The sequence below is a fragment of the Dermacentor andersoni genome, chromosome 8 (genome assembly GCF_023375885.2).
Source record: "Dermacentor andersoni chromosome 8, qqDerAnde1_hic_scaffold, whole genome shotgun sequence".
Taxonomy (NCBI): Eukaryota; Metazoa; Arthropoda; class Arachnida; order Ixodida; family Ixodidae; genus Dermacentor; species Dermacentor andersoni.
The window spans coordinates 100,262,835-100,407,013 of record NC_092821.1 but is presented as its reverse complement, the minus strand read 5'-3'; the positions used below and the strand labels follow the sequence as shown (position 1 = coordinate 100,407,013).

General features: G+C 45.3%; 1 protein-coding gene across 1 annotated transcript; it reads left to right on the top strand.

Annotated features, from left to right (window-relative positions):
* Window positions 1-37,414: 37,414 nt before the first annotated feature.
* On the top strand, window positions 37,415-140,951 carry LOC126528880 (cytochrome P450 3A13-like). The gene is made up of 14 exons (XM_050176472.3): window positions 37,415-38,856; window positions 63,482-63,587; window positions 70,089-70,141; window positions 88,789-88,885; window positions 89,932-90,057; window positions 95,850-96,093; window positions 106,369-106,499; window positions 113,299-113,374; window positions 117,306-117,387; window positions 119,353-119,461; window positions 126,624-126,712; window positions 128,127-128,267; window positions 137,942-138,107; window positions 140,669-140,951. Exons 1-14 carry the CDS (start codon window positions 38,810-38,812, stop codon window positions 140,744-140,746), a joined length of 1,545 nt encoding a protein of 514 aa, XP_050032429.2. The 5' UTR covers window positions 37,415-38,809; the 3' UTR covers window positions 140,747-140,951.
* The last annotated feature ends 3,228 nt before the right edge of the window (window positions 140,952-144,179 follow it).

Sequence of the window (144,179 nt, the reverse complement as noted above, 5' to 3'; positions counted from 1 at the left end):
ATGGGGAATACCTTAGTAACTTGCGATTCGCTGATGATATTGCCTTGCTTAGTAACTCAGGGGACCAACTGCAATGCATGCTCACTGACCCAGAGAGACAAAGCCGAAGGGTGGGTCTAAAAATTAATCTGCAGAAAACTAAAGTAATGTTTAACAGTGTCGGAAGTGAACAGCAGTTTATAATAGGTAGTGAGGCACTGGAAGTGGTAAGGGAATGCATCTACTTAGGACAGGTAGTGACTGCGGATCCGGATCATGAGACTGAAAAAATCAGAAGAATAAGAATGAGCTGGGGTACGTTTGGCAGGCATTCTCAGATCATGAACAGCAGGTTGCCACTATCCCTCAAGAGAAAAGTTTATAACAGCTGTGTCTTACCAGTACTCACGTACGGGGCAGAAACCTGGAGGCTTATGGAAAGGGTTCTACTTAAATTGAGGATGACGCAACGAGCTATGGAGAGAAGAATGATAGGTGTAACGTTAAGGGATAAGAAAAGAGCAGATTGGGGGAGGGAACAAACGCCAGTTAATGATATTTTAGTTGAAATCAAGAAAAAGTAATGGGCATGGGCAGGACACCTAATGAGGAGGGAAGATAACCGATGGTCATTAAGAGTTACGGAATGGATTCCAAGGGAAGGAAAGCGTAGCAGAGGGCGGCAGAATGTTAGGTGGGCGGATGAGATTAAGAAGTTTGCAGGGACAACATGGCCACAATTAGTACATGCCTGGGGTAGTTGGAGAAGTATGGGAGAGGCCTTTGCCCCGCAGTGGGCATAACCAGGCTGATGAAGATGATGAAGTGCTATTATGAAAAATGCTCGTGTAGGAGATCACGAAATTTTTCTTGATCTGACTCGGAAGCAATGTGATCAGGCAGATTGTTCCACAAGCGAATGGCCGTAGGGAGCGCGGTAAAGTTAAAAGCATGTGTCGTACCGTACATGCGTGCAAAACTGAAGTGGTTATTTAATCGGCGAGACGTGTTCAAGGCGATCTTGATATGTAGTGTGGATTGTCTGGCATTATAAACATATTTGTGAAACAAGGATAACAGAGCGAAATTACGGCGAAGAACTAACGGCTGTATGGAATGATCGAGTTTCATTTCCGTTACGCTGGAGTGATGGTTATAATTACGTGAAACGAAACGGGCAGCACGGTTTTGGACTGATTCAAGCATGTGGATTAAGTATGTAGGATGCAGGGACCAAATGGATGATGCATACTCGAGCTGTGGACGAACATATATCTGATAGGCGAATTTGCAGATGTTGGAAGGTGAATTACCCCGATTAGGACGTAGGTAACCTAATGTCCTTGAAGATTTTGCGCAAATGGCTGCATTGTGGTCTGTCTAGGAGAGGTTTTCGGTTAGGTGAACACCTAAATAGTTATACGATACTGTATGTAACAATTCTTTATTATTGACGTTGTATAAAAAATGTGACTTGTCACGCTTACGACTAAAAGAAATTACCTGACATTTTGATACATTGAAAGCCATAACCAGGAGTTACACCAACTAATAATTAGGCTAAGGTCATATTGAAGGGAGAGGTGGTCGTCAGTACTGTTCATTGATCTGTAAATAATGCAGTCATCAGCAAAAATATGTAAGCGAGCAGAAACATTATGTGGCAAATTATTTATGTAAATTAGGAAGAGTAAAGGGCACAAAACACTGCCCTTGGGCACACCAGAAGTAACGTAAGTAGGAGATTAAGCGATATTATTAACTACTGTGAACTGTTGACGATTCGAGAGAAAATTACGAAGCCATGTTAGAGTGAAGGAGTCAATTCGAAGTGCAGTTAATTTTGCAATAAGGCGACAATGAGCTACACGATCAAATGCTTTGGAAAAGTCAAGGAAAATGCAATCGGTCTGCTGGTTATTGTTCATGTTAAGGTGCAGGTCAGTCGTGAATTCAAGTAACTGTGTCTCACATGATAATCCTTTCCTGAAACCATGTGGATGGCGAAAAAAGAAATTATTGGACTCTAGGTGATTATAAAGATGAGAAGCAATTATATGTTCGATCATCTTGCAGCAAATGCAGGTCAATGAAATTGGACGGTAATATTCCGGGGAGTTTTTATTCCCAGTTATAAATATGGGTATAATTTTGGCCATTTTCCAGTCATTGGGCAGCTGTCCCGATGACAAAGACTGCTTGAATATATGGTACAGAATGTTACTGGATATAGAACTGTCATTCTTTATTATCTTGGAACTAATATTATCAATACCAGATGAAGTAGATAACTTCAAATTATTAATAATACATGCAATGCCCTCCACCAAGCTATTCATTAATTAAAAGACTGTTATTACAGGTCAGCCATATTCAAAGACACAAAAAGGTGGAGTATTTTCTTTCTTGAATCTTTGTCCTAGCTTTCATTGAGTGAGCACTCCATGATTGTTTCTAAAAACCAATCCTTTGAGCGCCTTTTCTTTCGTCGGGTAATACAGTCAAAAGCACATTGCTACTACTTCCACCTCAGAGCGTTAATGGGGGATACATTTTAAAATTTTCATTTTCGCAATTACAGTATCGTTGAAGCAACGTACGTTGCAATTTGTGCCAAAATCGTTCCTGCAATCATTCACTCACGGCAACAGACTAAATTTTTAAATTCAAATAATGGGTAAGTGTTGTGTTGCCAATTTTTCATTCAATTCCTAATGTTACAAAACTTTTTTAGAAGCCCATTACTAATTTATATTATATAGCAAAAGCAAAGCGCACGCCCCAATTATGCTTTTCTCTATTGTGGATTCTATTGTATAAAATATTACGAAAGCGTGCACTTGTGCATGTTACTGCGCATTCGGTATCTACTTCGAGAAGCTTCCAGTACAAGCTTGAAGTGCCCAACAATATTGTATGGTTTTCGTAATGATTGACTTTAATTCTAAAATTGTGTAAGGCAGCTGAGGTCCACAAGAAAAATGGTAATTGAAGCACTGATCAATTCTATTTCTGCTGATGATAATCGCGCCAGTTATAATTCCACTGCACTCTGATTCTTGATATATCAAAAGTTCTTATCTTATATTGAGTAACGCAGTTGTTTGTATTTCAGATTCTCGTAGCAGAAACGCGCAACATATATACATGTAAAATCATGACTGGCTGGTATTACGAGCACGGTCAAGTGCACAAAGAATTATTAGCTAAAACGGTACTGTGGATAACGACTCTTTCCTAAACGTAAGCACGTGCTAAGACGCATTGCTCACGAAGCCTAATAGCATATGAACATTCATCGCTCATGGGTGAAGCGCGTATGCAGCGCAGCACGCCACTCATGGATAATTGCTAATTCGTATTCTGGCCTGAGGCCAATAGACGCAGGTGATCAGTGTTCAAATTATAAGGCGTCGATGACCGGTAAGGATAGTTCTAGGCCTAAGGGGACGACGTCCAATTATAATTTCAAAATGTTCTAAGCACACATAATGTAAGCAATCGTATTTTTCTTATTCTAGAATTCATAAATTCGTTTCATCGCTAACCCTATGAGCGGTCTCTTGCGTACAGCAAAGAAATGAAGTCATTAAGGGCGACTGTGTATTAGAACAGCACAAGGCTCTTTAGATATGCTGAGGATAGTTACCGGCACGTTAGCAGTGCATGGTGATGGTTGCAAAACAGAACATTACGGAAACAACGAAAGGACGGAAAAAGAAAGTAATGAATACTTCAACTTGCCGTACCTGCTCCTTATTTCAAACATCAGCAAATGTCCATCATCATGCATGCACATAGTCGGCCATGATCTAAGGAAGAACTTTGCCTTTTTGAGCCACAGGAAAGGCAGGAACGCTTCTTATGTTTGGAATGTCAAAATAAGGCACAATCTACGCTCCTACTAATCTTACTAGGTGAATATTTTTATTAACTTTTTTTTTACTTTTGCGTAATATGAGCCACTAATATTATCGAGACGCTAAATTACTCAACATGTATTCCCAGCTGTTTGTTCCGGCGTTCCATAAATATTCAGAAAGGCACATAAAAGACACTCAGGACAGCACTTCTATGAACACAGTGAGAAGACCGAATTTAAAAATTCATAGCATATCTGCTGTGTGCAAGATATTTCTGAAGACCTCACTTCACAATAGACTTGTCTGAATAACCATAAATTGCAAATCAGCGTTGGTTTTATTGGAGAAGTGGCCTTTCTGGGAGCTTTCCAATGTAGCACAGCAGGCAGGCGAGCAGGAAGGCAGGGAAAGCGGGTAGGGAGGGCAGGGTGGTAAAGGCAGGCAGGCAGGGCCGGGCAGGCATTGAACGCAGGCAGGCATGCAGGCTGGGCAGGCAGGCAAGCAGTACAGGGCAGGGCAGAATGGAAGACCGCTCATGGTGACAGCTTTAATTGGGTGCACGGTTCTGATATTTACAAATAGATGAGCACCATTCAATCCGAATAATTTGTAGCATGGAGATATGGGAGCGTTTGACGAATACTAGTGCGCATCGATTGGCACTGCTTGTCACATCTGCCAAGCTATTCATTAATGATAAGATCGTTATAACAGGTCAGCCATATTGAAAGACATAAAAAGATGAAGTATTTTTCTCTTGAATGTTTGTCTTAGCTTTGCTTGGGCGAGCTCTCCATGATTGTTTCTCAAAACCAAGCCTTCGACCGCGTTTTCTTTCCTCGGGCAATACAGTTAAAAGCACATTCTACGATTTTCATCCCAGAGCGTTAAGAATGGGGGATACGTTTTAATATTTTCATTTTCGAAAATCACCCGCCGTGGTTGCTCAGTGGCTATGGTGTTAGGCTGCTGAGCACGAGGTCGCGGGATCGAATCCCGGCCATGGCGGCCGCATTTCGATGCGGGCGAATGCGAAAACACTCGTGTACTTAGATTTAGGTGCAGGTTAAAGATCCCCAGGTGGTCGAAATTTCCGGAGTCCTCCACTACGGCGTGCCTCATAATCAGAAAGTGGTTTTGGCACGTAAAACCCCATAATCTTTTTTTTTAATTTTAGAAATTACAGTATCGTTGAAGCCACGTACGCTCGAATTTGTGCCAAAATGTTTCCTGCAATCTTTCACTCACGGCAACAGACTAAATTTTTAAATTGAATTAAAAGGGAAGTGTAGTGCTTCCAATTTTCCATACAATCTCTGATGTTACAAAATTATTTAGAAGCTCATTACTAATATACAATATATAGAAAAGCAAAGCGCCTTCCCCAATTATGCTTTTCTCCATTGTGGATTCTACTCTAGAAAATACTACGAAAGCGTGCACTTGTGAATTTTATTGTGCATTCGGTATCTACTTCGAGAAGGTTCCAGTACAATCTTGAAGTGTCCAACAAAATTGTATAGTTTCCGTAATGATTGAGTTTAATTCTCCAATTCTATAAGGCACCTGAGAACCACAAGAAAAATGGTAATTCAAGAAGAACTGATCAATTCTATTTCTGCTAATGGAAATCGTGCGAGTTATATTTCCGTTCTGATTCTTGATATACGAAAAGTTCTTATTTTATATTGAATAACGCACTTCTGAGCATTTCAGGCAAGCAAGCAATCAAGCAAGCAAGCAAGCAAGCAGGCATGGCAGGGCAGGGCAGGGTCGGGCAGGGCACAAGAAAACACCGCTCATGGTAACAGCTTTAGGCGGGTGCACCGTTCTGATTTCTACAAGGAAATGAGCACCATGGAAGCTGAATACATTGAAGCATATAGATATCAAAGCATTGGATGAATACTTGAATGCGTCGCTTGACATTTCTTACCACATATGCCAAGCTATTCATTAAAACGTGATGTTTATTATAAGTTCGGCGTCTTCAAAGACATAAGAAGTTAGAGTATTTGCTTTCGTGATTGTCTTAGCCTTGTTTCGGCGAGCTCTTCCTGATTGTTCCTAAAGACGAAGCGTTTGAGCGCCCTTTTGTTCGTCGTGAAATACCGTAAAAAGCACATTTCTACTAATAATATCTCAGAGCAATACAAATGGGGGATACGCCGTAAAATTTCCACTTAAGCAATTACAGTATTATTCAAGCAACGTACGTTGGAATTTCTCCCAATATCACTCCTACAATTCTTCATTGCCGGCACAGGACTAAACTTTTTCATTGAATCAGCAGGGTATGTTGTACTTCACATTTTCTATTCAATCCGTAATATTACCAAATCATTTAAAGCTCATTTCTAATTTATAATATATAGCAAAGTAAGGCGCTTTAGCGAATTATGCTTTTCTTCATTGTGGATTCTACTGTCCAGAATACTACCAAAAGGAGACACTTGCGCATTTTACTGCGTATTTGGTATCTACTTCGAGAAGCTTCAAGTAGAAGCTTGAAGTGTCCAACATAATCTGTGTTTTTCCGAAGGATTACGTTCGATTCTTCAATTGTATAAGGCACCTGAGGTCCACAAGAAAAAATGGTAACTACTGAAAAAGTGATCAATCCCATTTGTGGCGATGATATTTGTGCGAGTTACATTTTCGCTGCCTTTCTGATTCTTGATATGTCAAAAGTTCTTAATTTATAATGACTAACACACTTTTTACTATTTCGGAATCTCATAGCAGAAACGCGCAGCATATAATCGTAACGTAAAATGATGACTGGCTGGTATTATGAGTACCATCAAGTGCACACATAATTATTAGCCACAACGATCCTGTGCCCAACGGCTTTTTCCTAAAAGTAAAGCATGTGCCATGACGCATTGCTCACGAAGCCTAATAGCATATGAACATTCATCGCTCATGGGTGAAACGCGTATGCAGAGTACGATGCCACTCATGCATAATTGCTAATTCGTATTCTGGCCTGATGTCAATAAACGCAAGTGATCAGTGCATAAATTATTAGATGTCGATGACTGGTAAGAAAAGTTCTAGACCTCAGGGGACGACGTCCAATTATAATTTCAAAATGATCTGAGCATACTTAATTTATGCAATCGGTTTTTCTCTTATTCTAGAATTCATAACTTCGTTTTATCGTTAAACCTATGAGCGGTCTCTTGTTACAGCCAAGAAACGAAATTATTCCGTATGACTGTGTGTCGGAACAGCACAACGCTGTTTAGGTATACTGAGGATAGTTACCGGCACGTAAGCAATGCATGGTGATGGTTCTAAAACAGAGCATTACGGAAACAACGAAAGGACGGAAAACGAAAGAAATAAATACTTCAACTTGCCGTACCTGGTCCTTATTTCAAGCACCAAAACATATCGATCATCGTTCGTGTACACAGTCGCACATGATCTAGGGAAGCTTTCTGCGTTTTTGAGCCACAGGGAATGGCAGGAACGCTTTGTATGTTTGGAATGTCTAACTGAGATACAAACTATTCTCCTGCTAATGTTGTTAAAATCTGCTGTTACCCGATCCACCCCAGCGGCCTTCCCCCTTTGCATAGCTCCCAAGGCTTTGTTTACTTCTTCCGGCGTTATTTGTGGGATTTCAAATTCCTCTAGACTACTATCTCTTCCATTATCGTCGTGGGTGCCACTGGTACTGTATGAATCTCTATAGAACTCCTCAGCCACTTGAACTATCTCATCCATATTAGTAGTGATATTGCCGGCTTTGTCTCTTAACGCATACATCTGATTTTTGCCTATTCCTAGTTTCTTCTTCACTGCTTTTAGGCGTAATCCGTTTCTGAGAATATGTTCAATTCTATCCAAATTATACATCCCATTACGGAAACAACAAAATGACGGAGAATAAAAGCATTAAATAGTTCACCTTGCCGTACCGCCTCCTTAATTCAAGAATAAAGAAATGTTGTTCATTGTGCATGTACACAGTCGTTCATGATCTACGGAAGCTTTCTGCGTTTTTGAGTCACGGGGAATAGCAGGAACGCTTCTTATCTTGGGAATGTATAAATGAGATACAACATATGCACCTGTTAATCTTTCTAGGCACATATTTTATGTGTTCTTTTTATTAGGAAAGATATCTCCCGCTTTAATGCAGAGACCCTAAAATACTCAACACATATATTCTCGGATGTTTCTTTTGGCATGCAATATATATTCAGAAAGGCATATCAAAAAGACCCTGGGCAGCACTTCGGTCAACACAGTGAGTAGATCGACTTTAAATATGGTAGCATAGCTGCTCTGGGCAAGGTATTTCTGCAGTCTACTCTTAACAACAAAATGGTATGGATAACCATAGTCTGCAAAACCACGTTGACTTTAGCAGAGATGTAAGCTCTTTTGTGGGGTTAGGAAAGGAGCACATCACGTACCCATCAATATCCTAAATATATGTGCAAATATGTTCATTTAGCATTATTTGACTTTTTTTGTAATTGTCGGCAACACTGTGCACGTAGTGCACTACCTCTGGCTCTTTCTTGTGCACTTCATTGATTCGGCCCTTCTGCGTGACTTACTTATGCACAAAGCTCCGATTTCTATTCAGAACCGAGTGACGGAACCAATGCAAGTCGTAGTCGTAGTCACTTTTTGAAAAGGCGCACTTGCTCGCAAGATTGTCACGTAGTATACTTACAGATTCGCTTAACATGACTCTGAAAAAGTTAGTGGCTACAAGAACGTGAGGAGTTTCAGTGGCGCAAGTCTTGCCTTAGGCAGACTCCTGAACAATTTGTACAGCAACTTGGATTTATGATATCGCTGTCTATTGTTCAATCATGTTTGCTTGTCGCTGAAAAAAAATGGCACTGTGCTGAATAAACGTAATTATTACGTGCAGCTAAGTCACTGCTTCGATATTTAGGTATAAGACTCATGAACGTTCTTCTCGCTAACATAGGCGCTTGTGGACCCTGCATAATGCGTTAGTGCACAACAACTGCTCGCGTAGCGGTAGGAATTATATGCAGTACAACGCGACGAAGCCTGATACACAGTAGGTAAGGCGGGCTTGCCCTGAACCTTCATCGACTGCATCATTAAAAAAAACGGAGATTCGGTCATACGCCGGAACACATTTCTTACTCTAACCTATCCTTCCTATATGTTTTCCTTTTGCAGTTCCGCTCACGTTATCCTTACAAAACAGAAATATTCTAGAGGGGGACGAATATACACTGGCTAAGGACGAACTGGTGGGTTAGTTGGTGCATACATGTCTACAGCGGCTCGCGTGGCAATAAACCAGTTGCAGTCAGTGTTTTACGGTGTTTTTACTCTGTCGGCCCCTGTACATCTATTGTACGCTGTGATTAACCAAACTATAAACTGTTTCCACTACGAATAAAATACTAATAAAGTACGGCAGAACTCATCGCATGATGATGGTCAACAGTGATGCGAAAAAAATGGAGCAATGCTGCGACAGACAATATTCCTGAAATCATGTTTATGTAATATGTCTAGTGATAGTGGCACTTCTCCGACTTCCTTCCTTTGGCTTCAGGCGCAAGAGCGGCTGTGGGGCCGCACCACGGCATTGTGATCTCCATCGGGCTAAGGCCCCTTACATCGAGCGCCTGCTTTGACGGTGCACCGAGTGACGCCATTCTTCACCCTCACTCTAATGCGGCTAAGTCACGCGCTTGATAAGGAAAGAAAAAGTGGAGGAGGAAAGGCAGGGAGGTTAACCAGTTTAACTCATCCGGTTTGCTACCCTATACATGGGAGCGGGATTGGGGGGATGAAAGATGGGGAGGAGAGAGAGAGCGCATAGCACAGCCCACACACCGTCAGTTCCAGTCCGTCACTCTTGGGTGATACGTGACATCACTGTCACAGTCACTTCTCCAAGCCAGTCTCTTTCAAAAACCGAAGTAGTCCCTTCGTCGCCTACAGGTGCGATGTCGTCTGTCGGCGATATGTGAAAATCGTGTCAACTGACGATAGTCTATTCTCAAGGTGCGCTAGAACGGACACCAGGGATTGTCTCTGAACATTATATTCAAGACAGTCGCACGGAATATGTGCAAGCGTGTCCTCGCAAAGACGGGCATTGCAGAGAGCGTTGTCGGCCATTCCGATGCGAAATTAGTAAGATTTCGTGAACGCCACCCTTAGAGATAAGCCATACAGTGGCCTCTCTTCGGCGGAGTCCAGTTGGCATACAGATATACATCAAAGAGGGCAGGTGGTATTGACGATTGCTGCGGTTGGTCTGGCTACTTTGTCTGCAGCATAGAGAGAGCGTGATCTCCTGTGCAAGCACTCGAAGTCTGCTGGTTGCGTCGGACCGTGAAAGTGCTATGGACTCTTCCTGTGTGTCTTCAAGAGCTGCTCGAGAGGCATTATCGGCGTCCTCGTTTCCTATGACGCCACAGTGACTTTGCAGCCACTGAAACTTCACGTAGTGTCCTTTCTCATGTGATGTATGCAGTAGGCATCTAATATCGAATACGAGCTGTTCGAATGGCCCGCGACGCAGAGCTGATAGCACAGATTGTAGGGCTGCCTTTGAGTCACTGAAGGTTGACCATTGTCGAGGTGGTTCCCGATTGACGAAACAAAGTGCAGCCCGAAGAGCAGCTGGTTCCGCAGATGTCGATGTCGTTGGGTGGTCTGTCCTAAAGCTGATGGTAATAGCTCTTGCTGGGACAACCACAGCACCGGACGAACACTGGATGTTTGTGGAACAATCAGTATATATATATATATATATATATATATATATATATATATATATATATATTGGATAATTCACTTTCCGGCTACGCCATATAAATGCTTCCGGGCTGTGACATATAAAAGATTGTCCAAGGAAACATGGTTCATAAATGATGCGCACAACTCTCAATTATATAATATAGATCCTGGAACATAATTAAAGATTCTGTTGAAAATGAGTTGATCTGTTCTAACAAGAGTTCATAGACTTCAACTAGGCACGGCCTATACTGAAAGCTTCGTGTATAGTATAAGAAATAGTAATATTGCTACAAGCTTATGTGAAGAGGTTGAAGAAGACATTGAACACTTTCTACACTGTAAAAATCATGATGCTCTCCGCTGGAACCTATAGAAAAATCTACATGCCTTGGATAAACGGCCACTCTCCTTAGGAAAAATTTAAGGAAAAATTGTCTGTTAAGCTTAAACAGAAAAACTTCAAGCCATTGCTCCGCACACAATACTACAATTTTTGGAGGAATCAAATTATCACAAATATACTAAGTCATACAATAGTTATTTGTTCCATTGGTATTGTTAACAGGCACCCTTAATTACATGTTCATTGTGCCTTCGCGTTCACATAGCATTTGTATTTGTTGCATTCAGAGGACGGCATTCAAGTGCCCAACATTTTCTATGTGAAGATATTTCTTTTGTGAACAATTATGCTGTGTAAACTCATGTCATGCGTGCGAACATTTCCGTTGTGTGAGGATTTATGCTATGTGAACTCTTCTGTTGCGCGAACACTTACTTATATTGCAGTACTGAGACTTAGTACGTGAATGTTCGTTCATGTGTTTATTCGCCCAGTTTGGTGATTGTTGACAACTTCCCGAAGATAACTATTATGTAAGAGAAGAGGAGTAGCCGGCGCCACACATAGGCACGAATCTCTCCTTCAATACATTTAATATATAATCTAATTCTGCTCAATGTCGCGGGCTCAACACAAGGAAACTTTAGAACTCGCAATTAAAGCTAATGAAAATCTGGGATTTTACGTGCCAGAATCACAATATGATTATGATATGATATGGGAGACTTTTTTGACCACCGGGGGCACTCTAACGTGCACCAAATGCACAGCGCACGGGCACTTTTTCATTTCGCCCCTATTAAAATGCGGTCACCGTGGTCGGTATTTGAGCCTGCATCTTCTAGGCGACTTCGCAGTGAAGTCAGTTGCATGGCTGCTGTTCTAAGAGCGGATTGTTTCGTCGAAATGCGTGTTAATAGTGTCGTGCCGACATGAGAGCACCAGTACCTAATATACGGCGTGCTGTTCTTTTTCTTAATCATTACCAGAATTTCAGACACGCTTGTGACAGGTACAATTCTGCTTCTCGAGCTCAATTACTCTAGGGCGCACTTTACTTGAGCGAGAAATCAAAATAAATATTTGACTAACTAAAATTTTCCATTACCATTTAAACGAAATAAGTTACGGCACGTGTTGCAATATACGCTTTGCAGCCGGTGCCTCTGAAGGCCACGCGCCGTGGTTCCTGAGCGCGCATGGTATTGGGCTGCTAAGCACGAGGTCGCGGGATCGAGTCCCGGCTACGACGGCCGCATTTCGATGCGGTCGTACACCCCCGTGTGCTCAGATATAGGCGCATGTTAAAGAACTCAAGGTGGTCAAAATTTCCCGAGTGCCCAACTACGGCGTGCTTCATATTCAGATCGTGGTTTTGGCACGTGAAACCCCATAATTTCTTTTTAACTTTGAATGCCATAACCACTTCAAGCGAGCTTTGAGAATGACAGCAATTTACAGATATGCGCCCCCAATGATGGCGACGAAATGAATTGATGTTCAAATAACTGTGTTTCTTCAACATATGAAATGCGTTTTAGTAAAAAAGTAAACGGAACAGGTGCATTTTACTGCAAGTGAGACAGCGGGCGTTTTATAACTAGAGCTAGCTTCAAAATCTGCTCGAAGTGTATGTGCCTTGTGAAATCACTCGCGCTATTTCGTGTATTGCCGTATGTGCCCCAAAGTAATTAGTTCTAACGGTGATTATAGACCTTTTGTTAATGAGTTATACATTTTGATTTTCAGTGTAAGTACCGTCCGTGTCTTCCGCTAATCCAGCAGAATGAGTAACTTAGTGCCATTTCTCATAGGCTATTTACTTTATCATAAGACATCCAGTATTTTTGTCTATGATTACAGGCTCCTACAGTGTTGAGCTGCTAAGCACGAGGATCCAGGAATAATCTCTGCCACGGCGGGAGCATTTCGGTGGTGGCGAAATGAGAAAACACCCATGTAAGTAGACTTAGATGCACGTTAATCAACGCCAGGAGGTCCAAATTCCCGGAGTCCCCCAAAACGCCTCATAAACCTCAAAACCTCATAAGCAGATCGTGTTTTCGGTAGGTAAAACCACGTATATTTTATTAATTGCAGGCTTGCCAAGTACCTGAGTTGAGCTTTTATACCAAAGACCTCACGTGAAGGCCACGTGTAATGCCCGCCATCGTGACATATGTAACGCCCGATCATAACATCGCCAAGCTGACAAACGGTACGTTGCATTTCTAATTAGGATCGCTTCCGTATGACAGGACTTTTTTCTTTTTTATAATGCGTGGGCATTTCAACGCTTACCCTACAAGAAAAACCGTCCGTCCGTGCAGTAGGACCATCGCTTTCATACTAGGGCCCATAGCAGAGAGCGAATTCACCTTCGTGCTTCCTCTAAGATCAACGCAAACTAAGCGACGACTCGCCACACTATCTGCCGCCATCGCAGACAGGTTTCGAGATTGGAGCCCGCAGTTCTCGCTTCAACGCTAGGCTGTCTCCATCGCAGGAAGCTTTCGAGAAAAGGCCCGTGCGTACGCAGCCGCTACCGGTTGGATGCGTATGGATAAGGCGCTAAAGAGGTATAACGGCTTATAATGCTCGTAACGTCATCAGTGCGCCTGCTGCCGCCACCTGCAGTAGTTTTTATGGGGTCATGATTCCCCTTTCGCCGCCGTTCGCCGCTGTTCGTGTAGCCGAATCACTGTCGTTTTCACTGGTCGGACCAGCACTCATAACATTCATAATGACACTGGGCTGCGTGCTATCTAGATAAGTGATGCAATGCTTACGCATAGCTAGGCAACTCGCAGAGGAGTTTCTGCGAGAGATTATTTTTTACGGGTAGGGGGCTCTGTTTAGTTTTTGAGCCATTCAACCTCTGCTGACAAAAATGTAAGCAGTTTTCAGTAAGCTCAATTAGTGCACATGAGTGAGTCACTTTGGCAAATAGTGACTTTGCTATACCCTGCCGAGCACAATGTGAGACATGTTTTCAGAATCCGCATTCCAGTCAAACTTCCACCTTGTGATTGTATGGAATAATGCCACAAACATAGCATATTTAATTGGACAGAGTGTATTTGTGGATCATCATAAGCAGGGTCACTGATCCACATAAATCATAATACGGAATTCCTCATGCGCTTCAAAGGAATACATAATCGGCGGATTTTCTATGGTCACACAACACTGAAAAAACTTGTACCATGATGCCAGAACGAAACAGGTGTTGTACGGTTTATCCGTTGCCGCACCGAAATTGCGATACATGCCCGGTCATCTTACGGAAAGGCATTTCTTTATTTTGTGGATTTGGGGAGGTGCACACATACCCAAGTACAGCACGCACTTTTCTACGATCCTTTCTTGTGTCTGTGTTGGTTTCGCTGGTTAAACAAATACCGCCAAGCCAGGTAAGTGTTTCCACGCTGTTGTTAATTGCTGCTTTGATCCTAGTTTACCGTTTATGTCACCACCGCTTCATGGGATGGCTCGTGAAATGTTACTCTCCTATGGCGATCTCATTGAAACCTCTTCGCTGGATGTGAACGAAATTGCAATTTGAAGGTTGTTACCAACGTATAACGAAGCGCTATGCATCCGTCTATACCGTTGCCCCGACGGTCTCCGGCACGAGTACGGTTGGTGCATGCTCCCAAAGTTGCGACAGTTGCACGCCTGGCGCAGTTTACGTAATGGACACAAACCAGCTGGTATAGCTGGAGGAGGCGGTAGCGCAATGGGCGAGCTCCATGTGGTGAATGCTTCTTCAATCAATGTTCAATCAAAGTCCCGGTGCGTACCTGTGCGGTATCTGAATAATTAAATAAATTGAGGTATGTGTGCCTACTCGCACGTAGCATCAAGCGTTTAGCAAAGTCAGAGACTTTTAGCGTTGCATCAGCAACCTCAAGCGCTGGTAAACGGAACGATCCGTGAGGGAGCTGTTCTCTGTGATGTTCCCATAACGAAAGGCCATTCTTATCGGAAAACTAACTGTTTGCAGCAGTAAAGGTCATTTCTTAATACTCTTGTGCTATAGACATTCGGAAAGGTAATATACAAGTGCCTACATTTCACCAGGCAACATATTTACGTTGACACAAGGTCACAGTGTTATTCCAAAGCTGTTTATGGGCTCCGATATACACGTTGTTGTATTGTTAACAGCACCAAAATGACAACAATTGCCTGTGGTAGATAGCACAATTATAAACTTTGATCTAGACTACACAAGTTTTGAGATGATTTGAGATAATTTTCAAGCTAAAAGGTGTAAAAGTAAAGTAAAAGGGGTGTGTCAGCAGCAACGTGTTGCAGATAACAGTCGCCGGCGCAGTCGAAGTGGTCATCTTGGCACAACATGAGCAACGACGATAAGAAGACGGATGGGTTTTTTTGTCTGGTGCACCGGTTATTGCGCCGGCTCCCACATTCACAGCAGCAAACTCTGGGCTCCGCTGCTCTTCGACTTCAGACACTCAGGGGAGTGAAAGCACTGGCTCGTCCAGTTCGAATACTACCTCTACGCTTGGGGCCTGTACGCTGTGGAAAAAGCAGTGCGCGTCCGGACGCTGCTCTAAACCACGGGTCCGCACGCAAGGGAAGTCCTCAACTCATTGCAGGTCTCGGAGGTGCAAATGACGGATTTCAAGCCAGTCACCGGAAAGTTTAACTCTTACTTCATTTATTCAGCAAACCATTTGCTGGGATAAACTTAAGCACGACATATTTTACAACAATGCGCACTGTGTTTTCTGTGCGTAATACCATCGGCACGTTGAAAGATTAACTTCGCTAAGATAGGTTTTATCTTCAGACCCAAGAAAGGTACCGTTAAAAAAGAGTTTCTCGGGAAGGCTGGTTGAACAGTTTTGAGCATTGCGTGCATCAGACAAAGCATTCGTCTTTTTGATCTGTTGAATGTCCGACCATGCTTGGTTTCTTATCTAAACCACAAAAAAACTGCCTATATGGGGGGGGGGGGGGGGCGAGAAATCAGTAGTAACAATCAAACACAGCTCATACGCAGCAACTACAACAAATAGGTTTGAAAAGTAGGTTCAGAAGTGGCTTTCAAGCATAAATGTCTTTCCGCGCACAAGAAAGCATTGTCTGTATATAATAAAATGATAAAAATAAAGAGAAAAGGTAAAGCAGCTTTCCACAAAATCAAGGAGTAATGATTTTGAGATCAGCTAGTGCCGATCATCCAACGACCCACCATCCGGAGCGGGCGCAATTAAGCAGTTCGTGTCAAAAAGTGACTTAAAGAAGTTAAAGAGGGAAAAATTATGTAAATGCATTGGCGGAATACGATGTCCCCCAAAACGTTGACACCTGTTCCACGTTCCCTCATGTCAGAAATATAGATTGTTTCACACACATTCTACACTAACACAAAATGTCTTTTACAACACAAAATACTATTGCAACGTATTAAAACAAAATATAAATGTATAATATGTATAACAAGCTTTGCTTCTTTTTGTCTTCCCCGAAACACACTTCGCCAACCCCTTTTAATGAAGGTGTCAGAGTCGAAAAAAGCTTTCAAGCCACTTCTTTTTTCTTAAAGTTTTACATCCCTTCACTTGTCTATACAGGTGTCATGCGTTTCCCAGATGAAGCCTGCTATTCTGCATAAATACATTCACTTGTCCCTTGCAAGTTAAGCTGCAAAGCGAGTTTTCAGCTCTCAGCTACGCTACATCAAAGGCAGTGACTAAGCTGGCTCTGCATTGGCTGTGCTTTGCGGAGTGTAGTAACCTAGGTTTTTTTGCGCGGCATACGTCTATAAACATTAATAATTTCACGGAAACCTTTACATGTCATTTTATGCGCCCACGAAACAAACACCTTGAAATCAACCGAGCACGAAAGGAATATTATAAAACAGGATGCCGTCCAATAAAGACCAAATAAAAAAACTTAAAATGCATACTGCTCAGCTAGTCGGTTCCCACCTACGAATGATGATGTTTTTGCTACGTCATTGTGGCCTTGTTCGTCTTTCTTCCCTACAAATCCTAATTCAGTTTGTCTTGTGACCAACGCAGTCTTTACATAAATTTTCGCGGGATGGAGCTTCCTTGAAAACATCAGTGAACGCTGACGAAAAACATTCCATAGCACCATTAGTTGATCTGAGAAAACCGCAATGCAGTTAAACTTTAATGTACTGTTTGTGAAAAGAAGAACATGAGGCGTGTCTTTGTTAAGTACCGGCTCGTCCTAGCATAACTCCAAGTACCACATGCAGCTTTTTCTGGGTTAGAATGTTCAATTTCACACATGCGGCTTGCTGGGGCGCTAGCCACTGTGTACGTTAAATGTCAATACTTCGGGCACATTGTCTCGCGAGATGGTCCCATCGCTCACTTCACGGTTACACTTGTACGTCACTTCAGCATGGGCCCTAACTCATTTGTCAAGTGCCACGACTTGTTGACGACTAAGACACGTGAAGAGAACAAACGCGAGAAAATATAAAAGTATACATTTCAATGATTTCTGCATTTACTATCATGGAGAAACGGAACGCGTGCGCTAACACTGAGTAATGAAGAATAAAGAGTGCGCCGGTTCCATTAACTGAAACCTGAGCTATTGGCTAGTTCAGTGAACGCAGAACAGAGCGCCGTACTGCACAAACGTTCGATCAGGCACACGTTATGTGTTTCCTACATCGAACAATAGAAGATAGATGCTGCACCGTTGGATACTTGAATTTGAATGACAGCGAAACAGCACAAGAATCCTTAGCAAAAACGCAAAAATCAAGATCTCTGTCAAGAAATGTCTAAAATCTACATACTTAGACGGCAACGAGAAACACATTCCTGCAGGTGGCACAATTATACGAGTCTCTCGAAGATCGAGCCGCATTGCTCGCCATTGCGGGCCCCCCTTCCACGAAGCAGCGTTGAGCTCACGGACTACCCGGCTACAATTCTGAAAGGCAGTGCTCATCTTTTTTTGCAAACCACCAAATCGACGCTCCGTCGCAACCGTATATTATACGGAACGATGGCGGAAAAAGACGCAGCTGGATAACAAGGCCTTCAGCCACGAGCGGTGTCATAACATGAACATGAAGTGAATCCAGCAAATGTAGTGGCCAATATGTCGTCTTGAATGAGGCCCGGCGGTGATCCATACAAAACAGACACTGTGTTGTCAAAGTTTTCTTCTTTTTCGCGAAACACACAGCTTTCTTCGGATCACGCGGGTGAGGATGCATGAAGACGGTGCATTGTCTACGTATGTAGAAGCCTATGCGTTGCTCGTTGCGCTGGAGAAACCTGCGCTCTCCGCGCATTCTTTCCAGCATGTATAAAACTTAGTTTTTGATATGCCGAGTTATTTGTTACTGCGCAAGTGCTCTTTGCACGCATTATTCGATGGCACGTTGGTTATCGGCTCAATTGAAGAGCGAGAAAACACACATAATATGCGCTAAAGTGCTTCTACATTAAGCAACTAACCATTAAGCAAAGACGGACGCATAAAATTGGCCCGCGACAAATTAGAGCCACAAAATAGTAGGTAAACATCAGTCGCTAGTTCATAGTATCAGATGTCACTGATTGCGCCAAGCATAGCGCGTTACCTTCGAGATCGCACCGAAGGTAGGGGTATGCAAGTGCCCTGCGAATTGTTCACCCGTGCTTTCCAGGAACAGTTTTAAAAACCGGCTGTAGGTCGAATTACGCAGATAGTGAGAACACACATGTTTACGTACGCATACATTATTCCGTCCAATACTTGTAAGCTCAATACGTGTTCTTTTGCCATAGTACACAGCTTCGATCATCTGTTCATAATTACTGAATATAGTTAATGATTTTCTCATCAAGCATCATGAGCTGTTCAGCACCCTGATACATAGTTAAAGGGCCCCTCACCAAGCCTCATAGTAAATTTCACTTATTCGCTAGAAGTTTTTACGTGTCCTCTAGGGAGCGTTCTGCCGCATGATTTTTTCAAGTCGGCTCATTCATAGCCGAGATAAAAATATTTCAGTGAAGCGAAGCCATGATTTCTGCAGGCGGGCTCCACTGCAAAGCGAGACTCCCTCTCCACTCGCCCCTTCTCGCCTTCCCTGCGTTCTTCCATCCCGGACCTCCAGGATCGCGAGACACCTACGTCACGGGACCCGCCTTCACTTTTTTTTTCTCCTCGCATTTTTTTTTCGGCGCTATGCATTTACGCAGACGGCGTCGTGCGCGAGCTGTTGTCTCGTTTACGCAGCGCACGATTTTCGGCGCTGTGCAGAAGGAAACATTCAGTGCTACACGAATACTGAAGCAGAAGAAGCGAATCTCAGAGCATGATCACGCGCTGGAGCACGGCAGGAAATGGCATAGTACCGGTACCTACGCACGTGACCCCACGACCATCGATACAAGCAGACGAAGTGGAAGTACATCTCTCTTGTTTCGGTGCGAAGTAAAGCAAAAAACACGCAGACATACCGTTTGTGTGTTTTATTATTTCTTTAAAGTTCAATTCGTCAATTCAAGCAACAGATAACACAAATAACATATGGGGCCTTCAATAATTATCGAAGTCACGTGTCACCACGAGCGACGTCACACTGCGGACTCGAGAGCGTAGGCGCAGGGACGCGAGTACGTCATCTTCCGGTTTGGAGCACGGTGGCCGCGTGGCGAAGGAAAAACGGCGTTCGGTTTGAAATTTCATATCTTTCCGCGGCGCGTTGCGATGTAATACTTTGCAGACACGTTCGTTAGCGCGCATTGCATGCTCTGTACTTGCAAAATGGCCATACCTGGTGGGAGAGAGTGAGAAATAGCATAAAGAGGAAAGGCAGGGAGGTCAACCAGACGAGCGTCCGGTTTTCTGCCCTACACTGGGGGTGAGAAAAGGGGGAATAGAAAGAAAACAAGCAGGAAGGAAGTGATGACTGTCTGCAGTGAGGCACCGTGACACCAAAGGGAAGTTCCATACGCGGTGATCTGCGTTGATCACATATGGGACGACCAAAGGGCCACTCACTGGTCGTTGCGCGAATAGGAGGTGGCGGGTGAGCTATGGGGGCTAACTCGAGTGTTGCAAGCACTGGATTAAGAGCATCCAGTACTTGCACTGCCCTTCGCGCTGACGGAGTATGCAACTTGCTGAAAAGTACGTGAAGGTTATTGATAAGCGACCGAAGCATCACAAGCACTTGCTGGTCTTCTTCAGAAAATTTATCGGGAGTCGCAGCTGTGGACTCTACCGCGGTGCGCTGTATGCTTTGATGTGACTGTGGCACCGGCTGTGGCACCGGCTGTGGCACCGGCTGTGGCACCGGCTGTGGCACCGGCTGTGCCACCGGCTGTGCCACCGGCTGTGGCGTCGCCTGTGGCGTCGGCTGTGGTAACGGTCGTGGCTCCGGTTGTGACTCCGGCCGGTCCCTTTAAGTGAGTGCGGAGAGCATAATGCAATGTGACAGTGCTTCGTTTTTCTTTTTGTCAAGTTCTGCATTTTCCCGACGTGCGCTCTCCCATCGACGCTGCGCGATTTCGCAAGCTGGTGGTGCATGATATTCTTTTTTAATCCCTGTTTTGTCTCTCCTCAGAATACACAACATCATTATACAGTGGCTGCACGTCTCACTCTGATTATAACTAGAAACTTCTGAGTGCACGGTACCCTGAATATTCGGTGTATACCAGTAGTAAAAAAAAACGTTCATTTACGCCTTTCAAATTAGTTGTCTTTTGTGGGTGTCGGCCAACAACGAGCTTATACAAGAAACGAGCTTATATATATGTATATATATATATATATATATATATATATATATATATATATATATATATATATATATATAGTGAATAAGAAGAAAGGACGTGCCTGATTTTTATTATTTATATTGTCGCGTATACTCTGCGGAAGTATACACACTGAATGGGGATCCAGGCATTTGTCCTTCACGAAACGAAACCGTTGATGCGCGATGCCGAGACGAACCTCGTTCTCTTCTTCTTTAGTCCCCTTGCTGTGCCACTGCATGTGGCACTACCCCCTCTTCAAAAAAATAATAATAAAAGAATGAAAACATACACAGGCTTGACGTGAGAGCGCCGAGATGGCCTAGGACGAACACATAGGCTATAGTCACAATCACTGTGGTGTGCGATATAGTCACAAGGCACTGAGGGACGAGCAACAACAAAAACTAACCTAAGCGGCTGAAGACGTCGGATTTTAGCGGCTATGATACGGTTTCAACCGCACTACATGCACAATCTCAAATTGCGGTTGTCGACGTCGGGGAGGCTGGCTTCCGTCAGGAAGGACTTCGTGATCGGTGTTGTCGCATGGCAGCATTGCTTCTAACATAGTCTGCACTTCACGGCCGTAAACGAGGTAAAACGGCGTGAAGCGTGTTTCTTGCGTAGCAGTATTATACGCAAACGTTACGTATGGGAGTATCTCGTCCCACTTCTTGTGCTGTACGTCTACGTATGTCAGTCATCGTTTTGTTCAGTCGTTCGGTCAAGCCGTTTGTCTGCGGATGATAGGCAGTTGTCCGTCGATGGGTTGTGCAGCTGAGTTTAAACACGTCTTCAATGAGCTGCGCTGTAAAGGCTTTGCCTCGGTCTGTGATGACGTGCGATGGGGCGCCATGCCGTAGGACGATGTTCTGTATGAAAAACTGGGCAACCTCGGAAGCTGTGCCTCGAGGCAACGCCTTTGTCTCCGCATATTGCGTTAAATAGTCTGTGGCGACGATTATCCACCTGTTGCCAGAAGATGATAGTGGAAACGGGCCCAGAAGATCCATGCCGACCTGGTCGAAAGGTTTGCCAGGTGGGTCAATCGGATTCAGCAATCCCGCAGGCTTCACAGCTGGCGACTTTCGGCGCTGGCATTCACGGCACGCTTGGACATATCGCTTAACACACTCGGCAAGTTTCGGCCAGTAGTAAAATTTAATTAAATTATGGGGTTTTACGTGCCAAAACCACTTTCTGATTATGAGGCACGCCGTAGTGGAGGACTCCGGAAATTTTGACCACCTGGGGTTCTTTAACGTGCACCTAAATCTAAGCACACGGGTGTTTTCGCATTTCGCCCCCATCGAAATTTCGGCCGCCGTGGCCGGGATTCGATCCCGCGACCTCGTGCTCAGCAGCCCAACGCCATAGCCACTGAGCAACCACGGCGGGTGGCCAGTAGTAGGATTTGCGCACTCTATCAAGCGTTCGCGTAAAACCGAAATGGCCAGACGGAGGCTCGTCATGACAGGCGAATAAAACTTCGGCACGGAGGTCTGCTGGAACGACCAAAAGGTATGTCTTGTTGGTGGCAGCGGAGTTCTTCTTATACAAGACGCCATGTCGTAAACAAAAAGACGACAATCCTCGAGCGATGTGCCGGGGTATTGATGGGTTTCGTCCTTCCGGATGTTCGAATATAGGTCGTAGTGAGTTGTCTGCGCGCTGCCGTGTGGACAAATCAGTAACGCTTACGGCCCCAAGGAAAACGCCGTCGTCCTCAATGTCTTGGTCGGTATTGTCGATAGGGGCGCGCGAGAGTGCGTCAGCGTCTTCGTGTATGCGACCTGACTTGCACACGATGGTCACGTCGTACTCCTGCAAACGTAGACTCCACCGTGCCAGTCGCCCAGAAGGGTCCCGCAGATTTGCAAGCCAACATAACGAGTGATGATCGGTTACAACTATGAATGGGCGGCCGTAGAGGTAAGGTTGAAATTTGGCCAGCGCCCATACGACGGCAAGACACTCTTTCTCCGTTGTGGTGTAGTTGGCCTCTGCACGCGATAGTGTGCGACTTGCGTAGGCGATCACTCTTTCAATACCTTCCTGCCGTTGTACAAGTACCGCGCCAAGACCAACGTCACTGGCGTCTTTATGAACTTCCGTGTCCGCCTCCTCGTCAAAGTGGGCCAGAACTGGTGCTGACACCAGACGCTGTCGAAGTTCAGTGAAAGCAGTCTCTTGCTCTGAGGCCCAGACGAACGAGACATCGTCCCTCGCGAGTCGAGTCAGCGGCTCCGCCATCTTCGAAAAATTTTCGATGAAACGCCGGTAGTATGCGCAAAGGCCCAGGAAGCGTCGGACACCTTTCTTGTCGGTCGGTGTTGGAAATGTGGCTACAGCAGCAGTTTTCGCGGGAAAGGGGCTAACGCCTTGCGCGCTGACCACGTGTCCCAGAAACATAAGCTCCTTGTAGCCGAAGTTACACTTCTGAGGCTTAAGGGTGAGGTTAGCCGATCGGATGGCTTCGAGAACTTGCCGCAGTCGTTTCAGGTGGTCGTCAAATGTCGCCGAAAAAACAACCCGTCGTCGAGGTAGACGAGGCAGGCTTGCCACTTCAGACCAGCGAGAACGGTGTCCATCATTCGCTGGAAAGTTGCTGGTGCCGAACAGAGCCCGAAAGGAAGTACCCTGAATTCGTACAGGCCATCTGGAATGACGAAAGCAGTTTTTTCGCGGTCTCGTTCATCTACCTCAATTTGCCAGTAACCGCTCTTTAGATCGACAGACGAAAAATACTTAGCTCGCCGCAACCTGTCTAAAGAGTCATCGATACGTGGTAGTGGGTACACGTCCTTCTTGGTGACATCGTTGAGGCGTCGATAATCAACACAGAAACGAAGCGTTCCGTCTTTTTTCTTGACCAGAACGACCGGAGACGACCACGGACTGTGCGAAGGCTGAATGACACCATCATCTAGCATCTCCTTGACTTGGGCTTGAATTGCCTCACGTTCTTTCGGCGAGACACGATAAGGCTGTTGTTTGATGGGGCGTGCGTCGGCGGATGTCGTGATTCGGTGCTTCGTGATCGGCGTTTGGCCCACCTTAGTAGACCGAGCGAAGCACGCGCGGAATTCGTTCAAGAGTTCCTGCAGTGCGCTCTTTTGGTCGTCCGTAAGCTCGGAGTCTATATCGACGTCTCTGAGCGAACCGTCGTTTGTGTCCACTTCAGAAGCAAAGCACTCGACGATGTCCGTTGATGGTTCGGCGTAGGCGACGGCAGTGCCACGAAAAATGTGCCGATGCTCAAAGCTACAGTTGGTGACGAGGACCGCTGTCTGGCTATCACGAAGTTCCACAAGGCTTCGTGCTACACAAATACCTTGGGCCAGCAACATAGAAATGTTGCCTTCTACAATGGCTTCACCGTCTCGTAGCTCGTCCGACTTGACCGCGACCATAACACTCGCACGCGGCGGTATCGTGATGCTGTCGTCCGAAACGCGAAGTGCGGATCGGGGTCCAACGGCGTCGGTCTGTGTTGTTGCCCTTTGTGTCGAGAAAGTGATGCAGCGCTCGCAGAGGTCAATAATGGCGCCATATTCCCGGAGAAAGTCCATCCCAAGAATTAAATCGCGGGAACACTCGCGTAGAACCAGACAAGTGGCGAGAAAAGCAGCACCGCGAATTTCTACTCTCGCCGTGGATAAGCCAAGCGGTGTGACGACGTGGCCACCTGCCGTACGAACTGGTACCCCATTCCAGGGCAACGTAACTTTTTTCAGAACGCTGGCCAGTTTGCCACTAAGAATGGAGTAATCGGTGCCGATATCTACAAGTGCACTCATTCTTCTGCCGTCGATCAACACAGGTATGTCCAGTGAAATTTTGTTGGCGGGAACTGGTTCTGGCGTCGTCTTGTTCTCGTTGTTCTGCGGTCGGCACGATACGAGGTCTTCAGCGCGTCGAGTATCAGCGGCCCCGCCTCGGAAGGTCGCTGACGTCAGTTTTCCCGGCGTGGACTTGGTGATCGCCCTTGCGTCGTCCTCGAGGTTGTATCACGAGCAGGGAAATATCGCCGCGGTGAGGGTGAGCGTGACTGCCGCTGCGATGCACCCGGCCTGCGCTGCTGTTCGATGAATTCTGCGATGTCGGGAGGCCTCTGGCCAATCCTAGTTCGAGGCGAATCGATGGAAAAACCCCGCAGGCCGAGTCATCGATAGGGGCACTCCCGATACACATGACCAGCTTCGCCGAAGTGGTAGCACAGCGGTCGTCGGTCGGGTGCTCGCCAATCCTCTGATTTCCTCGCGGGTGTTCGGCGGTCGTCGAAGTACGGTAGCGGAGTTGTCGGAGCGGCTTGCGCCGATTGCAACGCAACTGGCGACGCAACATAAGTAGGTGCGAAAGCTTGGGCGAGGCTCAGTAACCTTTCTGCGTAAGTCTTGCACCGGGATTCACTTGGCAGAGGTGGCGCTTCACTGCTGGAAAGAGATGCCTGCAGTGCCTGCTGTACTTCGTTGCGTACGACGCTGGCAAGGGAGCTGACTGGCGGCGGCGACGTACCGTGGTGCTTCTGCAGCTCGTCGCGAACCACTGAGCGAATCACCTCGCAAAGCAAGGCGACGTTGCACCCGAAGCCTACGGGCGTATCCGGAGTGCAGGCCGAATTTACTTGTCGGTTGTACATGTTCGACCATTGCTGAGGCGTCTTCTCCATTGCGATGGCTTCGGTGAGGAACTCCGTGACAGTCTTGGGCGTATTCCGAATAAGACCGCCAAAGAGCTGTTCCTTTACGCCTCTCATCAGATGACGCACCTTCTTCTCTTCCGACATGCTCGGATCGGCACGCTGAAAGAGACGCGTCATGTCCTCCACGTACATCGTGACGCTCTCGTTGGGCTTTTGGACGCGTGACTGAAGGGCTCGCTCCGCTTTTTCCCGGCGATCGGAGCTGGAGTAAGTCTCCAGTAGCTTGCGCTGGAATTCAGGCCAGGATGACAGGGCACTTTCGCGGTTCAGAAACCACGTGCGAGCACCATCTTGGAGGCTGAAGTAGACGTTCCTGAGTTTAGCGTTGTTGTCCCACTCGTTAAACGCAGCCACGCGCTCGAACTCCGCCAGCCAGTCTTCCACGTCTTCAAATATGTCGCCATGAAAAGCCGTCGGCACTTGGGGGTTCAGCAGCGTTAGGTAAGTCGGTGTCACCCTTTCCGTAGACGTCGCAGTGGTCGTAGTCATCACTTTTTCCGGGAGGTTTCCAAATTCTGGGGCGAGGCCTCGGATTCGCCGGCTTGTGCGGTGAACTGGAGTCAACTCCAATTGTGCGAGGTTCTTGCTGCACAGTGGGGTCTCCTGCATAAGTTGGGTGTACCCAGCAAGCTCCACCAAATTGTCGCGTATACTCTGCTGAAGTATACACACTGAATGAGGATCCACGCGTTTGTCCTTCACGAAACGAAACCGTTGATGCGCGATGCCGAGACGAACCTCGTTCTCTTCTTCTTTAGTCCCCTTGCTGTGCCACTGCATGTGGCAATATACAGTCAACAGACAAAGACACCAAGGACGCGATAGAGGTAAGTAGTTTTATCGGCTCATTTTATTCAAGAAAGGATAAATTATAAGAAATGAAATTGATGCAAGAGCAACCGGCCGCAGGTGGGGAACGACCCCACATGTTTGCATTACGCGTGCGATGCTCTTACCAGATGTACTACAATGAAGCCCTTTCCCCACACGCTTTCTGGGGTATTTAAGTGTTACTACTAGAAGTAACCATGGGAAAATTAGCCATCGCCACCACTCACGAATCTTGGCGGCGGATGTGCAGCATCGTTCTCACACTGGCGTCACTACTGCGTTATATTTGTCGGACTGAGGCCTGCATAGGGTAAATAAGTTGTACCTACTAATTTATTTCACGAAATATTCAAATGGGATTGATAATCGATGACAAAAATCACCACCCCTTCCATTCCCTAAAAATGGTCGAACAGCGAAGCTCTGTTAGTTCCACCGGGTGTTACACCATGCTAGTCAAACTGCGCAAGCAGTTTACATTGTAAATCTTTTGTTTCACAATTTTTTCACCTCATTTTCGCTTTTGCGTGGCTTGCTTAGTGAGCAGCAAGGTTTAGGAATGCTTCTTGCAGTTCTGCATGTGTCTTTCTTTTTTTTTGCGCGAGAGGCAGGCCCTAAGATGACGAGACCGTTCACCAGCCAACTCTCGCTGGCGCTCGCGGTAGACAGCTTGTTCCTCAGGAGTTCACACTACTCGTCGTCTTCCCACAGTTGTAGATGGGATGCGATTTCCGGAATCACTATTCGAGAGGTCCGTATGTTGGGCGTAAGGCCAACCTCTGGAGGTGCGAATGCTGCAATCGTTTTGGCAATTGACGTCTTTGTGTTTCTTATACAGATTACAAACACGTTCGGCTGCGCCGGAGAGAACTACGTCAGTGACCGCAAGCTCGCTGTCCACCATTGTCGCTTGCGTTCGATGTATCGAGTTTTCTAGGTGGCGTTGTCAGCAGCATCCGCGCGGCATTTGGCGCATGCGATTCTTCAAAATTAAATTGCTTCGAAATTAGATCCGTCCGTCAGGTATCAATGGCTCATATCCCCATAAGCAACAGCAGACGCGGCCTCCGACAGGGCGGAAGTGAAATTGTACGCTGGAATGACTAGCGGCATCGGAGTCAGCTGTGGAAGACGACGACGAAGACGAACGCGGGACCAGTGGTTTGAGCGCGTTCGCGCGGTACCGCCGCGGGGCGCCAACGAAACAGCTGTGGAAGAATGCAACGACCACGCTCGAGCCATTGCTGACGATGATAGTTATACGAAGTCTGACAACGACGGCTCAGGGGCCGTGTAAACAGCCCCACCGTAAAGGAACTTTCACTTGTTCAGCTCATGCCCTGCGCTTGGCGACGACTTCGGGGAAGGTCGACACGCTCTAGGCCTGTGGCCGCTTGCCACGCTGCTCCGTCCATCTCGCTCCGCGCCCGTGCTCTCAATCACGAGATGAACCTGGTGCTCCTCAGCGCACACAGAACCCGTAGCAACTGTCATAAGAGGTAAACCTAAGCTCCCCGAATGAAATTAAAAGATATCGACATAATTTTACCTTGCCGCCGCAGCTGCTGCGAGGAACATGCGAGGAAGCACGAGAGAAGGTGTGCGTCTCCTCATTGCTTGAGCGCCATCAGGTGCTTTTTCCGCGCCATTTTCTGCATTTCTTTTTCTTCTTTTCCGCGTCTCGGCACTTTCACCACCATGACAGTTTGCCACCATGTTTCTCCGGTGAACCTTTCGCAAGGAATTTTGGATGTTTTGGTTAAGTTTCGTGGCTAACCGTGTCCCTGAAGAACTGAGTTTTTATTTTGTTTTATGTTTGGGATTCATTTTAAGAGTGCTGGAGCAGTACTTTTACTGTGTGCGACCACTGAAGTAGGCGAGCAGAAAGTCTGGTGTAGCTTCCTTCACGGCGAATTCACCTGTCAACTTTCCAGCGAATATTGCATTTATGCGGCTGCGACCGCTGAAGTGAGCCAGCCCGCAGTAGGCCTCTGTCACGGCTTGTCACACGTTCGCCGTCGGCGCGAAGTCGTCGACGGCGTATACAAGCCGGCTGGTCGTTTTGTACTGAAGCAAACACAGCGAATGAGTCAGAGTTGGGAGAAAGAGAGAAAATCTATTTGTGTACTGACAACGATACGCAAATTGAAAGAAACGCAAGAACACCAGAACACTAACGCACACGTGCTTAATATAGATCAATGACGACGGCGAAAGAAATACGAGCAATTAACATTGAATATAATAACTAACACTGCACAAGAATACGCTTAACGATGATCCACTAAACAGAGTTCAAAAGAAAACAAATTATGGCATTCTCATGGGTGGACAAGAGCAGCAGCAAGTCCATAAAGTATGGAATCAACGGCAGAGCTTTCCCGAAGAACGCTAGCGAGCCGATTTCGTTGCGGTTGGTGCGATTGCTGCGCTCGGTTTACAGGGAGTCCAGATCTGACGACGTCCCTCGAGCAGGTTGAGCTCACTTGAGGGGAACTACCGTGAGTTGCGTTGCAGACGTAGGTTTGTCGTCTGTCACGACAACTAGCCACTCGGAGCTCAGACGCACAGGCTTAGGCGGCCCAGGTGATACTGGACGACACTAGCTTATCGACGCTTCTCAGCAGCTCATAGGTTCAGCTTCTAGACTTCTTTGCACGGTCTAAAATCTGCGTTTAAATAACTTCCCATTTTCCTATTGCCCTGGGTCTGGAAACGGCACATATTCGTGACGATCCAATCAAGTTCACCTAATTGTATTCCGGCTCCTCCGAAGGCCTTGGCCGCGCCCCTTTTGATTAGGGGCGAGTGAACGGGTCATTCCCCTTGCTGTTAGAGGTCGCGCACTTGTATAACACCCCACACGCACACCCTTGAGGGCGTGGCGGGCCTCTATTGTCCGTTCACAAACACAGGAGAAACCACGGCAGCCGGCCATACGGCGCCATCCGCACACATGCACTGTCAGTAATTCGTGGACACAGGATTGCACAGAGGCACCACATATTTTGGGGTATTCTCACAACTGCCATTTTAGCAAGCTTCTCAATGCACGCGCGGGACGGAGAATGCACAGGGGCTCCTACAAAAAGGCGACGGGGCGTCATGGTCCCGCAAAGAACAACACAAAATAAACTCCAAACCTGTCTTCTGGTTGTATTTTTTTTTTCGACTGCTTGCCCGAGTGACTGGCAACACCCGTCTTTTTCGCCGGCTCCTATTCCCACGATATTTAAGCGCCCGTTGGTAGGTGCTTCGCCGACTCGAATAATGGCGCACCGTCACAGCGGCCTACTACCTTTATAGCCCCAATCCTTGCAAAGGGCTTTTAAAGTTGTTTTACTGGCCGAGGAGCATCTGCAAAATATTAGCTCAACTGAAACGGTCTCGTCACTATACGGAGGTGTCAATGTTGTTATGGATGCAGAACACAATTGCTCTGTAAATGGATGATCATACTACAGTATATATATATATATATATATATATATATATATATATATATATATATATATATATATATATATATATATATATATATATATATATATATACATAAACTAATCAAGTCTCAAGTAATTTCGGTAATGCATATGCGAGATTTTATTTTGTTTTAGTTATTTAGTTATTTATTTATTTATTTATTTATTTATTTATTTACAGAATACTGCAGCCCCAATAGAGGGCCCAGACAGGAGGGGCAAAAGTACATACAAATATATACAAGCAACGTGTACAAATATTAGCAAATAGCTACATCAAGTACAGGTCAATGAAGCGTAGCAACACAATGATATATGAAGTTGTTTACGCAGTTGAAACTACCAAATTGTAAAAAGCATGTCACACGCGCGGATATACACACAAAAAACAAGAAAAAAAAACATTTTACGAGGCCGTTACTGCAGCCAACGAGACACAGGATAGCTGAACACAAGAAAAGAGATAAGTGTAAGTATAAATTAGTATAAATTCGCAGTACAATAATGCCACTATGTTAAAGACTTATATGTTCTAACAAAACAGCATTAGATAGCTGTGACAAAGGTAGGTTGTTCAAATTTGTTATTTTGCGTGGAAAGAAAGAATATTAGAAAGGGTTAGTTCGGGTATTATAAGGTGTTAAATAGTAAGCATGACGATGCCATGTTCGCCGTGCTGTTAGTGGTTTTAAATAAGGATCTGGGTTTATAGACAAGAGATTATCCTTGAGCGAAAACAGAAATTTTCTTCTTTGTATTTTTCTTCGTAATTGTAGAGTCTGAATGTTATGCTGCGTTATTAGACTAGAGAGAGAGTCTCTTGTACGATATTTAGAATAAATGAACCTGACAGCTTTACATGGTGTCCTATTAAGAGCATTGATGTTAGTTTTTGTATGGGGATACCAGACAATGCTGGCGTATTCGAGTTTGGGTCGAATTATACATGTATAAGCCGTTAACCTAGATCTAGGAGGTGTTTATTTTAGCTTATATCTGAGAAAGCAAAGTTTCCTGAGCGAAGAGTTACATATGTAAGAGATGTGAGTACTCCAGCTGAGGTTGTTGGCTATTGTGATTCCCAAGTACTTGTATTTGCTGACTTCTGCAAGCAGTTCGGAACCTTGTTTGTAGACAAACGACTGTTTAATAATTTTTGGGGTTATTTCTGTAGCATAACTCGTGTTAATGTGTGTACCTATTAAGTATGGCCTAAAGAATGACGCTGGTCACCTAAGGTGGCTAACATATCTTAAAGGTTCAGCAAATTTTGTATTGATGTGCCTGCAACCACGAATGTGAGGCTGCAGCAAGCCTCATGATAACTTCAGTAACCCAAAACGCATTTGCAAACAGATTATTTTATGTCAACTTTTACTAACCTACTTGCGTCATAAATCACTGTTATTGGCTGATCTTCTATGAAGAAATTATTCAGTTTTATTTGTTTTCATTGATGCGCTTGACTGAAAACTGCTGGGTGCATTTTTGAATTGAACTTGTGATCTTCCTGCAACTGTTTTATTTTGTTATGTTATGTTGTTATGTTGTTAATTGTATGTAAAAGGCAGCAGGCCTGCTGCACTGCTAGGGCACATTAAGAGGAACATCCGTATTGTTTTCATTTATAATCAATATGGACGTCCCCTGGATATCCTAAATCCACAATCAAGTGTCCCAGAAACGTCCTTTACACGTTTGTATCATGAGAAGCCAACAAACAGTGATACCAAGGAAAACATTGTGGAACTTACTTGTACCTAATAATTGAGGTAAACAAATAATAAATTAAGGGCGATGAAAGTGGATGAAAAAGAAAACAACTTGCCACAAGTGGGGAACGATCCCACGTCTTCGCGTAATGCGAACACGTGGTATCGTTCCCCACGTGTGGCAAGTTGTTTTTTCAGCCACTTTCATTGCCAGTAATTTATCATTTCTTTTGGTCGATTATTAAGTACAAGTAATTTCCCCTATATTTTCCTTGGTGTCTTTGTTTGTTGGCTTCTCATGATATTTTTACTAAAATCGGGCCCTTCGGTTAACCCCATCTCTTCTTGCTCTTTATACGATTGGTAACACAAAATGCCCCAGAAGCGTCCTACATCATGACAAAACTGTCCTTAGAACGCAGTTTGAATAATGCAATAAGAGCAATTCATATTTAAACATCTCTTGGACGTCCAAATATTCCCTTATGACGTTCGTGGGATGCTTCGATAAACGTCAATCCGCGTGCGTGGGACGATCCCATTAACATCCAAGAATGACCCAAAGGTTTTCTGCATATGTCCTAGGACGTACGAATGTCCCGTTTCGGATCTCTACTGGACATCTATAGGACGTTGTCGGCCCAGCTTCCACGAGGATGCCAATAAACATAATCGTCATTGAGCTACATTTGCGTGGCGCACATATTTGCTGCTGCAATAATAAATGACAGCAGCAGTGGCGGCGAGGATTCAATCGAGGATTTTCTGCTGTCATTACAGCGCGCAGTCGTTGCATCGTGTCGAAGTTATCAGCAGCCCGGAACTCCACTACGCCGCATACTGCACGTGTGCAAATTGGATATCCAGCGTACCAAGGCCCGCCCCGCCTACCGATCCTGCTGCCGGCATCTGCTTACCGCAGGTAGCCACGTCACGACAACGGAAGTGGAAGGCCGCCACCGTCATCTACAAATATGAGCGTCGCTGCAATGACCTCCTCATTTGGCAGCAGCAGTGGCGGCGAGCGGACAAGCGTCTAATCGAGGATTTTCTACTGTCGTTACAGGTTGGTGTTTGCCGTCCCTGTTTTTGTTAGCAGCCTAAGGATAGTCTGCCACTGCTGCTGCCTATTGTTCTAGTTTCTTGTCGATATTGTTCACTTGTTACCGCATAACTTGAAAGAACTACCCTCCAGTACGTCCGACAGGATGTCTAACTGTGTTTGTGGCGAATGTGGTGTGTCCATTAAGGTAAATGATGACTACCTGTTCGGGAATACCCAAGAAAAAATTTCGGTCCAATGATGTTGAATTTAGGAAGTACTGGCGCTGCCCTTCGTGCCACAGTAATAAGGCCAGCTCCTCCGTTTGTAAGCTGCAGGATGTTTCAATCGCCACCAAGGTCCTGGAAATCAGCAAAAAGGTTGATGAGCTGCTCCCACTCAAGCAAACTGTTGGTGAAATCGAGGCATCAGTAAAGCTGCTATCGGAGAAGTGTGGTGATGTCTCTGTGAACCTTGCCAAGCATGATGGCGAGATAAAGACGCTCGCTGCCAAAGTGACTAAAATTGAGGCATCGTGCGCAAGCACTGAAATACAGGCCTTCCGCGCCGCCGTTAACGACCTGGTATATCATAGTTGAAAGCTTAACCTCGAAATTCATGGCATCAAGCAAGACAAAGACGAATCGCTCATGGACAAGCTAAACGTCATAGCGTCTAAACTGGAACTTGCTCCCCTAACCGAGGAAACTGTCTCCGACATCCATACGCTAAAATCAAGAAACACGACTCCGGGCATAATCATTCATTTTACTCGCCAGTCAACAAAGAACAAATGGCTTACGAAAAAAGAAACTCCTTCCACGCATCGTGCTTGATGCATTCATGCTGGAAAATCTGACGAAGCAGAATCGAATGCTCCTGAAGACGGCAAATGAATGGGCACGTGTCAATAATTTCATATTAGCATGGTACCGTAATGGCAAAGCCTTCGCAAGAAAAGAAGCGGGTCAGAATGCTTGCCTAATAAAGTGTGTGCATGACCTTGATGAGCTGGTCTTTTATGTCCGAGTAACGACACGCTTTTTTCTTTCATATCATAATGGCATCGTTGTGTGAAACTTATGTTTTTCCTTCCGAATTAAAGGCGTTCATTGGACCTGGGCACAATGGATCAGTTCGTTGCATTCATGTAAACTGTCAGTCCGCGAGAAACAAGACAGCTGAACTTGACGCCATGTTTAGCAGCCTGAATCTGGAGTTTCATTTTATTATGCTGTCAGAAGCTTGGTACCACCAGAGCTCGTTTCCCTCGCTGGTCCCGAACTATGATTCTTTTATTCAATCCAGAACTGCTTCACGTGGCGGTGGCGTCTGCATGCTAGTGCGAAAGTGCCTAAACGTTATATGTGTTGAGGAATTTTCGTGTGTCACTAATGATTATGAAGTGCTGTCAATCCTTCATGCGCGTACGGTTTACTCTGGTTTCTTATCGTCCACCGAATGGAAATTCCGATTGCTTTTTTATCTTCCTTCAAAGGCTTCTGGAATACACTTCCGATTTCCAGTACAAATATCATCCTCGGTGGTGACTTTAATATAGATCTTTGTGTTAACAGGGTCCTGAGGCGTGACTTTGAGCTATTGTTGCACTCTTTTGCCTGCCGTAATGTCATACGTTCTCCCACTAGAGTCCACTCTGATACTTCAACGTGCCTTGATTTGTTCATCACGAATTGCGGTCAGGCTGATATCAAATCTGGTGTTCTTTCATATCGCATCAGCGACCACATGCCAACTTTTTTTTAGCTGGAAACGTAAATGAAAAAATAAAAATAAATGTCTTCCTATATTTCAAACCATCACCAGCGATAACCTTGACCGCTTTCGCGAATGACTGTGTAAAGTTAACTGGAGTTGTGTTTATGATTCTCCATGCGCTGACACCACGCACGATCTGTTCACTAACACCGTTAGCATGTGTTATCAGAAACATTTTCCGTTCCGTTCACGAAAGCCTCACGCTTCCCGAATTCGCGAACCGTGGGTCACGAATGACCTATTTAAAAAAATTAAAGAAGAAATAGACTTTCTCACCGGTTTATTAATTCCAAAGATCCTGGTGATTTGCGAACCTTTAGATCCTTTGGTAACCGGCTTACAATACAGCTACGTACGGCTCATACGCCATATCTTAAAAAGAACTTTTTGACATGCCACAATGATAGCGTGAAACTGGCACAAGTTAAACACATTAACAAACAGAGAACTGTGTTATACACTTGAGAAGCACATTGTCATTAACGGTGATAAAATTTGTAGTGAGGCGCTTCCCGGTTGTTTTATTGATAATTTCACCAGTACATGTCAACAAACTGCCAGCCTGAGTGAATGTCAATTTATAGATGCTCACTGCACGGAATCAATATTTTTGAACCCTACAAATGAACATGAAATACCAATGCTTTTCCGTGACCTAAGTAACAGTAGTGCCTGTCATGCTGATGGCGTTTTTATCAGGTCCGTCAGCTATGTGCTTGGTATTATTTCACCTGTTCTTGCTCATATCTGCAATATATGTCGCTCCCAAGGCCAATTCCCAAAAAGAATGCAGGTGGCAAAGGTGCTCCCCATATTCAAAAAAAGGTGATAAAACACATATTTCGAACTACAGACCCATTTCCATGCTCCCGATTTTTTCCAAAGCAGTTGAGAAGCTTAGAACGACAGAAAGCTGAGCTAGTTTGTAAGGATTCAATATGCAAAAAAGAGGTGAGGCGTGCAGACAGGACACAAGAGTAGAGAAGTGGATAACACGAACGTCGACTAACAGCTGAAGGGAGCACTGAGGCGCAAAAAAGAAAGAAGACACAAAACTAATCTGCGCAAGTTCTGGAATGGTATCACCACGTGTCAGTCGGCTACATGTGCCGGCATAAGTGAGAGATAACTGTTAAAGCACTTAATCTCTTCCTTATGTAAAGTAATCGAAGGCTGATTCACGCACGCACTTCAACCATTATAGATATGCCATGCCTCTAGCATAAGACGCGTATCTTCATTCTTATGCCTGTAGAATATCGCGCATTCATCTAACTCTGGCGTGCAGTTACAATCCTGGCAATGTAGGGAAAGATTAGAAGGTGATCCACCGGTTAATGACCTGTTATGTTCGATTAGCCTCTGATTGATACATGGTCCCGTTTGCCCTACGTAGAACTGGCCACAGGTAAGGGGAATATTATAAACCATACCCATTCGACAGTCAGTAAAACTGTTGTTCTTATTGTGCTTCACTGGACAAATATCTCTTCTTTTTTTGCCTTTTACCTGCTCCTTTTTCCTCTGTACGACAGCACATATCTTACCTAGCTTATTGGGAGCAGTGAAAGCAACATTGATATCATATCTACTTGCAACTTTTTTAAGCCAGTGCGACGCTGAATGAATGTACGGAATAACCACTACTCTTTTTTTGCTATTACTGCTTTCTGTAACTACGTTCGTCCCCCTCGAAACCGACTTCTTAAGGCGCTTAGCCACAGTGGCCACTGCTACGCTAGGATAACCTACGTCTAATAGGCGCCGGACCTGCGCATTAAAACCAGCGCTCATTTTGTGCATGCAGGACCTGGTGAGAGAAGACTTAAGGCACGGCATGGCAATTCCGTTTTTTACTACTTTGGAATGCTTGGATTGAAAGTTCAGCAACGGCTTCAAAGATCTTGGGGAGTACTGCCAACAAACGTGATTTTGTTCTAAGACCAAGGAAATGTCAAGAAACTGAATTACGCGTCGCTTAGCAAATTCCTTGGTAAACTTTAATCCTCCTCCATAAAGTTTCACTTGCTCACTTTCTGAGGTAGCAGCGGAAACGAATTCTTTCCTATTGCAGAAAATCAGGTAATCATCAACGTAACGAAATATCTTGATAACGCTATCACCTAAGGTTTTCTCTATCTAGCTGTCAACCTACTCAGGTAAATGGTGGAAGTGCGTGCGTGAGTCAGCCTTCGATCACTTTACATAAGGAAGAGATTAAGTGCCTTAACAGTTATCTCTCACGTAGGCCGGCACATGTACCCGACTGACATGTGGTGATACCATTCCTGAGCTTGCGCAGATTAGTTTTGTGTCTTCTTTCTTTTTTGCGCCTCAGTGCTCCCTTCAGCTCTTAGTCGACGTTCGTGTTATCCACTTCTCTGCTCTTGTGTCCTGTCAGCACGCGTCACCTCTTTTTTGCGTAATGACTTGAAAAGATAATATTTTGTAGGTTATTCTGTTTTCTTCACAAACATAACTTATTAACCCCACATCAACACGCTTTCCCCAGATTCATGTCGACTGAACTAGCACTCCTTAAGCAGAAATAAGTAATCCTTGAAAATTTTGAGGCACGCTTATTAACCTTAGGTGTTTTTGTCGACTTATCTAAAGCCTTATATTCTACTGGTCATAAATTTTTGGTTCGAAAATTAACTTATTATGGCATCCAAGGCATTGCCTTCAGCTTACTTGAATCTTACTTGAGTCACAGAAAGCAATTTGTGCATGTAAACGGGTTATCATCCAGTTTCCTTCCTGTTCATGTAGGTGTCCCACAAGGAAGCATCTTGGGCCCTCTTTTGTTCAAAAATTTCGGCAACGACTTTATTAACAATAATTCTTGCACAATCTAAATTATGTATGCCGATGACACCACACTTCTTTTTTCATCCAAATCCCTGGATGACCTGGTGTTACGTGCTAACAGTGTGCTCTCTAAAGTACACCAGTGGTCGCACGAAAACGGTCTAACGATCAAGTCCACAAAAACCAAACCCTTGCTCTTTCATCCACCAAATATGAATATCGTGCTACCTGGAGATATTGTGCTTAACTCCTGTACTATTGAAGTTGCACAATCAATCAAATGTCTCGGTGTGCACTTTGATCATGATATGACATGGCGCTCTCATGTAGATTTCCTCACTGGCAAACTGTCACAGGTGTTGAGTGTTGTCCATTCCTTTAGGTACCTGCCGCAATCCGCGAAATTGCTGATTTATAAATCACTTTCCTTCAGTCACCTAAATTACTGCTGCCTCGTATGGGGCACAACTTCAACCATAAATATTCACAAGCTGTTTGTCATCCAGAAGAAATTTCCTCGTGTCATTTGTAATAAGCCTCGTGATTTTCATTCCGCTCCTTTTGAGTGCGCCTACAACCCTTAACTTGCCTGCCCTTATAAACCCGCGCTTGTTGCCAACCTACAGAAGATATGAGAAAAATATTTGCGCCCTCAGCTCTCTCGCTAATCTCACAAAACGAGAAACCCCTTACACAACTCGAGCTCCTGAGACTTGGTGTGTTCCTCAACTTCGTACTAATTATGGCCAGCAAATGTTATGCCGCTGGCTGCCCAGTTTACTCAATGATCTCACCAGATCCAGTATGGATGTGCTCACTTATTCCGCAAAAAATCTGCGAGAAGTGTTTCTGCGAACTTGACTCTGTACGGTTGTACTTTGTAAATTTAGCCCTCGGGGCTCTTGCTTTTTTCTTTTTTTTTTCTCCTTTTTTTTTCCTTAACACGTTTCCCACCTGCCCTGCTGCTGCTATTGTGAACAAAACGTGGGGCCAGCCAAGCTGCTTTCACTGTAGCTTTTTTCCCCTTGTTTTTCCACCACAACCATGTACATCCTTCCTTCTGGAAACAAAGAAATAAAAAAATGACAACCATCTTTAAAACCATTGCTGTTATGGCAAAACAAAGCATCATTTGTTAGTCAGAGCATTGTTATGTTTATTACTTTTGTCTGTCCACGTTTCCTGCGCTATTTCATAGTCCAAAGCCAAGTTAAGCCGACAAACCAAGCGACGCAGGGTTCTGATTGTTAGAATTTCGACGGTGTGCCGGATGTTATACTGCGCATTTCGCTTAGCAAAATGTAAGTTTGTGTTTTGTCTTTCGTTTTAATTTTACTTTTTGGTCGCTACAACAACTTGTCGGTGCGCTCATGCTGAGGTGCAGGCGCGTTGAAGTCACACAGTGATACGCACGCACACACACACACGCACACACGAGCACGCGCGCACACACACACGCTACACAGTCGAATGAGCGCGCACGTTATTTGTAACCCTGTGCGTCGGTGCCCCGTTCACAGGATGAGAGCTCGAGAAGCCGCGCAGCTGTCATGCAGGCCCGGGTGAATTACGTTTTATGGCAATGTCGACCGTATCCGTTGATTATGTCCACCGGACGGGTACTGAACATCTGGGAACAGTGCTAGGAATAGAACGGCAAAGATACCTTGTTTTCTCCCTCGCGATAAACGGCGATCATTTTGTCTTCGGCGATGTTCGCAACGGTGTGTCTGGCAGTGCTCTCGACGATTCTTTACAGGTATTGTTATAACCCCCAGCTTTATAGGAAGCGAATAATTTAAGAGGGCCTTTTCCGCCTCCTAAATTTGATAGTTTCGTTGAGAAAGCACAGCGAAATTTTTGTACTTCTTTTCACAGCAATTAGCAAATTTTCACCTGCATCTCTCGGCTGGCCAGTGAATACCCTTAACATAGGTAGTCAAGGATTGCAATCGTCCTTCAGCCTGTTAAATGTTGTGCAAGATAACCGACCCAAACAGATAATTCAGTGTTATTTTACTGTAGTTAATTTGTTCTCGGTTCCCCTTTCTTTTTGGACGTGATCTGCATTTATCCTTATCTCTTTGATGCAGCTTAGCCTATGTAGGACTGGTGTTACAGCACAAACAATCCACTTTTCTTTCTTCTTTTCTTTTGTTGAAAAGCACGCGGAAGATCTGCTACCTGCCAATTAAGACGTCTAAAGAATGTAAAGGGTAACGGGTGCACTACCGTGTAAAGGGTGCACTGCCTTGGACATATACAGGATGAGGCAAAATCACCGCACGGTACATTTTTCGGAAATGGGGCGTGTGTGCTTGGACAAAGGAGGCATCGTGTAATCGAGCCAATGGTATCCGAAAGGCGGTTGCGCTTTTCCCTACAAGAAGCAAGGTTTACTCTTAATATAGGTAAAATTAGCGGTGCGGATGTAATTCGCGCCAATATAGTCCAAAATTATGCGCATTACACTGTGACAATACAATCGCCTAGATGGGCCCGCCTGGCTTCGGAGTTAAAAAGAAAGGAGAGGAGAGTCCACCTAATGTCCACACAAAAGAAGACAATCTAAAAAAAAGGTTCGCTGATTTATCCTAACTCCTAGTAGCCAGGCGATAGCGAACACCTAAAATCCTCGAAGAACTCACAAATACACTACTTAGAATTTTCTGCAGCCTTCCCAGCGATCACTCAAGTGCGTTTTAAGTTTACATGGAGACAACAGTAGGGTGCTTCACCAGTTGCAATGGCACACGCCGACTATGCCAAGCTTCATTGAAATATTGCTGTACAACTGTTCGCTTTGATATATCGCCACTCCCAGTTTAGGCCACTCTCTACTACGTATTGTGGACTTGCGGCCGCGTAATCTGCGCCAGATGGCAAGATAAGGCTCTCAGAGACCGTCACAGGCAGACAAGCATGGAACACCACCTTTACTCGGCCGTGTACAGATACCAACTGCTGCGGCTGTTTTCCAGCTGGCCGCCGGCAAAGGCGGGCGTGTCCCGGAGCGGGCATCATGATGGTTATAGACGGGGTTGATGACTGCGTCCCACACTGCCTCTCTCCCACGGGAGAAGGAGAGGGACTAGTCGTCCGTGTATATCTTGTCCAAGACGACGTCGTGGAGTATGGTAGGCGGCCGCCTGCCACAAACGGCGTAAAGAGCCCAACTGATGGGCGCGGCGGGGGACTTGGAGCATACCATAAAGTGGACGAGGCAGGCGTCCTTCGTCCAAAGTGTAGTTTGAAGTGGGGTCCAATGGAGGTGCCGCTCGTCTAGGAGAAGTACCCTGGACGGCTCGGCCTCCATGTGGTGCTAATCAGTACAGAGCGGACGGCGTTGGAGCATCCAGGGTAAGAGGGCCTAGCACAAAGGACTGTCTAGGTTGCCACCGTGCGTCGTGCAACCAATGGGAAACGAGATGGCGAGTCTCGCCAGTAGGAGGCGATGAATGGTGCGCTGAACGTGGAGATAGCGATATGGATATAGCGAGGGTCGGGAGCTGGGTTGGTAGGGGTCGAAACAGTGTTGGTACATCTCAAAAGAATCACGCCGGTTCGCGTGAACTGGCTCGCCCCGCAGTGCGCAGCAAAAAAAAAAAAAAACAATAATGTGTCTTCCAGCGGCAGCTTGTATCTTCAATGAAGGTACCAGCGGAAGGAATAGTAAAAACGCGACGACACTAATGCGAAGTGCAGTAACATTTGAACAGGGAGAGATGTGTACGACCATGTATAGGACCAGCCAAAACACTGGTTGTAGCTTGTTCGAAACGACAAAGAATGTTTTCAATAGGGGAAGAGCCAATAGTGACGGCACACAAGAAGAAATATAGGCAGGACAAGGCGCTACTTGCAACTGTTTATTGAAGTCACAGGTGGCTGATTATATAGCCATGAGGAGAGGGGAACGAAAAAAGAGGGACACTGCATATGTGAATGCGCACGTGCGAGAACACTGAAGATATATATGAAGGGAATCACGCTTAATCTAAATCTAAAGCTTATCTAAAAACATGCTTTCATTCGTGTATATATTCAAAGACAACCGGCACAGTTGTTCCCTCATTTCCTAATCTCGTTTGCCTCCAACAATTCACGCGCAACAGAATCTTTACTTTTATACGTGATTGTCGTATCATGAAGCCTTGCTTTACATACTTGACCATTCTCTTTCCCCCAGGTCTTGCAATGAAGCGGCAAGTTTGAACCATATGCATTTTTCAATGAAAGCTTATGCTCCCGCAGGCGTTCATTAATACATCGGCCAGTTTGGCCGATATACTCTTTTCCACACTTCAGTGGTATGTGGTATACTACCCCTTCTTCACACTTAACAAAAGGATTCGTATGTTTAATAGAACACCCAACTTTTTTAATGTCATCCGGACCAATCAGGCGGCACAAAGTAGCAAGTTTTCGCGGCGCGGAAAAAACCACAGGAATTTTGTTATTTCATGGCGACGTGTTTCAGATTATGCGCCACTTTATGAGAATGTGGTATCACCACCGCTTTAGCTTTCTTTTCGACTGTTTGACCTTCTTCACTTCTTTTTCTTCCTTTTTTCCGTTTTTTTCAATAACGCCTCCGAAACTGCGCTTAAAAGCAAGCAAGGAAAGCCAGCCTTCCTCAACTTCAATATCTGGTCGTCAAAGCTTGCTTGTGCCTTATGACAAGGCGCAAGTAGCGCCTTGTCCTGTCTGTATTTCTTCTTGTGTGCCGTCTCTATTGGCGCTTCACCTATTGAAAGATATGCACCAACTAGCCCCACAACGTGTTTTACGACAAACAATGTTACTGAGATTCCTGGCTACCATAAAAGGCCATCTCACAGATGTGCTAAGGGCGTCGCTAAACCTCTTGCTTAGTTACTCAGCGGGTCTGTACGGTGCAATACCATGTCACTAAGCTCGTACTGAACATCAGTGCGACTCGAATTATGCTGGGCTGCCTGCTACAGCCGAGCGTAGTTGAAACGCTCGCGATCAGCATTGACACCCGCGTCCAGTCTCTTACCTAAAACAGTTGCGAAAATGTGGCTATCAGGGGAAAGAAACGGGATGGGACAACCGTGTTTACTAATGGGAAAATAACTTTTCTACTAAAATTAGAGCAAGGTTGAAACCAAATAAGATCATAGCTTTGTACCGCTGTGACGTGCGTTAGCCTCCTTCAGCGTTTTGCAAAGATCTTTATTTTGTAAGGGAACATTTATTGCTCACGCGAGCTCCCAAACGTCTTCATTGTCGAAAAACAACTTCAGCGATAACCTACGGCGATGCCGCGAACACAGTTTAAAGAATTCATGCAGCTAGCTCCTCTTAAGTAGCAAAACGAGCTTCAAGTCTCAAGGTCTGACTGTTCAGTAGGTCACCGCAATCTCCCTGGACAGCACTAAACCAACGAAATCCCTTTGAAGAGGAAGATTAAGCTTAGGGTCAACTCCAGTACCACCTATCCATGTACATGTAAAACCAAAGAGCGCTTTTGTTGAAGAACTCTTTTACGAATTTGAATAAAGTTCGCTTAATTTGAAAGAGAATGCTAACGCCTAGGGACTTCAGTAAGCAGACTTTTCATTTAAGGCCTGCACATATTTACAGAATTTACCAAAAAACGAGTCCTTTAAAAAAATAGAGGCATAAAGTTTACAAGGGCGTACCTCTGCACCAAAAACAATGTCGCTGTTCTGCAGAGTGCATGCGTTAGAAAATCTAAAGCTGACTGCTTTGAGATTCTAATTTCGAGCTTAAGTGAATTTGTTAGAATGTTTACAAGGATTTTTCGAAAGCTTCACTCATGCAATGATGGGGTTTGTAAGAGAGTCTTAAAATACATCGATGCGACTCGTCCGCTTCAGATGTAATATTAGGTGCAGTTTACAGAAATGTGAGAAAGTTATTCTCAAAAAGTTTTTATTGCTGAACTACACAGTTGTATACTTGATTGCTTTTCTTATGTTGCGTAATTTCCAACAATATTTATAAGCGAAATAACCACTCGCTTATGTTTTTTTTTTTTAGAAACAATGAAGCTCATCGAAATCGGTGCAATGCTTTCCAAGAAATATTTAGGCGGAAGCTTACTGAATGAGACCTGGTCAATATATATGTAACATTGTATATCTTCACATGTATTTTCTGGCTTCACATGAAATTTTGATACCAACTCGCCTTATAAACCTAGCAATAGAGCGATTCATTTGTTTCCATGTATTTATACCGGAGCCCCCGAGCTAAGACTGCCGCCTAACGATATCACAATGATGCGCGCCCCCTTTGCCAGGTTGAGATGAACTTGAGTCTTTCTAGAGTCCCAGCGTTGGCAACTCTAGACCACACTATGCCGCATACCGCCAATGGATTGTGTCATTTCCGCTTGATCCATCTGGTGAATCATGGGCGTATGGCTCGCTAAGCATATCAACGCTCACTGAAACGTGTAATCGTTGCATGGTATGAATGGCTGCAAAAGCCGCGGCCTGTCAGGACGTAGCGCTATAGGAGCAGCTGCTGTCGTTCATATATGGCTGCTCGCTGCACTTGCATGGTGTCTTAAATGTTTGCTGCTCACCTTCGGGCATTCACCCCGGGAAAATGCTGCCATTCGTAGCTGAGAACCGAAACGCTGAGTTTTGTAAGCAAGTTATAGCTCTTTTCCGCTTCTTCTTTAAAGGTTTTCCGAAAATGAAGTGTTTTAAAACAGCCGAGTTCTCGGGGACGAAAACAAGCGTCGTTTTAATCACGCCCCGTCATGAAAAAGCCATGGCGCGGCTTTCACACGTGGCCGGATATACACTAGCTTCATTAAGTGAACGAGCATCGCCTGCATCATAAATTTGCAACAGCTGCCAAAAATATATCCTTTACCGACGGCAGAACTCGCACCGCCACACATGCTTGGATACTAATAATTTATACAGTTTATATGATTGTAGTCAAGGGACTGCTCCACAAGCAAAATCTCAGCATGCCGCCAATGTTTAGAAGGAGGGGCTTCTTGAGGGCTTTAATTTAGGTATTAAGCGAATGTTTGCAAGTTTATACGGCCGACACATTTAGTGCCCTCCGTTCGTATAGGTGTCTACTAATTGGCTATCGCAATCGATGCTTCTCTTTCCAGGCGAAATTTCGACTGTTTTATCGCGTTAGCAATTATATGGACATTGCAAGCGAATGTTAGCCTTCGCCGTAGCCGCGGTGAGGTTCCATATATAGTTAGGTATACGTATGCTATGAACCATGCCATGTTATATGAAATGCTCTATATGCGGCTCATATTGCCACACCTGTTTATCTCTATAGTTGCTCAAACCAGGTCAACACTCTTGAAAGCATTATTCCTCAGAATTTCCAGAACGGCAACCTACAAACAAATGCTTTAAAACAAAGCACCGACGGCACATCCCTTATTTCTTCCATCTTCTCACACTTAAATATTACAACTTCGAAAAACTAAATGCGCTAATACCTTAAACTGATTTAATTTTATTGGCACGGCTGTGTACTACCTCCGGGACCATCCCAGGAAAGAGGTTCGAAACATACCCGATACGGAAAAGGGATGGTACAGTCGCTAAGAAATACGTTCGCTTTACTTAATAAAGATAGATGACTTAGTCAGATGGCAGGATTCAAACAAATGATACCCAAGCACAACAGCTCATCCGTGATTAGTCGGCTTACGGTTACTACAATTCATAAAGCCATACAGCTACAAGTCATAAATTTCACGTAATATTCTAACATGTTGCTATCTCATTCATTGCTTCCCCCTGGTGACGAAACTGTGATAATTTTCGACCACTTTCAATTGCATTTATTTCGTAAATAGGCAAGCATTTCTATGGCTACCCAACGAGGAAACCTGCCCGTCACGTCATACGAATGGCCTTAAAGAAAACAATGTATAAAGCAACAGTTTCTATGAAGGCTTTGTTGAAAGATTTGGTTATGGTGGAATAGAATCCATCTCTGCAACCACATGTATAGCCGACTTGGCGCATTGTATACATCAGAGAAATTCTAATTTTGGGAAATTTATTGCCAAACACGCCACATCCCTGTTGCCTTTCGGTGGTCGCCGTATACGCTTTCCATTGGCGTTTTCCTTCTCGCACCGAAATGCCACCGATCCATCAGAGCTCATGCGCTTCACGTCGCGCAACACAGACTGATAAGCCGTCAGTGACTTGATAAGGATTATAAGGACTGATAAGGGGTCATATGGGTCTCATTACGGTTAATAATAGTTCGATGCGGATAGATGAGGTGCTAAAGAGCGATAAGGACTTACAATGACCGGATCATATCTGATACCGTGAATACACACTGGTAATGGTTGATAAGGGTCTTATCGAGCCAGACTAGGTTGATAAGAACCGATACGGTTCATAAGGGTCAGATTATGTCCGCTAAGGACAGGTTAGGGTGAATAACGACCGGATCCAGTCCGATAAGGTCGATAACGACTGATTAAGGTTTATAAGCTTTATTTTGGTTGGATCAACTTTGATAACGCTGATAATGACACCCTGTAACATGGATATGAGCAAGTGGAAAAATGCTTATGCATATCTGGACAACAGCAAGAGGAGTTTTTACGTGTATCGTTATTTCTTTCTGCAGCGTATGTGCAAAGTAGATGTTATGCTGCTACACCGTCATGTTGCTCTAGCCAGGCCTATGTTTCCGACTGTATTATTCCTCAGGATTTCAAAGAATTGCGGCCTGAAAGCAACAGTCGTAAATAATTTCATTCACAACACGTGTTTTTTATCTAAAGTTTTTCTGACTATTGAAAAGAATAAAAAATATTTGCGTTCGCAATCTGCAAATGATTTGATTTCATCGGTGCCTCTATTTACCGGCTGCTCAATGGAAACTATGCCATACCATTAGAGGCCATACACGCCGTGTTGAACCTTTCAAGGGTGCCAGCAAATTTGTCTCCCCCCATTATAAGTTGCAGCATCGTCGGCGCCACGCAGTAAAATGCATACATGGCGGGGCTTCGCTTTGATAGGTTTGAACCGATTGCCGGCTAATGATACGCGATGACTGGAGTTGCCCTCTAATGTAACATTGTTGTGTGAAACACGCAGAACGTTGTTTTTATATGTGAAACAAACGCAGACGAAGACTAGAACATAAGCCGCACTGTTTGTGAGCATTTCGTACTTCCTTGGTGCTTCTTGTACGTGTTAAGTTTGCGTTCTCCTTACAATGTTGCCATTTCTGTTGCACCACTTACTTAATGAAGTATTCTTTTTCCGCTTATCTTCTACTAGTTACCTAAGATACCCTAGTCCTGCAAATTGAATTTAAAGTAGCATATCGCGCACTCTTGCGCATATATATTCTTCTCTTTATTTAATTCTACGTGAAGTGCATGACACCTACTAGGTTCACTTGGGTGAGCTGCGCGACTATAACAGCGTGACCATGTCTAATTTACTGTGCCAACAATTTAACAGCATGCACAGGTTGTTTCACGCAGTCTTATTTTTATCGCAGTAAGAATAAAAATGTAGCCGTTAAGCACAGAGCCACCTTTCCATGGCTACGTGCATGACAGCAATGCGAAGAGTTCCAATTAGGTTACGTGTAGAACTACGTTTTCTTTAAGCTAATAATGGGCGATTCCTTACTTCAAGTGAACAACGCTACACTAATGTGCGAATTATAATAGCCGCCGGCAGAATCGGTGCTATGACTGCCATATATGTCGCACATGATCCTCGCAACAACCTTTATTCTCTTTCCTTCAGCATCAGAGAATCGAAGTAACAAAGTACAGATCACTGGCAAAGCGGAAAAATTTCTGCTAAATAGGATTACAACCACATAATAAAAAACACGTAGACTCAACTCCAGTTGAAGTATTTTTGGTGTGACTAGCGCATGAATCGTTCGTGTGTGTGTGAGCTTTCGAGGTAATAAATATTAGTAATAAAGAGCAGTGTGCTACAGGAAGTAATAAGTCTACTTGCAGTAAATTGTGGACAGGCTCGACATATTGCACGCATGCTTACATGCAGTACATCGTAACTGCTTTTTGTACGTAAGAGCGAGTGACCAAATGATAAATGAAGGGGAGGGAGGTTAACCAGGACTAAGCCCGGTTGGCTACCCTACACTGGGAAAAGGGAAAACGGGACAGAAAGAATAAAAGAAGAAGAGAAAGCCCACTGAGGATATCATTCGGTCATTCGGTCCGGATCACCAACGCTGACTCAGTCCGGTAGCTTTCAAATAAAGCAGCAGCGCTTTAGTGGCCTCATGTAGCTGCCATATTTATTTTCAATACTGCCACTCTCAATTAAGAGCATAGCAGGTGGACATAACAAAGACAATCACGTTTGAAAAGTACAAGTAAAAACAACAACAAAAAAAAGAATCGACAAGGAAATACCGAAGCACATCCGCCAATGTAGCATTAAAGAAATAAATGTGGGTTAAGCAATTTTTCAAGCAAAGACATCAATATAACAATAAAGTTTAACAGTGCACAATCGATTACATTGTGAAAAAAAATTACAAATTCAAATTATTATTCGAGAAAAAAGAGAAGAAAGCAAGCTTCTATACAGAGCATTTAGGGCAAAGATAACTTACAAATACAAATTAACATTTCGAAAGCGTGCATGAGGCACACACGAAATGAAGCACAACCACGAGGATTGTTTACAACCAGTTTGCCAAGCAAAGAGAATCAACGCCCTATCGATCATGCACAATTTGCAAACACCACAAAATAAGATTGCAAATAAGAAAGCAAAGAACAACCAGGCACAGGACTGCAGTCGGTTACAAAAATGGGAATGTAATAATAAAGCAAGCAAGTGCTAGTACAAGAAAATATTTATGTGCAATAGTATAAGCAATCTCTTACACCAAGACAATCGGCACACGTTTCAACCGTCATCACCAGCAAATGTTAGGAAAGGAAATACATTGTAGAAGTTCACGAATCTAAGAAATCGGAACTAGCGTTCAAATGAGAGAGAGTGAGCGGCAATGGCGATGGTACTAGAGGTTAGATGTATGTTCTAACTTTGCACTGAAAGCGGACACTGTTTCGGCGTCCGTGACATCCGGATTTAACCGATTCCATGCGCGTATCGTAAGTGGAAAAAAAAAACGATTGCCCAAACGAGTCATTGTTGAAAGAATATTCAGTTAATATGTATTTGTGCTTATGACGAGTCGGCCGCGACTGTGAAAATGCGATATACTTAGACACATCTTATAGATGTCATGCAGCAGCTGGTAGAAAAACTCGAGACGTGCCTGTTTTGCCCTTGTGGATAGAGTGCTAATGCCAGAAGAAGCTATAAGGTTAGTGGGAGAGTCCGTGCGTTTATACTTGTTACACATAAATCTTATGGCTTTGCGCTGTACTGGCTCCAATTTTGTTATACGAGTTAGGGAATGAGGGAACCAAATTGTGTTAGCATATTCTAACACTGGTCTAACGAATGTAGTGCGATATGCGAATGTGATGACGAATGTAGTGCGATATGCGAGGCCATGTTCTCAAGATCTTGTTCGAGGTGAACGGCTTTCTATCTAGCAGATTGAGAGCAGTGCAGAGGTCATGTCTTTCATTTTCAAAAGATGGGCAGTAGTACAGTCGATGTTCTATAGTTTCCTCGACACCACAGGCATTGCACTGGTCGCTATCAGCCAATCAAATAAAAAAAAGTATATGCGTTGGTGAATGCGACGCCCAAGCGTAAGCGGCACATCATTGTTTTCTCATTACTCGGGAGCCCTGGTAACAGCCACAGTTGCACATCGAAATTCAAGTGTGTGCCACTTCTCGAATGTCATCTGGTGTGCTAGCTTCCTTAAGTGTTGGGCTGCGTCAGTCCGCGATAAAGGTACAGAAACAGGGGTTCCTCCTTCGTGTGCTTTCCTAGCAGCTTCGTCAGTGAGGTCATTACCGGAGATACCGCAATGGCCAGGTAGCCACTGAACCGGCACCTCGGAGGGCAACAAGCTACGAACCAGTGGATGTTGTCAAGTGAGAAATCTTGTATCGGGAGCTTATTGATCGTGATGGTATAACCACTACGCCGGTGGAGCTGGTCTGATTGGAAGAGCCATCCGTCTATATGTGGGCTCAGTCAAAGTAGAAAGTGTGCAAACAATACAGAGCAGCTTGCTTCAAGGCCAAGGTAGGCCTGTCGGTCTCCTTTCTTATCCCTGGAACCGTAAGACGCACTTGAGGTTGTTTTAAACACCACAAAGCTGAGGTTGAACGTGCTGACAGTGCGAAGCCCGATGATAAGCAGGCACTATGGATGCTGACCTCGTTGGAGAAGGAGGCCTGTGGTCGTTGTTCTGGCAGGCAGGCAAGAGAGCTTGACTGAATCCGTGAAACATGATGAACATGGGCCCTAAGCGTGTCCGTGCAGGCGTAAGTCGTGGTCGGGTGGTCTTGAGCCATTGTAATGGTTCCTGTGGTGGAGGCGCTCCGCGTAAGGCCTAGACAAGCACTTAGTGCCTGTGCTTGCACGCTCTGAAGTTCTCGAAGGTTTGACTTGTATGTTTTAGCAAGCACGGGAGAGCTATAGCGTAGGAATCCAATAAAAACTGGTCGATGTAACTGTAGCATGAAGCCCACTGACGATCCTTATGTTTTGCCGGCGATGAACTTGAAGACGTGAACAATAGATGTGCGCTTCTTCTTCAAGTGGGCAACCTGAGGGCTTCAAGGGAGGTCCCTGTCTACGACGACGCCCAAAAACCGACGGTTTCTCTTGTAGGAGATAGGCTGGTCATTGATGTAGACTGGATAACAAGTCATCGCTTTTCGCGTAAAAGCGACTAACAAAGCTTTTTCTGTTAAGATGGTAAGGCCTTGTGTGTGAAGATAGTCAGATGCCTGTGTTGCTGCTTTCTGTAGCCTTGCGCGAAGCTACAGGTGAGTGACCGCTGATGTCCAGATGCAGACGTCATCGGCGTAGATTGAGACACTCACTGTTTCCGGTAGGGATTCGGCCAGCCCAAGAAGCGCGAGGTTGTAAAGAATAGGGCTTGGAACACCGTCTTGGGGTGGGTGGGGGGGAAAAGGAAAAGGAATACCGACCACTACACATCGGCATGTGTAGTGGTCGGTATTCGGACCAGCTTCCGTACGTAAGAATAGGGACCCTTGTGTCAAGTAGTTTCTTAGCCATCAATAGAGCCGCCCTTCTAGTTTAATCGTCAAAAGGGCGTCTAGAATGGTTTGATGGCAAACGTCGTAAGCGCGTTTCACGTCAAGAAAGAGCGCTACTGATAATTGCTTCCGAGATTTGTGATGTTCTACAGATGGTACTAGTTCGATGACACTGTCAATCGATGGACGACCTCGTCGAAATCCCGCCATAGAGTCGGGGTAAATTTTGAGGTGTTCAATGTACCATTTGAGACGCATGAGCATCATACGTTCCATGAGCTTCCCCATGCAGCTGGCAAGTGTTGTAGGCCGATACGATGCCAGTTCGAGCGGTGAGTTTCCTGGCTTTTAGCAGTGGTACCAGGCGGCTGCGTTTCCATTCCTGTGGGACGACACCATCTTGCCATGAATAATTAAAAAGGGTGAGGAGTTCCCTTCGTGCTTCTCAACCTAGGTGGCGCAAAGCAGTATATGTTATGCCATCGGGCTCTGGGGAAGACGAACACCTACAGAGCGTCATAGACGCTTCTAGCTCTTTCATAGAAAATGGAGCGTCCATACTTGTATCGCGTGGACCGGGGATGTTGCCTAAAGCCATGTCAGGGACTAAAACTGTGCCGTCGGCGACTTTCGCACAAAGTTCCTCTGCAACGTCTATCTCACGGCGGGTTTGATAGAGAGCAAGGGCGCTAAAAGGGTGTCGTTGCTGAGGTCTTGAGCGAAGACTCCGTAGAGTACGCCACACACGGGACAATGGCTTGCGGGGGTCCAGTAACTCGCAAAAGCATTTCCATCTTTGATCCGCCAGCTTATCCATTCGGCGTTTTATCTTGTTTTGCGTGCGCCGAGCTTCTCTGAGGCCAAGAATTGACTTCGTGCGCCTGTACCACCTTTCAGCTCGGCGACGTAGTGCACGAAGCCTTTCCAATTCAATGTCATTCTCTGTACGCTTTGATTAATGTCTGAAGCAGCGTGTACAATCTTGCATTGCGTCTGCAATTATGCCTTCGAATCTGCGTGCGATATGCTTCTTGCATATGTCTTCTACACAATCTTGAAAGACTGACCAGTCGATTTGGCGAGATACAACCGGTAATGCGGCGTCTAGTGCATCGATTCTCACATAGGTCGGAATGTGGTCACTTCCATGGGTTTCAATATCAGTGAACCACTGCACACTCAAAGTCAGGCAACGTGACACTAAAGTCAAGTCAAGGCAGCTGCTGCACGTTGTTCCTCGCTGAAATGTCGGGTTTCCGTCATTTGTAAGGCACAGGTTGTGGTCCGATGCAAAGTATATTAGAGACCTGCCCCTCAAATTTATCCTGCAACTTCCCTAAATATGGTGGTGAGTGTTAAGTCCCATGTTATTATCCAGAGAACGGGAGTAGCAGCCATAACCTATTCTAGTAGTTTGCTATCAAATTGACTTGTTGGAGAAAGGTAGACTCCAAAAAAAGTAAAAGACTGCCTCTTCTTTTTCACAGTAACACAGACGTATTGGTTACCGTCGTGTGGCGCTACGGGTTGGGGAAAATACGTAAGGTCCTTGCGAATGTAAACCAGAACCTTATTACTAAGGACACAAATGTTTGAAACAAAAGGTTCATATTCTAATAGTCTTATGGAGGCTGATAAGTTCAGTTCACAGATAACTAGTATAGGAAAGTGGTTTTCAAACACGAACTGTCGAAAATCAGAAATACGTGACATCAAGCCTCTCGCATTCCATTGCAATATGGAGGCACTTTCGTCATCATCCTGGAACGATCGCTGTTGTTGTCGATGAGCCATGGCTCGGCTGTAGAAGTTTTCAAACACTGGACTTATGATGGCTCGCTAAAACCGGATTGATGGCATCCCGCTCTTGCAACGCACTTCGAGCTGTTCGTGTCTGTAGCTTGTCCAGAAGAACACGAATAGCACTCACCAGAGAGCTGATCATGACAACAATTTGTTGATCTTGGTCCGTGAATTTATGAGGAACAGACTAAGTGTCTCTTTCTGTAGAAGTCGGATTTCGCTCAGTATGGGCATGTAGCTTCCAGAATGCAGGCCAAGCGCCAGCAGCCGTGCTGTTCGTTGCAGCTTTTTCCTTTGAGCTGACTGCGTTTGGCCTCGGCGGAAGAGTGGGCAGTAATGTATGTGGGTGGCGTTCTGCAGAAATTTTTGGGGCTCTTGATGAACGTTGGCGACGTGATCGTTATCGCTTAATAGATATTGCTGCTTCTCGGTGAGACGAGTGGTCTCTAACCATTTTCTTCAATAGTGCCATTTCCTTGCGAATCAAAGGGCATTCCTTCGAGGATGCATCGTGAGGGCCGCTGCAGTTTCTTCACTTCAGCACACTGGCCTCACACGTGTTAGTGGTGTGGGGCCCATTGCAGCGAGAACAGATGGTAGTGTTCTTGCACACAACACTCACATACCCAAACTTCATGTACTTCCAGCATTGCAGCGGTTTTTGTATAAAGGGGCGAACTGCATGTCGGAAGTGGCCCACTTTTACATGCGACTGGAGGGATTCGCCCTTAAATATCATCTTTACAAATCATGACGTGCCGATACGAAACGCGTTTGTAATGATGGTGTTGTCTGTAGCCGGCTTGATTAAGACCGACAGATCGGAGTGGGTGGAAACGTGCCAAGCATCTCAGCACGCTGGCTTCCCTAGATAAAGGGTACTCTGCGCCGCTTGTCGACGAATGTCTTTGTGGCGTCACAGTTTCAATATCAGGCTAGTGTGCTAGATACCCTTTTGCAATCGGACAATTTGGCTAGTGTGCTAGATTTGCTGCAATCGGACAATTTTATTAATGTTTACCCAAATGTTTATACCACGATCCGCACACTAACAATGATTATCATTCTGGCTGAATTGTATGAAACTGTATGAAACTCTATGCTTGAACTGGTAAACTACTTCACTTCACCGTTATAGATGGCGCCGCCATAGCGGTAATCTAGTTTAGTGTTAGAGGCTAGATACGTGCGAAAAAGTGCCTCCACATTGGCAGAAATGCTCTAAAATACACCTCAAGCACAAGAAAAACTCGTGCCGTGACCGCTAAGCGACAGTCTAGCAATTATATCTCTATCAAATCGTGTATCCAGTGATATCTTATGAAGAGGCTTGGGTATCCCCTGGAGTTCCAGCCTCACGAGCACCTTCCTCGCCGTTATATACCCGCACACTCACGTGGTGAGATGAGTGTGAATCGAGTATCGCCTTCGGGAGGATTGGTGAGGCTGAGGTGAGGGCGGGCGGACGTTTTGAGGGTAGAACATGAAAGGGTGCGTTGACCGTGTGAGGTCAAATGAGGAAAAGGCCATTCGGTTGTCGAAGTGCAGAAAAGTGTTTCACGACTGCATAAAAACATTTGAAGGATGCTTAAATTTCACCTTTAAGAGTGGAACGCGATAACATTCAAAGATCACTGACTGTTTCCTACACTTCCCGGCAACAGCAGCTTATGTAACCCTAATGTTTATTGCAATATGCCCGCGACAAGCGCTTCACACAAATGCAAGCTTTCTGGTGGAAACGCGGCCTCTTGCTTGGGCACATCACCGGAGGGCAAGCTCCGCCGCGCCAGAAAAAGTACACCATTTCCAGGTTTCCCTTACAGTTTCGCACATTTATTATTTCAGTCTGAGAAAATTCAGCATGAAAAGCATGCATGGTCGGTGTTTTGTTGAATGACGTTTGTTTGTGGGCTGTCATTCTGAACTTCGGAGGAATTACTTTGTCAGTAATGTAAGACAAGGTATGATCAACATTAGTCATGGCATGATGGGGCAATATAACCTGCACATATACGTAAATGTACGCCGATGGTATATGGTATAGGCATCTATACATACGCTCCAAAGGTAAAGGCGTGGAATATACATATACCCCAATATATATGGCTACTTTCGCTCACGGGGACGCCGACGCCGGACGTCGACACCGGATTTCCTGCCACGCGAGGCCCTTAGCGGTAAAAAACATCAAGCACGGCAATGCGCGGCTCTGCGCCGCAAGTGCGATTTCTCCCTGCCATTCGCGAACGCGGGTCTCCAAATTTACCGGCGTCTTTTGGGGAGGAGCGGTACCGAAATTCGGCGCCGCATCATCCCGGCCACCGGTGACACCCTTCCCCCTCCATATATTCACTCCGGTTGGCATTAGGCAGGCTTGGAAGCGAATTGCGGGAAGTGTGGGTGCAAAGTACGAAGCATCAGGGCACTTGCAAGCATCATGCATGCCATGTAAGCGTTCGCTTTCTCGCTTGCGGTGAAGGTCAGACAATACGCGTCGTGGGCTGCATTGTTGCGAGAAGCGAGCATGGTCGACGCTACCAGTGTTTTTGCAGTTTCCTTCTTGTGAAAGCAGCCACAATTCCCATTTAGCGTTCGTTGCAACTGTCTGCTCTTTGACTTAGGCGCTATAGAGTTCGGGTGCAAGCAGTGGTGGCTGGTGTTCAGCGTGACATGACATCATGGCACGGCTCATTCGATGGTCGTGCTGCTAAAGTATGCTTGTGGCATTGCCTATGATGAGTGGCACAGCTGTTGGCTCTGTGGAATGACCGGTCGTTCCAAATGTTCAGTCTTCAGCGCAAACTTCGAAAAGTTCGAGGTGAGGCGGACTTTCACCATTGTTCTCGTGAATCGTAGTTGGATTGAACGTCGGCGATGTTGCGAGGAGGGGAAAATGCAAATAGCAGAGAGCGTGGCGCCCAGCTACAAGCTTCGGCACGCGAGCCTCCACGCGACATTCTATCAGGACCACTCTGTGTAGTGAGTCTCATGGAGTAGGCTCTGTATGGTTATTGAAGTTTTTCCAACACTGTATGGTGCGCGGTAGGTTTTAGTGGCGGTTCGTCGCATGCTCTCCCTCCCACGCGCCCAGTAGATAAAAAATTACTGCTTCCGCCTCTCGTGGTAGGGGCCCATTTGCAATGAGCCTTTGTCATATTTTTATAGCAATGTTTCAAGGGGATGATGTGACGCTCCCTCTTAGACCTTTTCCGTCCCCCGTGTTTGATCTTTTCCGTTCAGAAGTATCCCTACTGGAATTGGGAATCTGCACTCATGGTATGCACACACGCACGCACGCACGCACGCACACACACACACACACACACACACACACACACACACACACACACACACACACACACACACACACACACACACACACACACACACACGCACACGCACACGCACACGCACACGCACACACACACACACACACACGCGCACGCGCACGCACGCGCACGCACACACGCGCACACAGTCTACCTATATATATATATATATATATATATATATATATATAGATAGATAGCGTCTTGTACGAAACTACGGTTTACTTCGTAGACCAAGTAGAACTGGAAAAATTCTCGTCACCTAGCATTATATCATTATGTCCGGCACATCAAGAAATGTTATAACCTGCTGGACCTCCTGCAGTTCTATAGTACATTGTGGACAAGTGATATCACGCATAGTCAAGCTTCCCTGCTTACAATTCCAGCAGGGTGAACTTTTGTTTACGGGAGAAGGATTAATTTCGTTGAATGCTAGAAAATGCTGTGATCTATCTCTTACTGGCAAAAATGCTCATGCGCCACAGAAACGAGAGTGTGTTTTCATTTCTCGAACGCATGCATGTGCAAACAAAATATGAGAATATACAAGTTTGTTAAAGATCTCTTGAGCGCACTTCATTCTTAGGCGAAATAAATGCAACACTGCCAAGGTTGATCGTCATATTTATTTGGTCATTGCAAGACATCATGATGAACCGGACACAAGGGAATTCCTTGTTTAATAATGATTCTAGTGCATACTCTTTTCTCAATTACAAGCGTTTGTAATCCCTCTGAATTCTGTGTGTATTAGTCTGGTATGAAGATATTTTTGTGTTTGATGTGTTCAGTGAAAAGAAAGCCTTTGTTCGAGAGATATGCGGATCAAGAAAACCTTTCTGAATTTGATTGAGTGCGTCCAAGTGAACCCGGCTGACGAATGAGCCCGGCTAAGAAATATTTTTGTGAGTCGGAGACCGCGGGAACCTAGCCGACAAATCTTTAGCGTAGTCACAGTCCGAGTGAGCCCAGCTGAGTGTAAATTTGTTGAGTTATAATCCAAGTGGGCATGGCTCATAATAGTTGTGATGAGTGTGAGTGATTCCGGCTTAGTATAGTTTCGGTGAATCTGCGTCCGAGTGAGCTCTAAGCAAAAAATATAATTTGTTCTGGTCTGAGTGAGCTCCGCTTATTTTGTCAACCTATGGTCAAGCGCCTAAAAGCAAAGTAGTATGACACGCTTTTTATGGCATTAAGAATGGCATCAGATAATCAATGTTGTAAACTAAACTGGCGGGTCGAGCAAATGGTTTATTTGAAATTGTCGAAAGAGGAAGATAACAAAAGGATGGCAGCCTTTTCAGCGTTACAGTCATTGAGTGAGGGCGGATAATTTTGACAGCGTATGCTTTTACAGGCTCATTTCAATAGCGGTTTCGGTTGGCGATGCTGCCCGCCGACGCCGCAGGCGGTCTTCGCAGCTATCGCCAGGACACAGAGAAAAATTACCCAGTTCCCGCAGGAATCGAACCCGGCCCCTAGCGCCAGCATCAGCAGCTCTACTAGTGCACAGCGCCAGCGCATGCAGCGGCTGAGGAAACATGCGAAACACGCCTTATACACATGCCTTATACACGTCGCCTAGCACTCGAGGAGTCACACGATGACATATGCTCACCAGGTAGCGTCGGTACCTGCACGCCTAGCCTTGCATTTGCATTCAAGCTGCACGCCATGTAGCAGTTGCATGGGCACCGGTGCAAGGTAAATAGAGAAATTTTCAGGGAAAAAAAAGAAGGTCACGGAATTGTATTCAAAAATACTACGATGGAAAACATATGCAGCATACCTGAATAAAGAGGGCTTCTTGTCACGCGATGTGACATGGGCGCCTCGTAGCGTCGGTGTGCCAACTTTGCATTGCCGTTGCGTGGTGCACCGACATGTAGCGGTCACATGTAGCTGTTGCATCCCGCACGTGGCTGGATCTGGTTAATTCAAGCTGGAAAGATGTCTATTTGCCACCGCCCCAATTAAAAGGGATTTCTGGGAAGCCGGCCATATCTGCCGCCGATACCCATACCACGAAATGAGACTACGAGGGTTCGACGCCAACGCTACGCGCCCGCAGCAAGGTGAACCCTCTCGCGATATCGCCGACTACGCCCTCGCCGACTACGACTACGCCGGCGATATTGCCCTCGCGATATCGCCGACACTCAGTGGAGCTCTCGATGACCTTCCCGTTCGCCATCACCAGGCCACTACCTGTCGCCGCCCGGGGCCGCTCTGTGATCCCACAACCGCAAAACTAAAATCAGCAACCGATTTAGATACGGTTGCTGTTCGTCGAACTGACCAACATCCTCCGCCGCTAACGAGGACGCCGAAGAGGCTATCTCGACGATATAACAACGACACACCATCATCCAGCCATCGAGAAGCCCTTGGGCATCTCCTGTAGTCTTGGTGAAGAAAAAGGACGGAACCCTACGTTTCTGCGTCGATAATCGTCGACTTAACAAGATCACGAAGAAGGACGTATACCCCCTTCCACGGATAGACGACGCAATAAATCGGCTCTGCAACGCTAAATACTTCTCATCAATGCATCTCAAGTCTGGCTACTGGCAAATATAACTCGACGAGAGAGATCGCGAAAAGACCACCTTCATCACCCCAGACAGCTTCTACGACTTCAAGGTCATGCCATTCTAACTGGGGTCGGCGCCTGCAACGTTTCAGCGCGTCATGGACACGGTGTTAGCAGGATTGAAGAGGGAGATGCGTCTTGTTTACTTGGGTGACGTCGTTGTCTTCGCCGGAAATTTCGACGATTACGTTAGGTTGCTTGTGAAACTATTAGAGGCCGCCAAGTCGTCAGGGCTCACTCTGAAGCTGGAAAAGAACTGGTTCGCTTACGCTGAGCTTCTGTTCCTAGGTCCAGTCACCAGCAAATCCGCAGTCCGCCCCGACCCGCAGACGACAGCTGCCCGTCGATAAGAACGCAGTGCGTACATTCCTTGGCATGTGTGCCTACTATAGGCGCTTCGTCAAGGATTTTTCACGTATCGCGGAGCCACTAACACATCTAACCAAATGCCATGTCAAGTTCAAGTGGGAAGCACCGCAGGCCAACGCATTTCAGGTACTCAAACCACGCATGCAGTCGCCGCCGTACTTGCACACTTTGACGAGGAAGCCTAGACCGAAATCCACACTGATGCCAGCGGCCTTGGTCTCGGTGCCATCCTAGTCCAGAGGAAAGGCGAAATTGAGCGGAAGAAAGCTTTCGCTAGCCAGCCACTGTCAAAAGCTGAAGGCAATTATTCTACGACTGAAAAGGAATGCCTCGCCATCATTTAGTCTACAGCACAATTCCGCCCATACCTATATGGCAGGCCATTCAAAGTCGTCAGCGACCATCACGCGTTGTGTTGGCTAGCTAATTTAAAGGACCCTTCAGGACGGCTGGCGCGGTGGAGCTGATCTACAAGTCCGCTACACGTCACGCTAATCTACAAGTCCGGACGAAAACACTCTGACGCCGACTGCCTAGCCCGCGCCCCCATCGATTCCCGCCACAAGACGACGAGGACGACATCTTCCTTAGAATGATAAGCGGGGAAGACTTCACTAAACAGCAACGAGCAGACTCGGAGCCAAAAGCCCTCGTCGAGTATTCGGAAGGGAACACCGACGTTGTCCCTAGGGCATATAAGCGCGGATTGTCTTCGTTCACGCTACAAAACCACCTGCTCGTGAAGAACTTCTCACCAATCCGCGCCAACTACCTTCTTGTTGTTCCGTCAGCGCTGCGTCCAGAAATGCTGCACGCCCTATATGACGATCCAACCACTGGGCACCTCGGGTTCCCCGGACGCTGTTGACGATGCAGGAAAGGTATTACAAGCCGCGTCTAAGCGCCGACGTCACCCGGTACGTCAAGACATGCCGAGACTGTCAGCGACGCAAGATACAACCGACAAGGCCAGCAGGATTACTACAGCCGATTGAACCTCCTCGCAGACCATTTCAGCAGATCGGGATGGATTTGTTGGGACCGCTTCCGACATCAACATCCGGAAACAAGTGGATCGTCGTGGCGAGGGAATATCTCACCCGGTTCGCTAAAACTAAAGTTCTGTCGAAAGGCAGCGCAGCCGAAGCGGCGAAATTTTTCGTCGAGGACATCCTGCTGCCACATGGTGCCCCAGAAGTCCTCATCACCGACAGAGGAACCGCCTTTACACCAGAGCTCATGCAAGCCATCCTTAAATACAGCCAAACAAGCTACAGGAGGACAACTGCCTACTACCTGCAGACGAATGGTCTCATGGAGCGCCTGAAGAACACCCTCGATGACATGTTGCAATGTACGTCGACGTCGAGCACAACACGTGGGACGCGGTCCCGCCGTGCGTAACCTTTGCTTACAACACGGCGGTGCAAGAAACAACAGAGATCACGCCGTTCAAGCTGGTTTACTGCAGCAACCTGACCATGACTCTCAACGCCATGCTGCCGCACGTCACCGACGAAGGGAGTCTTGATGTCGCTGCCTATCTCCAGCGAGCCGAAGAAGCCCGACAGCTTGCCCGCCTACGGAGCAAGAACCAGCAGCGTACCGACAGCCGACACTACAACCTCCAATTACACTCCGTCCAGTACCAGCCTGGCGACCGTGTTTGGGTTTGGACCCCAATACGTTGACGAGGACTCAGTGACAAACTATTGCGACGCTATTTCGGACCCTACAAGGTCATCGGACGTGTTGGCTAACTAGAATATGTGGACGTACCAGACGGCATTTTCCATTCACACCGGCGCCGCGCACGATCTGAAGTGGTCCACGTGGTGCGTGTTATGCCCTTTTACGCACGCTGACGAACTTAGTTTGTTGTTTCTTTGCTAACGGTGTTATTGTTAATTGCTTTCGTTTGTTTGCAGCATCGGGTCAATGCTTTCTAAGAGGGGGGTATTGACACGTGTTTATCTTTGTTATATTTGTTATTGACATGTTTATCTTTACCGGGTGACCACGTTTCACCGCCTAACAAATGTTATCGCACAGGGCAGGATGCGCTTGTAGATATAGGAAGTTTCTGGAATGCTATCGATGGTTTCATTCGCAGTCTGTCCCCGAACCTTGCGTAATCTGATTGCACGTATGCGTGACCCGAATAGTGTAGAACTTTGTTGAAGACACGCGGGTCCCAGCGAGAACTCTGAAACATTCGACGACTGATGTATAAAAGCCGACGAGCTTGAGCCGCTGACCGATTTTGACGATCGCCGACTGTGTTTGCCGTTGTCCCTATTCTTTAAGTGTAGCCTTCTTCGTCACTACCACGTGACAATATATATACATGGGCTTTCTTCAAAGTTCAGCACGCAGGGCCTGACGTAACATATGCAGGAAAGAGACAACGAAGGTTTTGTAAGTAAGACGTACTTATTTAGCGTTTTCGGCTGGTGGACTAGCCTTCGTCATAGTACAGTAACTCTGAGGAAGGCTGGTGCGGGGTTCGGAAAGGTGGTCGGGCCGCAGCCCTCCCCCTCCCCCCCCACTTCCTCCTAGCAGAAGTGAAAACTTTCCGCCTATGCCTATGATCGTAAACAGGTTTTTGTGTGAACGCGAAAAATTAGCCGATGCTAGCATATTTGCTTCATTGGGGCGCACAGTTGTTCGGTGTCTGCATTTCCCTCCTTTGCAATTTCGTTTGTATTAACTAAATCCATATCCGCCTCTATTACAAGCTGCTATTGAACGGCAGGTTGCTCAAAAAACTTTTAGCAATTCCTGTTTTGAATCTAGCTTGTCGTGCTAACATAGATCGACAACAGGCTTTTTCTGACCTGCTGCGCAAATTATCCGCATTATGGGATAACAGTTCCGATGCTGATTCACGCTTTATACGTCCTCCTGCACCACCGCCTGCATCGTTTAAATTACTGTTCTCTTCTTGCTTCCACAATTACTTTTCGCACAATTACGCCTAGCACATTAGAATGGTGCCCCATTCGGAAAGAACACAAAAGTTGTTTTTATTGTGAACCTCGCCACCACGCCACAGCTGTCCAGTCGCACACTCGACTTATTATGTTGTCGTTGACGTATTTGGCTGGTATCATTTGCTTCTCTTTCGAACCTGTGCTTGACTGGATAGTTCATGTTTTTTTCGAGTGGTCGCAACATACTGCAGAGAATCCTCGAAGGACATTTTTAAGCCTGACACATCACACGGCGTATAAGTGTCTAGATGGACTGCTGAGAGGGAGAAGGATAAATCGGATGCCAAAGGTAGACAACTTAATTGGAAGATAAACATCCAGTTCACTACCCAGCACTGCGGAAGAGTTAAGGGCAGACGAAAGAAAAAAAAAAGAAGAGCACCCGCATAGAGAGAGAGAAAAAAAAAGACACACATGCACACACATAAAAAAGGCGGGTGTGTCAAAGTCGTTCGACTAGGTTGCTTGACCAGATGTACTTTAGTAGTGCCTTCGCGGCGTCCTGGTGTGATGACCGTATGAGCCGGCATTCCATATTTATCGGCTCAAAAAGCAGCCAGTCGTACGTCGATTCGTGCCAGCGCTGCCTCGAGGAACGTCTTTTGAAGCTATCCTCAGGACAAAGGCAGAATACTTATGTGATGATTTGCTCGCTGCCGCAGTCATCACACAAAGCACTGTCAGCCAGTCCGATGCCGCAAACAAATCTATTTGTTCAACGAATGCAAGCTAGATCCGACAGAGAATAGCTGTCTCGCTTCGAGATAGTCAAGCTGGAATGCGGAGTCGGAGGAATGAGTCCAGGCAGTGCAAACGTGTATGCTAGAAACCTGCCGTGTTACATATGTATCGTCCGACCTCACCGGTGTTCATCTGAGCTTCTGTTTCTGCTTCTATTCTTTGTGGCGGGATGGGTTTCTGAACGCCATCTATGTGAGCACACCTAGGAGCTTCATTGTAATGTTCGTTGCCCATGATAACAGTGTCGTGGAAGCCACTAAAAAGGTACGTTCTGCCCTTTCTCTGATAGTTGATGATATAGCAGTTTTATTTTCGGTACTGGTTGTTCTTAGGCACCCCGCTGTAAAGCTGATAGCAGACTTTACAGCGAAGCCTGAGAACTGGCAAAGACGTCTAATTTTAGCAGTGGCTCTTCATGAATCATATGACCTGTGTCCGACAGTGCACCAAGCTCCACGGCTGTTAATGTCCAGTGAGAGGCTTTATAATGAGTGCTGGCACCTTTTGTGGGAAAGATGGCAGCTTCTGCAAATCCACCTTTAGTTATCGAACCGTCAGTAAATCTGAAGATGTTCCGTAACCGTCCGGTACAGTATGAGTATAGACAGCTGTTTCAGCTCAGGCGACAAGAATCCTTCTTTTGTCGGAACCAATGGTACTGAATTGTCGGTAGAGTCAAAGAGCAAGCATTTGCCAAAAGTGTATCGCCCGGCATATAATCTGTAGGAAAGTAGTCACGGTAGTCGATATCATCTGACAAAAAGACGTACATGACAGGGCTTCAAGATACGATATGTGTGCTCTGAGCTCTTGCAAAGGGATGGGACTTGCGACTGGGTGATTGCAATGGTTTCCGCTGTCGATGTACCGCACGGCAATTAGAGCGCCCGCACTTTCAACTGCGCTTTAGTTGTTGCTTCTGCATGTATTGGTCACTGCACGAAAGCTGCATCACCGATACACGAGAAATGGTGCCCTGTATAGTCATAACATTGCGTGTACTGATGTACTCGTTTTATTCTATGCGTACATCTTTTCCTGAAAACTTTTGAATAGGTGTCGAACGGCCATTAGGTTCTTCAGGTTAGTCGCGAAAATCTTGATCAACGCTGAGCCCTCAAAGAATCTGCGTGAAGAACGCAACCAGCGTCCTTTTGTAAGGTTAAATTTCGAGGTATTGGTCGTTCGCGAGTTTCCTATTTGACATTTCCTTAAAAAAAGAATGCATGTTGCTCTCATTTCAAATACACACTTTAAGGCCAGCTGATAATGAGATTGTGTTCCAAACTTCTAATAATTATTCTTCGTGTAAACAAGAAACCACATATCATGAACGTACAACCTAGTTCTAGACCTGAGCTGTGCCCATTGTTTAGTTTGTACAGATGGAGGAAGAGGACATTCTCGGTGTTCAAGGAACTCGGTATACCTGGGCCGGAGCCTAACCTTATTTTCGGCAACCTGCTTGAAATACGGAGAAAGGTAAGACACACATGCGTGCTCAAGCTCTATTACCGGAAAATGGCGCTTCGTAATGCATTTACAATTTGAAGCAGCTTAGCCTTCTATACAACTGCTCTGGGCTTTTTCGCCGTGCTGGTAGGTGCCTATATTGCCTATTTTACACTTGCTAGTTCGTGTAAACCCGTATGGCCCCATTGATCATGAGCTCTTTATTCTCGTATACGAAAATTTCCTTACCTAGGTTACGAGGTCCACGAATCAAAGTACTTCGACGTGAACTGATCGCTATGATGACATGATGAACGCAAATCACACAAACCATGCCTTCATCTTATGGCTACGAGAGATAGTATTGCTCCCTAGTGCGCCTTGGGATGCAACACGTACGCTAAGAGCACGTGTCGCGAAGACAAAGTTGACGCTGTGTACTACTTTCGAAATTGAGCGTCAGGTAAGTGCCGCCATAGCTATAGCGGCTAAGAGCTGCCAGAGTCATTAGTCATTGTTGCCAGGCAACAATGCTATGACGTTTACATACCGCGAAAAGAACATCCTGCCATGCGCTGTTAGTAAAACAACGAATAGACAAAGTGGGAACAATGACTAATTTCATACAGCATTAACCATGCACCAGCGCCCACATGCCGGTGGCAAGATATTTTGTTAGCTAAACCATGACCTTCGTGAATCAGAATGTTCCACCAGATATTCAATATAATATTTTCAATATCACCATAAACGTGCGCATCTTAAATTGCAAGGTTTGATGAACATAACAACGTTTGGGCTGATTTTGCAAACGAGAGCGCAGTAGTGCCACGGGAAAGGAGACCTGTGCAAGAAAGACGCTCACTTGCAAATAAGTTTATTTTCAAGAACAAGCCAGGAACGTTATTGTGCATGCCCTCACATCGAGTTTCACGGCCATTTGAATAGGCACGATTGATTTGGTGATAATACAAATAGTGACAACACACTTAGCGGCTTTTCGCCAATAGATGCTCGTATGAACACGCAGAAATATCATGAAAAAGGGAACAAACAGTTCCCGAAAAAATTCCTGTATGGAGGTTTAACGCACTGAACATTTGAGACCACATAGGCTCATTTCAAAGCGAATTTTGTTTTTTAAGAATGATTTGCCAGTCTCCCTTAACCCGGCCTCTTTCTAATGCACTTGTACTGGTTAATTATATTTAATATCGGTAACAGCGCGGCACGTTATAGCACATGTGTAAGGCGCTAACTTCACATTATCCATGTGACGTCAATTAGCAATATATATATGTGTATATATACATACATACATACATATAATATACATATATATATATATATATATATATATATATGTGTGTGTGTGTGTGTGTGTGTGTTGTAAAAGTGTGTGTGTGCGTGCGTGTGTGTGTGTATGTGCGCGCGTGTATGTGCGCGCGCGTGTGTGCGTGTGTGTGTGCGTGCGTGTGCGTGTGCGTGCGTGCGTGCGTGTGCGTGCGTGCGTGTGCGTGCGTGTGTGTGTGTGTGTGTGTGTGTGTGTGTGTGTGTGTGTGTGTGTGTGTGTGTGTGTGTGTGTGTGTGTGTGTGTGTGTGTGTGTGTGTGTGTGTGTGTGTGTGTGTGTGTGTGTGTGTGTGTGTGTGTGTGTGTGTGTGTGTGTGTGTGTGTGTGTGTGTGTGTGTGTGTGTGTGTGTACGCCGGCAGTGACTAAACTGACTCCATTCACGATTTCGCTGACTGAGGACATCACGACAACTGGCGACAGGGGTCTTAGTACGCGGGTAACGCGACGGCCTTCAGGCGTGATGGGTGGACAGGCACAAACGGAAGCGAGTGAGCCGAGCTTTCCTCCAGCTTCAAGGTGTTGTATGTGCTCACACCCCGTGCTGAGGCGCTCGGCCATGAGGAACGACAGCGGGACGCAACAGCAGCTACGTAGCGAGCACTCTCGGCGGAAGTACTCGGCCATAAAGAACGTCAATGGTGCTTGCAGCACGCAGCACGTCCAATGAAGGAAAGGCCAAACCGATGAGTAGTGGATACAGGTACTTCGGGCGAAATGCAGCCACTGGGAAAGATGTCAAAGTTAGATCCGCATACAAAAAAACTTCGAGTAGTACTTAGAGCGTTTTGGACATTTCTTAACGGCTAATGATATCACCGACGCAAAGCGCCTTTCCGTCTTTTTGTCACCAATAGGACCAGAGGCCTGTGAAGTACTGAGAAGTATTGTTGGGCCGGCAGCCCCAGGAGAAAAGTCGTACGAACTAGTTAAACGCTTCCTGAAGAATCACTACAGCTCAAGCAGTTCCATGTTAGCGGGACGGTGCACACTGAATCAGCGTGTAGAACAGAAAGGCGAAAGCGTGGAAGGGTTCATCGTAGAACTTAAAAATTTAGTGAGAAAGTTTAATACCCTGACCTATTGCTAGACGCCCTCTGGGATAGGCTGGTTACTGGCACACGAAACGAAGAGACCCAGCGTGCTCTGTTTTCTGAGCGAGAGTTGACATTTGATGGTGCTTACAAAACCGCCCTGGATAAAGAACTAGCGGGGCGAGACGCTGAACAAATGTGGTGACAAGAAGGCGAGACAGGTGTGCTCGTAGTTAAAAGCCAGCCACGCCAGGGCCAGAGACCAGCTAATCCCAAGCACGTGCAAGCCCGCAAAGCGAAAATGTGCAAGATGCGGTACGGGACCCTCGTAGGGAAGTGTGTTGATACAAAAACTTTATTTGCCGCGAGTGTTCGGCTGTGGGTCATTTGAAAAGCACGTGCCTAATTGCTAGAGCGAAGCCAAAAAGCACGCATGCGCTTGAGTGTTCTGATGACAGCCCGGAGCCGGAACTGTACAATTTCATTAAAACCAACAAGTCATGTCATGAAGTGAGTGTGAAAATCGGAGGGCGCGCACTGAATCTGCAAATTGACACGAGAGCGGCTGTCACAATTGTCCCGGAGCAAGTGTACCTGTCTCAATTTTCATACGCAAAATATGAAGGATACAAAATGTCGCTTCGCACGTATATTGGGGAGCCAATAAGCTAAATGGGATATGTCATTATCATTACCTTCTTCGAAATATCACAACCCCCTTCCCAGACCAGAGTACTTGTACACTGCCTTAGCAGGAGAAAAGGTGTTGATTGTGTTGGACTTCTTTTCGGCGTACCAGTAGCTGCCACTCAAAACCATTTTTGAAAGTAAACACTACTCTGGGGTTGTTCGAATTTGAGCGCCTTTCTTACGGGCTGGCAATTGCACCCGCTGTCTTTCAGGCATTAGTAGACGATCTACTTCACCGCACCCCACACGTAGGGTGTTATATTGTCTGCGTTATCGTCACAAGGACTGACATCGGTGACTGCCAGCATACGCTAGAACGTACCTTGCGACGCCTGAGGGAATACAGCATTACGCTTAACCTCGATAAATGCCTGTTCTTTTTTTCTAAAGGCAGTGACGTACTTTGGTCTCACAGTGACAGAGCAAGGCATTTGCCATATCGATACAATGAAGCGCGAAATCTTACTAGCCCCTAAGCCCACTACAGTTGCAGAGCTTAAGCGGGGGCTACATGGGGCATTTTTGTCCTGCAATTATCGCGCGCCAAAAAAAAAAAAAAAAAACGGGCTGGCGGGCCGCTGGCCAGGCTACATGAGGCGTACGAGCGGCGAACGCCGCCTCAGTGTGGCCAGACAAGGCAAAAATGTTTTGGCTACCACTAAATGAACGAACAATGCTTATATGTTGTTTGCTTGTGGTATAATGAATAAATAATGCAATAACTACCCCACTAATATGTCTATACACATTACCAGGTATGCTTTCGCCGACGTAGCCATGGTGCTGACCAGCGCACGCGCGCGGAGTGTTCAAGGGACGGCGAGGAACGGCGAGACGGCTGGCCGCTCCCGCCGAAAACAGGCGGAAGTGACTCCGACAGGTACTTCCGGTAGCGTCAGACGCGTGCGCGCCGCATCAAAATCTAGCCGGTCCTGATCGGCGGCGACGGGCGTTTTTCTCGACGCCGGGCGTCAAATCGGCGCAGTGAGGCGAAAATCGCCTCAAAAACGCTCCATGTATTCCGGGCTTTAAGGCGTATTTGGGAACGTGAAATTTTTACTCAGTTTCTCAAGACCGCTTCGACAGTAGCAGAGCCGTTTTATCGGCAACTTAACAAATCAAAAATATTAGTGAACAAGTGAGTGTAACACCACGTTTAAATATATTGTTACGGAGACGTTGCGAGTATACAAAGACTGTATTTACAATATATATACAGGCTGAGTCAGAGTAGCTAAGATGGCTGACCACCAACAACACGCAGCAGCCAGCGCCTCCGATCTTCTTCGTCCTCTCTCTGCTTTCATCCTTCCGTAACTGTATGAAGCACTTGCTGATAAGCAGCAAGGTGCTGACTTGCTATCACGTCAAGAAACCGCCTGCAATGCTTTGCGATGCATCGTCATATGGCTTAAGAGCCGTTGTCTTTCACGAAACAGCTGGGGGTGAAGAAAAGCCAATTCCTTTGCTTTGCGCACACTGTCGGAAGAAGACAGAAATACGTGCACTGCGAACGTGAGGCTTTCGCGTTAATAGTTGGCCTAAAGAAATTGCACTAGTACCTGTAAGGCCGAAAATTCACTATATATACAGATCACCAGCCGTTACTCGATATACTGGGGCACGATACTCGAATACTATGGCACGAATATACGCTAATATATGCGCCTAGACCGCACGCAGACGAATTGAAATTTTACTATGCTCGACGCGATTAGCAGTCGCTAGAGCAGGGTTCCGTGGCGTGGGGTGTAAGAGTCGTAATTCCTGCGCTACCTAGGCACCACGTTCTTAACATGCTACATGTGGAGCACCCTGGTGCCAGCTGCATAAAAATTCCCGCGAGAAGTTTTGTATGCTGGCCAGGAATAGATTTGTCCATTGAACCGTACGTTCAGAGACGCAATTTTGCCTAGCAGTTCAGCCAGCTTCTCAGCTAGTTCCGCTTCACCCTTGCAAACACCCCATACAGTGTTGGTAACGCGGCCATATGTATTTTGCACAGAGCGATGCGAACGTGTTTCTTTTACGAGTCAACTCATTCTCAAAGTTATTGAAGTATGGCTCATGTCGTCAACGTCTGCACAAAAAAAAAATTTCAAAAAGATTCGGGGTGCTTTTGCCGTTCTTGCCTTGCCCGAAATATTAGTCAGTGACAACTGGGTAAAACGCCTTCGCTTTCCTCCTGATCATGCAGCGTCCAATGGTGTTGCAGAACGAACGGTAGAAACCGTGAAAAACGCCTTGTTGAAACACGTGTCTGAGACTGAGGCCTCGGGTAAGCAGCCGTCACTACAACAAAGTATTGATAGCTTTCTCATGGCCTACCGGAACACACCAAGCGGTGTGACAAGCAAATCACCAGCTTAACGTTCTTGAGGCGCCAGCCAAGCATAAAGCTTTTAGTGCTCAAACCTCATTTTGCAAAAAACCATGCATGACAAACAAGAGAAACTGAAAGAGCAGCGCGATTTGCTTTGTGGGCTGGAGCGCAGGTTCGTGGTGGGGGACCATGTGCTGGTGAAGACTGTGCGTGGTGAACGCGTCTCGTGGGAAGCTGTTGTGATGCGAGTTTTTAGCGCCACGACATGTATGGTCAAAGTGCGAGGTCAACTCCGTATGACACACGACAATCACCTGCTTCCTGGACATGCTGGCCCGAGCGAGATGCCCGCGCCCTCAGTAGTGGGTGTGAAATAAACGCCACCAGAGATGGTGGCGGCAGTAGAACGCACTCCGACGCCAAGACAACGGCAGACGAACAAGGACGGTCCCAGTTACGCTGGGACGCCAACAGACCCCAGTCGCAGAGAAACGCCAGAGCACGAAGAATTGGCACCGCCGCCCACGTAGGAGCCTGTACGGCAAGACTTGGCGGAGCCGCCCGTGCCAGCGGCGCCGGCTGCATCCAACTCTGAGGAGCGGCCACCGCTACGTCGAGGTGCTCGTGTCCATCGGCAACCAGACTGGTTTAGACCTGAGAACTTTAAGTAATTGCCTGTTACTTAAAGCGTCATGTGTTAATGTGAACTTGTTAATTACGCGCTACATATTCGTACTAGGTGTTAGCTAACAAACGTTTTTATTTCAGTGGGAAGGACTTGTGATAGCGCAGCACGTCATGCCGCATGTGTTCAGGTCTGACTATCTGCACATAATCCATGTGATGTCACATAGTGATATATATATATAGATATATATATATATATATATATATATATATATATATATATATATATATATATATATATATATATATATATATGTGTGTGTGTGTGTGTGTGTGTGTGCTGGCACTGAATAAACTGATCCCCTTCTCGATTTTATGGATTGAGGAACTTATAGCAATACCTGTATGAGTTAACAAGACAAGTTAGTTATTTCACCGCAACACGCTTTTGTGCCTCGCATAGTATCCGCGAGTCCGTCAACATTGATTAAAGCTACTCTACTTTCAGGGCATGGGTATAGCGTCGAGCGAATGGACGAAGAAGTACGGTGACGTCGTGGGGTAAGCTACGCCTTCAGTTTGTAATATCCACAAATATACGAACAGCGTGTTTTGTGCCGCTGTGCTGATTCTTGGGTAAAGAAATAAAAAAAAACGAAAACGATGATTGACTACAGTTTAATATAATACTGCGTGCTTATGTAAGTAGGTTACAGAGAGCGCTTAGGTAAGTGCTCTCGTTCTCCTAGTACATGCTTTAAATGTCGCAGTTCTTGTGCTCTGTGCACGACGAAAGCTCACCGCAGGAGATCATTGTTGCTTCACAATTGCTGTAGCCACTATGGAGCTTTATACTAAAATTGCTAGAAGAAAATGTACCCCTACCAGTACTTAGCCATCGTTAAAATAGGTAGTACAAAGGTTTTCAACACGAAAATGTTTGGTGTCCGGTTTCACCTAAACCTTCTCCCGTCAGATTAAGCTAATCCGCGAGATAACCATTGCTGTTTTGTGCTTACGTAACGGTTACGAAAATAATCATAATAATGGTTAAAAAGTTTAGCTTTATTAAAACAATCCTGCTTTTGATTGTGCTCATTAGAAGCAATCACGATATGTGGAAGTGTTAGTTTCTCACACAGCAATTCTTTAGAAATGTGCATGGCAGGTTGAGCACCTATAAGGGTGGCGAAACTGGTACTGCTATGAAGGGTATTGCATTGCGGCTGTATTTTGGCGTTTCGTTCTTGTATAATTGTTAAAGATGCAGGAATACCCACGGTAGAAGAGTTTGATTTAATAAAGGAATCATGATGTTTCTTACAAATATTTCATTCAATGAAAATATTGACGTGCAATCTGTTTGATGACTTATGAAAACTACAAAAAATTGCCCGCATCCGGAAGATCAAGAGTGGTATTAAATGTGCTTGGAATTTTTTGTTTATTTATTTACATACCCTAAGGTCTCCTAGGAGCATTACATAGGGGGGGGGGGCGAATTTACACAATCCAAATTTGCATCACATGCAACAGAAAAGGGAAAGGCATGCACAAAAGCGGCACATCGCACAGTTCAAAGACAGGGAGAAAACCATCACGGCAATGCAACGTTCGGCTTGGCATAACCCAAATCGATAATTATGTACTCTCCTAACATGGAAATCTTAAATGAATCCAGTTATAGATCTTACATTCAGACTACTACACTGTTCTTGATTCAAGGTGGGCAAGTAGGGCTTTCTGGAATGAAGCAGTTTCCCTTATTGGAGGGGGGGTCACAACGCTTTCCAGTAACGCGTTCCATTTTTCAATTGATAAGAAAAGGGGGGAAGTTTGATACTTTACTGTTTTTGCGAAAATAGGTGATACATTGAGTATGTGATCGGTACGTGTGCAAATATGCTGCGCAGGAACAATGCGTGTAGCCGCGAATCCAGAGTCACCAAAATTGTCCCGCGCATCATCTCTATCGGCGTCCACTGGTGACGACATAGTTTTGTTTATATCGATTACGTTGTGTTGAAGTGAATGTATGTAGGAAGTGGAAATGATGAAGCCCCAATGCAGAATAAAGAATTATCACGGATATCACGCTCTCTACTGGTCCAAACATAGTGCAGCATGCAGAAGTGTTAGGTAGGGTAAAAGACAGACACTACGTTAGTGAGATCTAGGATTCATCTCAATTTGTAGAGAGAAAGAGCAAAATTAGTCAAGAAGAAATAGGCCAACCTAGGTGCACTGACGTTAAAAAGCAGACGAATTAGGCCAGGTGCACGCAAACAAATATGTAGCTTCAGAACAGAAAGGCGAAGATAACATAGAGGTAATGCAAGGGTAACTAGGCTGATTTGTGAAGCAGAAATTGATGTGGGAGGTAAGTAACCAAGCCAACCTGTAGGTAAGCTCTCCCAAGTAACAAATTATCTTATAAAGCAGCTACAAAGCTTGAACGTCTGTAACTCACGAGATCAGATAGAATTCGCTTAACAGAAAAAAACTAATGAACAATAAGTAAAGGATAATATATATTTTAACGTGCGAAAAGTTTACGAAGTAGTAAAGAAAGGTCCGCAGCGTGAATTCAATGAGGAGGAAACTTGGCATAGGAAAAGACAAGATGTATGCTGTCAAGGGTAAACAGGAAAATGCCATCAGAAATTTCGAGGATAAAGTAAAGGCAGTAAAATGATTCTATACTGACCAGTACATTAACCAAATCAGTCATGCTATGTCCATTGTAAGTAGTGAAGAACAGGATACAAAGCTACTTGCATAACTAGCGATGAACATAGAAAGGCATGCAATTCATCACGCGCGGAAAAGCGGCTGGAGAAGTTGGAATATTAGTCTATTTATAAAGATGGAGGAGATATGCTTGAAATCCTCATGACCCTTTATAAGCTATGCGTCACGACTTCAGGTGTACCAGAGAGCTGGAGCAGTGCGAACATCATAATAGCCCAGAACAATGGAAACGTTAAAGAACCGAAGATTTATTTGCCCATTACCGTGCTTTCAGTATTTTCTGAAATATTCACCAAGATTATTTTCAATAGAATCAGGGCAACACTTCACTTCAATCAACCAAGAGAAGAAAACGATATAATATGAATTAGGACACGTTTGGTCGCTCTATATTAACTAATACATATAAGAAAGGGAGGGAACCTGAATTTCTTAGACGCGCTCATGAAAAGAGCACGAGTGATCCTTTCTTTTTCAGTACTCAGAAAACAGACACATACATGAACAGATCTTAACTTTCATTCTAATCACCTCATCCGCTAGAAGTACTTTGTAGTCCGAAGCCTCTCGAAGACAGCTGAAACAATTTGCACCTCCAGAAAGAAGAAAACACAGGAATTCGTGACCCTTGGAGGAATGGTTATACAAAGGCATTTATAACCGCGCCCTCTGAATACGGAAGAGAAGGAAAGGAAAACGGTGGCTACCGTCCCACCCAGGCCACGGCGCCGTGTCTCTGAGCCACGTCGTCGAGCTATCAGCGAGAGCTTAGCCTGTGTGGCGCGAGGGGCAGGTGTCGACTTCCGTCACAAGCCTCTCTCTACGGTCGGTGGCCTCCTCCCTCGTCCAAACAAACCGCGTTCCTGTCGAAAACGCGCAGAGAATTGTGTACGAGCTCACTTGCACTTAAAGCCGAACGTCGTATATTGGAAAGACTAAAAAGTACGTCCAATCCTTCCTCTACAGGAAAATGGGGGTAAGTGAAGCTTGCCCTGCCTACACGTTGCGTTCGTCTCGGCTATGTGACCGACAGTTAACTGTGCTGGATTGCTTCGGCCTCCTGCTCCCTCAGCTCGGGCTCTTCTCGTTGCTGTCGAATTGCCTCGGCTCGGGCGGCACTAACGGCTGGATCTGCGCACCGAGGGGGAACCCTCTCACGCGCGAGTTCTCGCCGCTAGTCGCCAAACGCTGCCCATTCCTTAGGGGAACGCACTACACGTGTCCAGCCCATCTGTTTTCGCAGACTGAACTGAACGGACACGAAGCCGCCGCCGCGCATGCGAAACCATTTCCTGCCCTTTCCCTCCCCGGTAGAAGCGAAGCGCCTCTGTTTGGTTGCGCGAGTGGTCTGAGCGGGTGCCTAGGCTGCTGGAATCCTTGCTAATCACTCACGTTTCGGTGCCCGCAAAGCTGTCAACACGTCAAACCGCCATTTCCCGCACCTGCTCTGCTCTGGGAGAAACTGGCTTTTTGCATGACCACTACGACGTCACTTAAGAGACAATACAAGCTTCGCTTGAAAACTTCCTGGAAAGAATTCGTTAAGACAAGAATGACCTCCGCCACCTCAACAGAGAATGCAGTGCTGTGGCAAAACACTGCGACATCTTTGATCACCGCATTAGCCATCTTGGAAAGAAAAAGTAACCACCGGTGGCGGCTCCTTTTGGAATCCTGGCAAATGCAGTAGACGCCAGGTAACATCAGTTGTTCGTGACCAACACTTTTCCCTGTTTACTCTTAAGGTATAGGAAAAATGTCTGCATGCCTGTCAAAGCACCAGAAACGTATATCAGTCCTGCTGTGCCTCCCGCCACTTTTTTTATTTATTTCATACTGCAGACCAAGATCAGGTCCAAGCAGGGTGGTAATACACAACAATAATACAATGCATTATTCAATCAAGTGTGGGGGTAAGGCACAATAGTAGTACAGTGAATCAATCAATTGAAACGGGCAACAACGAGTTATTCCAGTCTGTTATAGTTCGGGGAAGAAAAGAATACATGAATACATCCGTCCGTACAAAATAAGGTGTTAGTGAATTCGGATGATGGTGTGGAGTAAGCCTAGACGTTGTACTGGACAGATACAATGCAGGATTAATTGATAAGCCTCCATTAAAAAGCATGCAAAGAAATCGAATTCGTAATCGTTGCCTTCGCTGCTCAAGGACTTCGATGCCATTATCACGCATTATTTGTGAGGGGGATCATCTCGAGAGAATTTTGAGTATATGAATCGCACGGCTTTTTCCTGTACCCTTTCGAGGCATTTCATATTTTGTTTAGTAAACGGGTCCCAAAGAACACATGCATATTCAAGTTTCGGTCTAATTAATGAATAATAAGGAAGCAGTTTAACGTTAGGTGGGGAATTTCTAAGTTTATGTCACAAAAAAAATAATTTAAGCAAGGCTGAAGAAGAGATGTTATCAATGTGTAAATTCCATGATACATTGTTAGTAATTGTGACGCCCAAATACTTATATTTTGTTTCTTTCTGCAATGGGAACGAACCTAACATGTAACTAAAGGTTAGTGGAGCTTTCTGACGAGTGAAGCGAAGACCGTCTTTTCAGCGTTAAGCCGCATTCCCCACGTTTTGCACCAATCAATAATGCCAGCTACAGAAGCATTTAAATCAGTTTGATCATTAGTTGAAGTGATTTCTCTAAAAAGCACACAGTCATCCGCAAACAACCTAATTTGCAAAGTGGGATTGATTGAAGTAGTAACATCATTTATATAGAGTAAAAAGAGCAGTGGCCCTAGGACACTTCCTTGAGGAACTCCCCAGGTGACCAGAAGACAGCCAGACTGTTGCTTATTGATTTCCACGAACTGGCAACGATTTGTTAGATAGTTTGTTACCAATGCAATTAATATTTCAGGGAGCTCAAGATGTCTAAGTTTTCGTATTAATTTGTGATGTCTAACTGTATCAAAGACTTTGCTAAAATCAAGAAATACAGCATCAATTTGACCATATTTATCGAGGCATGAGGCGAGTGAACGAATTACGGTGACAAGGTGTGTAACTATTGAATAGCTTTTGTAAATCCGTGTTGAAATTTAGACAGTATTGAATGTTTATCTAGAAATTCGTTAATCTAGTTGGCAACAATATGTTCAATTAGTTTACAGCATGAGGATGTCAATGATATTGGACGGCAATTTTCTAACAATGAACAGTCGCCCTTCTTGAATACGTGTACAACTCTGCCTACCCTCCAGTCATCCGGTAATTTTCCAGCAAGCAACGAAGCAAGAAATATATATAATAAGAAGGAACCTTGCAATAGTTTCAGCATAATGTTTCAAAAGAATGTTCGGAAGGTTGTCAGGACCGCAAGAATATTTAGTTTTTAAGTTAACTAGCATCGAAACTAAGCCAGGGTATGAAATAAAATTAGCTTCACATTGGTGAAACGTTTTGTCCTTAGATGAACTAATGCCAGAATTAGAAAATACACTATGAAAGTAATAATTGAAGTGACTCGCAATTTCCCTGTCATCGGTAATGATTGATCCATCGATGCAGATTTGTGCTACTGGCTTCTTTTTCTCATTCAAGTAATTCCAGAACTTTTCGTGCTGTTCAACAATGAAGTTTGGTAGTACTGTATCGAAATAGTGTTCCTTCGAGGTGCGTACTGCACGCGCAAGGTTTTCTTTCATTTCTTTAACTCGATCAGGTTGTAATAGTGTTTTCTTTAACCTTTTTTATCTTGCGCGTCATGTGGATAACATCACGTGTCATCCACGGTGTTTGTTTGCGGACTAGTTTGTATTTATCAGGCACAAATGTATCAATACAGAACTTACACATGTTTTTAAAACAGTGCCAGAGCGCTATCAGATCACTGTTGTTAAAGTCGGTGAGACATGTTTCCATATGTTCTATTATGGCTGCATCATTTGCACGTGAGCAGTCCTTGAAGGAACGCTTCACAGGTTTTTCAGATGGCGTGGAAGAAACTAATCCTTAAGCACTGAAGGAGCCGGTCCGGTGTCGGAACGTCGGGGTTTTAAAACAAATGTTCGTTAGTTTTTATTCCCTATAATTGACTTCTCCGGAACCAGGCAGATGTCTGGCCAACGCTCACCTTTGAGCTTAAGCTTTGATCGGCTGGTTCTCGGTGCGGCCACTGGGTGGCGCGCGATTAACTGGAGTCGATACTAGAGCAGCAGAAAATGGAGGCTTTCCAGGAAGAACTTCTCCAATAGGTGCAAGCGCTCAAAATGAACTAAACAGGGAGCGTGATGCACGGAAGGTAGTTGAAAAGAGACGAAGCAGCCGAGGAAAAGGTGAACAGGGCCGCCATTGTGAACGAGAATGTGCGTGACAATGAAACGCAGACCCCCGACGCGACAGGCGAAGGAGTTTCAGCGAAGTACGTGGAATGCATGCAACGTGATGAAGGGTTAGCTGGAAATAGCGGCACCTACCTTGAGGCCGCCACGCGGGAAAAGCAGGAGCCCAGGGGACAATACCCCTTGTCGAGTCCGAATCACGCGAATACGGACAAAGGGAAGCAGGGCGAGGTAGGAGGGAGTGAAGGGGTGATAATCACTGGCGACTCAAACCTGGCTGGGTGCTCAAAAGCAATTATGGAGAGGATGAAAGGCGACAAAAGAGTGGCGGTGGGGACATTTCTAGGGCGGACACTGAGTTCTGTCATGGAGCGAGCAAAAGAAAAGCTCATAGTAGCAGGTGGGCTAAATGACGTCCTAAACAGGAAATGGACTGGACTAGCCCAGCGCTTGGCGAAGGGGGTGGACGACTTGCACGAGCTATCCGCTCAGGTGCAGATCGTGGTGTGCACGGTGCCGGAGGTGCCTGTACGTGACAGTCACGTACAAAGAGCCGTAATGGCTGCTAATGAGGCAATATGGAAAATGAGCCGAGAGAAAGGCTTCGAGGTTGACGAAGTAAACTGGGAAGTGAGAAGTTGTGGTGGTTTTAAACGAGACGGGATCCACTTCAATTACAGGCTGGAACGAGAAGTGGGCTGGCGACTTGGTGGTCGCGCTGTTGCCTTTTAGCGGGCCTACGGGCGCTCAGGAGGCAAGAGTAGGTATTAATGAAGAAGGTTCCCTAGGCGAACCTCAGAAGAGCATCGCCTTCGATAACAGAAAAAGGAGGAAAGCAAAAAAAAGAGCTCGCCATGCAATAGGCTACATAAACATGCAGGGCGGCAGAAGAAACGAAAAGTGGGCAGGGATTGAGGAGCAGTTACACAGAGAACAAGTAGGGGTGTATGCGGTTACAGAAACGCACCTTAGAGACTCAGCAGAGCCGCGAGGTATTGAGAACTGTGTTTAGGAAGGGTTCAATAGAACTCAGTCGGAAAGAAAGGGAGGGGGAGTCGGAATGCTCATCCATCAGGGAGCCAAATGGAAAAGAGTAAATTCAAAATGTCAAGGGCATATTTGGTTATCAGGCACAATGAGTGGAAAAAAACTTGGCTCGACGTTACGTATTTGTGGACCGGAAATAATTGCACAGAGAAGAATAAAGAGTTAGTGGAATGCATTAGCGCTGATATTAAAGGTTTCGGGAATGGTGCTGAAATTCTCCTATTAGGTGACATGAATGCCCACATACAGGATTTAGATGGCTATACCGACAACAGCGGCAAGCCAATTCTAGACCTTTGGGAGCAAGATAACCTCGTTATAGTGAACACAGGTCCTAAGCGTGAAGGGCAGATCACGTGGGAAGCGGGAATCCGGCAATCGACCATTTATTGCTCGCTGATGACAGAAGGAATTGATAAGTTGAGAGAAATGGTCATTGATGAGGAAGGGCATAGCAGTATAGGGAGCGACCATAAATATCATTTTGAAACTGGGATATGTAGTTGGTAAAAAGAGCAATGAGCACAAAATGGTCAGTCGAAATTTGAACGCTGAACAAATAGCAAATATAATCACTAGAGTCTAGGAAGAACTTGGCAAATGCCCAAGAGTGGAAATATTGTAAGCTTCTAAGTGTAATAACGACGGAATCACGGAAAGAAAAACAACATGTTCGTTCGAAAGGAAGAAAGAAACCGAAAAGCTGGTGGAACAGGGAGATACGAGAAGCGATCGCCGAATGAGAGAAAGCATCTCGAGAGCACAGGCAGGCAAAGAAGGCGCAGTTGCGGCAGGTTGAAGTAACCAGTAAATGGGAAATATACCGGGAGAAAAAGTCTATGGTTCAAATACTGCTGCAAGCAAAATTAAAAGGTGAAAGTGAACGTTCGTTGTCAGAAATACGTGAGAAAAAGAAGCCCGCACCTCGGATATTTGGGACCACATAAAACTATTAGACAGGAAGTCAACAGCAATACAACAACATATCCTAGGCGAAGATGAAAACAGATTGGAAGGAAAAGCGGCAATAAATTACATCCCAAAAATAACAGCCCAATCTTTCCAAGCCAATGATGACGTTGTATTTGAAGAAAAAATGAGTATGAAAGATACCCAAGGGGAAAAGGAGCTGGTGCTGACAAATTTCAACTGGAAGAAAGCAGAAGAGAAAATTCCTAAGCGCACAGCCACGGGGATAGACGAGGTTCCCGTTAGGCTGAAAAATGAACTAGGACCAATAAGTAAGGAAGCTCTGGTGAAATCAGTGGGAAAAACTTTAAAAGATAGACGAGTATCAGACAGTTGGCGACAAAGTAGAATGAATTCAATTTATAAATGTAAGGGGGACAAAGCTAGAATTTACTCGTATAGACCGTTGACTATTACATCGGTAATATACAGGGTAGCAATGCAAGCGATCAAATTAAAGCTTCAAGCATGGACACAGAATAATGGCATCTTGGGAGAACTTAAGAATGGATTCAGAATGGGTAGGCGTTTAGATGATAACTTATTTCCTCTCTTTAGTCATTAGAGGAGCCTATGACAGCGTAGACCGCAACATATTGTGGAATATTCAGGAAGTGGAACAGGTCTTCACTATGAATGGATCATAGTACGCCTTGAGGCGTTCGTCGTTGACAATGTCTCGTCCATGATGGCGCATGTTCGAACATGGTTCAAAGGATTTGATCATGTAGTTAACGGGGGATGCGCGTTCGGCGATATCGTATGGCCTCCATATTTGGGAGTTGTTCTGAAGAGATCCCAGGTGCAGCGGGAGGAACGGAAAGCCACACAAGTGCTCCAGTAAGGAAGGTGGGTGCAGAGGTGGTGCCACCGCGATTGCTGCTTTGGCGCTCTTCGTCAGGGGAGGTAAAAGCCCGTGTGAGATCGCGGCACTCTTCAGCATGTCTTGCCGTGGCATAATTGGATGCACATTCAGGCGCATTCGGTGGGTATGGTAGAATTTTCTCAAAGGTGTGCGACCGGTGCCTACCGTGCAGTAAGAAAAAGGGTGAAAAACCGGTGGTGCTTTGAATATCGGTGTTGCACGCATTTGTTACGAAGGGCAGTATGACGTCCCAATTTGTGTGGTCGGAGGCGACGTACATTGTAAGCATGTTGCCGAGCGTAAAGTTGAAGCGTTTGATCTGTAAGGCCACTGGTTGGAGTATGGCACGTCGTAGTTCTGCGGCAAACAAGGTGACACTCCTTAAGAATGGCTTCAACTACTTCGGACAGGAAAACACATTAGCAAACATTGAGCGGTTTCTGGGGTGCTTCATGAGGGAGGAAGAATCTATGATGCAAGAAGGAGCCAACAACTGTAGCTGCCAGGCGGGCGGCAGTTCCGGCGTTCCGCGTGAGGTGGTCGACCACCACAATGGTCCAGCAGTTTCCAGCCGATGTCAGAGAAAGGGGTCTATAGAGATCGACAACGACGTGCCCGAATGGCGGGGTAGGGCAAGGTAAAGGTTGCAGACGTGCTGGCGAGAAGAGGGGTGAAGTTTTTCCGGCGCTGACAATCGGGGGCAAGAGCGAATTAACTTCTGAACGTAGCTGTATATCGTTTGCCAGTAGTACCACTGTCGAAAGCATTGATATGTTTTGAAAACTCCCAAGTGTGCACACTGTGGATCGGCGTGGAAAGCTGCGCATATGTAGGAACGGAGACTACAATGTACTACTAACCACTGGTGCCCGTCGGGTTTATAATTGCGTCGGTGAAGTACATTGCGACGTTTGGCGAAATGTTGAGCTTAGTGACGCAGAGTGCAAGTGGTTAGTGGTGCTAGAGGTAAAGTTGGATAGTGAGCAGCAGGCATTGTAGTCAGCCAAGGGAGAGCACGAGAGGGGGTCAGCATCAGAATGCTCGCGTCCGCAGGGACCGTCCAGAAAGGGGCGTCGGGATTTTCGGAAGTAAGCGGCAAGGCATAGCGTTCATAACACATGCGGCGACTCCAGTGTCCACGAGTGCAGATCCTAAATGACACCACGAGTAGTGCATGCTGCCAAAGGGTGAATATGCACTGGCTGTGTGGAGGGACAGTCAAGAAAGGGGCGGTCGGGACTTTCCGAAGTAAGCGGCAAAGCTTAGCGTTCATAACACATCGTGGCTCCAGTGTCCACGAGTGCAGATGCGCGAACACCGTCAACAAACACTTCGATTACGTTCGAGGGACTGTGTTGAAGACTTTCAAGCTTCGACGTTGTTGCGTCCCTTGTCTCTTGGAATGCGACGATTAGTTTTTCTCACAGCGAAGTACGGGCGAGGTCGCATCAGCGACAATGAGCGACGCAGTGGGGAAGGTGAATGGCGGGTAGTTGCGGTCGGTCGCAATGTCGGCGACATAGCCGACGGGGGCACGTAATATAGACGGTTGGACTCGCTTTTCATGGGTATTGCGGCCCTAGGCGGCTGCACACGATTACAAAAACGTGCGACGTGACTGGCATAGCCACAGACAAAGCATATTTGCCGGTTGTCGGGAGTACGCCACCGGATAGCCGGGGCAGCTCCCATCCATATCACAGGACGCGTTGTACAAGATGGCTGCTGACATGATTGCACGGCGGGCAGCAGTCGGCGTCAAGGCATGAAGTCGGCAGTATGGAAATACTTACTTGAAGACTTACTGGGTCCTCGCGACGACTTCAGCGTGAGTGATGCAGCCGCCGGGACCTGTAGCGGCGGCGCAACGACGGCAGCGTACGTTAGTGGTACAGCCGCAAGAAGATGTTGGCTCAGGTCTGGCAAGACCTCGACGATTTCGTGTTCAATAGCGCGCCGTAGCGGAGGCGTAAAATTCGATGCAGGCTGTTGCAGATGCTGCGGCTGAGCGAAGGATATCACGGACACCTGGCGTGCATCTTCCCCCCGAGCGAACGCTCTCATTTGATCAAGCAGCGCTGACTGACCGGAGGTGGTAGCCAAACCAGCAAAGAGGTCGTCCCGCGAAGAAAGGCGACGTGTCAACGAGCGCTGCCTGCGTAGCTTCTCGTAGCTTTGCCACAGAGTGATTACGTCTTCTACAGACTGAGGATTATTTGCAAGTATCATGTTGAATTCATCGTCCTCTATCCCTTTTAAGACATGAATGAATTTGTAGGACTAAGACATCGTTGCATTACCTTCTGACTAAAGTCCAGTACACATTCAATGTAGCTGGTAAAGGTTTCACGCAGGTGCGTTGCACGTTCTCGAAGACGCGATTCCGCTCGCAGCTTGCGCACAGCAAGGCGACCAAGCAGATTCTCTCAAGAGGTCTTGAAAGAAGACCACGTCGGAAATTCGGTCTCATGGTTGTTCTACCAGAGACTGGCGGCACCCGCGTGATAGAAGAGCACGTTGCTCTGTTTGACGGGATCGTCCTATTTGTTATGGGCGCTTACCATTTCATATGTCGTCAGCCAGTCCTCAACGTTGGTGTCATCCACGCAGCTGAAAATGGCAAGGTCCCGATGGCGAGGCACACTAGATCACAGGACCGACTCAGGAGGCGCTTGTTGGGATGCGTTTTCAGTCATGGTTATGCGTAGGATACGGGTCGAAGTTCCAGAGCTGACTTCGTAGGGCGAAGCAACCTCCGCCACTTGTAGAGGTGTTTATTAACCACCGTCGTTTAGGACCTACCATTAGAGCCGGGCAGGGGCGTAGCCAGGGGGAGGGGGGGCTTATGGGGCTTCAGCCCCCCCCCCCCGAAATTTTTTCGTGCTGTCCATGCACCGCCTACCAAAGCAACCCCCGGCGCCGGAAATAATTCTGGATTTTGTGTAGAGCGTCTTTTTCGCGCTCGAAAAGCCCTTTCACCGCGAAAATTGCGAACTCGGGCTGAATTTTGCGGCAACGCCCATGCACCGGGAGTCACATAACGCAAGTAGCCCCATCCGAGCACAAAGTTTCAAGGACGTTTTGATGGAGAACGGGCTCGCCGCGGCATCTCGCGGAGGTCGCGGAATCTACACTCTATCATGGAATTTACGGAGCGCGTGGATATCAATTGCGAAACTTTATGGGTATAAAGTTCTCATAAACTTTTTATGTGAAAGGTGCATTGACATTTCTGAAACGTGTGCTTTAGATTTTCAATTGCGGAACATTGTAAGTTTAATGCTCCCATAAATATTTGACGCCAAAGGTGCATTGACTTTTCCAAAGTCGTACATCGGGCCATACAACGAGACAAGCCAAATTAACACACTATCCGACAAGTTGACAAAGCCCGCAGCGAGGCCTGATGAGACGAAGCGTTGTGGTGGTTCATTCGTGCCGTCATGTCACATAAAAAAATATCAACATTTTTTTTTCACCTGCGCCAAAGCATCCAGTGAAGACACTAAAGTCAGCAAAGGTAACTAGGTTCTTATTTATTGTTTCTACTTTTACTTTTTATCGCGAGGACACGTTGAGCCTTTTAAATTTTTTTGTTCTCGCTCCCCTACCCGCGCGCTGCCAGAGCCAGCCAGAGCGCATGCGTTTTTCTCGTGTTGCCGCGTCCATCAAGCAGCGCACTTCGGTGCGCGTTCGGTTTTCTCTGGCCGAGTGCATTTTCGCCTGGCAGAGTTTTGGATGCTTTCTGGTTAGCAGACGAGAAAAAGAAACAATGGTCGCTAGCCGCCATCACTGTGGGGGCTCGACGGATTGCAGCGCGTTCGCTTGAGCGCAACCTCTCCAGAAAGTCTTGTCTCGCCGGTGTAGGATACCGAGCAGTATGCGCATGGTTCTTTGTGGACCAAGCGTCTCGTGTTTTTGTTGACATTCCTTTAATAGCCATATTAGTTGCCCAAAGTAAGCATTCGATTGTGACCAACATACTTTGCGTTTTTTTTTACGGTGCCCCCGCTTCACAAAAGGAAAAAAGAAGCATTGTTGCGGTGCAGCGAATTGTCGCGTGGTGAAAGTTCTATTTTGTTACTTATTTTGCGGAAAGTAATGGGCCATGGGACGCTTCAGCTGCGGATACTCTTATTATATTATTGCAATAGCAATTATATGGAGACTCTAGGCGCATTCCTACCGTCGCCGTCGCCCTCATGTTCCGTATAAATTGTAAGGGCGATAACATCGTGACCGTGCACCGCATGCTGTATGTGCGAGTGAAAGCATGTGGGGGGTGAGGGGGAATGGGTGAGCCGACGATGGTGGCTGTCTTGTGTGCGCAAGGGAGAAAAGTTAGGAGCAAGCGCGCCGCCTTCCGTCGCGCGCGATACATCGGATGGAGTGGATGGAATGGGGCCAGGATCTAGGATTCTGTGAATCTGTCATTGCGCAACATGTTTATTTGCCTTGTTTGACGCATTATATACCGTGACTTTTTCTTAGATACGTAGATTTATTAGAGACTTATTTATACGTATGCTTAAATATCTTGTTGCGAGGTTTTGTGTATACGTGCAGTGAACTTTGTTTCCAGTGGCACTTTTTTGCCCTTTATCAAGCTGTTTCTTCCCATTTGTATATTCCATTGTATCTTCGCATTTCTAATGTACGAGGGCGAGTCAAATGAAAGTGAGCCTACCCACCGCGCGCAATTATGGTTCTGTTGATTATCTGCAAGGCCTGCGCGTAGCACACAGGGATCTCTCATTTACAAAAGTGACACGCTGGTGTGAGGATAAATGTTCTTTAATGCTCTCATACACTGGGTTGTACATGGTTGCGTGCCGTAATGGACGTTCCAGAAGTTGAGCAGCGTGGTGCCGTGAGGTTTATGACAGCTGAAGGTGTTTCTCAAAAAGAAATTAGTCGCCGTATGTCTGCCGTGTACATGGAACATTGCATTTCATTGGCCACTGTGAAGCGTTGGAACAAACGGTTTAAAAAAGAACCTGAAAGTTGCAAGGACGATCCCAGACCGGGCCAAAGCCATCGTGCAATCACCCCTAACAAAATTGCAAAGGTTGATGAGCTGATAAGACAAGAACGGAGGATAAGCATCGATGAACTGCTAAGCGTGTGAACATCAGTCACGGTTTGGTTCACGCCATAATTCATGAACATCTCGGTTATCGGCTCTTGGGCGCGCAGTGGATGCGCAAGATATTGAACTACCGCCAGAATACGGAGAAAATCGGCGTTGCCTTTACTCATCTGTTCCGCTATCACAATAAGGGTGACGATTTCTTGTCTGCAATTGTGATTGGAGACGAACCATCATGCCACTACTAGGAGTCTGAAACACGACGGCAAAGCTTACAATGGAAACATTCGAACTCGCCACCCCCAAAGAAAGCAAAGGCCATCATTTCTGCCAGAAAGCTGTTGTTGACTTTTATTTTTCGATCGTCAGGGGCCATTACTAATAGAATTTGCTAAATCTTGAGAGACTATCAATTGTTTCCGATATTGCGAAACGCGGATCGGCAGTGTGCCCCAATCAAGAACAAGCTACGTGGAAAATTGACGAATGAGGTCATCTTGTTCCATGACAATGCCCGTCCCCACGTCGCTGATGGGGTTAATACAAAACTGGCAAAGTTCAAGCGGGAAACGCTGCAACATCTGCCACACAGCTAAGACCTGTTGCCTTGCAACTTCCACATTTTGGGGCAAACGAAAAAACAGCTCAAGGGAACCAGATTCGTCTCGGACGATGAAGTGAAAGTCAGTTGCAGAGGTTTTGAAGGAGGAAGCCAAGGAGCTATATGAGACGGGAATCGCGCGACTCGTTAGTCAATGGGACAAATGTCTAAATGCTCACGGGGGCTACTTTTAATTATAGTACCCCGTTTGTCATATATTCGCATTGGCTCACTTTCATTTGACTCGCCCTCGTGTATTCTGCAGAACTCCTGCTTTTTATACGTGCTCTGTTGCGACTATAATTTCGGTGCAATTGCGATACACGTCCGGTGACAGCTGCTGCTGCGTAATACGCTGGAACAAATGACAGCGTCATTGACATTTTTCACTGGCCATTGCATATGTACAAGAATGTAAACAAGGATCTTGAATGACAAAGTGTAATTAATATATTTGGTCTCAACTTGTTCATTTCATGGCCTTTACATTTTTCATATCAGCGGAATGCACTGCTTTGCTGGCTTCGAACTGATGTAGTTCTAAAGTTTGTGTGATATTTTCTTTCCTTAATAAATAGACAAAACACATGAAAGCATTGACATCAGTTATGTGGGGCACAATTTTTGGCACATACGAGTATATTCTTTTATGGAAAAAATACATATTTTACTTGTATTGACAGTGCTTAGCGTTCAATAATTCGTTTGCAGCATCTTTGGCAATGGCAATGTAGTTATTATTCATGTATTTGATCCCTAGGCAAATTGTTTGAGAGGAAGCTTTAGCTCGGGCCCTACTCCGGCGCGGCCTATTCAGATACATGTAAAACGCAGAAACGCTTTTCTGTGATAACTCCTGAATCGCTTTTAACGAAATTTGTTGCATTTGAGAGAGTAAGTTAAATTCTAGTGTCTGTTGGAAGCGGAATTTCAATTTAGGGCCTGAACTTTGTTTAAAATATATAGAAAAATTTGAAAGTTCGAAAAAAATAGCAGCACGAAGTTTACAAATTAATAGCTCTGCATCAAGAACAGATATCGCGGTTCTGTAAACGCCATCCATTACACCATTCAAAGCGGACAAATTCGATATGTCAATTTGTATCTTACGTGGATTAGTAATGTTATGTACAAGGGTTCTGCAAAAGCCGTACTTCCATAATACTTAATTTTTTTAGACTCATGTGTAACATATCAATATTGTCCGCTGTAGATGTACTATTATGTGCGATTCACAGAATTGTGATATCAATTTTCATTGCTGATTTACAGAGTTCTAAACTTAATTGTCTCGTTTTCTGAAAATTTTCGAATTTTGCCACTTTCAATAAAATATTGACGACCTAAATCGAAAATTCGAAACAAACGTTCACTAGAATTTCAGTTTTTCTTTTAAATCCAACAAACCTCGTCAAATTTGGTGCAGTGGTTGCCGAGAAAAACGAGTTCTCCTTCTGCGTTTATTTAGACAGGAGCATCCGACCTAATGTTTCCTCTTAAGGAGGAGGCCGACCTGCAACGTGAGCCCCCCCCGAACAAAATTTCTGGCTACGCCACTGGAGCCGGGCACGCACTCTCAGCACAAGGGCCGTCTCCCGAGAACTGAGCAGGAGAGCTTGGCCCACTAGAAAGCGCTGCAGACGATGGCCCATTATAGTGTTCCTTTCCTTGCCTACAAACTATTTATTTTTGGCATGCTCTCAATTCCCGAAGGCATTACAGAGAGAAGTGGAGGTAATTGGTGACAACTTTGAATTTAATGGCATCAGATGTGACTACAATGGCGGCAATAAGATTGTTCAAGTCGTTCGCCGTTCTTGGTATCAAAGCGCCAGTACCGGTTGGCGCGGCTCAATGGAACAGCACCTTTGTACCAATGATCAGTGAGGGATTACACGTAGGATGGATGATCGAACAGGAAATCTCTAACTATGGGGTTTGTGTAATGTGCCCAGCGGAAAATAGACGGTCGCAGTTGTTTGCCGTGGCAAGCTAATTTTAATAAGCCAAAGTCTTCTTTCATTCTTGATCAACTAGAGTGACGAGAGTAAATAGCGAAAATGAAGAGGGCGACTCGTTTCTGAATATAGTCAACAATATCGGTTAATGTTGACTTGTTTTGGTCCCAAATGAGCACATGTGCTCGTGTTTATGCATCACTAGGGTTTTGTAAAGTTGAAGTTTGACGCTAACGGTAGCAGAGAAGTAGCGACATAGGAAAGCAAGCATGCTGTTAGCACTATTGTTATTATAGTTTGCATGCAAAGTCCTGGAAATAAAGATGGACGTATTGGTTAAATCCTTAGCCTTTAGTTCATGAGCAAAAGTCTGAGGAATGATTCCATTTAGCGAGCGCACACTTGGTCTACGACAAAAGCATGCTGGCGGCAAGTGGCTAGGTTGGAAACGGTTGCACGCTGCCTGAGCCCACCGTGATTTAGAAGGCGCGTCATGCTTTTTTATACACTGTCGATTAACCGGAAGGCGTGATAACAGCCGGTCGGCGCCGTGGGCTGGGAAATGGTGCATATGCAACAAAATAGAGGCGATAGACTTCGGCGATTTCTTCTGCTCTGAACCACTTAATGGGACAACAGCGTTCTCCTGCAGGATAATTGTATTGCCTGCTTTTCCTCAAATCATTGCGCCCTCCCACTGCGACGGACAATGTGTAAGATTATTTCGCAGTATTCTTTAATCAAATGGTTAGTAATAAGAGAAACTACACACCATAATGCCTTGGAGAGAGAGATGAGAGGCCATAAAGCGTGTTGTCTCTTATGTGAAAATATAGTATGCTGCATTATTTTTACGTTCTTAATGCTTCAAAGTGTGTTTTGTTTGCCACCATGCGTAAGCGCAAGTAGCAAATAATTACGGAGAAAACTATCAGCCACTCAAGGAATGGGAATGATCAAACTCCCGCCATGGTGAGGACTTAAGAAGAGTAGGATAATGGCTATGCCACTCTCCGCAATGAAGTGGAAATGGAATCGAGGGATTCATGAGGCAAACCTAGCTGATACACTCGTTCAGAAATTGTGGTACACGTACTTGTAGATGCCGTAGTCACTGACGACGCCGAGCAATGTATGCGTCCTTTCCCAAAGCAAGCAAAACCGTGCTATGACTCGACAAGCTTGGTTTAACCCTCGTTCAAACGCGGCCACTCTTTAAGTCTGCTTGCACAAATAGCTGGCGTGTGCACGGAAATCTAATCCACGACTTTCTGTTCAGCCACACAACTACATAGGCACTGAGTCATTGAGGCGCCTCTAGCAGTCATACTAGAAAACCTTAGTGAAATCTGTTTATCTTGCCTTGAAAGAAAATTGGTTCCCTCGAACGCTTTTCTTTCATGCGCTAAGGCAACGCTCTTCTACGAAAAGCGCTGAAGCTAAAGCTACGAGTAGCTACTCGAAGCTTCAGCTTTACTGTATTACTTGTAGTCCTATTGGCTGCCTTTATATTTCTGCCTGTATGATAAATTACTCCAGATCGCATTTAATGTGGGCAACAGTGGTAACATAAGTGCTACACCCTTTTTCTTCTCTCTTGGTCTCTGTATAGCTACTATAACGGCGTCATGCCTGGAATCATACTGCGTGACCATGAATTGATAAAGCGTATCTTCATCCAAGACTTCCAGTGTTTCACCGGACGACAGGTGAGATATGGTTTAAACAAAAAATCGGAATATGACTTTCGCGATGTAAATTCTCCCTAAAGAAACGCATCTGTAAATATGACCTTGTTTAGCTAAGTCAGCAACACGCAGTACTACAGAGCTGTACATTAGAGAGCACCAGCTCGTCCCTAAACATCTCACGGTTTACAGATTGCGGCTTACCGGAGCCACAAACAGTAGTAGAAAGGCTGAGGGTGGCACTTTGTGACACTATGTCCCAAAATCTTTGGGCCGCCAGTATGAACTTACAGCCCAAAGGAAAAATACGTTTTATGACAGCGTACACGTCATTATACCATTCTCAAGGCCAGATTAGAATTGTTTAGCCGTCGAGCCTATGCGAAAAACGTCAGCAAGACATTGGCCACAAGAAAAGTGTTGCCAATATTTTTACAGGCTCAATCCCTATATAACAACTCAAATGCCGGGGGGCATCGAGAACAGCTATGCAAGCCTTATCCACCGCCTTACACTATATGTACCGTTTACGAGAGAATATTTGGCAGATTGTGACACATGTGATGGTACTTGACACAGTTGAGCACGTGCTTGTTTGCCTATCCCAAGTAAGTCCGAACCGCAAATATTTTCACCTTCTGTGGCACCATTTAATACGCGGCCGTTGAGTGAGAGCGTATTACTCGGCCCATGGCCGGACATGATATCGACGATGACAGCCATCGAGGCGCTCTTGCAACGCTTATTTTCACAAGCCTGCATTCAAAACAAAGAACGCACCCTTTGGATACAAACGTATATGGTTCTGTAATGGCACGCTACTATGCCTGTTCTCAATATCACTCCTGACACCCCTTTCTTTTTCTCCTTTTCTCCTACGTTCTCAGAATATTAGCAGGCTTAAAGATATTATCCCAAGCCAACCTCCCGGCGATCCCTCAAAAATTTTCCTCTCTCTCTCATTTTATAGCTGCCGACTATTATTGCACTTGTTTTTGCACGTACTATGGATATTTCTGAGCAATACATTTTGAAACTGATTGCTTCTCGCATTACTTTTTTTGCAGGTCATGGCTTCCGTGTCAAAAAACCTCGCCGTCAACGAAGTGCGAATCAGCAGAGTGAGTGGCGACGATTGGCGCTACTTGAAGAAAATCATGGTTCCCGCCTTCAAGACGGGCAATATCAAGAAGGTGGGTCAAATCATATATACAAGTGAAACCTCTTGGGGAGTTCGAGGCACCTTTCCGCCTGTATCTGGCCTCTAATGCCGAACGCGTTTAACTACGTTTATCGGCAAAGTGGCGCCATCCAGGAAAGGCGCAGTGAAATAGTTTAGTACTTTACAATTTCAATGGTAGTACTTCGTACAATAATTACTAGGTGGTGGTAACAACCTTATTGAGACTCTGCTCAGTTATGATCTGGCAGGCCCGAGTCCTAGAATGGCCCCTCACGAGGAGCGACCCTTTCGGCCCAGACAACGAGGGCTTTTTGTACTTTTTCATCCGGCGTTCTGAGCAGCTCTTCCCACGTCTGTTGTGAGGGAAGAGAAGGAACTGTGGCGCTACTATGAATGGAAGTTGCAAGAGGCGTGGTTGAGCCATCATGGGAACGATGATTAGCACATGGATGTGCCTAAGCTTGGTTCCTTCAAGCGGTTTTATGACCTCGTAAACTGGTCGTTCTCAACAAAGCACTTTGTTATAAATGAGTAAGTAAACATTATGAAATCTTCTAACAGCAGGATTCGAGCACGGAATCTCTAGTACAGATGTTCGATATTGAATCCATTACGCCAGGGCAGCCTGCATTAAAAACCTGCATAGACCGCTCTTACGAATTTCTCGCGTGCAAGCCAGTGATTTCAGACTGTGGGCGCATTTTCGATTTAGCGGCTTCCATAGGCTAAACCGCTGGAATTAGTATCAATTACACGTGCTCGCAGAATCTTTCGCATTTATAAGAGTATATTTTTTTTAAATTTAGCACGTTCACAAGAGCGTTATATTCCACAAAACAAAGATGAGACAAATTCACGGGCTAAACTTCATTCCCACGGCGGATGAATGCTCCCAGTGTCAGAGTTCCCTCCAGTAACAATTGTATGAAACTCACCGGCGCCAACGCTGCAAATGCCGCCTCGTGCATGAGGCTCACTTCAACTGCCCCCGAAAAATCCACCCTACGCGCATCTTCTTGAAGTATATTCGCACCCTCGCTCGCCTTAGCAGGTGTGTGAAAGAGAGAATCGCTTTGGTTCTCTTCCATCTCCGTGTCACTTCGATGTCCAGATTGAAGGAGGTGCTCGTTTCTGCTGAGCTTACAAATTAATATAGCAAACGATCTCAAACAAAACATATTCGGTTTGTCGCCAAGACAGACGAAGCTAGTGCACCTCACTTAGAGCAGATTAGGCTAGCCGTCAGCGAACGATGGGCCACCCAAACGAAGCGACCCACGAAGGCCATCTTGGAGCAGAGCTGGACTTCCGCTACTCACCGACGGGTGGCTGCGAAGGCGGCTCGTACCGTTGCCCGCCCGCACGCGACCAGTAATCTTACTTCGAAAATAATTTCGTCAAGTTCTCCGTTGGCAGCTCTTGTATATTCTGCGGTCACCTTCGGTTTGCCTCCGACGCACTACATCGCCTCTCAGAGAGGTCCGTGGCCATTCTATGCACGTAACCATGTTTCCCAACTGACATCGTTACGAACCTTGTGGCGCGTGTGGGCTGCCGAACGACATAGCCCAAGGACAAACTGTCTCGGCTCTCGCTTGAACGGCTTCACGTGCCAGGAGCAGTAGTTCCGTGCCTGGAAGCGTTAGATCTCTCCGAAGAGGCCGAGAACGCCGAAAAACTCGGCACCCTCTGCTTGGAAGGTCCCGTTTAGGCCAATGTCATTCTCCCTATAAATCAAGAGACTCTTGTCTGGGACGAGGCGAAATGTCTCTAAAGCAACCCTGAAGAGAATAAGACACTCCTAAGACTCGTTGATGAGCACGCCGACGAGTTGTCATATCCTTATATCTAATTAGGGCATCCGCGCTGAACTTGCCCTGAAGTGCGTCCCACTGTCTTTTACCACGCCACCAGCGAGATTTGCCGCACCAGACAATGCAGAGTGGTGCCCTCGCTTGTGCTGTACATAGCAGTGAAGTACTAAGATTCAAATTTCCTTGAGTCTTAGTTACCTTGAAGAGACACTGCGGCGCTTACTGAGGGTACCAAGAAGGTCTTGGATATGTGTGTATAATATTCATCCTGTATATATCTTACTGCAAATAAAAGAATTTCTTCATATAACATGGTGTTCTTTAACGATATTATTTATAGCGTGGAAACCACACTTCATATACATGCACACATGGTTCAATACCCAGTCACACCAGGAATTTGTTCATTTATTTATTCGTTGAGTTATTTCTGTATTTGTTAATTAGACCTAATGTCTCAAAAAATTACAGGGTCGAAAAGTAGGAGAAGGCGTAATGGCGCGGTCCCGATTAATTTCCGCCATTTAAGTTTGCTTACGACTTGTGCGTCATTAACATTGCTTATGTGATTTTCTGTGACCGGCATTTAATGCACGTACATGTGTGAACTGACTTTATTTTTCATTGTGGTTTGTATTGTGTATGTGTGCCTTTGGACTTTCTTCAGTGCCGCTTTAGTCATTAGTGCTTTAGTATGTGCTAATACAACGTGAAAAGCAATATCCAGCGCCATTTACAGTTGCCAACTTCTAATTGAAATGTACAGAAAACGTTCAGTAATTACGCACTCCTTTAGGAAGATATAATGTTGGTCTACTTGGTGCTCAGCGGCCAATATTCGTGGCGCAATTGGTTAGTGGAAGAGGAAACCGGCATTGACGCTAGCTGTTATTCGTGTTCTTGTATGCTTATAGACTGTGCGCAACACGTGTACTTTGATGAAACAACGCCATTCCCCAAGTTGAAGATAATACTGCTATAAAGCTCTAGCAGCTCTACTTTCATATGCTGGAGCCAAGAACTAGTATAATTTGTCGCTCCGCTCCACAGAAAAAAATAACTGCTGAACAGCCGCTGAACGCGACATAGATGGCAACGTCAGCTGTAGCGCCAGCCTGTTCACTGATGTGGGGCCATATAACGAAAACATATTTGAATCTGTTTTTGTTCCAATCTTAGTACGTAAATTTTCGTGACTGCCGACGCAGAGATTGCTTGACGATCCACCGTATTATTCGAGCCGCCCTTTCAAACACTTTCCTAATTTATGGGCGGTAATCGCTGTTTGCTGTCAAACCGAATAGCATTGCTTACCTTCACAAGTTTTCTTATCTAACAGGCTTACAAGAGGTGGGCATCATGGTGGAGTGCAGATCTTTTCGGTGGAGCCGACCTATAGCGCAGTGAAAGCAGATAACTCAATGAGGGTGGTGTTGGCATCTCCAAATGGCCTGATCTCCCTTGCTTTGTTTGCGGGAGCTGGTCGAAAATGGCGTTGTCGTGCTACGGAAGGCGAAAGATGCCGCTAAAACAAACAATAGTTGCCAGAGCCACGTAGTTTCCACGGAAAAATTATTAACATACGCAACTAAATCCACTCTATGTGGCAGCATAGGCAGTGCCACAGCAATCAGTAGGTAGACATCCTCTGTCGCTTTCGGAACGGAGAATCCTGCGGCTATTCCGAAAGAAAAAATCACTCTTGTTCGGCATAATAATGCATCTTAAATGCGTACATTTCACTTTTACGTCATGAGTTTTCGGAGTTTCGTGGCGTCGCATGAGCGACAGTGAAGTGGGCGAAGCTTGAAAACTTATTGACCAATCGCGGTAGGATAATGGTGAGAAAGACGCAGAATATGAATTTTTTTCATCTAACCATACGCAATCAGTGTGCACTAGTGAAATAAGAAGCGGAATTTTCGGGGTTTCAGCAATTTCCCATAAAACGCACACAAAGTGGGTGTTGTTTGAACAATCTTTTACCAATCCGGATGTACTGATTTTAGAAAGAAATTCAAACACTTTGGAATTGATTTACGCTATAGCACCCTCAAGGGCCTTCTTTCCCGATGGTGCCATTGTGAATCTGTGCTCGTGGCTCCCGATACTTAGTTCCTTGTCCGGGTACACGTTTAAATGGAGTTCGCAACAAAATCTTCGTACTGCGGGTTTATTTATACATCTCAACACTAGCTTCCAGAGCAAGAGAACTCCAGCAGCTTGGTCCGTTCTATACCTCCGTCTGGAAAAAAAAACCGCGTTTTATTCAATTCAATACGCAAATAACTATATTTATCCACCAGTCAGCAACGTAAAGCCGACAATCTCCACGAATCCCAAGTAGCTGTGAGTGCGCAGCTGTAGCAGGAATCATTCATTAGAACCAATCAGCGAATGAGTTTTCCTTCTACTGTCCTGTTGGGTCCTCTTCGTTTAGTTGTCCTCCCGTTCAGCCACTCTTTACATTGTGTCTGCACTTCAAAGACAACAAAACCAAAAAGAAAAGAATAAACAGCATCAAAACAGACTACAACCAGCAAGTAAAAGGTTTTACTTTTCAATTCTGACTCCCTACGTTAATAAAGTTTCTGCACTATCAAGCAAATGGCTCGCTCAAAAAGATGCCGAGTAATTCTAAGCATATGATGGATCGCCACTCTATGTGATGAGGACACCCTTTACCGAAGCACCGTGAGCACCATCTTCCTATCAGCTTCAGAAGGATCGCTGGCGGCTCGCATCATTCTAGCTTTAATTCAACTCACAGAACGCCACGGGTCTACGACGTAAAGCATTGCGAGTACCTTCTATGGAGGAGTTAAGGGCGCGCACGCTTGTTGTGCGGTTGAAAACATCCCACAAGCACGTAAACGAAAATGGGCTCCCCGCCGTCCGATATTACATTTCAACGGCCAATATTTATGACTGATAGCATGCACTCTCCGGGCCTGCACACATATGCAAACATTTCTGCGAAGCAAAGCAATGGCTGCTGAGCTTATTTTTTTATTAACAAATTCTCCAGTTTGCTTACAAAAAGCTTAAACAACCGATACATGCAACTAGCAGCCTGTAAGCATCAATGAAGGCAGAATATCATTTCGCTGAACTATCGCCTGACGTTGTACGCCATAATTCCTACGCATGTTAGTAAACGACACCGCTACTCCGCCTAGTACCTGTAGCACGTGTTCCGGGTGGAGCTCACTGCCAATACATAAGAGTAGCTCTTATCTCTCGCTTTCCACATTCAGTTAGGTACAGACAGGTCTCCGGTGTCGTCGCTTTTGCCAGAAAGCCTGGGAAAAACTCAAATTTTTTGTTGCCATTATCTGATAAATTGCCGTGCGTTGTACAGGTCATAACGAAACACAATACATGCTGACATATTGCATAATATTAAGGAGTTCAGCAGCGAAACATTGCTAACGAAAAAAAACAAGAGAGTATATATCTAGCACAATGCCCAATTCTTGCTAAAGGATACAAAAGCATTCCCTTTCGTTTCAGGGTAACTTTGCTAACATGGCATTGGATATGACAAATTCTCGGCATGCTGTTCTAACTGCTATAGCACATGAGCTTGTTTACGTACACGGGCCCTATCGTTTTGAAAATTCGAATGTATTGACCGATGGCTGCGCTGCGTACCAAGTTCTTTTCTGTTTTGCTTTCTTCTTTATTCTCGTTTTCATATTGCCCTGGCTTTACTGGTATTGACTACCCAGTTCTACTGGTAGTCTGCACTGTGGTCGGACATTCACTTGCTTTACAAAAATCATGTTCTATCAGATTACACGGAATACGTGGCTGTGCTTGATATGGGATGTCTTCGTCGATGTATCTTCATTCTTTACTTATTTTTTGCTCTTCCTTGTTTGTGTTCTTGCTTGTGTGTTTGTTTTGTACCTATAGGTGGCCTATTATTTTAGGCTGGCATCATTATTAAGTGACTACTCTGTGTCACGTTTCGACTGTGTTCTAGGCCGTTCCGCTGGTGAAAGAATGCGTGGAGGAGTGTTTTCGGGTGATGGACTGCAAGCTCGCTGGCTCAGACGGCTGCATCGAGGTGTTCGAGCCATTCTGCATCATGGCCACCGACTTCGGCCTGCAGTTCTTCGCCGGCGCTCGCACGGACATCCAGAGAGACGACACGTCTTTGCTGGCTCTGTGCAAGGCGGCGCGCCAAAGCGTGGGCCAGTTCGGAGGCACCTCGCTCTTTTTTCTCAGTGAGTGGTTTATTAGAGGAGCCCATATAAGCCACGTTATGTCTTCCGGAGACTCATAAGATGGAAAACTTTCTAACGTAGGTGTTTGGCCTAACAGCACAAATAAGACGAAGATACTGACGAGATGACAACAAGACAAAATAAAACTGTGGGCATCAACGGCGCCTAAAGACGCATTGGTTTATGAGGGACGCTGTAGACGAGGGCTTAGGTTTAAGGTAAACAAGGTTAGATTATTCATCGTGCACATAGCAGAGGGTACATGCTGATTTGTCCAAGCTATTTTCCAACATAATTCGCTGGGTGGGAGTGAAAGGCGTGACGACGGTGGTTTGACGAAAGTCAGGTGATGAACCTGGAATGACCATAATGGAATTGCCACGACCACATCATAACGACAGTATGACAACGAATGCAGGACGACATTATAACGACGACGACATGACCCCGACACCCTGACGAGAATCGCAGGACAAAGCTGGAATGACGACGATACAACGAAGACAACGGCATCATAGCCACGAGTACTTTACCCAGTGGCTCAAGCTAGTACAAAATTTGTCCACTGGGTCGGCGAAAAGGCCTGAGGAAGACAGAATGATGAGGGTCAGCTGGCTAAGCTGGTAGACAGCTTGAGTCACTGCATCGCCGTAAGAGGATAAATAGATAAATTGATAGCGAGATGGATAGATAGATGACTGATAGTCCATGGTTGAAAGTGTAGTGGGTCAGGCTGCTGTGCGGCAGGAACTCGGTCCAATATCAATCGTCGGACTAAGTTGGTTTCCGAGCTTGCGGTACTGTGTACCTATGTTGCGCTGTTCAAACAACCTCTTTGAGGCCAAGTTGGGTCACTGGGGTTGCGGGACTGGGTATATGGCATGGGTGTAAACCGGTCTTCAATTATTCTCTTTCACGCTGACTTGGAGCATTGTGTATGTGCCACTCGGTCTGCGCTGCTCTTCATTGAACCTTTTTGTGCTAATTTGGGTCACTAGGTGCATCCCGGTCTTCAGTAGGCTTATCGGACTCCAATTTCTGTAACTACCTTATGACCACTGAGAAAATGCCGCTGTTTCATGAAAAATATATACCTTTAGTTTATGCGATGATCGGTGGAGCCGAACCCGCGCCGAGCGTGCACATTCAGGCGGCGCTGACATACGGCACCACGTGTGCATCGGCAAGTAGCGTGCAGTAGCAACAGGAAAGCGGTAGACGAGCACGCCTGCATTTTGAAAAGCCGATTTTGCAGTGGCACATTTCGCTAAGTCGAACGTACCATCACAAAGCCTTTAAACTTTATCTCGTGTACGCGTACCATCGAACCCACTTTACACTCACGGACAGTGGCCCGACACTTTAGGAAACTGAACAAGAGATGCACTTGGTACGGGTCGCTTTTCAGTGAACTGCTCTCACGCCAACGCTTTGAGGAGCTGCGCCATGGATGCACTGGGTATGGGCTGCTCTTCAACGAACCTCCCGCCAACTTCATTCACTGAGCATGTGCTATCTGGCGTGCGACCAGAGAAGGAACCAGCAGCATTTGCCCTCAGCGATGCGCCACACATCTAGGATACCACCTGCGGACTTCTCAGCAGCGCCGTTATGTGGCGCAGATGCCTCATAGGGATTCCAGGGTCCGGCTGCAGTACACGTCTCGTACATAAGGTGTCTTCACAGTTTCAATAAGTTGTGTCGCGATATTGCGTCAGTGCTAAGCTCAATACTGTCGATAGCCGTCGTGAGAGAGGTTTAGTATTTTTCACCTTGATTCGTCAGCATGGACGACTCATAATATGAAAAATATAGCTGGAAATGGAAGCGTCCGTATTAACGACACACGACTGTACCTACTGGCGCGTCCCAAGGCTTGGTCATTGGTCCTCTTATCTTTCTAATTTTTATCAATGACGTAGCCTCAGCAATTTAGAAACTTTCATTTCTTGTTTTCACTGACGAGATCAAAATATTTATGAAAATACGCATTATTGACCAGTACGGCGTTTTGCAGTCCGGCCCAACCTCATTCTCCAATGTGGCGAGCTAAACGGACACGCCCTAACACTATAATATTGCAACATTCGCGTGAAACCCACAATATTATTTTGTCTCATTCTGTGGATAGTGCAGTCTTGACTAGTATTTCCAGAATTAGGCAATCACAGTGTCCTTTTTGTAGTACCTTAAGCTTCTGTGCATACTCTACGCACATAGCACCACGAGACCTGGGACGCTCTGTTCCCTCTGCAGACTTACAGTTCTGCAGCCCGCTTCCCTTCCTCAAATTGTTCACATCCGTATGCCTCCCAATAGTGGAACTTGTTTCAGCGGTGTCGAACTGCACAAGAGGTTCAAGTAGCCCACTAAATGAGCATGTGCATCAAGTTTCATGAAATAGGTAGCATTGTTTTTTGACCTCGGGCACCAACTTGTCAGTTCCCAATATTCGTCCGACACTTCCGTCACCCAACTGCGGACGTAGTCGTAGCGATGTTTTTTTTTTTCTTTTTGTACAAAGTCATTCAATGAGTTAGCATATGTTCGGAACTACAAGCTTCCATTTCACTGCGAGTTCTGCGGGAGATCGACTACCGGCGAACATAGACCTTTCCACATTTCTACAGGTCTTTCACTAGACACTCGCCTCTTCATGGAACAAAATGTACCAGTAGTTTTCCGCATGCTGATATTGGTCAAAGTGTGTTGTGGTCTTTCTGTTTCGAGCTTCGTCCTTTCTCATCAGGTGCAAAATAGCAAAGATTAGCTTAGGATTCATCGCACGTTTTGTAATAGTACCAAAATAACATAGCCAAGTATAAAAAACAGGGCAGCACGGTGCTGACTCATAGCAGACATTTTATTCATTAGGTTCGGGCACATACACAGGAATCAATATACAACAATTAGTCGATACACCGGACAAATGATGTACTTCGATGATGATGCAATGAGAAAAGTCTATGCCTTGAGAACTTATACAAATAGTGAAACCCTTTCTCATGAAGAACGACAGATTGTTAATTTATACATCTGCGCTGCGCCCTCTATCGCTGCGCCCTCTAGTGGCACTGCAAAGATGTCCACTCGTGCCCTCTGAGATGAAAAGCGTGGCACACCGATGCGTGCGAACACTGAGAATTGTTTCCTCGTTTGTCGCACACCCATTGGCACATCGTCAGTGAACCACGTTGGCGAGTGTTGATTGCTCGTTTGGAAGACGGGATTTCAAAGAGGTTACGGTGCCTTAAACGTCGTCTTACGGGGGCCGCCAGGCCTAGTCTGCTTGTCGAGAAGCCCGGAAGCGGATCGTTGAGAAGGGATTGCGCCACGGTGCGATGGCGCCATCTAGAGGTTGCTCATGCGGTTGTGCATCCTCTCATGCATCCTCTTGCGGTTGAAATTTGGCGATATAGAATACGAAGTCATCGAACCTCTTCCGGCAGAGTGGCCTTGGACGCACAGGAGTCGACGATGGGCCTGCCTGCTGTTGCAATTTGTGCGTTCCCGTAAGCAATGTTGTCACGTTAGTAGCTTGCTCCGCGCACTCTCTGGCCTCGAGTGTTTCGGGTGTCTCGGGCTGTTGATTTCGGTTGTGTGGGCTAGCGGCTGTATACAACGAAGGCGCGGTTGAGGCACTTTCGGAATGTGCACTCTGTTGCATCTTAGAGTGCTGTCGCCTACTTAAACCTTGTATGATGGATTAGCACACTGTTTCATCACGGTGCCCTTTGACCATGTTTCGTTAGCATGGGCAGATACTGCGGCAATTTGTCATTTTCTCAATGGTTGAAGACCTTTTGGATGTTTGCCATGGTGGATCGTCATGACACGTTTGCGATCCTATAGAGGCTTTGCATTTATTACCTTTGGCTCCAACAGCGCGGATGTCGTGGAACGGTGTGTCCGCGTTCTTCTACCCATGAGGCGTTGTGCCGGACTGGCAAGGATACGTTGCAGGCGTGTGTTGCGGTGGTTGAGAAAAGCAAGTTGCACATCACCAGTACTCTCCTCAGCCTTCTTGAGAAGCATCTTGGTAGTCTTCACTCCTGATTCAGCCATGCCATTTATCTTGGGTAAACTTGTGCTTGATGTCGAGTGTTCTAAGTTCCACTCTGTGGCACCGTTTCGCACCGTTTATTTTAAGCTTCACAGGAGGACTGAGGGCCATCATCCGTGACAAGAACAGCTCGCACACCATGTCTTGCAAAACGATCCTTCAACTTGCCGATAACACAAGCAGCCGTTAAACAGTAAAGCTGGTGGGCCTCACAGAAGTCATTAGAGTCCACAGTTACCAGAAAGTTCCTGCCCTTGTGCTCTATTACGTTACAACCCACGCACTCCCACGGAGAATTTGGTCATGGATTAGGCTTTAGTGGCTCTCTTTGTTGTGGCGCTGCGTACTTTTGGCACAGTTCACATGCCTCAACGTTATCGTTCATTTCAGCACGTGCAGCAGTGTGCTCTGTATGCCTATGTGTGTTGCATCAAGAAAGGGGCTGACAGATGGAATAGCACATGCCGAGGATGACGAGACCGCCTTTAACGAAGATAGGTCCTCCTATCGAAACGTTGGCAATCCTTTCTGAGCCACCTTATCCCGGTTTATAAAGTTTATACCACAATGTGTGTTGCATGTAGCTTCTGCTGCAAATCAGGTCGGAAAGGTTTGGGGATCGCCAGACGTTGCCCTTTGTATTTGAGGTTGTCGTGCACTACAAGCTTATCGCTCAAGGGAAAGTAGGCTTTCGTTTCCGGAGGCACTTCATGCTAGGTTTGTGGCCATCCTGACAGAATTACAGTCTTATATATCTGCGAAGAGGCATCCATTACGGTTGCAGCACTTATCTCTTCAACTGTATTTTTACGAACTGGTAACCACTGCAAAGCATTCATGTCCTCTGCTTGTTCTTGGCATCGATCATGCGGTAGGAACGCTCGAGACCTGGTGTCACCCCGAAGAATATCCGTATGTCATTGCTGTAACGTTGCGTTTGCAAATACTCCTTTGTAACCTTTTTCGGCACTTGATCGAGCAGTTTCCTCATGGTTGTTTGCAGTGGCTTGTAGCCAGTAAGGACAGTAGTTTGTCTCCCGAAAGTATACTGAGGGAATTTCCATAAGGATAATACAATTGCAAGCATCACTTTTTCTATCTGTGCATATCGCACTTCAGTACAAGTGAGCGCTCCGCTTGGAAATACTACTGGCTCATCCTTTTACAGGAGCGCCGTTCCTAAACTACGTTCACTGGTATCGCTGTTCACTGCAAGTGGTTTCTAGATATCACAGTATGCTATTACTGGTGTTTCAGCAAAATGTTCTTGGCCTCTTGAAATACCTTGGCGTTTTCATCTTTCCAGTCCCACGCTTTAATTTGACTGTTAGCTTCCTGAGCGACTCGCTTACTTCTGGAATTTTTTGTAGGAAACTTGCGACGTAGTTAACCATTCCACAGAAACGTGGAATCCCGTATACATAATTCGGCGGCGGCCTTTCTCGGATGGCGTTGGCCCTTTCCGGGTCGACACTTAGTCGATCACTTGTGAGCGAGTGTCCAAGAAACATCATGCTTGTACGGTGTTGAGTTCTTTTTCCTTGTTCAAACGCACACCGATCTTCTGACACATGTCTAGCTTCAGGTCACGATCACGTCGCGCTTCCCTTTCAGTTCCACGGACACCAAAAACTAGTATGTCTTCAGCTACGCACAGCACAACTTTGAGTCCCTGGAGGGTTGTTTGACGCCTTTTCTTAAATATGTAACTACTCACTCCAAGCCGAATGGGAGGCGGAGCCATTCAGAACATGTCATTGGTGCCTGTATTGTAGTTAGGATACTATATTCTTCATCCAAGATGCACTGCGAGTATCTGTCGCGTAGGTCATACTTTGAGATGATCTTGGCCTTTGCACCCTCTGGCAAAATTTCATCCAGGACAGGTAGCGGGTGTCAGTCGCTTTCCAGACCATTGTCCAGGGCTTGTAGTTCAATGCGTATCCTCATTTCACCATTTTTCTTTGCGGCGACGGTCATTCGGCTGAGCCATGAAGTAGGTTCACTGACCATCTCAATTATTCCACGCTGCTCCCCGTGTATAAGTGTTTTTTCGATTGTAGCTTGATGCTGACAGGAATGCGGAAGTTTGTGACTGCTTTCGCACAAACTGACGGGTTGGCTCAAGATGTACTTTCCCAGGCAACGAGCCTAAGGACTGTTCGAGAACAGCTGGGTACTACTGGAAGATGCAATTCGTCGAGCCTTTTGTGTGTTCCTCAAAGACGCTGGCAACGAGATTATAGCCCACCGTAATGAGTCTCATGACCTTAGCTGTCTGCCGTCCTATAAGTCGTGTGAGGTCATCTCGCACAACGATGAACTCTGCAGCGTGCTCGTGTCCATCTCGAGTGATCGCACTCAAAAGTTTGTCTGGTCTATCGGTGTCTCCTTTTTACCGTTCCACATGCGCAGACTTGTTGATGTCGGCTTTATCTGAAGTGATGTGGTTCTCTTCTGCATTATGACGTTAACTGCAGTCCGTCTGTCAACCTGAAACCACTTTCCTTCCACTGGAATCTAACGCCATGAGCAATGGGTTTGCTCTGCTATCTCGAATCATGAGTATAGCATCAGAGTCATTATTTTGAGCTTTCAAGCTGGCGACAGTGTTACTGCTCTTGCTCACTTGCGAAGTGGTTGAGCTTTTTGAAGTTGTCATATGTTTGCTTCCACACCGGACATACGTTGATTCAGGTTTCGTGGCTTCCTCCACAACAACTGCATGTTCGCACTGTTCTACTCACTGTTCGGTGCTTCCGTTTGTTGACATCTGTGGTTGCGATGCTGCGTTTATTCTTTGTGACGGCGTGCACATCTTCGGCGGGTGTGGCTGCCTTTTTGGAAAGATTTAACTGTTTCTTTGTTGTTTTGAGCGCGAGGCAAACCTTCATAACCTTTCCTGCCGAGGGGTATTCCAGCTTCAACATGTCAGCGCAAGCTTTTCCGTCTTTTGTTCCGCAGACAATCTGGTCGCGCATCATCTCCTTTTCTAACGTGAGCGGCATTCTCTGATCTCCAGCTTCAGATCCGCCAGGAAACTGTCGAAGCTTTCTTCGGAAAGTTATACTCGGGTGCGAAAATCATAACGAGAGTAGACTTTGTTTTACCTTGGCGGAGAAATGCGCGTCAAACAGTTCTAGCACGTGCTTGAAATCAAATTCTGGGTGTGGTTGCACCAGAGTTGGTTCTCCGAAGCTGAGTGTGTTGTACACATCTAGCAGATTTGATCCTCCGACAGTGAGAAGAAGAGCAACTTGGCTTGCCGAAGGTGCGTCAGTAGCATCGGTCGCTTTCAGGTATAGGATGAAGGCGTGTCTGAACGTGCGCCATTGTTCCGCGGCGTTGCTATCGGCTTCGAATTCCGGTGGTGGCGGCAGCGTGTCCATGCTGCTTGGTTGCTTCGCTCACTCGTCGCATTAGTGGTTTCACTCTTCCACTTCTGACACCATGTTGATTTCTCGTAGGGAAGACGCAGGATTTAAAGAGACACGTTCACTGAGGTTACACCACCATAAGCGTCTTCCTTCGAAGACCGCGAGGCCTAGTCTGCTTTACGAGAAGCCTGGGAGCGCGTCGTTGAGAAGTGATTGCGCCATTGTGTGGTGGCGCGATCTGGAAGTTGCTCATACAACAGCGAGAGGTTCTTTGAAAAGTCTCACATAGCCAATACATTTATGGTGCAGCCATCTAAATCATTGGCATGGACTACGTTCATTGAAAACGGTGCATACCGAGTGCACTTGGGGCGCAGCCTGCTGAAGCCTCGGCAAAGCTGTCCTTGAATAAACCTTGTGACGCGTTCGATTCCGCTTACCATGGAAGAAATGAAGGGATCTTTTTTTCGTCATTGTTAGTGACAAATTGTCAGTGACACATGCCCACTTATACAACTTGGCGCCAAAGTGCTCATTAAACAGCGGTGCACACCTCCTGGCCCATGGCAGTAAACCAAGCTGGCATCAAAAAAGTTTATTGAAGACCAGCAAAAGCTTACTGCACATTCCCAGGGCTCCAACACGGTGTGAAAATTTTTCTTCGTACAGTGGTACCTACCCAGTCCCGCATCTACAGTGACCCATGTCGGCCTGAAGAGCGTCGCGTATGTACCGATTGCCACATACTCAGTCGCACAAGAGGATCCGATGCTTCGTTTGGAACTCTGTTCCCTCAACGCAGCAGCTGCATGTGCTACCCATTCAACCACGGACTACGGTGGCTTGCGTCGTGCTACGGTCACTGCGACGCCACTTTATGGTGTCCACGAGGGTCTTGGAAAAATTTAGGGTGCAGACTCTTTTCCCAAGCCTATCACCCCCTGAAGGAAGCCGAACGCCTGGCCGTGGTACACTTTTGCCCAATTGAATCAGTGGATGCCCAGTGGCGGTAGGAATCGACCCTAAAACCTCCCGCAGCCTAAGCGCGGGCGCTCTACAACTAGGCCACGGCTTCAAACGTAACGAACTGGTGTACGGTGCCCCAATAGGCGCGGTGGGGCATTACGTACATACTCAACATGTCGCTGGGCCTGTCGCTTAGCCGCTCCGTGAGGCCATTTGTTTGCGGGAGGTACGTGGTCAATTTTCCGTGAACGTTGTTGGAACTCGTGAAGGAGGGATTCTATTACTCCTGACAAGTAGAAAGGATAAATATCGCTGATTAGTTCGAGGAGCACAATGGCGATGTACCAAGTTCCGAAGAACGGGCACAGGAATGTCACGCGCATTCGCTTCAGGAAGGGCCGCGGCCTTGGCGTAGCCTGTCAGGTCATCCACGCCAACAATAATCCAGCGCTTTTCATTCATATCCGCTCTCGGAAGTGGGCCATAGAGGTCGATGCTGTCGATGCTGTCGACATGGGCAAAGAGAATCGCAGCTCTCTGATTGGTGGTCAGGATCCAAATCTTGTGATGGTCAGTTTGTGATGAGCTTTGTAATGTACTGTTTTCAGTGAAATCAATAAAGATGACTGATTGATTGAGCGTCCTCTCCGCGCCAAGTCTAAGCGACATCTGACAGCGCTTAGCCAAACTGACTGAAGGCGCCACGGTTAGAAGACATTCTGTGACAACAGAAGTGCGGAAGGCGATGGGCGATTCCACAGCCGAAACACATCTGACATGCACCATGTGTCGACTCAACGAAGAAGTTGTAGTGACTGCCGTGAAGAGAGAAAATGGAAACCGACAGCGTTGGCAGTGGGGCGGAATATGACGGTGGCGGGGCCGTGCCATCGCGGAAGCGTACCTGAACTACGGAAGTGTGAACTTGGATTATCGGTGCCATCAGAAGTGTGTATAGAGCTGGGTAGTCAGCATAGGAAAGTGGTGCAGCCACAAAAGCTAGCTGGTGAATGGGGAGAAGTGCTTCAAATGTCTGGGTACGGATGGCTTGTTGTATGGCTGGAGTCCGAGTTGGCGCACGCTTCTTGCAATGGGGGAACAGCGAAAGCTGCCGGTATGGGCTGGCTGCTTTTTTGGTCGTCCGGCTTATTGTGAGCGCTTACACATTCACAAGCAGACAGCCAGTCTTCGGAGTCATGTTCTCTGGTCCAGCTGAAGATGACCGGGTCGCGCGACATAGAACGCCTGCGGAAGTGACAGGGACAGACATTGGTGTAGGCGCCGAATTTGTGGTGTCAGTCATGGTGTAGCTATGTGACGTAGGAGCGTGGAGCTCCACGATGACATGAGCGATTCCTTACAAACTCCACCAAATATAATTAGAGGTAATTACAAAGGTGATAATAGTTCAAGGTCAATCTAGCAGAAGCGAACAGCACGATCTATCTTGTAATGACAGCACCGGTCGTCGTCTTCGACTCGCCACTGAAAACACGAGACGCAGCTCATTTACTACAAGTGGAAAATAACTGTAGTTTACTACCGTGCTTTTGGGAACTTATTTCTCGATAATGGTTCAAGGAACGTAGCTTCCAGAAGTAAGGTACTGCTGCAGCCACATAAACATTTTGCCCTTTGGCCATGTTTTTCCGTCATCACAGTCCACCTTAAGCTCTACAGCTGGTGGCAAGCCTCTCGCGCTGTTTTCGGCATTCGTTGGCTTTGATTCTGAAATTACAACATGGCACCAAGTGTTGCATAGTAAGAATTAAAAAGTTACATAATCACATCGGGGAAACACACAGAACTTTTTCTAGGAAGTGCGAAACTACGCCAGAACTTCAGTTGTGATTTTTTCGTGACTTACAGATATCCTCCCTGACAGTCGATTACTGCACAAGATTATCATCGCCGTGAAGTCTATTTTCGCTCAACTACCCTCGGACGAGGTGACAGACAGGATGGTTCCTATCATCAATCACCGCAGAGAAAACCCTGATGTAAGTTATCACGGCTTTTTAAGTATACTGCGTGTAAACGTTGTTATCATGGATTCGTCCGTCAATGTGAACCCATATTTTGTGCCATAGTTATAGCGCTGTCGTCAAAGTATGTAGCTATAATTTTAGGAGCAAACCAGTTCAAATTGGTGAGCGTAAAGCTGAAGAGCCATTATGAATCCTGTTCTCCGCTACATTCACATACGGTTCCATATGCTATGAACCTTTATACCAATTAATCTAGCTCAATAAACAATACATGTTATTACACAACGCATGTACTTTCATATGGTACTGAATACTTAGATGCCTAAATTGATACTAGCCGCTGATCCATAGATACTGTAGTAAATTAGAGCTTCAATGTGCCTCAAGAGTCAAATTGCAGAGAGCGAAACCTCCGCAAAAAACAAGATACCGTGAGAATAGGGCACATTGGCATGGCCGCGGTGAAAAAAAATTGCGTCAGTTTCGCTATTGTAACATTCATTTATAAGCAGTAATTGTAATCACGGCTACCAGGACAGGAAAGGATGACATCGCCCTTGATCATGTTAAAATGCTGTTTGGCAAGTACAATTGACAGGTGTAATTCAATATCGTATTTAGTAACTGAGGCGAATATGAATATAGAAGGAAGACAATTATTCAATTGAATCGAATTGATTGAACGCAGAATGCTCGATATTTTTGACCAAAGTGAATTGTCATCATTGCGTAGAGTTCATTCGGTAAAAAGTAGGGGTGGGTGAACATTCTAAGTTTCGAATACGAATCGAATATTGCACTATAGATATTCGAATTCGCATTCGGAAATGAGCTATTCGGTATTTTCTAATATTAAAACTAACTAGGTATTTCACAGCAACCGATTATCAAACTCTAACTACCCTTGTCCGCCTACTAAGCATAGTATCACAAATTATCAGAAGATAAACGAGAAACATTTTCTAGGCACACCGAAAGAAAGGGCCCTATAACATAAAACTATTGCAATATGTTTTTATTCCAATCTCCTAACGTCAAATTGACGTAACCACTGAAGAAAGTATCGGGCGGTAACCCGCAGCGTTGTTTGAAAGCTCAAAGCAAACGCGCTCCTCGTATATAGGGGGTCACTTTTTTGTCTTCCAGAGCCAATATCACTGCCTACATCGAGCATATTTTCTTAGCGAATTCGCTGAAAAGAGGCAAGGAGCACGCTCAAGTGTAGAGGGTTTCGATATGCCTGAGCCAGCAGAGTGAGAGTAGATAACCGGATAAGAAGGGTAGTGCCACCGTGTGCGATTGATCCGATTCCCTTTATATGCACTGACTGGTGGAAAATCGCGGTGGCGTCCATCGGAACGTTAAAAATGCCGCCAGAACGGACTCTAGCAAAGAGTTGGCAAACTGATGTATACGTGCTGAAAGGGCTTGATAACGTTATGCTTCTACGGGAAAATTTTTATTATACGCAGATAAATTCGTGCTCGCAGGCCGCTCCGAGAAGCTATTGCCTGAAAAATCGACGATTACCCATCCCCTGTTCCTTTCGAAACGGGGAGTCTTCGGCTATTCAAAAAAAAAATCTGTTTTGCTCGGCATATTAATGCACATCACTTTGACGCGATGAGTTCCCGCGCTTTTGTGATGTCGCGGACACACGGGGAAAGGGGGTGCAGCCTGAATACGTTTGACCAAAGGCAGAGTATCATGTAAAAAACAAGAGCGTCATATTAGAAATAATTATGTTTCGTTCGTTCGGTTTAATCATGCATAATCAGTGTGCACATATGGTATCAAATGGGGTGACTTCGCAGTTTTAGTCACGTCGCGTGAGAAGCAGGCGAAGGGGGGGTAGCCCACAGATTTTCTTATCAATCATGGAGAACTGACTACAAAATAAGACGGTAATTACTCTTTTTTTTTTGGTCGCATGGTGGAAGGCAACGTACATGACAACATGTGATTTGAGGTCGTAGTCTATCATTTAGTGTTTTTGGCAGTATAGTTAAGGGGCAGCTTTATATTTATTGCTACAACCGTTAGTCTTCATTTAAACGGACCCTTTTACACGCGATAATAGTACACAATTCCGTCAGCACTTTTTTTCTCTTTTTTTTTTGCCACAGCACGTGATTTTTTTCCCGTCAGCATTTTTTGAGTGGCAATAATTTATTCAGCAGCCATATAATCGCAGGCAGCTTAATCTTGCTTCAAATCAGGTTATATTGATCGGGGAGACCACCATTCGTGCAATGTTTTTGCAGTGACAGTTAATGATCATGGGTTTAAAACTTATCCTAATTGTTTCTGATAGAGCTGCATTTTTTCACTAGTCTATACAGATGTGGTGTCTATTTATATGGAAGGAAATGTTCCTGTTTTGTATATATGCGTTCGCGCTTCAATATTCAAAATTCAATTCGATATTCGATAATTACTATTTGCATTCGATTCGTATTCGATTCACGTTCGCAAAAGCTGGTATTCGGCCATCTGTAGTGGAAATGTCTGTGTGCATAGCTGTTTCACAATTGGGCGACCACGCACTGACAGTGAGAACAGATACACGAATAGTGTGGCGTTGGTTGAAGGAGTTTAGGGTAGTACTGTTGCGGGCTTACGTTTTTATTTACTTTATTTATTGATTTATTGTTTCTTCCCTTGAAGAAAAAGAGTTTCAAATCACGTGATGTTTTTACCACTCCTGCCTGGGATTCCAAATGGAAGCCGGCAGTATTGTAAAATAAATAAATAAATGCTGCAGCCTCATCGAGGCTATTGCAGGGGTGGCATGAACAAGAAACATACAAACCTTTATAAACAAGCTTGCGTCAATTGTTTCAGCCGAAGTGAACGGATGTTCACTGGTAATTATTTGTTAATTATTTGTTAATTAATTAATTGTTGATAGAAAAAAGTTATATTTAACGGCATAAGTGGGGGTAAAAAATTTTCAGATATTTAGAGCGTGGTGACTCCACGTAGATGAGGGTTTTGAAAAGGTCGAATAGGTATCTAGAGAGGACAAACGAGCAGAATTGATTAACATGTGAAGGAATTTTAGGCACTCAAGTTCGAAACGCTCTGCAAAGTGGGGTGAGACCAAGTAGGGGAAAGGAGTTCGATGGCGAAAAGTCTTTGTCACAACTTCTACAAACAAAACGCACTGCCTTTTTTAAGCTGATTTTATTTATTTCACGTCATGGTGTATGTATGGATTCTATACAACGTGGCCATATTCAAAGAGAGGGCGAATAAGGGATTGATAGGTTAGGAGTTTAGTTTCTTAAGGAGCAAGACGCATCGTACAATGTAATTAACCTAGTCTTTTAAGGGCCTTGTTACAGGTGACATCAATGTGTTTCGGCCATGACAAATCGTATGTCAGTAGGGTACCTAAATATTTGAATTTGAACGCTTTATTTGAAGTAATATTACTGAAGGCATAGGCAAAGAAGGAAGGGCATGGGCGTCTTGTAAAGGACATGGAAACAGCTTTGAGAAAGTTGATATTCATTTGCCATGCTTTGGACCATTTACAGAAATCAGCGGAATAATTGTTAAGGGCAACATGGTAAGCTGGAGAATTATTTGTGCGATATAAAACGCAATCGTTTGAAAACAAGGTGTATTTGAACGGAGGTGCGTAGGGGGAGATCATTACTGTAAATCAGGAATGAAAGAAGACCGAGTACTGAGCCTCTAAACAGGCATCAAAGTTGGGTTAGTAGAGTTGAAACGTACATATTGTGAGCGCTGGGAAAGAAAGTCTGATATCCAGCCAACCAAGACTGTTTTTTTTTATAGCGAACAGCTTGTGCATACGTTTAGGGCGTGAGACAGTGTAGAAGGCTTTTGCAAAGCTTATACAAATATCAGAAATCTGGTCACCTATTTCTAAGAGCTACCGACCTCGTGAACGAATTCTGTCAGTTGTGTTATAGTGCTGAGGCCACGTCTAAAACTATGCTGGAAAGTGCAGAACATTTTGTTAGCTTCAAGGAATTTTATAATATGCTTAATGATTACGTGTTCAGGTAATTTACATGAATGTGCTGATAAGAAGATGGGCCTATACTTAGACAGCACTTGAACGTTACCTGACTTAAATGAGGGAAGAATTCAAATGAGTTCCCAGGAGGGAGGAAGGGTGACGGTTGGGAGAAATTTTCGAAAGATTATTGTTAGATATCTGCTGCACCAACGAGAGTACGGAACGAGAAAAAGAGTTGTGATACCGTCAGGACCACACGATTTCTTGGTGTCTAAGTTTAGGATTAAGTTAAACACACCCTCAGGAGATACTGATACATCGTCGGTTGGAGGGTATGGTTCAGAATCAAAAACAGTGATTACCGAGTTATCAGTCCTAAAGACAAAGTGGAAGTAAGTATTCAAAGAAGCTATTGTGTGCGTATCAGAAACTGCAACATTGTTAATTATCAACTTATCCGAGACTGACCGAGGTAGTAGGACAACTTTCCAAAATTTAGGAGGATTAGTCTTTATTAATTTCGGCAAGTTTACCTTGTAATAAAATTGTTTTGCTGCAACCATTTTAGAACAAAGTTCATTTTTAGCGCTATGGAACTGCATGAGTTTTGTTGAGCCGCCAGAACGTTTTGATCGCCGTAATCTGGCCACACGACGTGATAAATGCCAAAGGTCTCTAGCCATCCAAGGAATTTCAGTGTTTCTTTTCTTTGTTTTTAAAGGAATGAAAAGGTTTGCACACTTACTGACAAGATTTTCGAAGAAACTTGTCAAGGTATTAGTTTCACTAGGCATACTTATTAGTTCAAATTCATCAAACAAATCGCATAGGGCGTCTGGTATTGTCTAATCACCAGCACGGTTATAGCCTGGAAATGTGCAAAAGATGTAGCGTGATTTATGGACGATGCGTGGAACTGAAATTAACTCAGGATTGTGGTCAGATGTGCTATCAGTATCATCGCATTCATAACCGGCACTAAAAATATAAAAGTAAGAAAATCAAGCTGAAAGTCTGAATTTTGCCGAGTGAAATCGTGAAGGATCTGGCGCAGGCCACAGGACAATGAAATGTGGACCAACTCCCACCCTATAGCTACTTTGCGTGCGCTCACTTTCATTGACGACTAATCAACAACAGGAGCATTAAAATCGCCCATGCAGATAACGGTGAATGAGGAAGCATTTTATGTATGCAAAAATTTGCTTAGATTGTGTAAATACTCAATACTAGAACCAGGCGGACGGTGAGCGACCCCTACAACCAAAGACATATATTCAAGTTAGACTTTTCAACACAAAGACTCAGTACCAGGAGGTGCAGGGTGTAAAGAAGAGTGGAGGATAGATTGAAGAAATAGAGCAGCACCGCCTCCTTTCCTGAAATTTCTTCTCCCTGAACCACTTTGAAGCCAGAAAGAGTTACTCCAGAACCATGCACAACATCTTGTGACCAGGTCTCCGTAACACGGGTAATATGTGGCGAGTCGGACGAGACCAAGAAAATATACTTAAAGAAATTGCTGACAAAGCCTCTTCCATTAACGTTTAGAATGGAAAGTTTATTGCCATTGCGTTGAAATCGAGTATACTTACTCTAGGAGGTGTTTCGTCGGGTATAGTTGAGCCAGCAGATGATCTAACAAGAATATTGCATGTGATATCTCAATAGTATCCAAAACCCTGTCAATAAATTCATGATCAAATCGAAGTTGAAGAGATGAGCCACTATCCCTAAGGCAGCAGGAGGCTTCCCAAAGCTTCTTGCGAATATTGTGAACCTGAGGTGAGAAGTATTTTAAAACACGAAAGTTAGTGTTTTCTTTAGTTTACAGCAATTCTTCAGCACCAGCAGCTTATCCTGAAAATCAAGGAGCTTCATGATAACGGGACGTGACAGGTGCACAAACGATGACTGCCGAAATAATAGCTCTCCAATGGTGACGATTTCCTGTCAAATGAATGGAAAATTAAAATCATGCGACCAATTCGTCAAGCTCCAGTTCTTCAGCAGAAAAACCACTGCTCTCCAGCGGAAGAATGATTCGCAACACTCACCGCTCGCATAGGTTTTTCTCTCTTTGCTATCTGTTACGTTTCGGTGTCATCTCTTATGTTTCAGCAGAAACGAACTGTCGACAGTTTATAATGTTGAATTCTGTAACTAAATACAAATGAAATAGCAATCGTTATTGGATTCGTATTGAAAGTATAAAATAATAGCCTATATCCAATTAGCGCCTTTTTCCGCAAACCTCACCGAGCTTTGCTAAAGGACGCCTTTTTCGACAAGGAAGCCGTCAAGCATTCCCGTCTTCACGCCATAAACTTATTTGCTAAGGTTTGCTCGCCGTCCGAAATTGAAATCCTTAGGTGCGCGACTTAGCCTGATGAAAATTGTCTCCTCCAGTGTGACCGAGGTGCAAAAACGTGTGATGAAAGAGAAATAAATAGGAGCACTTCTTTCTTTCTTTGCTTTTCTCCTGTATAAAATGTATGGCACAACAGTTCTTACCTTACTTACAGCATGTATTACTTGTTCACGGGATGCCGACACCCGGGTTACATATTACAGCAGTTGATTGTATTCGCTTTCTTGAGTCTGCAATTTTCGATGAGGACAACGCAGTGCAAGACGCCTAGTGTTCCCAGTGTTGTGTAACTATTACCCTTAGACTGTGACTTAGTGTTAAAAATGAGCCCCATACATGTTTCACACCAGCACCGCGGCGTTTCCGTTCTCTATTATAAAGTACGCTTGTTTACGAGAGAGCTTTTTCTTCACCTCAAATGTGTTCGGCATCGCCTGTGTTAACAGCCCACCAAGGAGGACGTACTTCAGTTGATGTTAAACTCGGAAAAAGAAGAAAGGAAGAGCAATGGAAAAATCGAAGGCAAGTGTTGATGACTACCAACAATGTTATGTTTCTGTTTATTTATTTATTTATTTATTTATTTATTTATTTGTTTATTTATTTATTTATTTATTTATTTATTTATTTATTTATTTATTTATTTATTTATTTTTGCCATGAAACTGGTCAGCGGAGCTGGCGTTCACTAATTGCCTAGCATTGCGCGATTCAGCAGAATAATTCCACTATATTACACTTCACCTTAACGGCCCTTCACGGGTGTCCAAGTAACGTTTCGCTCGAACGGAAGTTCCTTCAAGAGAACTCAATCAAAAATCTAAAACCGGAGCTTCTCTCAGCGTGGCCACTTTGTGATATCTCATTTTGTTTGGAGAAGGCAAGAGAGTACGCGAGAGAGAAAGCAACGAAAGGAGAGGCATAGAGGTCAACCAGACGAGCGTCCTGTTTGCTAGCCTACACTGGAGGTAAGGAAAAGGGAGAATAGATAGAAGAAAAGAGGGAAAGCATGAGCACTGAGTGCACATCGGAGGATGTACAGGGGCGATAGAGACCGTTTTTTTTTTTCATCGGCGCCGCCATATTGACATGTGTACTTGTTTATTGAATGACAGCGTTTCATCGTCTAACAACTATTATCGCTCAGCACAGGACGCGCCTGTATGTAGCGGGAAGTTTCTGAAATGTTATCGGTGGTTCTACCCGCTCTTTGTTGTCACCAAACCTTGTATAATCTGATTGCATGTATGCGCGACGCGAATAGCGTAGACCTTTCTGGAAGACGCACGGGCACTAGCACTCTGGAACGTTAAACAAGTTCACGTGTTAATATCGCATGCGCAGTGGCGCCATATATGGGCAGTCGGCAAGCTGGCTTGGGCGAGCGCTCAGTTTGTATGTCAGGTATACGCTCGGCACTAGTTTCTAGCGTTTGCTTTCACGCCGGCGCCTTCTCCTTTGTGTGACATGGCGTCTTCTGCGTTCAAAACGATTTTGTGAGAAGTACTGAAGTAGTGTAGGTCGGCATAGCCAGACTTTCTGCTGGCATTGATGCGCATGGAGCCCACAGCGCGATGTTTGCGCGCGTGTTTGAGCCTACGATCAGCCTTGGATATCGTTTAGTATTTCTGAAAACTCCATTGAATAATGTGATCTTATAACAGTATTCTCTTTTAGTTCAAAGCTGCAGTTTGGGAGCAGGGAAACATACGCGATGATCGTAACAGCGTGGGTACCGTTCTGCTACGGTAGAAGTTGTGCTGTTATACATTGACAACCGTTCAAACTCTTAGCTGTAGATTATATTTTATGACTACTTGGTTCTGTTGACGTGCTTTCCACCCATGAATAAAATAGTTTTGGTTGTGACAACAGCATACCCTTACAGTGTGAATTACACTTGTCCAGCAAAGCAACCGTTTATGAACTGCGCGAGCGTCCGAAGCAGTGGTAGAAGCTATTGCCGATATCCTTGCTCTATTTAGCACATGGTCAAAGCGTACGGCATCAACGTCTATAGATTCATAAATGTTGTGCGGAATGACCATGCGAGGTCTTATGGCGACGTTAGCCCATTTTTTCTTTTTTTTTTCGATAAAGAGGATGATAACCAATTTTTTTCGGTTTTGTTCGTCCTTTACGTACTCACCCGCATTACGAAAATTTTGTCCTCACAAATTGCTGTGGCAGTTTTCTTATGCAATCCTTCTCGTCTATTACGGATTTACAGAGCATAGCATATATATATATATATATATATATATATTTACATATAGCATAGCATAGCATATATAACATAGCATAGATATGTATCATGCTGGTTCACGAAGGGCAGTGATCTCTGTGTTAAGCAGCGCCATCGGCCTCATACAGGCAGCTAGCTTAAACATATAATAGTGATTTCAAGACTGCTACACTTCGAATGCGTGAGAACAATACCGGTGTATTACAAATATTTGATAGCGCCTGGTGCTTAGATGTTTCGGAGTAGCCTTAGGTTGGCCGTACACGAACATGCGCTATTATGTTTCACTTCCTAGGCCAAGTGATCAGACAGTGAGCAGATTTTCTATTTCCTAGCAAAACACAGACGCAGGTTTCCTTCGTTGAATTAAAACTGATACAACTCAAATAGTTCACAACACATACCCTCCACGCTGCTGATGATGCGCGTCCCATGTTGGCGCCCCCAAGAGATATGTCCGCGTACTGCAGTTACCGATGCACCAAAAGACTACGCTGGTTACCCGGCGACCTTGTATGAACGGACATAGCGTAAATTTTACAAAGTACGAGCCAAAATATCACCAAATTGTTCCGTGGCACGTGGCCACAATACTTTCAAGCAGCGCCGCGCCTGATTGCGCAAGCCAAATGAGAGGACAGGCTTGCTGCGCGTCTTTTCTCCTCGCCTGATGAAAAGGCTTATATGACCTCTCTCTGGCCAGTGCACTTCAAGTACTGCACAATTCACAAATGGCTTTTTGTGCCAGTGACGGATGTGGCCACGGTTCTATTATCTACGACTCAGCGAACCATCCCGAGTCCAGTCGCTTTAATGTTGTCCGGAGAGTAAGACGTTGTACGTCGTAACGAGGACAGATACACAATAAGCGCTCCACAATTTCTTCCCACCTACAGTAGTTGTACATCGGGCTCTCGGCCAATTCCATACGATAGGAGCGACCGCCACACCCAGCAGCAAGCGGTAAACAAATGTTATTCTCCCGAGGGAAAGGTTATATGGCAGTTGCAGCCGTAGCAAAGGGTCTAGCTTGTGCAATCGACAATTGAAAGCACTTGAAGAGCTCCAGAAACCTTCTAACTTTTGACGCGCAAGCAGATGAGGTTCCCTGCTGGTTTCCGCCCTTTCCAAAGACCTTCGGCGCGTCTGGGTGTCTTCGTGATTTGGCTGAGACGGCTGTCCTGTGCGCAAGAACTCAAGGATGTATATAAAGGCATGGAAGTTGACCGGAAGTAGTTGTGCTTCACTATCCTGCTCTGGAGTAAGGGGACAGAAACAGATAGAGGCAGCATCAAAGACGAACTAAACCTCGTACGCGACCCATCGGGATAAGCAACGGCAGCAGGCAGCTTCATGATAGTCTAGTATGTTGGTCCGTGGACCTCGGAAATGTGAGCAACGCAAATAGCGTTATGCTCGTACTTCGTCTGTAAGTAATGCTCTAGAACGTTTCTTCTTCTGCTATTGTAGGATAGTCCAGTCTTTCAAAGGCTTGGCACATATCTTGTCTCTGTGTGTTAATGCATCGTCACACGCAGCTGCATGTGTCGCGTATAGATCTGCTAGCCATCCCAATCAGGAAGGCATGATACACAGGAAATATGACGTATTTCTTCAGCTGAAGTTAGTTCAAGTTGTACCTTACTACGTGGCTGTAGAGGACTTATAACACATGGAGGTAAGTTGAGCTTATCCAGCTTGTAGATGCGTGGATATTACTTGCATCCCAATACGTGCAATGCTTTCACGCCAAGGGCTTCACCAGCACACACAAAGAAAAACAAAAGTATTCATGAATATATGGGCACTGGCAGTTTACACAGGCACCACACCACATGCCATCTCGTACTGAATTTTTTCTCTCGTCACTGGCAAGGGATCTTCAACTGTATTGTGTTCTGCAGCCGCAGAATCGTTGAAAACGTTTTAGCAGTAAGAGCCGTACGTGGCGCACATGGCTGCTTGGCATTCACGAGGCGACGCTGCTAACCCACGACAACGTTTAAATTGCATTCTGCACACTTGAGTTTGTAGATCCACGTGGCTAGGGGCATAGTCGGCATTTTATAACACTGCTCGTACCTCTCAGCGCTCGTCTTTGTGTGCCGTCTGTGTGTTGTTATTCTTGGTTATTTAGCTTGCGCTATGATTGAAAATATGATGCTGAATTGGTAGCACTTCCTTACGCGCTTTACTGCTGCTTTCCAGGCCATCGGTTATCGAGCATACTGATGTCACACCCACTCGAGCTAAGGACGGCTTCGAACACCGCTATCTGCATTGTTGCCGGGTAAGATTTCCACCAACAACGCCTTGCCGTACCCTCTAATGTAGCGTACCTAGGGCGCGATCGGAGATCTTTGTTCGATACGCGTTCTGTTCGGTTTCTGCAACGTCACAAAGTGGCAGTATGCAAAATTTCTGAGAACTGGGCAGAGAGAGCAACCATTAGGCAAGCGGTGAACTCCCCAAAAGTTTACTTCCCTCGTTTGTCGTCTGCTTGCAGAGAGTATACTACAAAACGAAATATTTCTCGTCTTCCAAGGAATGAAACCTTTATCTAAAAAAATGTATTTTTTCTTCTCAAGCTAAAACACGTTTTCAAATAGCAGTACGCGTGACTACTGCAAGCTATGACTATTAGTTTCTCTGCGTCGTTCCTAGGTGGTGTCGCGCACAGCGAGAAGTACTTTTTTCCAATCCAATCCAATCCACCAGACGCGCCATGCGAAGCCGGTCTCGTAACGAGCGATGATCGCTCCAAACTTCCCAACTCCCGTCGTGTTCGGCGCCTAGCAGACGACGTGCTCGGTGGCAAGGTGATTGACAGGAGCGTGTCGTCATTTTGACGTCACCAAAAACGTGGCCGCGCCCCGCGGCTGGCGACGTCGGTGCAGAGTAGGCCAAACGCGCGCGCCGGTAACCCAACGAACGCGCCAAACAACGACCTCCGATCGCACCCCTGCTTCACATTTCTAAGTGAAGCTTCCATTGGCTGCCAAGTTTCGGTGGTGATATGGTCACGCCAAAATTCAATTGCCTACAGAGTGGAGCAGCTGCGGGAAATTGCGGTTTGATGAGGTGACAGCTGCGACGGCACCGGAGCGTGAGTCATTAGCAAGTATTCCAGCTGCATAGGCGCGCGCTCACGCCACGCGCTCAACCAATCAGCTGTTTTGCTTCAGCCGGGGAAGGAAATGGCAGCCAAGGCTGCCGGGCGCACTGCGCTGGTTTCGTTTCCGTTCAGTTATGTCTCAGAAAGTGGATGGGACGGCCACACGTTGTGCGTTCCTCCGATGAATGGGCAGCGTTCGACAAGCGGCGGCGAGAACTGGCCCATGAAAGGGCTCACCGTCGGCGCGCCGATCCAGCCTCTAAAGCCGCCCGAGCCCAGGCAATCCCAAAGCAACGAGAAGTTCACGAGCTGAGGGAGCGGGAGGCCGAAGCATTCCGGCACCGTTATCTGTGGGTTACGTAACCGTGACGAAGGTCAGGTGCACGTAGGACATGTTTTGCTCACCCCCATTTTCCCGTATGGATAGGATTGGTCGTTTCTTGTGCCCTTACTTTTTTTATTACTATGGTGATTTGAAGCGTACTTGATATGACAGGGTGCAACCAGTGCAACAATCATAAGGTAGATTCACTCACAAATACGTGTGTTGTTATCTAAAACGCTGGTTTCGGAACCTCTAGGCTCCTGCTAACGAATATATATACATAACGCAGACTTGGTAAATATCCACTGTTCAAAGAAAGCGGTCAAGAATGGAGCACATAATCAGGGCAGTTTGGCTGCTTTTATCCCGATCTTGTGTCACATATTCCAAATTATGCAGCAGATATTCCGATTATTGCTTCAAGCCCACTGTACAGCTTAGGGATAGTGAACCCCGCAATTTGTTTTATCTGCTAAATGAAGCAGCGCGAACGTGCAAACTCTGCACTGACGACATTCCAATGAAGCCGAAGACCGCGATATCAGTAATGAATAGTACAATGCAAGCCTTCAATAAGCTCGTTCCGGAATGGGGTTTTCATGCTGTTGTGTTCTTAGCCTTTTGTGGTTTTTAAGTATCTACAGTGTTCGAGCTACCGATTCCTTCTCGCTTGAGTCTGATTTCAACAATTAAAGAGTTCCTACTCAAAGAATGTTGAGTCCGATGATTTGTTCTTTCAGACGAAAGAGATGTGCCATTTCTAAAGCAGCGTTAAATACAAAGTTATGTCTCACACCATTCTTTCTGGCCTGCAGCATCGACAACATAGCTTCACCGCTGGCCTTCGCGTCTTACCTGCTCGCTGAACACCAAGAAGTGCAGGACAAAGTTCGAGCAGAAGTTCAAGCCCTACTCCAGAAAGAGGTACGCGCTTCTTGCGAGTCGTATTTACTATATTTCCCGCCTAATAAGAAAAACACACTATGTGGCATTACGACCGCAGAAAGGTAGTGCAAATACGGAGTCAGGCAACTTGTATATATATTAGCGCTCTCTATTTTGCCTATTTAGTATCGTCCATTGAATTTTATTGCACTTATGTTCATCGTATTCTTCAAAAATGCACAAAAAAGATCACTTATCTTCATTACCTATTCGCCGTTCGCATAATTTTCGATTTCATATCAGTAGCGGAGATGCGTATAGAAACTATCTTCACGCCACGAAGAACCTAATCTTTGGTTATTGGACTAACCAATTACTCGTGCGCTAAATACCTTATTCAGGTGAGCGTAGGGCGACTGGAATGCATATACTTTGTCAGTTCCGACGAATGCGACGAAGCACAGACAAATCCTGGGTAAATGTGCTGGTATTGGTGAGAGATCGTGAGCTGAACGTCAGAAAAATTACACAAGATATTATTTTGAACGCGTTGCTTCGTAGCTAAAAAGGCCTGTTAAAACGTGTCTCGTAATAAGGGCCTGTATTCACAAATGCGTGCTCATGCTACAACTGCTCGTAAGACCAAATATGTTAGCCAATCTTGTTTTGCGCATCATGTCATTATTGAAGGTATCTGGTCACTGAGAAATATCACTTACGTATGAAAAGCTTTGTGAATTTGATCCGGGTTTTCTTACAACTTAAATCCACTAATAAAAGTCGTGTTCAAAGCAAGAGAAGCCAAGAAAGATGCACGACAATAACAAGAAGTTTAAACAATGCCTGAATGTCATGTACAAACATGAACGCTTTTACAGGGGTTGTCTCCCCGCAATTTATTTTCTGTCGCTGGAACCTTTTCTGTTTGTTTGTTAGTTGCTTGTTCATTTTTCAGACTCAAATAACGCATTTTCCTAGCTACTGCTCTTTCTTATAAAACTTGCCGTGATGCTTAGATTTTCATAACTCCGCCATTTAAAAAATTCCGAAAATTTACAAACAAATTATTGCCCCTTGTAGCGTGCGACCAGTAGCGCTGAACTCACAGCTAACTTTATTCGAAGGCATACACAAGCTTATGTACTACAACCCAAAGCCACGTGCTCTCCCATCGATGGCGTCATTATCAGTGCGCAAGCAAAAACGCAATGTCCTGTAATCTAATGCCCCGCTATGTGGCGGTTTAAAACATTCAAATTTACTGTCATGCAAATTTAACGATGGCATCTTTACACAACGCGTTTCTTTTTGCCTGATATATAGTAGGCCTCAATAATCTCCCTCGTATTATGATTTTTATGCGCGCAATGTATCTTGGTGTCTTCTTAGATTGGAGTGCACCCATGCACAGAGCAATGCCGCGTGACATGTGAGTAGGAATTACCCCTAAGCGAGTGCCTATGGTCAGACAATCTAATGTTCAGGCATCGAACTGTATGGCCGATATAGACGTGACCACAGCAAAATGGAAACTCATAAACAACTCCCATTCTACAGTGCACAGGCGGCGACATGTGCTTAACAGTGCAGCATTTCCCAGCATGAGTGGAGGCAGCCCGGGCCAACATCCTGTCAATCTTACCGCAGATTTTGATCATCTTGTTAGGCGCAGAAAAAACAACCTTTACATCAAACCTGCCTGCAACATTCCTGAGGCTGTGTGATAGTTTATGTACATACGGAATTAAAACCAGTTTTTTCTTCTTGCCGGCAGGCTCTTGAATATTTATTCTTGTGGGTGCTCTAAATTTTACCCGCTTAAGAAGCTTCTGTACGGTCATGCGGATAGCATCCTCCCGAAAACCTGCCGCTCTCAAACGCTCCAGTTGTTTTAAGAAAATCTCAGAAGTCTGGTGAAAACACGACTTCGAAAGTGCTGCAAATAGAACCGAAAAAGCAATGCCATTTTTCAACATCTTCGAATGTGCGGAGCGAAAATTTAAATTGTTTTTTCTGACTTTAGGCAATACATCCTGCACACATGCTAATCCGTTAGTTTAAGCCTGGTATCTAAAAATTGTAGCTCGTTCTTATGTGGAACTTAATGTGTGAAATCTAAACCTTAGCCACACTTGTTGAATACTTGAAGTACATCATCAACCATTTGTTGTAAATTAGTATTCTTCACAAAGATCAGAAAATCGCCAACATGCCGTAGAACTTTGATTGTTAGGTTGTCTAGGCTACATTTTATATTTCTATCAACCCTACATAGGAAAATGTTAGTTAGTACCGCAGCAACTTTCAAGCCATTGCAAATGCCAGATTTTCGTTGATATAAATTTCCGTTCCTTTCAACACGAGTTGAAGCTAAGTAAAAAGAGAGAATCTCGAGGAAACTACTAACAGATACACCAGAGCTGCCAGAAAACTTGAGCTTATCATTGTCCTCGGTGATACACTGTTTAACACTTATCATTAAATTGTCATGTGTAAATTTATGGTACAGGTCTTGAACATCGATGCTAAAAATATTACAATCACCAGAATTAGATTGAACAAGGAAGCTGATCAGTTCAACCCAGTTTTTTACCCCAAAAGGATTTCTGATCAGTAATGATTACAAATGCATTTGTAAGTAACCCTAGAAAAGCCGCTGCCACGTATCCTTTTGCGTGACTATTGCTCGAAATGGAATGTCACGTTTGCAGGTCTTTGCTGCGATGAAAATATGCAAATTAAGACCTTTTGCATTTTTGGCTGATGAAGCTAGCTGCTCAAGGTTCTGGCTGCGCTCCTTAACCTTAGCTGGCTTCAGATCTACTGCTCTGAAATTATTTCTCATCGCATCTGACACTTTTCTGCAGAAGATACTATCTGGCACAACAAAGAAACCTTCTTTATCAAAGGTCAAAATGAGAAGGTTTCTACTCGCAGCATATTCTACAGAATCGTTTTCGAGTGCAATTGTTCGAGTGCCTCTCTCCTGACCGTCCCGACACATCCACAAACTCAGCAATAAAGCGTCATCTTTCTTGTTCGGTCTCCCGGTGGGCGGCTGTCCTAGCCATAGTCACCTTCTCCGGTGGGATGAGGCTTGGCTTGTGTGGCAGATTCTACGCCAAGACCAAGGGTTCTTTTATGCTTTTCTGGTAAAGCTTTGTCGCCGCAAACCAACACTTTTGCATCGGGCATGTTCATTTGTGGTTTTGAAAGCGTAGGCCCAGCGGTGTTCCACATCCATTCGGCTATATGATGAGATGTCCTACGCCACTCGAGGAAGTCCGTTCTGCTCTTGTCTTTGTCTTTTTCCTGCCAGCAGGTTGTACAAAGAAAATCTGTGAGGTATCGGGCTTGATTCATCCATTCCGCGTGCCGACATCTGCAAATCCTTTTGGTATGATCAGTCAATGGTTGTAGGTAGCCGCTCAACGACTGCACTTCTCGGGGGCACAGAGCGTATCGAGCGTGCCATGAAAGGATCCTGCTCTTGCATACGCATACAGACATCATAGACGCGAGCTGACTTGGCTTCTGCAGGTCGTAGCTGTTAGCACTAGTAAAAGAGCCCGATGTAATAGAAATATTGTCCCGTGCTAGTGACCCGTATAAAGAACACAGTAGCAATCCTGTGAAAGACGAAATTAACTTTCATTGGGCGAACCTGTGCCCAAAAAAAGAGGCTACACTTAAAGAACGGGGACAACAGTCGGCGATCCTGAAAATCTCGTAGGCGGCTCAAGCGCGTCGGATTTTATACGTCAGTCGTGGAATGTCCCAGACTAATTGCTCTGGACGCGCGTGTCTTTCACAAAGTTCTACACCATTCGCGTCACGCGATCAAATCAGATAATACAAGGTTCGGTAAAAATAGACAGCGGATAGAACCATCGATAACTTTCGAGAAACTTCCAATACATGCAGGCGCGTTCAGCGCTGTGCAATAACATCTGTTAGGCGGTGAAACGTGGTCACCCGATAGAGATATACAAGTACACGTGTCAATATACTGTAGAAGGATCGACATTTGGGCGAGTTGGTACAGGTATACTGGTACTGTTACTGGGACGAACCATTGGTTTTGCCCGAAAATATGCCCACAAGCCAAGCCTCACCCCGCCGGAGAAGATGACTATGGCTAAGAGAGTAACCCACCGGTTCATCAAAGAAGAAAGACCGCGCTTCTTAGCTGAGTGTGTGGGGATATGTTCGGACAATCAGGAGAGGGGCGCTCGAAGAATAAGACTGTAAACGATTGCGTAGAGTATGCTGTGAGTAGAAGCCTTCACATTGGGACCTTTGATTAGGAATGTTTTTTTGTTGTGGTGCCAAGGAGTATCTCCTGCAAAAAAGCTTTAGATGCAATAGGAAAGAATTTCAGAGCAATAGATCTGAAGCCGGCTAAAGTTAAACGAGTGCGCACTGTCGCTGCACCACAGCCACAACTTGAGCAGCTAGCTTAATCAGTAAAAAAAGCAAAAAGATTTAATTTTGATATTTTCTTTGCAGCAAAGACCCACGAACCGGCCATTCCATTTCGAGCAATAGTCAGGCAAAAGGATACGTGGCAGCGGGTTGCCTCTGGTTACTTACAAAGGCATTTGTAATCAGTGGGGATCAGAGATCCTTTTGTGGTAAAATACTCGGATGAACTCATCGGGTTCCTCGTTCAATCTAATCCTGGTGATTGCAATATTTTTAACATCGATGTTCAAGAAATGTACTATACCATTCAACATGACGATTTAATGATAAGTGTTAAACTCCGTATCACCGAGAACAAGGATGAGCTCAAATTTTCTAGCAGCTGTGGTGTATATTTTAGTAGTTTTCTCGAGATTCTCTCTTCTTACTTAACTTCAATTGCTCTTCAACGGAAAGCAATTTATACCGAAAAAAAAAATCTGGCATTTGCAATGGCTTCAAAGTTGCTCCGGTACTAACTAAAATTTTCCTATGTAGGGTTCATGGAAATATAAAATCTAACCTAGACAACATATCACTCAAAGTAGTAAGGTACGTTGATGATTTTCTGATGTTTGTGAAGAATACTAATTTACAACAAATGGTTGATGATGCACTTCAAGTATCCCACAAATGAGGCTCAGAGTTTGATTTCACACATCAAGTGCCAGATAAGAACGAGCTGCACGTTTTAGATACCAGGCCTAAACTAACTCATAAGCATTTGTGTTGGATGTATTGCCCAAAGTCAGAAAAAACAATTTTAAATTTTCACTCCGCACAATCGAAGGTGTGAAAAAATGGCATTGCTTTTTCTGTTCTATTTTCCGCACTTTCAAAATCGTGTTTTCACCAGACTTCTGAGAGTTTCTTAACACAACTGGAGTGTTTGAGAGCGGCAGGTTTTCGGGAGGATGCTATCCGCATGACCGTACAGAAGCTTGTTAAGCTTGTAAAATTAGGAGCACCCACAACAATATATAATGAAGAGCCTGCCGACAAGAAGAAAAAACTGGTTGTAATTCTATATATATATATAAACTATCACACAGCCTCAGAAATGCAGCAGGCAGGTTTGATGTAAAGGTTGTTTCTTCTGCCCGTAACAAGATGATCAAAATTTGCTGCAAGATTGATATGAAGTTTGCCCAGGCTGCCTCCACTCATGCTGGGAAATTCTGCACTGTTGAGCACATGTACGCGCCTGTGCACTGTAGAATAGGAGTTGTTTGCGAGCTTCCCTTTTCCTGCGGCCACGTCTGTATCAGCCATACAGGTCGATGCCTGAACATTAAATTGTCTGAGTATAGGCGCTCCCTAACGAGTAATGTCTACTCGCATGTCGTGCGGCATTGCTCTGAGCATGGGTGCACTCCAGTCTATGAAGACACCACAGTACTTTATGCGCACAGAAATCACACTACGAGGGATATTATTCAGGTCTACTATATCAGGAATAAAGCATCGGGTGCTGTAAGCATGCCATCGTTAAATTTGTATGACAGTGAATTTGAATTTTTAAACAGCCTCATAGTGTAGCATTAGGTTACAGCATTTTGCGTTTTTGCCTGCGCATTGATAATGACGCCATTGATGGGAGAGCACGTGGCTATGGACTGCAGTACATAAGTTTGTGTATGCCTTCGAATAAAATTAGTTGTGAGTTCATCGCTGCCCAGTGTGTTCTTGCCTTCTGTATTTGTCGTCTTCCGCTGCCCCTTCAAGAAGTTAAACCAGCACTAACTCACCCAATTCTCCATCCTTCTGCGAACACGCACTATGGCTTGAGCTCTTTTACACAGATAATCATGACTGCTGCACTATAAAGCATGACTGCGCCGTTTAATGAAGCAAGCGAGAAATAAAGACGGTGTGATCAGACGAAGTTCCTTTGCCAAAAAGTCAATTAAGGACGCTACAGCCCACCGTTGTTCATAGTCGTTCGCATAGCTCGTATTTCTTCTTTTTCAAGACAGCCATTGACTGAGCAATATTCCCTCAAGCATCGTACTTCACGTCAACCCTGTTCAGTTCAAAGCCGCCGTTGAGTCCCTCTTTGTAAGCATCAACTAACTTTGTAAACATCAACTCTGCCCACCCCTCATCTGAAACCCTGTGTACAAGGTCCTTGAGATATTTTGAATAAATAAATGAATAAATAACCTGCCTATTTTGCATTCGCGAGCTCCTAGCACGCGTGTAAGCATTTCGTAATAACAAAAAAATGTGTGGAAGAATATTCTAAACCTCTATCTTGTTGATTGCATTGAGTTTCGAGTTGTTTTCTGACAATGAAGGAATTTTGCTAACTCTCTGCGCGCGACATACTCTTTTTAACTATTTTATGTCACACACAGGCCTCAATTAGGTATTGGTGGATTAACGCACAGCCTGTATTCCTTTTACTAAAGCCTGTATGCTTTTACTTTTTTGTAATCAGGGTTCTTACGCCTTATAGTTTATTTTTTCGTACTTTCTTATTTAGTTATTAGAGCTATTCATCGGGAGTAACATTTCACTTTGAGTAATCATTCCAATGAGTCTAATCATACCGAATCACGCATTTCGACTACGTTGATTGTCCAGCCCTTACTAGTGTTGTTTTCTCCTCTATTCGTTCACTTTATCTCTATTTCGTCTGCTGCCATTTAACAAGCAGTTTGCCTTCTTTATTGAGCACATATTATGGCGTCATTTTGAGCATGGTTATTCCATACTGCTACTGTCCACTGTGCAGGGGGAGCTCACATACGACGGCCTCGCTGAACTCACGTACTTGGGCCAAGTGCTGTCAGAAACCCTGAGACTCTATCCTTCGCTTCCAGGGTAAGATGCTACTTTCCAGTTTGGTAATTGTCTGTGTCAAAGTTTGCAAGGTTCCTAGCGTAATTTTTTTCTGATTGCTTCACTTGGAAAGTTTTCGGTGAGAAGTTTTCATTTCCGTCAATGAGGGCACACCTAGGTGGCCAAATACTATCTATCTTACTATCAATGACGCTAGGACGCAGCGGGTTGCAGCATAATGCATGCTGCGAGGCTTTCGCAAAAAACTGTTTGTTCAAGAAATTTAGTTCCGCTGTCTGTGCGTATTCATAAAGACTGAAGCTTCAGCGTAATTTTTCCACGAAAATTCATTCAGCCACTTCGAAGGTTTTCACATTTTATGTGCCAAAACGACGTGGGTCATTATACGAGTGCTCTATGTAAAAAGATACAGATGACAAATATCCAGAGATGAACCAGGACAACAATATCCTTCGCTACTCAACACCCCTACAGGAAAAGGTAAATACATGGCAGCACCGACATATGCATGTATAACGCTTTATTTAGGCTCGCCACCGACTCTAGCTGAAAAATTTAGTGGTTGAATGATGCTTACGCGCGTTGACAGAACGCTTAACAGGTACCGAACATTGTTTTTGTGTAACACGTCATCTATAACCAAAATGAGTTCCAGGTATAGTGTTATTTTTTCTTTGACTGCCATGCTTTCTTTTAGAGGAACCTTAACTATTTTTTCTTCGTAGTTTCGTGGATATACTCAACAGATGCCAACATTTCCTTGCATAGACGTTTCTCCACCTTTAGAGTTTGAGTAGCATTCATTTGTCTATGCACATTTCCAGCCGTCCGCTTGTTGTTTATACCGTTCTTTACTAATCCAGCGAAGAACTGGTACAACGATCATAAAATAAGACAGATGTGAATGATGAACCAGCTTAGCTCTAGCAACCCATGAAACTTGCGTCGTTGCTCAAATGTGCCACCGCGGCCACACTAACGCACATAAGTGCTCAGCTATTGCCGATTGCCATCGTTTCGAATATCTCAAGCCCAATATTTTATTTCCTAGGCCAAAAAACTCCGCGTTCTTGAGCCATGTATAACCACTGTCACTTTTGCAGTGAAAAGCAAGGTTCAAGCCTTAATTATCCACGTTTTGAACTCTTAAAGTTCGTTCGTCCGCTAGTCCCTTCCGTACCGTATTCCTTTATTACCATTGTTTGGGCTTCATCGGCGCTAAATAAATTGAGGTAAATGACAGCACCCCTATTGAAAAAAAGGCATAGGTTTCTTCTTTTCGTGCACTAGAGACCTGCGAAATTACAGTCACTGAAGCCGTAAAACCAGAGAATTGTGCTTGCTTCCCTTATGCCAGGTGGCTTTTGGCTGCATTGGAAGCGAATAGCTGGACGGATGTTTCACTCAACATCCAAAAATAACTGTGTCTTTGCAGCTCGGTGCGCAGGGTATGTGACGAGGACTACGAGTGCAATGGAATTCGCATCCTGAAAGGCATGAACGTTTCCGTTCCCACTCTCGATGTGCACTACGATCCCATGCTGTGGCCGGAACCGAAAAAGTTTGACCCTGAACGGTAATATACAGCAGCTTTCTATCCACCCTAAGTATATATGGTATAACTATAGCATTAAATTCAAACAAATGCTTTTTCTAGATGTGAAAGCTTAGACGGCTGAACAAGAAATATACAAAATAGGGCAAAATTGGTATTACCTGATTTTAATTTAAATCCGTACGCAATAGGTCTGATGACGATGTGTTCACACGAAAGCACGGGTGCTTTTAAGTTGCTTGGCTGGCACGCTGTAACGAAACGTGTGATAGCAAATGCAATGAAAACAAAAAAGTATCACAACTCCCTCTTCACGCATCAATTGTCACATCGTCTACTATCTATGACATGTTGAACGAAAGGTGTCTAGCACTAATATCCCAGGATTCGAATAAATTTCAGTATCTTCTGACACAAAAGTCGCAATGCTACAGGTAATTCATGCGTCGTGTCAGTCTTACCTCGTTTATACTTCCAATAATTATGTGTTGTGATATGCATCTGCATTTCCGTTTCTTCCCCTCGCCTGGGCAACTGAGCTTATGTTTGTGTCGCTGGACCATTTGAAGTGCTCGTACTTACTTACAATCTGGTGAATGTTTAGAGATCGCGGCTTCCCAGACTCCCGCTCAGAACGTTGTCTCCATGCCGCCTCACTGCAAGCAGTATTCTACAGTGGTTTTTGTAATTGCATTTTGTTTTCCATGTGACGAGGAGTAGCTAATACCTCGTACTGATGCCAACCTCTCCCACTATACCTTATAAAAATGCCCGAAGGCACCTAAGCCCTTCTTATCACTTATGAATGCGAAAGCTATAATGTCAAATTGAACACCTCTGCGCGCTCCTTCCAGTCTTCCGCTCCGAGTAAGCCACCATATCCGTACGGGCCCCCGAGTCAGCAAGCAGCAGCAGCAGCCTGCGGTGCTTTCGCTCAGTGGGCCACTTGATGCTTTCGCATCAAAGAAGAGGTCACCTTGGAGCTCACTTGAGGCAGAATCAGTCATACTATCAAATACATGGTTCTTAAGTAGACTTGCCGAGCAAGTATACCCGACGCCCTTAAAAGGCGAGCTCCACAGCATTGTTGTTAAGTTTGTGCTGGGCAATGTAGTCGATGAGAAAGAAGCAACTGAGAAAGTTGATCGAGAAAGACCATGGAGGCTATTGTCGGAACAAAAAGCATTTACGCATGTCTGGAGTTGACCTTGGGTACGGATGCACGATCAGCGTTCTTGGATCCTGCACTCTCCAATTAGACGCAAAATGTGCCGTTTCGTTAGGGCAGCCATCAAACAGGCCATTTCTACGACCGATGCCCTCCTCGCAGATAAGGTCTCTTCTATGTGTGCGCGGCATGAACTCATTTAGTGAAGCAGGCAAAGCTCATCAAATTCAACCGACTGATCCAAGACACGCTCACGAATGCCTACCTCTAGGCAAACTTGAATACAACCTTCGACTATGACCAAAAGGTCATCTTTACCACGGCAAGTGAGCGCTTCACCACAGGACACCGCCAGCTGGCCCTTCTAGTATCCATCAAATCCGCCGCAAATCATACAGGATCGACGCCACAAAAAGCTGCCCCTTTCTTCTCCTCCGGAGCTTCGCCAGTGACGCTGTTGCCCCGCTTTTCCCTGCCTAAGCTGCACATACAGAGCTCTTCTGAGGAATGGCGCTAGTGGCAATACTTTTGTGGCCAGCACCAGGCAAGCATTCACAGCAGTGACTCCCTGACCAAGATCGAGAAATTCAACTATTTGCTTACGTATCTGATCGGGTCAGCTAAGACGGCAATGGAGGCAATCCGCTTCAGAAGGCAAGCTACGATGCAGCCATAAAGGTGAACTCTGACAAGTTCGGTAGCCGCGACATGCTGGACGGTGATTTTTGGCGCCACCTATTAGCAATGCCACCTGTTCGTAGTTCACACACCATGAATAAACTACGGAATCAATATGATGAGCTAACCTTCCTCACAAATGCACTGGAGAGCCTTGTCTTTTCACTAGATTATTACTCTCCTTTCATGTACAAGTTGTTCTAGGAACCATGCCACCTGACCTTAGTATCCAGTACCATCAGTGGCCTGAAGAGGCTCTTTTGTTAAACCACACCAACACTGCAGCAGTTTCAATAAAGGAGGGCCAGCTAGTAAAAATTCCGCACAATCAATCTCGCGATGACTGTCGATGGTAATGCATTTAGCATTGAATCAATATAACGCCACACGGTATTGCCACTGTCGAAACGAGTCATGTATCCAGCTCAGTTACAAGTCAGCAGCCTCACGAATGTGAATCCCAGTCTCTGTAACTGTGCCTACTTTTCGCCTCTGCTCGAGAGCAGTCGAGAGCAGCCCAGCACGCGTGTACCTAGTTGTGCGAAGCATCAAACCACACGAATAAAGCAAGATCCGAGGTGCGTCCTCCGCAAGAAAAGTGATGAGGACTCCCACAGCGAAGACGCTGCTTTCGCTTCATTCTCTCTGTGAGTTAATGTCGAACCAACAATATTATGCCGCACGTCCACTGTGCTGGTCACCACTTGACAATGCTGGACTGCGTATTCGTTTAGTACAGAGCCAGTGAGAGAGTGCGGGTTACGGGTTTCCAAATAAGCACATCAAGAGCGCACGTCAGATTTTGTAGTCACGCCATCTGGAACCACGTTTGTATCGACGAGTGGCACCGGACTCATGCCCATACTTCTACAGACCGGCAAAGCTTGGCTGTCGAACAGGCGAGGACAATGCTGCTTTTGTCCCTTCTGGACACTTGAAGTCAACGTACTTTCACTCGGCAGGACATCGCTCGCGACCTGAAGTGTCCTGTACGTGGCACTGAGCGCATTAACCCATTCACCTTCGGGAGGACACAACATTCTTTCACCATTGCATGTTCTGCTGGTAGTCCCAAACTGAAGCCACGTCAAATGCGACCCGACAACAATAGAGGTCCTAGACGTTTCGCGAATACGTGCTGTGACCAGCTTAGCAATCAATGGCGAGATCACTCAAGGTTGACACACATCGGTCTTCTTACTACTGAAAAAAGCCCTGAGTCACCGACTTTCCTCGAAAACAGGACAAGCATCCTGATTAGCTCCGATATTTACAAAAATGTCGCCACAGGTTGCATACTTTTATTATCGCCACAGGTTACAGCAGTGGGAACACTTTTTGGTTGCACATTCCCAGAAACGCTGCACAACGTTGCGAAAGATTCCACTGTGCGAAGCACATCACCCTTCTATCGCAATGAAGAGCCTCCCACAGTAGTTTCACCAGTGAAAGTGGAGAGTTTGACGTAATAATTCTGCGGAAACCGGCCAGGTGGACAGAAGTAACTAATTAAGAAAGAATGATACATCCACCCAATCGTAGCAATTGCTACGATTTGGTTTCCTTTGTAGCAATTGTTATGATTGGGTGGATGTTTCAATTCCCCTAATTAAAGTGGAGAGTTATTCATTGTGCACCTGAATGCATTGCTAAGACGGGACATTACTGAGGGAGGTAGCTAGTACTAGGTTCCTCCTCTCATGGAAAGATCATAGACGGCCTCATAGCTTTATCATTGTCTGCCAAGCTCCCATATGAGGCTGCCGATTGCAGGCAACCAGCCGATCCTATACCCCAGAAGGAGAATGAGGAAGCCAACGACATTCAGAAAAGGGACAAAGACAACACCAAGGGAAAAGCAAAGAACAAAGCAGGCGAGTACAAGAAACTCAAGAGTTGCAAGGTTGTCGATGAGGGAACGCCACCTAAAATAACCACCGCAGACGAACTCCAAGCGCCAGAAGTTGCCAGTCCCTACAAGGTGTGGCAGTTCTCGTAGACTATCTTCTCCGAAAAGTAATTCAACAATTCATAAGAGCACGACTATGAGCAAATACGTCAGGACGCAGCTGCATAGCGGCGCCTTTCCGGTATGAGCACTGGTGCATAACGGTCAAACACAGAAAGTCAACACAATCAGAGGTTGTGCCGCTGAGCTACCACAAATTGCGCTCGCAGGGCAAGGACACCCACTACGGAAGGGCGCAGCTGATGCAGCAACGAGAGCAATTGCGAGCTAGGGGAGCAAGACAGCATCAGGTATATTAAGAGGTTCATGACAAGTCACACAGCAAAGAGAGCTCGTACTACAAGGTCGAGGAACAGGACCTGACACTGACACTGACAATCAGGACCTGACACTCAGGACCTGACACTGACAATGGACAGTCAAGCCAACACAATGATCTCTTCTACGGCCATCACCCGGATTGATCATCAGGTCCCCATCTGAGTCGCTGCCCAGGTGGTTACTTAGACTCCTGCTCCTGTCATCACTTGAACTGCCGCTGAATGTGCCAGCTCAATGACTTGCGACATTAGTCCGGTGTTTGTACTGAGGTCTTGAAACAGCTTACTTCCTCGAAAGTGCTTCTTGCATTTCAAATTTTCGCGCCGGAACTGTGCCGCAGATATAGAGGAAGAAGGTGCGCCGCGCACGAGCGGTGCCCACTGGCGCTGGCTCTCTCACTTGCTACAAGAGACGTTAGGGTTTAATCTCCGTCATTATTATCTACAGTTAAAGTCGTGTGTCTGCATCACAATCTTGGTAAAAGATAATACTAACAATGGCCTCGATAGCCTTGGAGCAGATATCGCTTCTGCTGTTGTCCCATGTACTACATCTGGTGCTCTGAAACCGAGAATCGACATGCTGTCCCAGTACTCTGACGACGTCAGATGCGAAGCACTTGACGAAATCGTCGCCTGACATGGAGCGAGCGCTGGTGAGCCTGATTGAGACGTATAAGTTGGCCCGCCTCGAAGCCATTCGCATCAACGTGGAGGCGCCGGAGCTGCAGCGTCTTGAAGCACGGGCACCTTAAGAATTGCTACGTGCTACGTGCTACGTGCTACGTGCTAACACAATAAAATGAAATCCTGCTAGACGTCCATGTGCTTGGCTGCATCATCCATGTCTACCACCAATTTGGAATAGACTTCAATAAGGCGTTCAAATTTGAGGAGAAGCTCAGCCATACCCTTATTTTAATTAGAGTCGCGGTCAGACCATATGAGTCTCCAGCACAATTATTTGCAAGGGCAGGTAGCTTCTGGGCCGATTCTGGCGCCAAAGCGCACGCAAGCTGCGAAGCAGCTCTGATGACAGCTTTATGACAGTTGCAGAAGAAATGTAAACAGCCTATTTCACGCGCAGCTACCGCATAGAAAGCGACCCGGCTTTCGCGTCAGCAATATCAGTCGCTGCCTTTGCTGCTGGAGAAATTCCCTGAGACCTCGAAACATCACCTGTAGTCGGGTCATACTACTTGAGTCTACCAATGTGTAAAGAGAGCCTGCCGAGAGAGCACTGCTCCTATTGCCAGCTGATGATTACGACAAGGTGTTGCTTCTACTGCAAATGCTAGGAAACCGAAAATAGCGCCACACCAACTACCGCAAACAGAACTCCTGAAAGTGAAGCTGTAAACATGGAAGCTGCCCCAACACATATTTTTCCTAGTAATTCTCAATGGGGCTGTGAGAGCATCCGAACAGAGTTAAACGATTATGCGCTTTGAGGAAACGTGGAAAAGCCGACTACGAAAACGCCCACCCTCAGCAAGGCTGAAAGTGTTTGCTCGCTTTCGCACGAACAGCCACGAGGTGGCAACTCGAGTGAGCCAGCTTAGCAGGCCAGACGCACGAGTCAGAATTGTCACAGGAAGGCTTCAGCGCGTGAAAGGGTCATGCCTATGTCCGTAAATAATAACAAGCAGTTCCATGAAATGTGAGGTTTGAGCCTAAATCAATGCACAGACTATCAGAACCAAAGCAGCGCGGCGCACCGCAATCACTGCCTGCAGGGCACCGCTTTCGGCGTTATTGGAAGCGTCAAAGAAACACCCGACAACACAAAACAGGGAATGCAACAAAAAGCAATTGTGTTCCTGCCCAAGACATTGTTACGACAGAATGGAAGACCTTTCGGCCGCTTCTAAAGAGCAGTCCAAGTGCAGTCCAAGCGCAGACATGCAAGGAATACAGAATGACAACGTCATGTGCAAGACCGCTAGAAATGATCCGCACAGGCACGGTAGGCATCGCTGGAAATAGATCTTTACGCACATATGGATTTGATCTTACGCGCCGGCACGCAAACTGCGTTCTTGTATCGTCATCAAAGACTTCTGTGCATATCTATCATGCGTCTTTATGGAATCTGGCGTGCGGTTGGACGCGTCCAGGAACAAGTCTGAAGTGTTATACAAGATGGCCACCGGACGCGAGTGCAAGCTGAGATGGACATTGCAGGCAAACCTGCACGGGTCGCCCGTCCTTCCATGGTGACACGCAATTCGATATCTCTGGTTATTAGGCTCATGAAGCACCATGTTCTAAACAGCGACTCATCGATGACACTAACCCAAGATTTTGTGGTAGAGGACTGCATCGTTCTGCAGCAAGTAAAAGAAATTGTGGGCTTTTAGGTGCCGAAACTACGATCTTGTTATGAGTGACGCCGTAGAGGGGGGGGACCACCTGCGGCACTTTAACGTGCAGCTTAATCTAAGTACACAGGTGTTTTGGCATTTAGCTTCGATCGAAATGCGGCTGCCGTGGCCGGGATTGGATCCCGCGAGCACGTGCCTAGCAGTCCAACACCACAGCCACTAAGCAACCGTCGCGCGTATTCTGCAGCAAGTCACAGTGTGCACCATCTTACAACGGTCAAGTGAAATAGGCGCGACTTAAGAGGAAGGATTAGCTCGGGCCCAACTCCGACGCGGCCTGTTCAAATACATGTAAAACGGAAAAAGGATTTTGTGAGATAACTCCTGGATCAATTTTAATGAATTGTGTTGCATTTGAGAGGAAAAGATAAATTCTAGTGATTGTTGAAGCGAAATTTGGATTCAAGACCAGACTTTTTTTTAATTCACTAGTTTGAAAGTTTGAAAGAAATAGAAGCACGAAGTTCACAAACTAATAGCTCTGCATCAAGAACAGATGTCGCGGTTCTGTAAATGGCGTACACTTCATCACCGAAAGCGGGCAAATTTGATACGTCATTGTATATCTCATGTGGATTTGTTACATTATGTACAGCGGTACCGCGAAAGCGGTGTTTGCATGCTATAAAGTTTTTTTTAGATTCGTGTGTAATGTGTTAATTTTGTCTTCTTTAGATGTACTATTAGCTGCAATACGCATAATTGTGATATTACTGTTCATTGTTGAGTTACAGAGTTGTAAACTTGATAGCTTTGTTTTCTGAAACCTTTCAAAATTTTCGGCTGCTTTTGTGCAGTTCGATACCACTTGTTAAATGTAGGCAGTAGATAGCCTAATCCAACAACAAATTATCATAATATTCATCAATAATCAATTCACTAGCCTAATACTATCCTCTCTTTTCATACTGGAGCTAATTACTGGTATAATTGGTTGTTCCACTCTACAAACTAAACATTTGCCTGAAGAGCCTACCAATCCACCTGTCTAATCATCTATCTATATAACTTCTTACGCCAACACAGTAGCCCAAGTTATCGTACAGATAGGGCGACTGGCTATGTCATCAAGTTTATGATGTCATCGTGGTCATTTCATTATCGCCATTCCCGCTTTGTCATTTGACTCTCGTCATGCCGTTGTCCTCACGTTCACACCATCGTCATCACACAGTCCTCATGCATTTGCTGTCTTGCCAACATCGCAACGCCGTTGCGGCCTGTCCATCGTAGTCATTCCTGATTAGTCATTTGACTCGTCACGCCTTTTACGCCGACACAGTGTTTTAAGTTCTCTTATAGCTCGGGCCACTAGGTAAGTGCTCATGGTCGTGATACTGGCACAGTCGTTTCATTGTCCTCATTTCACGTTTGCCATCTGACTCTTGTCACACCGTCATCGTGATACATCTGTCATGCATTCACTGTCATAACGGCATTCTGATAACGCTGTCATCGTTCAATTGTAGTCATGCAACTCTTTTCATGCTGTCATTACAGAATCGTTAACGCAACATCGTCGTACACTTGTCATGCATTCGTTGTCATACCGCAGTCGTGATGCGGTCGGTTTCATGGTCGTCTTTCTAACTTCGTCATCCGACTCTACTGCCGTCATGTTGCCGTACTCGTCATGTCGTCGTCGTCCCGTGGTCAATTGGGGATCCGCGTGGATGGAGACGCGTCAACTCCCTCTCGTGCCGTCGTCATTATACTGCCTGCGCCATTCTAAAGACGTCATTCCGTCTCCGTAATTGTATGATAATCGTGCTGTCTTAACTTATTCGTGATAACGCCGCGACCGTCTTGCCATCGTCTTCATTGCACTGCCGTCAGACAGTCACTCTCACGAACCCATTCTCGTTGCATATTCGGCATTCCGTCGTGGTGGAGCCAGCATCGTAATTTCAGCTTTGTCATCCAATTGTCGTCATACCATTTTGGTCATACATCCGTCGTCTTTCTTATACCTTCGTCATCTCGTTGTGGTCAAGCCATCGTTGTAATACTGCCATTGCCTTTCCATTGGCGCCGTTCAGTATTTACCTTTCCATCATCGGCAGTGTGTCATCGTCATACAGTTGTCATGACGCCATCATGCTTATTGCCGACCTTGGAACGCAAGTTGAACAACAACCTGTACCGATACCGCAGAAAGTGTATATCGTATGCAGCCGAAACAAGAAAAGTCTCGCAATGACAATTACAGATAATAAATAAACGTGACTTCCGTAATGCAGCAGAATAACTTCTTCTAGGGCACGTTGGTGCCCTTTTCTCTCGTTCCTCTCACTGTAATCATTCCTTTTAGAGTTAAATTGCGCTACCAAAATCATATTCACTAATACGATGCGTCGCTACCTTGCCTGAAGGTTAACCGCATTACCATGGACTGTCATCGCGAGATGAGTGCTGCCGAAGTCTATAGTGAAAATAAAAAAAAAACATTATAGCAATTTTTAGCATGTCTTTTCATTTCTCTTCTGTTTCCTGTTAGCTTGTTTTTCAGTGGTTTCGCGAAAATAATCACAACTTTCTTTTCATACTTTTGCTGAAATGAATACTTAGATAGTTTCTTCCACTAAGTGAGTAACTTTTACTCCCCTTATAAATTCAGCTTTTGTATGGTAGGAAATAATCAAATGCGGTTATATCATTGTCACAAATGACACATGTACAAACGAGCACGCTGTACGTAAACGTACGAGATGTGACCAGCGACAAAACAGGTGGCGCCAACACACCAGAGACTACGTGACGCATGTAACCATCCATTCTACGAGTTTGCATGGCTAGGCTCTGAGCAGCATAATACGCCCTGAGTGTAACTCCGTCTTACTCAGAAACTAGGACCATTTGGCTTGCGCATACCAAACGTGTCTGCCTATACTTTTGTGGTTGAAGAACCAACCCACAAATGTTCATAAGTATAGCAAAGCACAAATCTCATTTCCCTCACAATTCTAAAGACAAATCCTTGACTTTACCGTGTGTGGACCAATCATGCTAAAATAGGGAAGACATCTGTTTTTAACCATAAACTTAAAGATGAAAAAAAACTCGCTTTAATTGACCTAAACTTCCTATAAAAATAGAAATTCCTCGTCTTCTTGTGCGGGTTTATATTTTACAATGTATTTATCAGATTTCGTTCTCTGCACTCCGCGGTGCCGCAGATTCAGCAAGGCAAACAAGGAGCGCATACATCCCTTCTCGTACTTCCCCTACGGACTTGGACCGCGCACATGCATGGCAGCCGCTCTCGCCCGGGTGGAGTTCATCGTCGCGCTTGCTCTGCTTGTGACGCGGTACAGGTTACTGCCTACTGGCAAGTACAAAGACGTGAGTACCACTCAGCTACCGCTGTTGCCCTAATTAAACGTACTGAAGCACGCAGCCTGCCATTCCTTCAGGCAGAATAGCATGCGCCAGGGCCATGGCTGGTGGCCCATGAGCGACAGGCTGCTTTAGTGAAGCGATATTAGGTGCCGTGACGTATGTTGTCAACTAACAAGGCTGCATAATTAGGAGAAAGCTTTCGAGCGGAAGTTCCTTTCTAGGTAGAAGAAAGCGGGCGAATCTTTTTTTGCTCGGCAGCCAGTGCATTGAATTTCATGAGCATTGTTGCACTGAAAGCAAGAAGGTATAGTGTAGTAACCATAGGCAAAGGAGTTTTAAATTCATCTAATCGATTTTTTACAAGAAGTCTTGTAAATGGCGATATTTCATAAGACTCGAGTGACATGTGTGCAATTAGGTATCTGAGCAATAAAAAACGGTATCACATTTACGTTAACCGCACCTGATATTACACCTAAAGCGGAAAAAACTTGATGTGTTATACACCTGTTTGAAATATACCAACGCTTTGCCGGTAATACTTTAGTATGATCATCGTCAGTATTCTAATGCTTAATGTGAACTTGTGACTTTATATGTATCTCAACTTTTTGCGCTTCAGATGCTGTACCAAATTCAGTCGACGGAACTGCGATATCTCTATTGGGCGCGAGTTACGGATTTTTTAATTTCATGCTCTTACCTTTCTGATGCTAAAAATTTTCAGCAGTTTATAGTAAATATGAAGCGCGAAATCCAAATAGCGCTCTCTACATTTTCTTTAAGTTGACTTTAGCCTGCGAACTCAACAAACGGTATTTAAATTGCTTCAGCAGTTGTATCATAAGCATCTTCGTGCTGTATGTGCATTTGAATAAGGAAATCAGAATTGAGCCGAGCTATGCTTCCTCTAAATTTGACGGCAGCCACTGCAGAGGCGTCGTCCTCAGCTAATCGTACATCTGATATCATCAAGCAATGGATGAGTCGCCCGATATCGAAAACACTGTCATGCACTCCTTAAACCATTATGCATCACCGATTTACCTTGCTTTACCTAGCTTGATTTACCTAGCTTGTGCCTTCGCCGTATGCCACGTGATTCGGTATGGTTCGTGATTCCGTGAGGGTGTACATAACGCCAAGAAAAGGAAGAATTTAACGTCTACTTGGCCACTTGGATCTAAATCGTCTAATATAAGAGCTTACAATGCCGAACATAAGGAAGAGTGCAGTAAGCTATAACCCGCTAGAATAAGACTATTACTAGCCTAGTATAGTAATGTTTCTCATCAATAGTAGGTGAAAATCATTCATCAGTAAGTGCGAAATAATCAGCTAGTTGCTGTAGCACGGTTGAAATTTGTATGAGTTGTTTGGGCCCCATATATAGCGAAGGTAACGAGAGAAACAAGGACGTAGAAGGATGGACACTACAAGTGCTTTCTCGCAGCTATAAATTTATTCAAGCACAGAAGCATTTGCTGAACCATTGCTGAACGAAAGCATCTGCACACGGGTGAACATCAGAATGGAACACCAAATTCAAAGGAAAACAACAATGACACGCCGCGCAGGCGTCAAAATGATAAAGGTGACGAAGGTATCACTCAGACATGTCTCATCCCAGATCCAGATAAGTTATCTCGCTCCGCGGTACAGCACCTGAAGCAACTCCAATGCATGTGTTACCAGCGTTCGCCATGAAGAACGTTTCCATTATTTGTCGTGAGAAGTTATCCTTATGTAGGTACAAAACGAATTGTTTGTCGAACGATGGCAAACAATTGCAAAACTTGCACTGTGCAGCTAAAGGCCAACAATAATTTGCACCTAAATTGTTCTTATGCGCTCTCAGTCTTATATCAAGCATCGTCCTGTCTGACCTGCGTCCGACCGCCAGGACTGCATGGTTTTCAAAATACTACGCCACTTCCAACAGCGCAAATTTTGAGGTGAACCTCGGACCATACATGGTGAAAATTATTTCGTGCACCGTAGTAGATCACTTATACGGCGAGAGGAGAGCCTATATTTGTTAGACCATGAGACACTTTGGAAACGTAGGAGATACCAGCAATATTTCCTTTCCTAGATAATCATTGTCACGTGCTGCACTGAATATCACTGCATCATTAGATGCTCGTCCAATCTCCGGCTGCCGTATGGTAGAATTACCACTCTAGCGCTTTCTGTACAATGCCGCATGACATGTACGGCTACAAAAAAAATACGTGAATGCAATCTGCGCTGGCGTGCCATATAATTTCGGTCATCCATAGGTAGAACAGTTTTTAGGAATTTCTTTCGGTGGTTCGCGCCGAACATAAACGTCTAGTCACATTAGTGGTCACGTCGCACATAAAACAAATGTTAGGAATAGAATGCTAGCACCACGCTCCAATGTCCAAAAATAACTTACTACGAAGCCTACTATCAACAAATTGTAGCTTGCGTTTAGGATACGTTAGGCCACAACACTAATCTCCATGTTCCAAATAATCTCCGGGTTTGCAAAGTACTCATACGATTGTCTGTTCTTTTCATTCTTTGTTTCGCTCCAGGAGCCGCCGAAATATTTTACCGCAATGTTGGTGGGTTATCCAAAGGAAGGTGTATACGTCAAACTTCAGAAGCTTTAAAGTCCAGGGAAATACATGAAAGAGCAGGGCGAAAACACGTCATGTTCATTGTGACTGTCTACACTTTGAGGTCAGTAAAAGGTGATCTTCTCTGCTTTAACAGCAAGATACACTCACAAATCACCGCATGCGTCAACTCAATCGCCTGACTTCTATCCTTGGGCCTCCATACTGCTATTACTCGCCAATAAAGTGTTTCCCGTTGCTTCCGTGTCCTTAATTGCATGTTTCTATTTTATGACCATTCTTCTTTTATTACTGGTCATCGCTGCATAATGAGTAAGAAATGCCTACATATTTTGAAACAACTGTGATAAGGATCCCATGAAGCCAAACATCCAAGGAATTCAGATGGAATTCATAGCAAGTCAGGTGAACTTATTGAGCAACCATAGCGTCCAAAATTGGCTCAAAAGAAGACAGACAGAACAAATAACAATTTTTATCCGCGTCATATTTGGTGTGATTGATCGTTTGCACGTGAGAGCATTTCTGCAGATGTATTTGAATAGATTAATCGGTGCTAGCCCAAAGTACAGTCGAGTCTTAAACTTTGATTGTACTCAACCAGAACATGCACACCGTCATGACATACTGAATCCTGGTACTATGCTTAGTTCTCAGGAGGCCGGGCAAACGAAGTACGCGCTTCAAATCAGGAAAGTAAGTGTGGGAAAAGGAGTATTTAATAAATATCTACCAACCCCATAATAAACCATACTTTAAACGTTCTCCACACGTCACCCTGGACAGGCCTCACGACCTCGTAATAAGTTGCTGGCGCAGTTGGTCCGCCCAGCACACCGCGCAAGCTTTCTGGGGGTTCATTATAACGCCTAAAAACAGGGTAACAATGAGAGTATAGCATGTTTTATTGAGACCCTTAATAACCTACATACGTCAACCTTTGCGGGCTCATAATGTCTGACATACCCTACATCATCTCCACATTTAAGCACCATGAATCACTTCGCTCTTCCAAGATACCAAAAAAACATGCGCACAATGTTCTCGAGCGCTTCAAATGGCACCGACAACCCTGCTGTAAAACAAACTGCCGTTACATTAAGTACGAGTAGCGGCAGCACAATTGCACTTCTGCCAGCACTATTGCAAGCTCAGAGTTGCGGATGCAACGTGAAATTTTCAATCGTCATCATGAGCAGCAGGAGGACTTGTTTGATGTCCACTACAGCATGAAGGCTTCTCCCTCCGATTTGCAATTACCCCTTTTCTTGCGCTTGCTGTTTCCAACTTGCACCTACAAATTTGCTAATTTTATCACCCCACCTCTTCTTCTGCCGTCCTCGACTGCGCTTCCCTTCCCTTGGCACCTATTCTTTGAGTCTAATCGTGTACCGCATGGCCTGCCCAGCTCAACTTCTTTCTCTTAATATCAACTAGAATATCGGCTATCCCCGTTTCCTCTCTCATCCACACCGCTGTCTTCCCTGTCTGTTATTGTTACGCCTAATTTTTTTCGTTCCAACGTACTTCGCGTGGTTCTCCACTTGTTCTCGAGCTTCTACCTTAACTTCCAAGTTTCTGTCCCATATTTTATTGTCAGTAAAATTTAGTGATTTTACACTTTTCAACAACAGTGGCAAGCTCCCAGTCAAGGTTTGCTAATGCCGGCCGCATGCACTCCAAACCATTTTTAATCTGTAAATTTTCTTCTCATGAACAGGGTCTCCTGTGAGTTATTGACCTTTGTTAACCATATTGCGCATGATAAATGGCGATCATGAATTCTTGTTCTCGTGCCAGGCTATTGAACATTACCTTTGTTTTCCATATGCTAATCTGCAATGTCATTCTTATGCTTTCTCAGTTAAGGTCATCAGTCAGTGGTTGTAATTCATCCCCATTGTTACTGAACCGGGCAATAGCATCTTGAAACGGAAGGCTGCTGAGATATTCTCCGTTGATCGGCACTGCTCACTGGTGGCGTGAAACACAGACTGCGCCTGTAATCTGAAAGTCCTAAGTACTAGTCCTCCTCCAGTCCACTATATTTCCAGGCTTGGAGTGGCGCCTGACACCCGAAAAAAATGTACCAAGGGTCAGTGCAGCTATACTAATGCAGGTACCACTAAATTAGCAAGGTCCACTAAGCTTCCTCACAACACACTTTCTTTCCAGAACCGGAATTGACTTCCCTGGTGCAGTATTCGGCTACTACCGGCCTCATTACTTTCGCAATTAACCTCAGTCCCCAGTGGCGGCGGAGCACCTGACCAAGGTGGCTGCCAAACCCGCTATGAGGCAGAGGTTGCTAAGAATCTCTGTACCCGGACAGGCCGCCACTGGGAATTGAACCTGGCAAGGTTCAACACACGAACCCTGTCGCGTGCGCCTAGCTTAGCAGGTTTCCTTGAGCATTTATCAAGCACTGCCTGGGATAATATTATCCTCTGTGATGTCATAACTGATGAGGCTTATACAGTGCTGACTAACGGCCATGTCCTCTGCTAAAAACGTCTTACAGGGTGGGATTCTTTAAGTCCCTACCTAGCGGACATGTCCATTTCGTCTGCCGTGGAAGCTCCGATTGAATGGGCTGGGGTAAGCGTCAGAAAGAGACAGGTGCCCGCAGCCAATCAACACTTCAGCAGCAAACTAAATGTTCATGTCCGCTGGGTGAACACACACACATACCTCCCCATATAAAAGCGGAGGCCCGGTACTGGCAATGATGACCTTGAAGATTACTTACTGGCGTCCCTTTCGAAATGCGGTGGTGGTAAACAGTATACCCTGCATGTGAGCTATTCAAGTAATCTATGAAGGTTTATCAGTCTATCATATTGCTTATATCTGCTTAATATTTTATCTCTTCCTGAAAATATTTATATCTGTCGTGTGTAGCTACTTACGTTTACCTGCAACAGAGCTCCTATCAATCTATTCCATGCTTTCTTTCACGACACCAAGCCGCACCGCCACCGCGACGCTAAGCTCTCTGTTCGTTATTAATGCGACACACTTCTGAAACCACGGTGTCTGCTGTGTAGATCGGTCGCTTGTCAAGAACCGTTTCGGTGGTGTGGTTAACACAACGCTGCAAAAGGTAATCGCGAGGGCATTGTTGCGTGCCCTTCTGCACATCAACAAGATCGAAAAGTCGCGAGGCATCATTTTATCGTCTCTAAAATGCCAGTGAGGCAGGGAGGAGTCTCATTCTATGAATGATAAACCCATATAGGTAACGATGGTTGTATGCTCGCTCCATTTTAAACCAGATTAATGCTTCTTGCGAGGTAAAAGAATTAACTTGAATGATTACGTGTTCTTCCTTGGGGACAAAGCACTTTGACACTATCTGTGTGAAGCTCAAGTTCGCAATTATTTTGCTTCGTACAGGATCAAACCTCTCAAATCCTGGCAGTCCAGAGGGCTCGCGAGAGGGCTGTCAGGTTTCACCTGATGGTCC

Bases quoted from the DNA above. Each gene is read 5' to 3' on its own strand.
- LOC126528880 (XM_050176472.3), top strand. From the start codon at position 38,810: ATGTTCGCAACGGTGTGTCTGGCAGTGCTCTCGACGATTCTTTACAG. The intron at 70,142-88,788 runs GTAAGCTACGCC...GTCTCTGTATAG, and splicing joins AAGTACGGTGACGTCGTGGG to CTACTATAACGGCGTCATGC. The intron at 128,268-137,941 runs GTAATATACAGC...GCGGTGCCGCAG, and splicing joins AAAAAGTTTGACCCTGAACG to ATTCAGCAAGGCAAACAAGG.